The sequence below is a fragment of the Gorilla gorilla genome, chromosome 23, assembly GCF_029281585.2.
Source record: "Gorilla gorilla gorilla isolate KB3781 chromosome 23, NHGRI_mGorGor1-v2.1_pri, whole genome shotgun sequence".
Taxonomy (NCBI): domain Eukaryota; kingdom Metazoa; phylum Chordata; class Mammalia; order Primates; family Hominidae; genus Gorilla; species Gorilla gorilla.
In genome coordinates, this window is record NC_086018.1 from 17,766,169 (window position 1) to 17,888,064 (window position 121,896).

At 38.5% G+C, this 121,896-nt stretch overlaps 3 protein-coding genes across 4 annotated transcripts; 2 read left to right on the forward strand and 1 right to left on the reverse strand.

Moving 5' to 3' along the window:
• Positions 1–47,607: 47,607 nt before the first annotated feature.
• LOC129529660 (uncharacterized) lies at positions 47,608–74,578 on the forward strand. The gene is made up of 9 exons (XM_063705037.1): positions 47,608–47,737; positions 51,593–51,651; positions 52,120–52,144; positions 55,090–55,176; positions 60,074–60,139; positions 62,142–62,203; positions 62,669–62,702; positions 64,924–69,101; positions 69,132–74,578. Exons 1-9 carry the CDS (start codon positions 47,710–47,712, stop codon positions 73,881–73,883), a joined length of 9,291 nt encoding a protein of 3,096 aa, XP_063561107.1. The 5' UTR covers positions 47,608–47,709; the 3' UTR covers positions 73,884–74,578.
• Positions 74,579–75,221: 643 nt separating this feature from the next.
• On the reverse strand, positions 75,222–91,297 carry LOC129529661 (putative ubiquitin carboxyl-terminal hydrolase 41). Its single transcript, XM_063705038.1, has 9 exons — positions 91,279–91,297; positions 88,404–88,524; positions 86,735–86,880; positions 81,367–81,446; positions 80,677–80,823; positions 78,797–78,892; positions 77,817–77,984; positions 75,449–75,580; positions 75,222–75,298 (listed from the first exon to the last, which is right to left on the reverse strand). Exons 1-9 carry the CDS (start codon positions 91,295–91,297, stop codon positions 75,245–75,247), a joined length of 963 nt encoding a protein of 320 aa, XP_063561108.1. The 3' UTR covers positions 75,222–75,244.
• A 14,071-nt stretch (positions 91,298–105,368) lies between these two features.
• On the forward strand, positions 105,369–119,885 carry ZNF74 (zinc finger protein 74). Of its 2 annotated transcripts, XM_019018080.4 has the most exons (5): positions 105,369–105,922; positions 106,596–106,681; positions 111,909–112,035; positions 112,554–112,649; positions 116,807–119,885. In XM_019018080.4, exons 1-5 carry the CDS (start codon positions 105,889–105,891, stop codon positions 118,396–118,398), a joined length of 1,935 nt encoding a protein of 644 aa, XP_018873625.1. In that variant the 5' UTR covers positions 105,369–105,888; the 3' UTR covers positions 118,399–119,885. The 2 variants fall into 2 exon arrangements, with proteins under 2 accessions (XP_018873625.1, XP_055230976.1); XM_055375001.2 differs by lacking the exon at positions 106,596–106,681 and having other exon boundaries at positions 105,820–105,922.
• The last annotated feature ends 2,011 nt before the right edge of the window (positions 119,886–121,896 follow it).

A 121,896-nucleotide genomic window follows, 5' to 3' on the forward strand; every position in this document is an offset into this window, starting at 1 on the left:
TGCACGTCTGCATCAAAAGACATCTATGGAAATGTGTGTGGCATCATTCTCTGTCATTGGAAAAATATCTTGAAACAAAACCCAAATGTGACTTCTGTTTTCCAGCTTGGAAGCTGTCACTCCTGTCCTCACAACAACAACAAAAAACACCTTGAACAAACTGAAAATTAACAAGTTTTCTTAGATCCATCAGAGACTTGAGGTTAACACGCCAAACCATTATCCCCCAAATTGGAGAGGCAGTGAGTCCCAGCCTAACAGGATCGGAGGCTGGCCACTGGAGCCAGAACCACGGTGGGAAGACTTACATGTAAACAACAAATCGCTGGAGGCCACGTGTACATGAACTTGAGAATTAAGAATTAAGGGAGCCCGGTCTTAGGGGGCCCTACACTTTCATGAACCTCCAAGAGCTCTGCCAGATGCTCTTATGCACATCAGAGAAAAACTCCCTCCTGCTTCCCACAGGGAAGGGGAAAAGTAACTACTTTGAAATACGCCCTGGGTGTTCCATTCTCCTTAGCAAAAGCCTGCCCCAGAAAAACTATTTCACAAGAGTCTAACCACCTTGGGCTTTAGCAGGGCCTAACACATGTTAGGATAAGAATAAAAATTGCATCAAACTTTTCTTCAGAACCCATGCAAGCAAGCAAGAAAATTCCACCAACCTAAAATTCTGTATCCTGCCAAATTATCTTTCCAAAATGAAGAAAAATAAAGACTTTCTCAGAGAAACACAATTTTGCTGTCAGTAGATCTGTCAAAATGTTAAAAGAAGTTATCCAGAGAGAAGAAAAGGATATAGGCTAAAAACTTGGATCTACATAAAGAGAAAAGGTTTTAGAGAAGGAAGAAAGGGGCTTCCTGCCTCCCTCCTCCATGGGGCACTGGTGCTATGCCCAGCACCCAGATGCCCCTACCCAATGCCAAATAAGAACACAGAGCACCGTGAATGGCTGGCTCTAAAAGGAAAAATGGAAGACTTGTGTTCTCAACCCACAGCTGCTACTGCTACATTTAAAGACACTGCAGTGAACATTGTAAGTTCTCTGGCTCATGGAGGGAGGAATCTATTCCAAAGACTCTGGGAAAAACTGTAAATTAAACAAAAATATGGTGAAAGCTGTTTCCTGAGCTTTATTGATGTTAATAATGCACCTTATTGGCCAGGCACAGTGGCTCACGACTGTGATCCCAGCACTTTGGGAGGCCAAGGTGGGAGGATCACAAGGTCAGAAGATCGAATCCAGCCCAGCCAACATGGTGAAACCCTGTCTCTACGAAAAATACAAAAATTAGCTGGGTGTGGTGGCACGTGCCTGTAATCCCAGCGACTCAGGAAGCTGAGGCAGGAGAATCACTTGAACCCGGCAGGTGGAGGTTGCTGTGAGCTGAGATGGTGCCACTCTGCTACAGCCTGGTGACAGAGGAAGACTACCTCTCAAAAAACAAACAAACAAAAAGAAAAACAAAAAACAAAAAACTGGTCACCTTTCCACCATATACAGAAATTAACTCAGGTTTGATTAAAGATTTAAATTTAAGACCTCAAACTACAATAATCCTAGAAGAAAAACTTCAAAAGTACCATTCTGGATATGGGCTATGGGAAATAATTCATGACTAAGTCTTCAAAAGAAATTGCAACAAAAGCAAAAGTTGACAAATGGGACCTAATTAAACTAAAGAGCTGCCACGCAGCAAAGGAAACCATCAGCAGAGTAAACAACCTACAGAATGGGGGAAATTATTCACAAACTATGCATCCAACAAAGGTCTAATATTTAGAATCTATAAGGAACATAATTCAACAAGCAAAACACAACACCATTTAAAAAGGGGCAAAAGACATAGACACTTCTCAGAAGGAGACACACATGCAGCCAACACACATGAAAAAAATGCTCATCATCACTAATCACGAGAGAAATGCAAATCAAAACCACAATGAGATATTATCTGTCACCAGTCAGAATGGCTATTTTTAAAAAGTCAAAAAAAAATAGCAGATACTGGAAAGGATAAGGAGAAAAGGGAATGCTTATACACCTTTGGTGGGAATGTAGGTTAGTTCAGCCACTGTGGAAAGCAATTTGGAGATTTCTCAAAGAACATAAAACAGAACTAACATTCAACCCAGCAGTCTCATTACTGAATATGTATCCAAAAGAAAACAAATCATTCTACCAAAAAGACGTATGCACTTATATGTTTATTGCAACACTATTCACATTAGCAAAGACATGGGATCAACCTAGGTGCCCATCAACAGTGGACTGGATAAAAATGTGGTACATATAGACCATGGAATACTATGCAACCACAAAAAAGAATGAAATTATGTTCTTTGAGGGAAAATGTCTAGAGCTGGAATCCACGAAGTGAACTAATGCAGTAAAAGAAAACAAACGCTTCACGTTCCTATAAGTAGGAGCTAAATTCTGAGTAGCCACGGACATGAAGATGGTGACAATAGACACTAGGTACTGCTAAGATGGGGAGGGAGGAAGGAAAAGGTTGAAAAACTGCTGAGTACCATGTTCAGTACCAGGGTGTTGGGATCATTCACACCCCAAACCTCAGCACCACACAATATACCCAGGAAATAAACCTGCACATGTACACCCTGAATCTAACATAAAAGTTGACAAAGAAAAAACAGAATGGAATCTCTGTTTATTCTCAACGTATCAGTTGTGCCTCTCTTCAATTTGAAACTCTCACTATTGCTTATATTTGGGGGTGCCTTATTTCCCACCTCATAACTTACTGTAAGAAGCACAGCATAATAATGTGTGAGGTTGGGATTCAGTTTTTGAAACAAAACACTGAGCCTTCAATGACATTCCTGTATATGGAAAAGCACACGTTTCTGCATGGCAGCAGGTGGACCTCCCAATGTGGATTGTGTCTTCACCCTGGAATGTTTATGCCCTATCGCCATGGTGATGGGATTAGGGATCTCCTGCCGTTGGTCCTAAGTGCCACTGTCTGTGCTGAGTTTTTCAAAGGTCACAGCAGATTGAACCTTTGTGGTTTCATATTCCCTGATTTTGATTTTTCTTATGGGGAACATGTCTTGCTGCATTCAAGGTATGTTCATACTGGCCTGTAAAATGCGATCTTTTCAAATTACTAGCTAATGCTTTCAAAATATGAAATTTAAAAAATTATCCTCCGTATTTTCCATATACAGTTATAAATAAGTTTCATGGTTATGTTTTATACCTCAATTTACATATTTGATTATTATACCAAGCAGAGTACCTTTGAAATATTTCTTCCTTTAAAAAATATGTATCTTGGCTCAGGCCTGTAATCCAAACACTTTGGGAGGCCAAGGCAAGAGGATCACAAGGTGAGGAGATCAAGACCATCCTGGCCAATATAGTGAAACCCTGTCTCCTCTAAAAATACGAAAAATTAGCCAGCCATGGTGGCAGCTGGTGTACTCACAGGGTGGTGTAGTCCCAGCTACCTGGGAGGCTGAGGCAGGACAATAGCTTGAACCCGTGAAGCAGAGGTTGCAGTGAGCCAAGGTGGTGCCATGGCACCCCAGCCTGTGCAACAGAAAAAGACTCTGTCTAAAAAATTATATACATATGACATATATAATATATAATATCTAATATATCATATACATAATATATATTATATGTCATATTATATACTATATATTAAATAATATACATAATATATATTATATGTCATATTATATATGGTATATTATATATAATGTATTATATACATAATATACATACACTATATAATATACAATATATGATACATAATATATATCTTATACAAAATATATTATGTACACAATATATAATATATGATAAGACATATAATATACATTATATTATATGACATATATAATATATATTATGTATTATATGTTATATATAATATATAATATATAATGTGTAATATATTATCTATTATATATGATATATAACTATATATCATATATAATATATGATATATAATACATACTATATATTATATATCATATATTATATATGATATATATAATATATTATACAATTTATACATTATATAACATATTGTATAATATAAATTACATAATAATTTATATAATATACATTATATAATATTATATATAATATATAAATCATATAATATATAACATAATACATAATATATACCATATATTACATATACTATATACCATATAATACATATAATACAGACCATATATTATACATAATATTATGTATAATATATACCATATTATATACACTATATATAATATATACAATATTATATACACTATACATAATATATAATATTATATACACTATATATAATATATACCATATTATATATAATACATAGTATAATGAATGATATATATTATTTATTATATGATATATATTATATATAATATATGATATATACTATATATAATATATGATATATATTTAATATAATATATGATATGTATTAAATATAATATATGTTATATTATATATAAGATATGATATATATGATAAATATTATATAATATATATATCATAATATACTGTATATTATATTATTATTATATATCATATAATATATATTATATATCGTATTATATAATATTATATATATTATATACAATATTATATATAATATATATTATGATATATTCTAATATATATTATATGATATATTATATAATATAGTATACAATATAATATATTATATTATAATATATATTATATATTATGTACTATATCATATTATACACATTATATATTATATATTATTACATTACAGATATAATTATATATATAATTATATATATTATATTATAGAAATAATAATATATTATATATGTTATATATATGTTATACATAATACAAGGATGCAGGATGCAAAAGGAAATTATATATGTGTTATATATATTATATATTTTACATTATATATAATTATAAATATATATATATATATATATTTGGGGGTGCCCTATTTCCCATCTCATAACTTATTTTCAGAAACACAGCACAATAATGTGTGGACTTCGGATTCAGTTTTTGAAACAAAACACTGATCAATGAACTTCCTGTACATGTAAAAGCACACCTGTCTGCATGGCAGCAGTTGGACCTCACAGTGTGGATTGTGCCTTCATCGTGGAATGTTTATGCCCTATCGCCATGGTGATGGGATTAGGGATCTCCTTCCCTTGGTCCTAAGTGCCACTGTCTGTGCTGAGTTTTTCAAAGGTCAGAGCAGATTTAACCTTTGTGGTTTTATTTTCCCTCATTTTGATTTTTCTTATGGGGAACCTGTCTTGCTGCATTCAAGGTATGTTCATACTGGCCTGTCAAATGCGATCTTTTCAAATTACTAGTTAATGCTTTTGAAATATGTTATTTAAAAAATTATCCTCTATATTTTCCATATGAAGTTATAAGTATGTTTCATGGTTACGTTTTATTCCTCAATTTATATAATTGATTATTGTATCAAGCAGAGTACATTTGAAATTTTTCTTCCTGTAACAAATACGTATCTTGGCTCAGGCCTGTAATCCCAGCACTTTGGGAGGCCAAGGCAAGAGGATCACAAGGTGATGAGATCAAGACCACCCTGGCAAATACAGTGAAACCCTGTCTCTACTAAAAATACAAAAAATTACCCACTCATGGTGGCAGCTGGTGCAGTCCCAGTGTGGTGTAGTCCAGCTACCTGGGAGGTTGAGACAAGACAATCGCTTGAACCCGAGAGGCAGAGGTTGCAGAGAGGAAAGATGGCGCCATTGCACTAGAGCCTGTGCAAGAGAAAAAGTCTCTGTATAAAAAAATTATCTATATATAATATATATAATATATATTATATATGTAATATATATAATATATATTATATGTCATATATATTATAGGTCACATTATATATATTATATGTATAATATATAATATATTTTACATATAATATATATCTGATATGTAATTTATATTATATAATCTATATTATATATTATATAATACATATTATATATTATAGATATAATATATAATAAATGATATATACTACATATAATATATTATATATAATTAAAAATATGTATTATATATAATACATATAATATATAATATATAACATATATTTAATATCTATTATGTATCATATATATTATATTGTATATTATATATCATACATATCATATATGTGATATATAATATATCATATATGTTATATATAATATATATCATATATTATATATTATATATATTATATGTAATATATATCATATATATTATATATAATATGTTCTATATTACATTATGTGACATATATAATGTATTGTATATTATATATCATATATCATATTGTATAATATATAATATATGATGTATGTTATATAATATATAATATATCATATATTATATATATTATATCATATATCATATATTATACATATTATATAATATATACTATATAATATGTATGTTATATACTATATATCATATATTATATAATACATATGTTATATACTATATATCATATAGTATATAATATATATGTTATATACTATATATAATATATCATATATTATATAGTATATTACAGATAATATAATATTATATTATATATAATATATCATAATGTACAATATAATATATTATATTATATTATATATAATAAATAATAATATATATTTTATAATATGATATTACACATATCATAATATATTATATATTATATTATATTATTATGTATTATATAAGATTATATATTTTATTATATATGCAATGTAATATATATTATATATATTATGTTATAATACATCTTATATTATGGTATGTTATATATAATATATATTATGTATTATATATGTTATATATTATAGAGTATATTATATTATACATAATATATAACATATATTATTTATTATTATAAAACATATAACTATATACATAATTATATAATTACATATAATTATGTATATAATTATGTATAATTAAGTATTTAATTATGTATATAATTATATAATATATATATTATGTATATAATTATATAATTATATATATTATATATTATGTATATAATTATATAATTATATATATTATATATTATGTATATAATTATGTAATTATATATATTATATACTATATATAATTACATATTATTATGCATTATTATACTATATAATATATTGTATATAATATAAGGATGCAGGATGTAAAAGGAAATTATATATTATATGTATTATTATATATATAATTATATATTATAATGTATATTATTATGTATATATTATATATAATTATATATATTGTAATACATATAATTATATATATTATATATAATTACATATATATTATATATAATTACATATATATTTTTTGGGTGCCCTATTTCCCATCTCAAAACTTATTTTAAGAAGCACAGCATAATAATGGGTGGGCTTGGGATTTAGTTTTTGAAACAAACCACTGAGCCTTCAATGACCTTCCTGTACATGTAAAAGCACAGCTGTCTGCACGGCAGAAGTTGGACCTCCCAATGTGGATTGTGTCTTCACCCTGGAATGTTTATGCCGTGTCGCCATGGTGATGGGATAAGGGATCTCCTGCCGTTGGTCCTAAGTGCCACTGTCTGTGCTGAGTTTTTCAAACGTCAGAGCAGATTGAACCTTTGTGGTTTCATTTTCCCTCATTTTGATTTTTCTTATGGGGAACCTATCTTGCTGCATTCAAGGTATGTTTACTGGCCTGTCAAATGCCATCTTTTCAAATTACTAGTTAATGCTTTCAGAATATGTTACATAAAAAATTATCCTCTCTGTTTTCCATATGCAGTTATATATATGTTTCATGGTTATGTTTTATTCCCCAATTTACATATTTGATTATTGTAACAAGCAGAGTACCTTAGAAATTTTTCTTCCTTTAAAAAATATGTATCTTGGCTCAGGCCTGTAATCGCAGCACTTTGGGAGGCCAAGACAGAGGATCACAAGGTGAGGAGATCAACACCATCCTGGCCAATATAGTCAAACCCTGTCTCTACTAAAAATACAAAAAATTAGCCAGGCATGGTGGCAGCTGGAGTAGTCGGAGTGTGGTGTACTCCCAGCTTCCGGGGAGGCTGAGGCAGAAAAATCGCTTGAACCAATGAGGCAGAGATTGCAGTGAGCCAAGATGGCGCCATTGCAATCTGGCCTGTGCAACAGAAAAAGTCTCTGTCTCAAAAAAATTATATGTATATAATATATATTATATATATCATGTATAATATATAATATATAAGTAATATATAGGATACATAATATATATTATATGTCATATCATATACATTATATGTCTAATAATATATATTACATATAATATATAATATTATGTATTATATATTATATATAAAATTATATATATTATAATTATATATATAATTATACATATAATTATATATAATATATATAATTATGTATATTGTATGTAAAGTATGCATAATTATAAATATATATAATTATATATTATATATAATTATATATATGATATATAAAGTATATATAATTATAAATATATAGAATTATATATATTATATATCATATATAATATGACATATATGTATTATATTATGTGACATATATAATATATTATATATCATATGATATATATAATATAATATATGATATATTATATATAATCTTTAATATTATATATCATACAATATATATCATATTACATAATATATATCATGTAATACATAATGTATGATATATAATATATCATATCTAACATATTACATAATGTATGACATATAATATGTAATATATCATATATTGTATATAATATATGATATATTATATATAATATCTATGATATATGATATATAATATTTATGATATATGATATATGATATATAATATAGAATATATTGTATTTTACATAATTACATTATATTTTATTATATGTTATATATCATAATATATAATATATTATATTGTATTATCTTATATATAATATTTAATAATATATAATATATTATATTGTATTATATTCTATATGAAATATCATAATATATTATATATTATATTATATTATCATTATAAATTATATAACATTAGATATTATATAATATAGGTTAAATATACTATATTGTATAACTTATAATGTGATATATTATATAATATATATTATATATCAAATGTAATATTATATATTATATGTGATATATGTTATGTATTATATTATATATAATATATATTACATATTATTGTACTGTATAATATATAACACACATTATATATTATACACAATATATAATATAGTAATTTATATTTTATATTATTATAATAGCAATTGTATTATATATAATTATATTTTATATAATGTTATATAAGTAACATAAAGATGCACGATGTAGAAGGAAATTATATCTATCATATATATTATATTGTATATAATTATATGTATATATATTTGGGGGTGCCGTATTTCCCATCTCATAACTTATTTTAAGAAGCACAGTATAATAATGTGTGGGCTTGGGAATCAGTTTCTGAAACAAAACACTGAGCCTTCAATGACCTTCCCGTAGATGGAAAAGCACACCTGTCTGCATGGCAGCAGTTGGACCTCCCAATGTGGACTGTGCCTTCACCCTGGAATGTTTATGCCCTATCGCCATGGTGATGGGATTAGGGTTCTCCTACCGTTGGTCCTAACTGCCACTGTCTGTGCTGAGTTTTTGAAAGGTCACAGCAGATTGAACCTTTGTGGTTTCAGTTTCGCTGATTTTGATTTTTCTTATGGGGAACCTGTCTTGCTGCATTCAAGGTATGTTCATACTGGCCTGTCAAATGCCATCTTTTCAAATTCCTAGTTAATGTTTTCAAAATATGTTATTAAAAAAATTATTCTCTGTATTTTCCATATACAGTTATAAATATGTTTCATGGTTCTGTTTTATTCCTCAATTTATATATTTCATTATTGTACCAAGCAGAGTACCTTTGAAATGTTTCTTCCTTTACAAAATATATATCGTGGCTCAGGACTGTAATCCCAGCACTTTGGGAGGCCAAGGCAAGAGGATCACAAGGTGAGGAGATCAAGACCATCCTGGCCAATATAGTGAAACCCTGTCTCTACTAAAAATATAAAAAATTAGCCAGGCATGGTGGCAGCTGGTGTACTCCCAGTGTGGTGTAGTCCCAGCTACCTCACAGGCTGAGGCAGGACAATCGCTTGAACCCGTGTGGCAGAGGTTGCAGTGAGCCAAGATGGCGCCATTGCATTCCAGCCTGTGCAACAGAAAAAGACTCTGTTTAAAAAAAATTATATACATATAACATATGTTACATATATTTAATATATATAACAAATATTACATATATTTCATGCATATAACATATATATATCATATCCGTAATAAATACATGTAATACATATTTATATAATATATAAAATATGTAATATAGTATATACAATACATAATATGTAGTATATATGTAATATATAATATACATAATATATTATATGTCATCTCATATATATTATGTCATAGTATATATAAAATATATAAAATATAATATATATTACTCATAATATATACATTATATATAATATATAATATATATGTGTAATATATACATTATACATATAATATATTATATATATGAAATCAAATATCATATATTATATATTATTTCATATAGCATATAGTCTATACTATATATTATATACAATTATATTATATTCTATATAACATATCGTAATATATGATATATCATAATATATCCTAAGATATGATATATCATAATACATATTATGTATAATATATCATAATATATATTATCTTATATATAATATATAATATATATTATCAGATATATATTATAATATATTATATACAATATATCATACTATATAATATATTACATATCATAATGCATTATATATTTTATTATATCATTATATATTATATAATAGTATATGATATATTATGTTATATATTATATAATATAGATTATATTATGTATATAATATAAGATATACTATATATTGTATTATATATATTATATTATGATATATTATATATTGTATTATAATATATATTATATTATGATATATTATATATAATATATTTTATATCATATATATTAGATATAATAGATATATTATATATTATATATTATATATTATATTATATTATATATAATATCATAACACAATATGTCATTACATTATATATAAAATAATTATATACATATATAATTATATGTATAATTATATACATAATTATATAATTATATGTATAATTATATATATAATAAATATATATCATTATATATTGTTATAATATATATAACATAAGGATTCAGGATGTAAAGGGAAATTATTTCTATTACATATATTAGATATAATTCTATAAATATATGTATATATTTCTGGGTGCTGTATGTCCCATCTCATAACTCATTTTAGGAAGCACAGCATAATAATCTGTGGGTTTGGGATTCAGGTTTGAAACAAAACACTGAGCCTTCAGTGACCTTCCTTTCCATGGAAAAGCACACCTGTCTGCATGGCAGCAGTTGGACCTCCCAATGTGGACTGTGCCTTCACCCTGGAATGTTTATGCCCTATCGCCATGGTGATGGGATTAGGGATCTCCTACCGTTGGTCCTAACTGCCACTGTCTGTGCTGAGTTTTTGAAAGGTCACAGCAGATTGAACCTTTGTGGTTTCAGTTTCGCTGATTTTGATTTTTCTTATGGGGAACCTGTCTTGCTGCATTCAAGGTATGTTCATACTGGCCTGTCAAATGCCATCTTTTCAAATTCCTAGTTAATGTTTTCAAAATATGTTATTAAAAAAATTATTCTCTGTATTTTCCATATACAGTTATAAATATGTTTCATGGTTCTGTTTTATTCCTCAATTTATATATATCATTATTGTACCAAGCAGAGTACCTTTGAAATGTTTCTTCCTTTACAAAATATATATCGTGGCTCAGGCCTGTAATCCCACCACTTTGGGAGGAAAGGCAAGAGGATCACAAGTTGAGGAGATCAAGACCATCCTGGCCAATATAGTGAAACCCTGTCTGTACTAAAAATATAAAAAATTAGCCAGGCATGGTGGCAGCTGGTGTACTCCCAGTGTGGTGTAGTCCCAGCTACCTGGGAGGCTGAGGCAGTACAATCGCTTGAACCCGTGAGGCAGAGGTTGCAGTGAGCCAAGATGGTGCCATTGCATTCCAGCCTGTGCAACAGAAAAAGACTCTGTTTAAACAAAATTATATACATATAACATATATTTAATATATATAACAAATATTACATATGTTTCATACATATAACATATATATCATATAAGTAATAAATACATGTAATATATATTCATTTAATACATAAAATATACATTACTTATTATATATAATATATAATATACATTATATATAATATAGTATATACAATACATAATATATAGTATATATGTAATATATAATATACATAATATATTATATGTCATATCATATATATTATGTCATCTTATATATAAAATATATAATATATAATATATATGAAATATAACATATACATTATATATAATCGATAGTAAATATAATATATAGATTACATATAATGTAAAATAGATTACATATGATACATACATTATATGTAATATATTATATATATGAAATCAAATATCATATATTATATATTATTTCATATATCATATATTATATATTATATATCATATTATATAAAATTATATTTTATTGTATATAACATATCATAATATATGTTATATCATAATATATCTTAATATATGATATATCAAAATTTATATTATATATAACATATCATAATATATAATATATCATCTTTTATATAATATATCATAATATATAATATTATCTTACACATAATATATTATATATAATATATCATAATATACAATATATTATATTATATTATATATCATAATACATTATATATTGTATTATATTATTATCTGTTATATAATACTATATGTCATATTATTATATATCATATAATATATTATATTATATATGTAACCTAAGATATATTATATATTTTGTTATTTATATTATATAATGATATATTATATACTTTATATGACATATAATATTATATATAATAGATATTTCATATATTATATATTATTTATATTATATTATATATATTATAAATAATATATAATATATGTCATTATATTATATGTAAAATAATTGTATATATAATTATATAATTGTATATATATAATTGTATATCATTATATATTCTTATATAATAGATAATATAAGGATGCAGGATGTAAGGGGAAATTATATCTATTATATATATAATATGTAATTCTATATATAATATATATAATTCAATATATATATATATTTTGGGGTGCTGTATGTCCCATCTCAGAACTCATTTTAGGAAGCACAGCATAATAATATGGGGGCTTGGGATTCAGTTTTCGAAACAAAACACTGAGCCTTCAGTGACCTTCCTTTACATGGAAAAGCACACCTGTCTGCATGGCAGCAGTTGGACCTCCCAATGTGGACTGTGCCTTCACCCTGGAATGTTTATGCCCTATCGCCATGGTGATGGGATTAGGGTTCTCCTACCGTTGGTCCTAACTGCCACTGTCTGTGCTGAGTTTTTGAAAGGTCACAGCAGATTGAACCTTTGTGGTTTCAGTTTCGCTGATTTTGATTTTTCTTATGGGGAACCTGTCTTGCTGCATTCAAGGTATGTTCATACTGGCCTGTCAAATGCCATCTTTTCAAATTCCTAGTTAATGTTTTCAAAATATGTTATTAAAAAAATTATTCTCTGTATTTTCCATATACAGTTATAAATATGTTTCATGGTTCTGTTTTATTCCTCAATTTATATATTTCATTATTGTACCAAGCAGAGTACCTTTGAAATGTTTCTTCCTTTACAAAATATATATCGTGGCTCAGGACTGTAATCCCAGCACTTTGGGAGGCCAAGGCAAGAGGATCACAAGGTGAGGAGATCAAGACCATCCTGGCCAATATAGTGAAACCCTGTCTCTACTAAAAATATAAAAAATTAGCCAGGCATGGTGGCAGCTGGTGTACTCCCAGTGTGGTGTAGTCCCAGCTACCTCACAGGCTGAGGCAGGACAATCGCTTGAACCCGTGTGGCAGAGGTTGCAGTGAGCCAAGATGGCGCCATTGCATTCCAGCCTGTGCAACAGAAAAAGACTCTGTTTAAAAAAAATTATATACATATAACATATGTTACATATATTTAATATATATAACAAATATTACATATATTTCATGCATATAACATATATATATCATATCCGTAATAAATACATGTAATACATATTTATATAATATATAAAATATATAATATAGTATATACAATACATAATATGTAGTATATATGTAATATATAATATACATAATATATTATATGTCATCTCATATATATTATGTCATAGTATATATAAAATATATAAAATATAATATATATTACTCATAATATATACATTATATATAATATAAAATATATATGTGTAATATATACATTACACATATAATATATTATATATATGAAATCAAATATCATATATTATATATTATTTCATATAGCATATAGTCTATACTATATATTATATACAATTATATTATATTCTATATAACATATCGTAATATATGATATATCATAATATATCCTAAGATATGATATATCATAATACATATTATGTATAATATATCATAATATATATTATCTTATATATAATATATAATATATATTATCAGATATATATTATAATATATTATATACAATATATCATACTATATAATATATTACATATCATAATGCAGTATATATTTTATTATATCATTATATATTATATAATAGTACATGTTATATTATTATATATATTATATAATATAAATTATATTATGTATATAATATAAGATATACTATATATTGTATTATATATATTATATTATGATATATTATATATTGTATTATAATATATATTATATTGTGATATATGATATATAATATATTTTATATCATATATATTAGATATAATAGATATTTTATATATTATATATTATATATTATATTATATTATATATAATATCATAACATAATATGTCATTACATTATATATAAAATAATTATATATATAATTATATAATTATATGTATAATTATATACATAATTATATAATTATATGTATAATTATATATATAATAAATATATATCATTATATATTGTTATAATATATATAACATAAGGATTCAGGATGTAAAGGGAAATTATTTCTATTATATATATTATATATAATTCTATAAATATATGTATATATTTCTGGGTGCTGTATGTCCCATCTCATAACTCATTTTAGGAAGCACAGCATAATAATCTGTGGGTTTGGGATTCAGGTTTGAAACAAAACACTGAGCCTTCAGTGACCTTCTTTTACATGGAAAAGCACACCTGTCTGCATGGCAGCAGTTGGACCTCCCAATGTGGACTGTGCCTTCACCCTGGAATGTTTATGCCCTATCGCCATGGTGATGGGATTAGGGATCTCCTACCGTTGGTCCTAACTGCCACTGTCTGTGCCGAGTTTTTGAAAGGTCACAGCAGATTGAACCTTTGTGGTTTCAGTTTCGCTGATTTTGATTTTTCTTATGGGGAACCTGTCTTGCTGCATTCAAGGTATGTTAATACTGGCCTGTCAAATGCCATCTTTTCAAATTCCTAGTTAATGTTTTCAAAATATGTTATTAAAAAAATTATTCTCTGTATTTTCCATATACAGTTATAAATATGTTTCATGGTTCTGTTTTATTCCTCAATTTATATATATCATTATTGTACCAAGCAGAGTACCTTTGAAATGTTTCTTCCTTTACAAAATATATATCGTGGCTCAGGCCTGTAATCCCACCACTTTGGGAGGAAAGGCAAGAGGATCACAAGTTGAGGAGATCAAGACCATCCTGGCCAATATAGTGAAACCCTGTCTGTACTAAAAATATAAAAAATTAGCCAGGCATGGTGGCAGCTGGTGTACTCCCAGTGTGGTGTAGTCCCAGCTACCTGGGAGGCTGAGGCAGTACAATCGCTTGAACCCGTGAGGCAGAGGTTGCAGTGAGCCAAGATGGTGCCATTGCATTCCAGCCTGTGCAACAGAAAAAGACTCTGTTTAAACAAAATTATATACATATAACATATATTTAACATATATAACAAATATTACATATGTTTCATACATATAACATATATATCATATAAGTAATAAATACATGTAATATATATTCATTTAATACATAAAATATACATTACTTATTATATATAATATATAATATACATTATATATAATATAGTATATACAATACATAATATATAGTATATATGTAATATATAATATACATAATATATTATATGTCATATCATATATATTATGTCATCTTATATATAAAATATATAATATATAATATATATGAAATATAACATATACATTATATATAATCGATAGTAAATATAATATATAGATTACATATAATGTAAAATAGATTACATATGATACATACATTATATGTAATATATTATATATATGAAATCAAATATCATATATTATATATTATTTCATATATCATATATTATATATTATATATCATATTATATAAAATTATATTTTATTGTATATAACATATCATAATATATGTTATATCATAATATATCTTAATATATGATATATCAAAATTTATATTATATATAACATATCATAATATATAATATATCATCTTTTATATAATATATCATAATATATAATATTATCTTACACATAATATATTATATATAATATATCATAATATACAGTATATTATATTATATTATATATCATAATACATTATATATTGTATTATATTATTATCTGTTATATAATACTATATGTCATATTATTATATATCATATAATATATTATATTATATATGTAACCTAAGATATATTATATATTTTGTTATTTATATTATATAATGATATATTATATACTTTATATCACATATAATATTATATATAATAGATATTTCATATATTATATATTATTTATATTATATTATATATAATATAAATAATATATTATATATGTCATTATATTATATGTAAAATAATTGTATATATAATTATATAATTGTATATATATAATTATATATCATTATATATTCTTATATAATATATAATATAAGGATGCAGGATGTAAGGGGAAATTATATCTATTATATATATAATATGTAATTCTATATATAATATATATAATTCAATATATATATATATTTTGGGGTGCTGTATGTCCCATCTCAGAACTCATTTTAGGAAGCACAGCATAATAATCTGGGGGCTTGGGATTCAGTTTTCGAAACAAAACACTGAGCCTTCAGTGACCTTCCTTTACATGGAAAAGCACACCTGTCTGCATGGCAGCAGTTGGACCTCCCAATGTGGACTGTGCCTTCACCCTGGAATGTTTATGCCCTATCGCCATGGTGATGGGATTAGGGTTCTCCTACCGTTGGTCCTAACTGCCACTGTCTGTGCTGAGTTTTTGAAAGGTCACAGCAGATTGAACCTTTGTGGTTTCAGTTTCGCTGATTTTGATTTTTCTTATGGGGAACCTGTCTTGCTGCATTCAAGGTATGTTCATACTGGCCTGTCAAATGCCATCTTTTCAAATTCCTAGTTAATGTTTTCAAAATATGTTATTAAAAAAATTATTCTCTGTATTTTCCATATACAGTTATAAATATGTTTCATGGTTCTGTTTTATTCCTCAATTTATATATTTCATTATTGTACCAAGCAGAGTACCTTTGAAATGTTTCTTCCTTTACAAAATATATATCGTGGCTCAGGACTGTAATCCCAGCACTTTGGGAGGCCAAGGCAAGAGGATCACAAGGTGAGGAGATCAAGACCATCCTGGCCAATATAGTGAAACCCTGTCTCTACTAAAAATATAAAAAATTAGCCAGGCATGGTGGCAGCTGGTGTACTCCCAGTGTGGTGTAGTCCCAGCTACCTCACAGGCTGAGGCAGGACAATCGCTTGAACCCGTGTGGCAGAGGTTGCAGTGAGCCAAGATGGCGCCATTGCATTCCAGCCTGTGCAACAGAAAAAGACTCTGTTTAAAAAAAATTATATACATATAACATATGTTACATATATTTAATATATATAACAAATATTACATATGTTTCATGCATATAACATATATATATCATATCCGTAATAAATACATGTAATACATATTTATATAATATATAAAATATATAATATAGTATATACAATACATAATATGTAGTATATATGTAATATATAATATACATAATATATTATATGTCATCTCATATATATTATGTCATAGTATATATAAAATATATAAAATATAATATATATTACTCATAATATATACATTATATATAATATATAATATATATGTGTAATATATACATTATACATATAATATATTATATATATGAAATCAAATATCATATATTATATATTATTTCATATAGCATATAGTCTATACTATATATTATATACAATTATATTATATTCTATATAACATATCGTAATATATGATATATCATAATATATCCTAAGATATGATATATCATAATACATATTATGTATAATATATCATAATATATATTATCTTATATATAATATATAATATATATTATCAGATATATATTATAATATATTATATACAATATATCATACTATATAATATATTACATATCATAATGCATTATATATTTTATTATATCATTATATATTATATAATAGTATATGTTATATTATGTTATATATTATATAATATAAATTATATTATGTATATAATATAAGATATACTATATATTGTATTATATATATTATATTATGATATATTATATATTGTATTATAATATATATTATATTGTGATATATGATATATAATATATTTTATATCATATATATTAGATATAATAGATATTTTATATATTATATATTATATATTATATTATATTATATATAATATCATAACAATATGTCATTACATTATATATAAAATAATTATATATATAATTATATAATTATATGTATAATTATATACATAATCATATAATTATATGTATAATTATATATATAATAAATATATATCATTATATATTGTTATAATATATATAACATAAGGATTCAGGATGTAAAGGGAAATTATTTCTATTATATATATTATATATAATTCTATAAATATATGTATATATTTCTGGGTGCTGTATGTCCCATCTCATAACTCATTTTAGGAAGCACAGCATAATAATCTGTGGGTTTGGGATTCAGGTTTGAAACAAAACACTGAGCCTTCAGTGACCTTCCTTTCCATGGAAAAGCACACCTGTCTGCATGGCAGCAGTTGCACCTCCCAATGTGGACTGTGCCTTCACCCTGGAATGTTTATGCCCTATCGCCATGGTGATGGGATTAGGGATCTCCTACCGTTGGTCCTAACTGCCACTGTCTGTGCTGAGTTTTTGAAAGGTCACAGCAGATTGAACCTTTGTGGTTTCAGTTTCGCTGATTTTGATTTTTCTTATGGGGAACCTGTCTTGCTGCATTCAAGGTATGTTCATACTGGCCTGTCAAATGCCATCTTTTCAAATTCCTAGTTAATGTTTTCAAAATATGTTATTAAAAAAATTATTCTCTGTATTTTCCATATACAGTTATAAATATGTTTCATGGTTCTGTTTTATTCCTCAATTTATATATATCATTATTGTACCAAGCAGAGTACCTTTGAAATGTTTCTTCCTTTACAAAATATATATCGTGGCTCAGGCCTGTAATCCCACCACTTTGGGAGGAAAGGCAAGAGGATCACAAGTTGAGGAGATCAAGACCATCCTGGCCAATATAGTGAAACCCTGTCTGTACTAAAAATATAAAAAATTAGCCAGGCATGGTGGCAGCTGGTGTACTCCCAGTGTGGTGTAGTCCCAGCTACCTGGGAGGCTGAGGCAGTACAATCGCTTGAACCCGTGAGGCAGAGGTTGCAGTGAGCCAAGATGGTGCCATTGCATTCCAGCCTGTGCAACAGAAAAAGACTCTGTTTAAACAAAATTATATACATATAACATATATTTAATATATATAACAAATATTACATATGTTTCATACATATAACATATATATCATATAAGTAATAAATACATGTAATATATATTCATTTAATACATAAAATATACATTACTTATTATATATAATATATAATATACATTATATATAATATAGTATATACAATACATAATATATAGTATATATGTAATATATAATATACATAATATATTATATGTCATATCATATATATTATGTCATCTTATATATAAAATATATAATATATAATATATATGAAATATAACATATACATTATATATAATCGATAGTAAATATAATATATAGATTACATATAATGTAAAATAGATTACATATGATACATACATTATATGTAATATATTATATATATGAAATCAAATATCATATATTATATATTATTTCATATATCATATATTATATATTATATATCATATTATATAAAATTATATTTTATTGTATATAACATATCATAATATATGTTATATCATAATATATCTTAATATATGATATATCAAAATTTATATTATATATAACATATCATAATATATAATATATCATCTTTTATATAATATATCATAATATATAATATTATCTTACACATAATATATTATATATAATATATCATAATATACAATATATTATATTATATTATATATCATAATACATTATATATTGTATTATATTATTATCTGTTATATAATACTATATGTCATATTATTATATATCATATAATATATTATATTATATATGTAACCTAAGATATATTATATATTTTGTTATATATATTATATAGTGATATATTATATACTTTATATCACATATAATATTATATATAATAGATATTTCATATATTATATATTATTTATATTATATTATATATAATATAAATAATATATAATATATGTCATTATATTATATGTAAAATAATTGTATATATAATTATATAATTGTGTATATATAATTATATATCATTATATATTCTTATATAATATATAATATAAGGATGCAGGATGTAAGGGGAAATTATATCTATTATATATATAATATGTAATTCTATATATAATATATATAATTCAATATATATATATATTTTGGGGTGCTGTATGTCCCATCTCAGAACTCATTTTAGGAAGCACAGCATAATAATCTGGGGGCTTGGGATTCAGTTTTCGAAACAAAACACTGAGCCTTCAGTGACCTTCCTTTACATGGAAAAGCACACCTGTCTGCATGGCAGCAGTTGGACCTCCCAATGTGGACTGTGCCTTCACCCTGGAATGTTTATGCCCTATCGCCATGGTGATGGGATTAGGGTTCTCCTACCGTTGGTCCTAACTGCCACTGTCTGTGCTGAGTTTTTGAAAGGTCACAGCAGATTGAACCTTTGTGGTTTCAGTTTCGCTGATTTTGATTTTTCTTATGGGGAACCTGTCTTGCTGCATTCAAGGTATGTTCATACTGGCCTGTCAAATGCCATCTTTTCAAATTCCTAGTTAATGTTTTCAAAATATGTTATTAAAAAAATTATTCTCTGTATTTTCCATATACAGTTATAAATATGTTTCATGGTTCTGTTTTATTCCTCAATTTATATATTTCATTATTGTACCAAGCAGAGTACCTTTGAAATGTTTCTTCCTTTACAAAATATATATCGTGGCTCAGGACTGTAATCCCAGCACTTTGGGAGGCCAAGGCAAGAGGATCACAAGGTGAGGAGATCAAGACCATCCTGGCCAATATAGTGAAACCCTGTCTCTACTAAAAATATAAAAAATTAGCCAGGCATGGTGGCAGCTGGTGTACTCCCAGTGTGGTGTAGTCCCAGCTACCTCACAGGCTGAGGCAGGACAATCGCTTGAACCCGTGTGGCAGAGGTTGCAGTGAGCCAAGATGGCGCCATTGCATTCCAGCCTGTGCAACAGAAAAAGACTCTGTTTAAAAAAAATTATATACAAAGAACATAGATTACATATATTTAATATATATAACAAATATTACATATATTTCATGCATATAACATATATATATCATATCCGTAATAAATACATGTAATACATATTTATATAATATATAAAATATATAATATAGTATATACAATACATAATATGTAGTATATATGTAATATATAATATACATAATATATTATATGTCATCTGATATATATTATGTCATAGTATATATAAAATATATAAAATATAATATATATTACTCATAATATATACAGTATATATAATATATAATATATATTACGTGTAATATATACATTATACATATAATATATTATATATATGAAATCAAATATCATATATTATATATTATTTCATATAGCATATAGTCTATACTATATATTATATACAATTATATTATATTCTATATAATGTATCATAATATATGATATATCATAATATATCCTAACATATGATATATCATAATACATATTATGTATAATATATCATAATATATATTATCTTACATATAATATATAATAATATATATTATCAGATATATATTATAATATATTATATACAATATATAATACTATATAATATATTACATATCATAATGCATTATATATTTTATTATATCATTATATATTATATAATAGTATATGATATATTATGTTATATATTATATAATATAGATTATATTATGTATATAATATAAGATATACTATATATTGTATTATATATATTATATTATGATATATTATATATTGTATTATAATATATATTATATTATGATATATTATATATAATATATTTTATATCATATATATTAGATATAATAGATATTTTATATATTATATATTATATATTATATTATATTATATATAATATCATAACACAATATGTCATTACATTATATATAAAATAATTATATACATATATAATTATATGTATAATTATATACATAATTATATAATTATATGTATAATTATATATATAATAAATATATATCATTATATATTGTTATAATATATATAACATAAGGATTCAGGATGTAAAGGGAAATTATTTCTATTACATATATTAGATATAATTCTATAAATATATGTATATATTTCTGGGTGCTGTATGTCCCATCTCATAACTCATTTTAGGAAGCACAGCATAATAATCTGTGGGTTTGGGATTCAGGTTTGAAACAAAACACTGAGCCTTCAGTGACCTTCCTTTCCATGGAAAAGCACACCTGTCTGCATGGCAGCAGTTGGACCTCCCAATGTGGACTGTGCCTTCACCCTGGAATGTTTATGCCCTATCGCCATGGTGATGGGATTAGGGATCTCCTACCGTTGGTCCTAACTGCCACTGTCTGTGCTGAGTTTTTGAAAGGTCACAGCAGATTGAACCTTTGTGGTTTCAGTTTCGCTGATTTTGATTTTTCTTATGGGGAACCTGTCTTGCTGCATTCAAGGTATGTTCATACTGGCCTGTCAAATGCCATCTTTTCAAATTCCTAGTTAATGTTTTCAAAATATGTTATTAAAAAAATTATTCTCTGTATTTTCCATATACAGTTATAAATATGTTTCATGGTTCTGTTTTATTCCTCAATTTATATATATCATTATTGTACCAAGCAGAGTACCTTTGAAATGTTTCTTCCTTTACAAAATATATATCGTGGCTCAGGCCTGTAATCCCACCACTTTGGGAGGAAAGGCAAGAGGATCACAAGTTGAGGAGATCAAGACCATCCTGGCCAATATAGTGAAACCCTGTCTGTACTAAAAATATAAAAAATTAGCCAGGCATGGTGGCAGCTGGTGTACTCCCAGTGTGGTGTAGTCCCAGCTACCTGGGAGGCTGAGGCAGTACAATCGCTTGAACCCGTGAGGCAGAGGTTGCAGTGAGCCAAGATGGTGCCATTGCATTCCAGCCTGTGCAACAGAAAAAGACTCTGTTTAAACAAAATTATATACATATAACATATATTACATATATTTAATATATATAACAAATATTACATATGTTTCATACATATAACATATATATCATATAAGTAATAAATACATGTAATATATATTCATTTAATACATAAAATATACATTACTTATTATATATAATATATAATATACATTATATATAATATAGTATATACAATACATAATATATAGTATATATGTAATATATAATATACATAATATATTATATGTCATATCATATATATTATGTCATCTTATATATAAAATATATAATATATAATATATATGAAATATAACATATACATTATATATAATCGATAGTAAATATAATATATAGATTATATATAATGTAAAATAGATTACATATGATACATACATTATATGTAATATATTATATATATGAAATCAAATATCATATATTATATATTATTTCATATATCATATATTATATATTATATATCATATTATATAAAATTATATTTTATTGTATATAACATATCATAATATATGTTATATCATAATATATCTTAATATATGATATATCAAAATTTATATTATATATAACATATCATAATATATAATATATCATCTTTTATATAATATATCATAATATATAATATTATTTTACACATAATATATTATATATAATATATCATAATATACAATATATTATATTATATATCATAATACATTATATATTGTATTATATTATTATCTGTTATATAATACTATATGTCATATTATTATTATATGTCATATAATATATATTATATTATATATGTAACATAAGATATATTATATATTATATATATTATATAATGATATATTATATACTTTATATGACATATAATATTATATATAAGAGATATTTCATATATTATATATTATTTATATTATATAATATATAATATAAATAATATATAATATATGTCATTATATTATATGTAAAATAATTGTATATATAATTATATAATTGTATATATATAATTATATATCATTATATATTCTTATAATATATATAATATAAGGATGCAGGATGTAAGCGGAAATTATATCTATTATATATATTATATGTAATTCTATATATAATATATATAATTCAATATATATATATATTTTGGGGTGCTGTACGTCCAATCTCAGAACTCATTTTAGGAAGCACAGCATAATAATCTGGGGGCTTGAGATTCAGTTTTCGAAACAAAACACTGAGCCTTCAGTGACCTTCCTTTCCATGGAAAAGCACACCTGTCTGCATGGCAGCAGTTGGACCTCCCAATGTGGACTGTGCCTTCACCCTGGAATGTTTATGCCCTATCGCCATGGTGATGGGATTAGGGTTCTCCTACCGTTGGTCCTAACTGCCACTGTCTGTGCTGAGTTTTTGAAAGGTCACAGCAGATTGAACCTTTGTGGTTTCAGTTTCGCTGATTTTGACTTTTCTTATGGGGAACCTGTCTTGCTGCATTGAAGGTATGTTCATACTGGCCTGCCAAATGACATCTTTTCAAATTCCTAGTTAATGTTTTCAAAATATGTTATTAAAAAAATTATTCTCTGTATTTTCCATATACAGTTATAAATATGTTTCATGGTTCTGTTTTATTCCTCAATTTATATATTTCATTATTGTACCAAGCAGAGTACCTTTGAAATGTTTCTTCCTTTACAAAATATATATCGTGGCTCAGGCCTGTAATCCCAGCACTTTGGGAGGCCAAGGCAAGAGGATCACAAGGTGAGGAGATCAAGACCATCCTGGCCAATATAGTGAAACCCTGTCTGTACTAAAAATATAAAAAATTAGCCAGGCATGGTGGCAGCTGGTGTACTCCCAGTGTGGTGTAGTCCCAGCTACCTGGGAGGCTGAGGCAGTACAATCGCTTGAACCCGTGAGGCAGAGGTTGCAGTGAGCCAAGATGGTGCCATTGCATTCCAGCCTGTGTAACAGAAAAAGACTCTGTTTAAAAAAAATTATATACATACAACATATATTACATATATTTAATATATATAACAAATATTACATATATTTCATGCATATAACATATATATATCATATCCGTAATAAATACATGTAATACATATTTATATAATATATAAAATATATAATCTAGTATATGCAATACATAATATGTAGTATATATGTAAGATATAATATACATAATATATTATATGTCATCTCATATATATTATGTCATAGTATATATAAAATATATAATATATAATATATATGAAATATAACATATATATTATATATAATATATAGTTATTATAATATATATTATATATAATGTAAAATAGATTACATATGATATATACATTATATGTAATATATTATATATATGAAATCAAATATCATATATTATATATTATTTCATATATCATATAGTATATATTATATATTATATTATATAAAATTATATTATATTGTATATAACATATCATAATATATGTTATATCATAATATATCCTAATATATGATATATCAAAATTTATATTATATATAACATACCATATGTAATATATCATCTTTTATATAATATATCAAAATATATAATATTATCTTATACATAATATATTATATATAATATATCATAATACATAAGATATCATATTATATTATATATCATAATAAATTATGTATTGTATTATATTATATTATTATATGTTATTTAATAGTATATGTTATATTATATATATATAATATATATTATATATATTATATATATATCATATTATATATTATATATATTATATATATATCATATTATATATTATATTATTATATATATTATATTATTATATGTCATATTATATATATATATAATATATATCATATAATATATATGATATTATATATGTAATATAAGGTATATTATATATTATATTATATATTATATTATGATATATTATATATTTTATATATATGTCTGAAAAATTATATATAGATAATATACATTCCATATACTATATAGAATGTGTATTATATATAATATATAAAACATTATTTATAATGTATATTATGCATATTATATAGAATGTATGTTATATATAATATATATTATATTATCTACATTCTATATAATATATAATATACATTATATATAATATATAATATACATTATATATAATATATATTATACATTCTATATAACATATTATATACTTTATATATAATATATATTATATATTCTATATATTATACACATAATATATAATATATATTATATACATTATACATTACGTATATACATTATATATAATACATATACTATATACGTAATATATGACATATATTTTATATATTATATTCCATATCATAAATATTATGTCATATTAAATATCTTATATATTATATATCATATATTATAATTTATAATATATGTTTCATATTATACATATTATATATTTTATATTATGTATAATATACATAATATATAGTATATAACATATATTATACATTATATATAAAATATTTTTTATAAATGATATTTAATATATAATATATATTGTATATTACATATAATCGATATTCTCCATTATATGTTACATATAATTAATATTATATATTATGTATAACATATATGTATATAATATATAATATGTAATATATAGTATATACTATATTATATATAATACATAATGTATGTAATATGCAATATATAAAATATATACTATATTATATATTATATATCATATAATACATGTTTATAAAATAAATTTATATTATATATTATATATAATATGTGATATACAATGTATTATATGTAACAAATAATATATAGTATATATAACATATAATATATAATATATAGTGTATATTATATATAATATGAAATATATAGTATATATTACATATAATACAAAATATATATTATGTATTTAATATAAAATATATATCACATATTATATAAAATATATATCATATATTACCTATAATGTATATAATATGAAATATTATATATTATGTTATATTACATATAATATATAATATTACATATTATATTTATATAATATGTCATATTATATTTATATAATATGACATATTATATTTATATTATATGACATATAATATATATATAATATGATATATATATTATATTATATGACATATAATATGTGGTATATGATGTATTATGTATAATATATGATATATGATATAGTACATATAATGTATGACATATTATGTAATATATGATATATGATATATCATGTATCATATATTATATAATGTGTATTATATAATATATCATATATGATATATCATATCTCATATATGTCATATATGATATATCATATATCATATATTATATGTCATATATGATATATCATATATCACATATTATATGTCATATATGATATATCATATATCACATATTATATATTTTTATTATATTATATATATTGATATAATATTATACATAGTATATCATAATATATATTATAGTGTATCAAAGTATATTATGATATATTTTATATTGCATTATATATCATAATATATTATATATTATATTATATTATTATTATTTATAGTACATACTATATTATATTATTATATTATGATATATAATACATTATATATTTTACATCATATATAATATTATGTATAATGTATATTATATATTATATTGTATATAGTATATTATATTATATATAATATATAAAATATACTATATTTCATTATGTTATATACATAATTATATATTTATGCATATAATTATATATATATTTTATTATTCATATAACAATTATATAATTATACATATAATGCGTATATGATATACATATAATTATACATATAATATATATATGATATATATATTATTATATACTATTATATTATATATCACAGTAGGATGCAGGAAGTTAAAGGAAATTATATATATTATATTATTTATAATCATACATATATATATATTTGGGGTGCCTTATTTCCCATTTCAGAGCTTATTTTGAGAAGCACAGCTTAATAATGTGTGGGCTTGGGATTCAGTTTTTGAAACAAAACACATAGCCTTCAATGACTTTCCTGTACATTTAAAAGCACAGCTGTCTGCATGGCAGCCGTTGGACCTCCCAATGTGGATTGCGCCTTCACCCTGAAATGTTCATGCCCTATCGCCATGGTGATGGGAATAGGGATCTCCTGCGGTTAGTCCTAAGTGCCACTGTCTGTGCTGAGTTTTTCAAAGGTCAGAGCACATTGAACCTTTGTGGTTTCATTTTCCCTGAGTTTCATTTTCCTTATGGGGAACTTGTCTTGCTGCATTCAAGGTATGTTCATACTGGCCTGTCAAATGCGATCTTTTCAAATTACTAGTCAATGCTTTCAAAATATGTTAAAAAATTATCCTCTGTATTTTCCATATGCAGTTATAAATAGGTTTCATGGTTATGTTTTATTCCTCAATTTATATATTTCATTATTGTACCAAGCAGAGTACTTTTGAAATTTTTCCTCCTTTAAAAAATATGTATCTTGGCCGAGGCCTGTAATCCCAGCACTTTGGGAGCCCAAGGCAAGAGGATCACAAGGTGAGGAGATCAAGACCATCCTGGCCAATATAATGAAACCCTGTCTCTACTGAAAATACAAAAAATTAGCCAGGCATGGTGGCAGCTGGTGTAGTCCCAGGGTGGTGTAGTCCCAGCTACCAGGGAGGCTGAGGCAGTACAATCGCTTGAACCCGTGAGGCAGAGGTTGCAGTGAGCCAAGATGGTGCCATTGCATTCCAGCCTGTGCAACAGAAAAAGACTCTGTTTAAACAAAATTATATACATATAACATATATTACATATATTTAATATATATAACAAATATTACATATGTTTCATACATATAACATATATATCATATAAGTAATAAATACATGTAATATATATTCATTTAATACATAAAATATACATTACTTATTATATATAATATATAATATACATTATATATAATATAGTATATACAATACATAATATATAGTATATATGTAATATATAATATACATAATATATTATATGTCATATCATATATATTATGTCATCTTATATATAAAATATATAATATATAATATATATGAAATATAACATATACATTATATATAATCGATAGTAAATATAATATATAGATTATATATAATGTAAAATAGATTACATATGATACATACATTATATGTAATATATTATATATATGAAATCAAATATCATATATTATATATTATTTCATATATCATATATTATATATTATATATCATATTATATAAAATTATATTTTATTGTATATAACATATCATAATATATGTTATATCATAATATATCTTAATATATGATATATCAAAATTTATATTATATATAACATATCATAATATATAATATATCATCTTTTATATAATATATCATAATATATAATATTATTTTACACATAATATATTATATATAATATATCATAATATACAATATATTATATTATATATCATAATACATTATATATTGTATTATATTATTATCTGTTATATAATACTATATGTCATATTATTATTATATGTCATATAATATATATTATATTATATATGTAACATAAGATATATTATATATTATATATATTATATAATGATATATTATATACTTTATATGACATATAATATTATATATAAGAGATATTTCATATATTATATATTATTTATATTATATAATATATAATATAAATAATATATAATATATGTCATTATATTATATGTAAAATAATTGTATATATAATTATATAATTGTATATATATAATTATATATCATTATATATTCTTATAATATATATAATATAAGGATGCAGGATGTAAGCGGAAATTATATCTATTATATATATTATATGTAATTCTATATATAATATATATAATTCAATATATATATATATTTTGGGGTGCTGTACGTCCAATCTCAGAACTCATTTTAGGAAGCACAGCATAATAATCTGGGGGCTTGAGATTCAGTTTTCGAAACAAAACACTGAGCCTTCAGTGACCTTCCTTTCCATGGAAAAGCACACCTGTCTGCATGGCAGCAGTTGGACCTCCCAATGTGGACTGTGCCTTCACCCTGGAATGTTTATGCCCTATCGCCATGGTGATGGGATTAGGGTTCTCCTACCGTTGGTCCTAACTGCCACTGTCTGTGCTGAGTTTTTGAAAGGTCACAGCAGATTGAACCTTTGTGGTTTCAGTTTCGCTGATTTTGACTTTTCTTATGGGGAACCTGTCTTGCTGCATTGAAGGTATGTTCATACTGGCCTGCCAAATGACATCTTTTCAAATTCCTAGTTAATGTTTTCAAAATATGTTATTAAAAAAATTATTCTCTGTATTTTCCATATACAGTTATAAATATGTTTCATGGTTCTGTTTTATTCCTCAATTTATATATTTCATTATTGTACCAAGCAGAGTACCTTTGAAATGTTTCTTCCTTTACAAAATATATATCGTGGCTCAGGCCTGTAATCCCAGCACTTTGGGAGGCCAAGGCAAGAGGATCACAAGGTGAGGAGATCAAGACCATCCTGGCCAATATAGTGAAACCCTGTCTGTACTAAAAATATAAAAAATTAGCCAGGCATGGTGGCAGCTGGTGTACTCCCAGTGTGGTGTAGTCCCAGCTACCTGGGAGGCTGAGGCAGTACAATCGCTTGAACCCGTGAGGCAGAGGTTGCAGTGAGCCAAGATGGTGCCATTGCATTCCAGCCTGTGTAACAGAAAAAGACTCTGTTTAAAAAAAATTATATACATATAACATATATTACATATATTTAATATATATAACAAATATTACATATATTCCATGCATATAACATATATATATCATATCCGTAATAAATACATGTAATACATATTTATATAATATATAAAATATATAATCTAGTATATGCAATACATAATATGTAGTATATATGTAAGATATAATATACATAATATATTATATGTCATCTCATATATATTATGTCATAGTATATATAAAATATATAATATATAATATATATGAAATATAACATATATATTATATATAATATATAGTTATTATAATATATATTATATATAATGTAAAATAGATTACATATGATATATACATTATATGTAATATATTATATATATGAAATCAAATATCATATATTATATATTATTTCATATATCATACAGTATATATTATATATTATATTATATAAAATTATATTATATTGTATATAACATATCATAATATATGTTATATCATAATATATCCTAATATATGATATATCAAAATTTATATTATATATAACATACCATATGTAATATATCATCTTTTATATAATATATCAAAATATATAATATTATCTTATACATAATATATTATATATAATATATCATAATACATAAGATATCATATTATATTATATATCATAATAAATTATGTATTGTATTATATTATATTATTATATGTTATTTAATAGTATATGTTATATTATATATATATATAATATATATTATATATATATTATATATATATCATATTATATATTATATTATTATATATATTATATTATTATATGTCATATTATATATATATATAATATATATCATATAATATATATGATATTATATATGTAATATAAGGTATATTATATATTATATTATATATTATATTATGATATATTATATATTTTATATATATGTCTGAATAATTATATATAGATAATATACATTCCATATACTATATAGAATGTGTATTATATATAATATATAAAACATTATTTATAATGTATATTATGCATATTATATAGAATGTATGTTATATATAATATATATTATATTATCTACATTCTATATAATATATAATATACATTATATATAATATATAATATACATTATATATAATATATATTATACATTCTATATAACATATTATATACTTTATATATAATATATGTTATATATTATATATTCTATATATTATACACATAATATATAATATATATTATATGCATTATACATTACGTATATACATTATATATAATACATATACTATATACGTAATATATGACATATATTTTATATATTATATTCCATATCATAAATATTATGTCATATTAAATATCTTATATATTATATATCATATATTATAATTTATAATATATGTTTCATATTATACATATTATATATTTTATATTATGTATAATATACATAATATATAGTATATAACATATATTATACATTATATATAAAATACTTTTTATAAATGATATTTAATATATAATATATATTGTATATTACATATAATCGATATTCTCCATTATATGTTACATATAATTAATATTATATATTATGTATAACATATATGTATATAATATATAATATGTAATATATAGTATATACTATATTATATATAATACATAATGTATGTAATATGCAATATATAAAATATATACTATATTATATATTATATATCATATAATACATGTTTATAAAATAAATTTATATTATATATTATATATAATATGTGATATACAATGTATTATATGTAACAAATAATATATAGTATATATAACATATAATATATAATATATAGTGTATATTATATATAATATGAAATATATAGTATATATTACATATAATACAAAATATATATTATGTATTTAATATAAAATATATATCACATATTATATAAAATATATATCATATATTACCTATAATGTATATAATATGAAATATTATATATTATATTATATTACATATAATATATAATATTACATATTATATTTATATAATATGTCATATTATATTTATATAATATGACATATTATATTTATATTATATGACATATAATATATATATAATATGACATATATATTATATTATATGACATATAATATGTGGTATATGATGTATTATGTATAATATATGATATATGATATAGTACATATAATGTATGACATATTATGTAATATATGATATATGATATATCATGTATCATATATGATATAATGTGTATTATATAATATATCATATATGATATATCATATCTCATATATGTCATATATGATATATTATATATCATATATTATATGTCATATATGATATATCATATATCACATATTATATGTCATATATGATATATCATATATCATATATTATATATTTTTATTATATTATATATATTGATATAATATTATACATAGTATATCATAATATATATTATAGTGTATAAAAGTATATTATGATATATTTTATATTGCATTATATATCATAATATATTATATATTATATTATATTATTATTATTTATAGTACATACTATATTATATTATTATATTATGATATATAATACATTATATATTTTACATCATATATAATATTATGTATAATGTATATTATATATTATATTGTATATAGTATATTATATTATATATAATATATAAAATATACTATATTTCATTATGTGATATACATAATTATATATTTATGCATATAATTATATATATATTTTATTATTCATATAACAATTATATAATTATACATATAATGCGTATATGATATACATATAATTATACATATAATACATATATGATATATATATTATTATATACTATTATATTATATATCACAGTAGGATGCAGGAAGTTAAAGGAAATTATATATATTATATTATTTATAATCATACATATATATATATTTGGGGTGCCTTATTTCCCATTTCAGAGCTTATTTTGAGAAGCACAGCTTAATAATGTGTGGGCTTGGGATTCAGTTTTTGAAACAAAACACATAGCCTTCAATGACTTTCCTGTACATTTAAAAGCACAGCTGTCTGCATGGCAGCCGTTGGACCTCCCAATGTGGACTGTGCCTTCACCCTGGAATGTTTATGCCCTATCGCCATGGTGATGGGATTAGGGTTCTCCTACCGTTGGTCCTAACTGCCACTGTCTGTGCTGAGTTTTTGAAAGGTCACAGCAGATTGAACCTTTGTGGTTTCAGTTTCGCTGATTTTGATTTTTCTTATGGGGAACCTGTCTTGCTGCATTCAAGGTATGTTCATACTGGCCTGTCAAATGCCATCTTTTCAAATTCCTAGTTAATGTTTTCAAAATATGTTATTAAAAAAATTATTCTCTGTATTTTCCATATACAGTTATAAATATGTTTCATGGTTCTGTTTTATTCCTCAATTTATATATTTCATTATTGTACCAAGCAGAGTACCTTTGAAATGTTTCTTCCTTTACAAAATATATATCGTGGCTCAGGACTGTAATCCCAGCACTTTGGGAGGCCAAGGCAAGAGGATCACAAGGTGAGGAGATCAAGACCATCCTGGCCAATATAGTGAAACCCTGTCTCTACTAAAAATATAAAAAATTAGCCAGGCATGGTGGCAGCTGGTGTACTCCCAGTGTGGTGTAGTCCCAGCTACCTCACAGGCTGAGGCAGGACAATCGCTTGAACCCGTGTGGCAGAGGTTGCAGTGAGCCAAGATGGCGCCATTGCATTCCAGCCTGTGCAACAGAAAAAGACTCTGTTTAAAAAAAATTATATACAAATAACATAGATTACATATATTTAATATATATAACAAATATTACATATATTTCATGCATATAACATATATATATCATATCCGTAATAAATACATGTAATACATATTTATATAATATATAAAATATATAATATAGTATATACAATACATAATATGTAGTATATATGTAATATATAATATACATAATATATTATATGTCATCTGATATATATTATGTCATAGTATATATAAAATATATAAAATATAATATATATTACTCATAATATATACAGTATATATAATATATAATATATATTACGTGTAATATATACATTATACATATAATATATTATATATATGAAATCAAATATCATATATTATATATTATTTCATATAGCATATAGTCTATACTATATATTATATACAATTATATTATATTCTATATAATGTATCATAATATATGATATATCATAATATATCCTAACATATGATATATCATAATACATATTATGTATAATATATCATAATATATATTATCTTACATATAATATATAATAATATATATTATCAGATATATATTATAATATATTATATACAATATATAATACTATATAATATATTACATATCATAATGCATTATATATTTTATTATATCATTATATATTATATAATAGTATATGATATATTATGTTATATATTATATAATATAGATTATATTATGTATATAATATAAGATATACTATATATTGTATTATATATATTATATTATGATATATTATATATTGTATTATAATATATATTATATTATGATATATTATATATAATATATTTTATATCATATATATTAGATATAATAGATATTTTATATATTATATATTATATATTATATTATATTATATATAATATCATAACACAATATGTCATTACATTATATATAAAATAATTATATACATATATAATTATATGTATAATTATATACATAATTATATAATTATATGTATAATTATATATATAATAAATATATATCATTATATATTGTTATAATATATATAACATAAGGATTCAGGATGTAAAGGGAAATTATTTCTATTACATATATTAGATATAATTCTATAAATATATGTATATATTTCTGGGTGCTGTATGTCCCATCTCATAACTCATTTTAGGAAGCACAGCATAATAATCTGTGGGTTTGGGATTCAGGTTTGAAACAAAACACTGAGCCTTCAGTGACCTTCCTTTCCATGGAAAAGCACACCTGTCTGCATGGCAGCAGTTGGACCTCCCAATGTGGACTGTGCCTTCACCCTGGAATGTTTATGCCCTATCGCCATGGTGATGGGATTAGGGATCTCCTACCGTTGGTCCTAACTGCCACTGTCTGTGCTGAGTTTTTGAAAGGTCACAGCAGATTGAACCTTTGTGGTTTCAGTTTCGCTGATTTTGATTTTTCTTATGGGGAACCTGTCTTGCTGCATTCAAGGTATGTTCATACTGGCCTGTCAAATGCCATCTTTTCAAATTCCTAGTTAATGTTTTCAAAATATGTTATTAAAAAAATTATTCTCTGTATTTTCCATATACAGTTATAAATATGTTTCATGGTTCTGTTTTATTCCTCAATTTATATATATCATTATTGTACCAAGCAGAGTACCTTTGAAATGTTTCTTCCTTTACAAAATATATATCGTGGCTCAGGCCTGTAATCCCACCACTTTGGGAGGAAAGGCAAGAGGATCACAAGTTGAGGAGATCAAGACCATCCTGGCCAATATAGTGAAACCCTGTCTGTACTAAAAATATAAAAAATTAGCCAGGCATGGTGGCAGCTGGTGTACTCCCAGTGTGGTGTAGTCCCAGCTACCTGGGAGGCTGAGGCAGTACAATCGCTTGAACCCGTGAGGCAGAGGTTGCAGTGAGCCAAGATGGTGCCATTGCATTCCAGCCTGTGCAACAGAAAAAGACTCTGTTTAAACAAAATTATATACATATAACATATATTACATATATTTAATATATATAACAAATATTACATATGTTTCATACATATAACATATATATCATATAAGTAATAAATACATGTAATATATATTCATTTAATACATAAAATATACATTACTTATTATATATAATATATAATATACATTATATATAATATAGTATATACAATACATAATATATAGTATATATGTAATATATAATATACATAATATATTATATGTCATATCATATATATTATGTCATCTTATATATAAAATATATAATATATAATATATATGAAATATAACATATACATTATATATAATCGATAGTAAATATAATATATAGATTATATATAATGTAAAATAGATTACATATGATACATACATTATATGTAATATATTATATATATGAAATCAAATATCATATATTATATATTATTTCATATATCATATATTATATATTATATATCATATTATATAAAATTATATTTTATTGTATATAACATATCATAATATATGTTATATCATAATATATCTTAATATATGATATATCAAAATTTATATTATATATAACATATCATAATATATAATATATCATCTTTTATATAATATATCATAATATATAATATTATTTTACACATAATATATTATATATAATATATCATAATATACAATATATTATATTATATATCATAATACATTATATATTGTATTATATTATTATCTGTTATATAATACTATATGTCATATTATTATTATATGTCATATAATATATATTATATTATATATGTAACATAAGATATATTATATATTATATATATTATATAATGATATATTATATACTTTATATGACATATAATATTATATATAAGAGATATTTCATATATTATATATTATTTATATTATATAATATATAATATAAATAATATATAATATATGTCATTATATTATATGTAAAATAATTGTATATATAATTATATAATTGTATATATATAATTATATATCATTATATATTCTTATAATATATATAATATAAGGATGCAGGATGTAAGCGGAAATTATATCTATTATATATATTATATGTAATTCTATATATAATATATATAATTCAATATATATATATATTTTGGGGTGCTGTACGTCCAATCTCAGAACTCATTTTAGGAAGCACAGCATAATAATCTGGGGGCTTGAGATTCAGTTTTCGAAACAAAACACTGAGCCTTCAGTGACCTTCTTTTCCATGGAAAAGCACACCTGTCTGCATGGCAGCAGTTGGACCTCCCAATGTGGACTGTGCCTTCACCCTGGAATGTTTATGCCCTATCGCCATGGTGATGGGATTAGGGTTCTCCTACCGTTGGTCCTAACTGCCACTGTCTGTGCTGAGTTTTTGAAAGGTCACAGCAGATTGAACCTTTGTGGTTTCAGTTTCGCTGATTTTGACTTTTCTTATGGGGAACCTGTCTTGCTGCATTGAAGGTATGTTCATACTGGCCTGCCAAATGACATCTTTTCAAATTCCTAGTTAATGTTTTCAAAATATGTTATTAAAAAAATTATTCTCTGTATTTTCCATATACAGTTATAAATATGTTTCATGGTTCTGTTTTATTCCTCAATTTATATATTTCATTATTGTACCAAGCAGAGTACCTTTGAAATGTTTCTTCCTTTACAAAATATATATCGTGGCTCAGGCCTGTAATCCCAGCACTTTGGGAGGCCAAGGCAAGAGGATCACAAGGTGAGGAGATCAAGACCATCCTGGCCAATATAGTGAAACCCTGTCTGTACTAAAAATATAAAAAATTAGCCAGGCATGGTGGCAGCTGGTGTACTCCCAGTGTGGTGTAGTCCCAGCTACCTGGGAGGCTGAGGCAGTACAATCGCTTGAACCCGTGAGGCAGAGGTTGCAGTGAGCCAAGATGGTGCCATTGCATTCCAGCCTGTGTAACAGAAAAAGACTCTGTTTAAAAAAAATTATATACATATAACATATATTACATATATTTAATATATATAACAAATATTACATATATTCCATGCATATAACATATATATATCATATCCGTAATAAATACATGTAATACATATTTATATAATATATAAAATATATAATCTAGTATATGCAATACATAATATGTAGTATATATGTAAGATATAATATACATAATATATTATATGTCATCTCATATATATTATGTCATAGTATATATAAAATATATAATATATAATATATATGAAATATAACATATATATTATATATAATATATAGTTATTATAATATATATTATATATAATGTAAAATAGATTACATATGATATATACATTATATGTAATATATTATATATATGAAATCAAATATCATATATTATATATTATTTCATATATCATACAGTATATATTATATATTATATTATATAAAATTATATTATATTGTATATAACATATCATAATATATGTTATATCATAATATATCCTAATATATGATATATCAAAATTTATATTATATATAACATACCATATGTAATATATCATCTTTTATATAATATATCAAAATATATAATATTATCTTATACATAATATATTATATATAATATATCATAATACATAAGATATCATATTATATTATATATCATAATAAATTATGTATTGTATTATATTATATTATTATATGTTATTTAATAGTATATGTTATATTATATATATATATAATATATATTATATATATATTATATATATATCATATTATATATTATATTATTATATATATTATATTATTATATGTCATATTATATATATATATAATATATATCATATAATATATATGATATTATATATGTAATATAAGGTATATTATATATTATATTATATATTATATTATGATATATTATATATTTTATATATATGTCTGAATAATTATATATAGATAATATACATTCCATATACTATATAGAATGTGTATTATATATAATATATAAAACATTATTTATAATGTATATTATGCATATTATATAGAATGTATGTTATATATAATATATATTATATTATCTACATTCTATATAATATATAATATACATTATATATAATATATAATATACATTATATATAATATATATTATACATTCTATATAACATATTATATACTTTATATATAATATATGTTATATATTATATATTCTATATATTATACACATAATATATAATATATATTATATGCATTATACATTACGTATATACATTATATATAATACATATACTATATACGTAATATATGACATATATTTTATATATTATATTCCATATCATAAGTATTATGTCATATTAAATATCTTATATATTATATATCATATATTATAATTTATAATATATGTTTCATATTATACATATTATATATTTTATATTATGTATAATATACATAATATATAGTATATAACATATATTATACATTATATATAAAATATTTTTTATAAATGATATTTAATATATAATATATATTGTATATTACATATAATCGATATTCTCCATTATATGTTACATATAATTAATATTATATATTATGTATAACATATATGTATATAATATATAATATGTAATATATAGTATATACTATATTATATATAATACATAATGTATGTAATATGCAATATATAAAATATATACTATATTATATATTATATATCATATAATACATGTTTATAAAATAAATTTATATTATATATTATATATAATATGTGATATACAATGTATTATATGTAACAAATAATATATAGTATATATAACATATAATATATAATATATAGTGTATATTATATATAATATGAAATATATAGTATATATTACATATAATACAAAATATATATTATGTATTTAATATAAAATATATATCACATATTATATAAAATATATATCATATATTACCTATAATGTATATAATATGAAATATTATATATTATATTATATTACATATAATATATAATATTACATATTATATTTATATAATATGTCATATTATATTTATATAATATGTCATATTATATTTATATAATATGACATATTATATTTATATTATATGACATATAATATATATATAATATGACATATATATTATATTATATGACATATAATATGTGGTATATGATGTATTATGTATAATATATGATATATGATATAGTACATATAATGTATGACATATTATGTAATATATGATATATGATATATCATGTATCATATATTATATAATGTGTATTATATAATATATCATATATGATATATCATATCTCATATATGTCATATATGATATATTATATATCATATATTATATGTCATATATGATATATCATATATCACATATTATATGTCATATATGATATATCATATATCATATATTATATATTTTTATTATATTATATATATTGATATAATATTATACATAGTATATCATAATATATATTATAGTGTATCAAAGTATATTATGATATATTTTATATTGCATTATATATCATAATATATTATATATTATATTATATTATTATTATTTATAGTACATACTATATTATATTATTATATTATGATATATAATACATTATATATTTTACATCATATATAATATTATGTATAATGTATATTATATATTATATTGTATATAGTATATTATATTATATATAATATATAAAATATACTATATTTCATTATGTTATATACATAATTATATATTTATGCATATAATTATATATATATTTTATTATTCATATAACAATTATATAATTATACATATAATGCGTATATGATATACATATAATTATACATATAATACATATATGATATATATATTATTATATACTATTATATTATATATCACAGTAGGATGCAGGAAGTTAAAGGAAATTATATATATTATATTATTTATAATCATACATATATATATATTTGGGGTGCCTTATTTCCCATTTCAGAGCTTATTTTGAGAAGCACAGCTTAATAATGTGTGGGCTTGGGATTCAGTTTTTGAAACAAAACACATAGCCTTCAATGACTTTCCTGTACATTTAAAAGCACAGCTGTCTGCATGGCAGCCGTTGGACCTCCCAATGTGGATTGTGCCTTCACCCTGAAATGTTCATGCCCTATCGCCATGGTGATGGGAATAGGGATCTCCTGCGGTTAGTCCTAAGTGCCACTGTCTGTGCTGAGTTTTTCAAAGGTCAGAGCACATTGAACTTTGTGGTTTCATTTTCCCTGAGTTTCATTTTCCTTATGGGGAACTTGTCTTGCTGCATTCAAGGTATGTTCATACTGGCCTGTCAAATGCGATCTTTTCAAATTACTAGTCAATGCTTTCAAAATATGTTAAAAAATTATCCTCTGTATTTTCCATATGCAGTTATAAATAGGTTTCATGGTTATGTTTTATTCCTCAATTTATATATTTCATTATTGTACCAAGCAGAGTACTTTTGAAATTTTTCCTCCTTTAAAAAATATGTATCTTGGCCGAGGCCTGTAATCCCAGCACTTTGGGAGCCCAAGGCAAGAGGATCACAAGGTGAGGAGATCAAGACCATCCTGGCCAATATAATGAAACCCTGTCTCTACTGAAAATACAAAAAATTAGCCAGGCATGGTGGCAGCTGGTGTAGTCCCAGGGTGGTGTAGTCCCAGCTACCAGGGAGGCTGAGGCAGGACAATCGGTTGAACCCGTGAGGCACAGGTTGCAGTGAGCCAAGATGGCGGCATTGCACTGCAGACTGTGCAACTGAAAAAGTCTCTGTCTGAAAAAAATTATACATATATAAGTTATGTATAATATATATTATATTTATATAATATATATTATATATAATGTATATTATATTTATATAATATATATTATATATAATGTATACTATATTTATATAATATATATTATATATAATATATACTATATTTATATAATATATATTATATATAATATATACTATATTTATATAATATATGTAATATATAATATATATTATATTTATATAATATACATTATATATAATATATATTTATAAATATAGAATGCATATTTATATTATATATTACATACTATATATTATATATAGAATATAAGTAATATATAATATATAGTATATATTATATGTCATATCATATATATTGTGTCATATTTTATGTATTAAAAATATTATATAATATATATTACATATAATATAAATATAAATATACATATATTATATACGGAATATATAATATATAATATATAATTTATATTATATATTATATATATAATTTATATTATATATTATACATATAATTTATTTTATAGATTATATATAATTTATATTATAGATTCTATATAATATATTACATATAATATGACATATTATATATTATATTATTTGCCATATACTATAGAGTATATATTATGTAATATATGATATATCATATATAATACATGATGTATCATATATTATATATTATATATGATACATCATATGTAATATATGATATATCATTTATAATCTAATATATCATATATTATATAATATACACGTTATATATTACATATATTATATATAATATATATTATACATAATATAAAGTATATATATTATGTATAATATATAGTACATATTATATATATTATAGATTATGTTTAATATATATTATATATAAAATATAGTATATATATTGTATATTATATATCATATATGTTACATATTATATTTTATATATCATATATTATATATAATATAGGATATGTCTTATATAAGATATAGTATATATAATATATCCTATACTATATATTATATTATATATAATTATATTATATTATACTATATATATGTCATAATATATAATATATTATATTACATTATATTTTATATAATATATCATAATATATAATATATTATATTATATTATATATATCATAATATATTATATATTATATTATTACATATTATGTTATATTATATATTGTATATGTGATATTATATAGATTATATTGTAATATATTATTGTATGATATATTATAAAATATATCATATATTATATATTATATACATATATAATATATATGTACACTATATTATGTATACATATTATGTATACATAGTATACATATTATGTATTATACAACATATTATATTATATAGATTATAATAATATATATTACATATTACTATATTATACATAATATTATAATATATATTACGTATTATTATATCATATATATTATAATATATGTTATATGTTATTGTATTATATATAATATAATATGTATTTTATATTATTATATATAATAGAATATATATTATATATTCTATAATATATAATATATATTAGATATTATTGTAATATGTGTATAATTATATATATAGTTATGTTATCATATATAATTATATACATTATATATATAATTATATATTATTATATATAATATATTATATATAATATAGGGATGCGGGATCTAAAAGGATATTATGTATATTATATATAATATTAGATATAATTTTATATATATATATATTTGGGGTGCCCTATTTCCCATCTCATTACTTATTTTAAGAAGCACAGCATAATAATATTTGGACTTGGGATTCAGTTTTTGAAACCAAACACTGAGCCTTCTATGACCTTCCTGTACATGTAAAAGCACACCTCTCTGCATGGCAGCAGTTGGACCTCCCAATGTGGGTTGTGCCTTCACCCTGGAATGTTTATGCCCTATCGCCATGGTGATGGGATTAGGGATCTCCTGCCGTTGGTCCTAAGTTCCACTGTCTGTGCTGAGTTTTTCAAAGGTCAGAGCACATTGAACCTTTGTGGTTTCATTTTCCCTGAGTTTCATTTTTCTTATGGGGAACTTGTCTTGCTGCATTCAAGGTATGTTCATACTGGCCTGTCCAATGCGATCTTTTCAAATTACTAGTTAATGCTTTAAAATTACGTTATTTAAAATATTATCCTCTGTATTTTCCATATGCAGTTATGAATAGGTTTCATGGTTATGTTTTATTCCTCAATTTATATATTTGATTATTGTACCAAGCAGAGTACCTTTGGAATTTTTCTTCCTTTAAAAAATATGTATCTTGGCCCAGGCCTGTAATCCCAGCACTTTGGGAGCCCAAGGCAAGAGGATCACAAGGTGAGGCGATCAAGACCATCCTGGCCAATATAGTGAAACCCTGTCTCTACTAAAAATACAAAAAATTAGCCAGGCATGGTGGCAGCTGGTGTAGTCCCAGTGTGGGGTAGTCCCAGCTACCTGGGGGGCTGAGGCAAGACAATTGGTTGAACCCGTGAGGCAGAGGTTGCAGTGAGCCAAGATGGCGCCATTGCACTCCAGACTGTGCAACAGAAAAAGTCTCTGTCAAAAAAAAATTATATATATAATATATATTTATAAATATATAATGCATATTTATATATTATATATTATATACTATATATTATATATACTATATGTAATATATAATACATATAATATATATTATATGTCATATCATATTATGTCATATTTTATAGATTATATATATTATATAATATATATTACATATAATATATGCATTATATATTATACATTATATACATTGTATATCTATAATATAATATAATACATATCATATATTATATTATATAATATTTCATATATTATACATAATATATTATATGCAATATATTATATATAATGAGATTATATTATATAGAATATATAATAATATATATTATAATATATTATATCATACATTATATATCATACTATATAATATATTATCTTATATGATATTATATATCATAATATATTATACATTATATTATATTATTATTATATATTATATAATATTTTATATTATATTTTATATGTAACATAATATATATTATATGTATTATATTATGATATATGATATATTATATATCATATCATATATAATATATTACATAATATATAATATATATCATATATTAAATATATTATATATATAATATATCATATATCATATATGATTATATTATATGATATATGATATATAATATATGATATACGATATATGATGTATCATATCATATATTATATTATACATAATATATTACATATTATATATTATATATAATATATGATATATAATATATAATGTGTTATATATATTATGTATTATGTTATATATCATTATGTTATATTATATATGATATATGAAAATATATAATACATCATTATATATTATATATTACATTATATTATATAGATCATAATATGTTGTATATTATAATATAGTATTTTTATTTATAGTATATGTTATATATTATATTATAATATGTATTATATTATGATATATTATATATTATATTATAAGATATATTATGAATCTTATAATATAATATATATTATTTATTATATATTGTCCATCATTTATAATTCATATATTATATATTATGTTATATAGTGTATTATATTATATATAATATATAAAATGGATATGATATATCTTTATGTTATACGTCATTATATTATTTATGTAAGTATATAATTATATATGTAATTATATAATTATATACATAATTATATACATTATATTATACATATAATTATTATATATTTTTATATATATTATAATATATATAATTATATATTCTTATATTAAATATAATGTAAGGATGCAGGATCTAAAACCAAATTATATATATTATATATTATATTACATATAATTAAATATATGTTATATTATATATAATTATATAGATATATATGTATGTGATGCCCTGTTTCCCGTCTCATAACTTATTTCGAGAAGCACAGCATAATCATGTGTGAGCTTGGGATTCAGTTTTTGAAACAAGACACTGAGCCTTCTATGATCTTCCTGTACCTGTGAAAGCACACCTGTCTGCATGGCAGCAGTTGGACCTCCCAATGTGGATTGTGCCTTCACCCTGGAATGTTTATGCCCTATCGCCATGGTGATGGGATTAGGGATCTCCTGCCGTTGGTCCTAAGTGCCACTGTCTGTGCTGAGTTTTTCAATGGTCAGAGCACATTGAACCTTTGTGGTTTCATTTTCCCTGAGTTTGATTTTTCTTATGGGGAACCTGTCTTGCTGCATTCAAGGTATGTTCATACTGGCCTGTCAAATGCGATCTTTTCAAATTCCTAGTTAATGTTTTCAAAATATGTTATTTAAAACATTATCCTCTGTATTTTCCATATGCAGGTATAAATATCTTTCATGGTTATGTTTTATACCTCAATTTATATATTTGATTATTATACCAAAGATAGTACATTTGAAATTTTTCTTCATTTAAAAAATATGTATCTTGGCTCAGGCCTGTAATCCCAGTACTTTGGGAGGCCAAGGCAAGAGGATCACAAGGTGAGGAGATCAAGACCATCCTGGCAAATTCAGTGAAACCCTGTCTCTACTAAAAATATGTAAAATTAGCCAGGCATGGTGGCAGCTGGTGTAGTCCCAGTGTGAATTGGGATTCAGTTTATTCCCAAATTCCCAAATTATATATGTTGTTTATATTATTATATATACATAATATATATACATATATACATAATATATACATATATCTAATATATATATATAATTTCCTTTTACATCCTGCATCCTTCAACGTTCCATCCCCCACCCCACAGATTAAGTTATTTCCTAAGGGAGAATATGGCAAAGTCTATTTTAATGCAGTTTTTAACCTTATTAAGAACCTATGAAATCATTACTTTCCAAAACTTTGGAACAAAGCCACAGTAGTATGGATGGGTTGGAGGCTTTTCACACAATAAAATGTACCTCTCTTTGTTTTTAACATGTTTTTCCCTTCCTCTCTTCTTTTTTTGTGAAATGTGTATTTACGTTAATAAATTTGCAGTAAGTCATTTCCATTCACATACTAATTTTTTAAAGTAATAAAAATGTGTATTGTCTACGTGTGAAATAAAACACACATTTATTTTTATGCTTTGGGGCTCCTCCAAAATCATGGAATTGTCAATCACAGTCATTTACCCAACCTACTCACCTTTCCAGTGTAATCTTAGTCAAATTTTTTTTTGTTTTCCAATGAGATGCAGTATTTCAACTCGGAAAGATAAATAGAATGAATTGGTAGAGACTATTAACTAAGAACATACAGTTTTATTTATACTCAGAAGCAAGTAGATTATGTACATATATATGAAGATAAAAATTAAAAGGATAATTGTGTAAATTTGCATGTAGAGAGCTTTGAAAACCTGTTTACTTGTTAATGCTGTTTTGATGTATTGTGTGACTTTGTTCTCCCGACCCCTCATCCAGAGCTCTCTGCAGGAGCTAAGTGCTCATCAGTTCCATGACTTGGAAACTGTCTAAGTTTAGAGGCACTTGTATTTGTTAGTAAATAAGGCAAGATGATATTGTTTCACAGGTTTTAGTGCAGAAGACTGAATAGATAAGCTGCTCCACCCAGTACACTGGTGTTCATTTCATGGTCATCTCATCTGTTAACCATGGATATAAAACACTTATCTTCAATGATCTTCCTGTACATGTAAAAACACACCTCTCTACATGGCAGCAGTTGGACCTCACAATGTGGATTGTGCCTTCACCCTGGAAGGTTTATGATGCCCTATCGACCATGGTGATCGGATTAGGGATCTGTTGCCCTTTGCTCTACCACTGTCTGTGCCAGCCAGGCCACTGGGCCATTGTGGCCGATGGTGATGCCCTTTGTGTGGAGCGCACTGAGTATGCGCTGAGGCAGACGCAGTACTTTTGACAACTTTATCTGCTTCTTTCAAAACTGGGTCTGCATTATGATAAAGTGGTCGGTTTTAGGCCAAGCAGGTGTATGTCATAGAACAATGACTTGGGAGTTCAGAATCCTGGGCGCGAATAAGCCTCTGAGCCTTATTAAGCTGTGAAATCTAAAGCAAGACATTTCACTGATAATTAAGCCTCATGAGCACTTATACTGTTCACTTTACCTACATCAAATCATTCGGCCATCACCACAGACAAATGGCATGATTGATTTATTATCACCTTTCGCTTGGCAGAAAAAGACAGAGATGAATGTGCCCAAGCTTATGAGCCCCTCAGCAAAAGAGCCAAGATGGGAACCCAAGCATACAGCCCCAATGCTGAGGCTCTGAACTAGTGACCTGCCCTCAGCACTCAGCCTTGGGATCATGAGTCACTGTGCAAGGGAGTTCCAACATCTGCATGTATGTGTGGAATGATCTGAGCCTGTAGAGTTCATACACACTGGCCACATTATAGGGTGGTGTCTGTCGTCACACAGCTCAGGGCAGGTATTAGTATATGAATAGCTTAGCTGTGTCATAGTCTTTATGTGAAAGGCACATAAAAGCCCAAATGCTTTTGAACTGGTTGCGGATTTTGAGTTGGAGGACAACACTTGGGACAACCGGTCACATTCCTTCAGTGTGCGGCCACTCCTCAGCACACGTCCCAAAGCCGGTAAATAATGGGAAGACCCTGTACTGATGTTTGATGGCATTATGAACTTCAAATGACCCCTATAGAAATGTTAAAAAAAAAAAAAAGTCTGTGAGCTACACAACCTGGGGACAAGACAAGTAAGAACATAAAATACCACTAAATAATGAGGCTCATGTGTCACCCTGCTTGCAACTCCCTCGGCAGCTGGTTTGAAGAGCCTCAGTGCTCACCAGGGGCCATCTCCCCGCTCTGCCCTCTCTCGCTGTGAGTTGCCTGGGCTGAACATAGGCAGCCCCTCACATGATGACTGCAAACACAGGGCAAAGGAAGACTGAACGGAAAATGTATGGTTATAGTGGTTATTTTAAAATATAAGTATTTCAGTATTTTCTAATCTTTAATAATTGATTATTTTTAGGGGAGGTTTTTTTTTTTTTTTGAGACAGAGTCTTGCGCTGTTGCCCAGGCTGGAGTGCAGTGGCATGATCTCAGCTCACTGCAACCTCTGCCTCCTGTGTTCAAGCGATTCTCCTGCCTCAGCCTCCCAAGTAGCTGGGACTACAGGCACGTGCCACCATGCCTGGCAAAGTTTTTGTGTTTTTAGTAGAGATGGGGTTTCACTCTGTTAGCCAGGATGGTCTCAATCTTCTGACCTCATGATCCACCCGCCTCGGCCTCCCAAAGTGCTGGGATTATAGGCTTGAGCCACCACACCTGGCCTGATTTTTTATTTTTTTATTTTTTGAGATGAAGTCTCTGTCACCCAGGCTGGAGTGCAGTGGTGCAATCTCAGCTCACTGCAATCTCTGCCTCCAGGTTCAAGGGATTCTCCTGCCTCAGCCCCCTGAGTAGCTGGGGTTTTTTTGTTTTTTTTTTTTAGTTGAGATGGGGTTTTACCATGTTGGTCAGGCTGGTCTCGAACTCCTGACCTCAAATGATCTGCCCACCTCCACCTTCCAAACTGCTGGGATTACAGGTGTGAGCCACTATGCCTGACTGATTATTTTCATAACCAAGAACAGAAATAAATATAATTAATGCTGGTGCATGGTATTAAATCTAGTTTTTAAAAAATTCACACATAAACAAGGCAGAACCCTATACCCTCCATGATAAATGCAGTAGCAGTGTATGTGGGTCTGTGGAGGTTGAAAGGGACTTGGTAGATGTCAAGAAGGTAGTGGCAGTCCTGCTGGGCTTTTAAAGGGTCTGAAGAAGTGACAGGATGCTGTGGTTGAATCCTAGCATGTATTTTAGCATTTGTTCATTTGGAGTTTGATTATTTCACGTTGCTTTCATTTGCCATTACCTGGAAAGCCAAGGGGGCTCTACTCTCATTTCCTTGCTGCTCTTTCTTTGCCTTCCTTGGTCCATGAAGAAGATGGTCCAGGAGAAGCTCATTCCATGCTTGTTAACCAGGCACACCCCTAAGTTCCAGTCCCTGAGTCATTCATGAGTAGCACTGCCAATGAACTGACAGCCATGCTGTGTCCCTCTACATCCCCTAGGTGACTCAAAGAAGCTTTCCAAAAGGTGTGTGAAAAGGGAGCCCTACTCTACTACCAAGGTAAAGTAGCCTGTCTTTGCCTAAGATGTAAATGTTGTTTTCTTGGATCCTTTATTTTTCAGTTGATATCAGCTATGGGAAAATTATCCACTACATTATAGATGTTAGATAATATTTCCTTGGGGATGGAGGAGGTGTATTTTACCAACTGACACCTGATTCCAGAGGACATGCAAAATTGGCAGTGTCAGATAGTACACTGCGTGTTAAGGGATGTTTTCTTCAGGAACAAGCTTTCCACTTTAGATAAGAATTCTGCAATTGCTACTCAAAAATTACCTAGACAGAAACATTCTTCAAGAAAAGCCCCTGTGCTTTCCTAAGGGAACTCTACTCTAGAGTTGGGGCTCTTGACTTGAACCTTATTTCCAATCTTGGTTACCCAGAGTTTCCAAGTGAACAAAAGACCTGTGTGAGCCATCCATAGCATAGCCTGATTCTCAGAGTGTTTTCCTTCTCTAATTACAGGTGACTTCAGGGAGCACATTCAATGGTACGTATTCTGGAATCACTCACTGGTTCTTAGAAAAGGATTCTATAGGAAATCTGGAGCTTAACTGCTGGCTTTTGTCTGGAGAGCCTCCATGATCCAAGACATCTGGTGGGAATGAGGATGTGGGGTAGAGTAAAAGAAACTGGTTTTCCAGGTGACATACTCTTTTTATCTATGTATAGTTTCTGGGAACGTGTTCACATTAGGTTGTGTGTGGGTATGTGTGTATTAGGGTGGAGGTGGGGTGAGGTGGTCTGTGTGCACGTCTGCATGATTTGCTTGTGAATGTGTGTCTATGTGTGTTTCCCCCAGGAAAAAAATGTTGTGTTTACCCAGCACAACTCTCAGTGCCATTTTTCTTAATTTAACAAATCAGACCACATACTTTACTTACATTAGTTCACACCTCATCATCATCATGCCCATATGTTGTGAGCTTGTTTATTGAGCCCACATGCCAGATGGAGAAACTAAGCCACATACATAAATGTGCCCTGGTTCACTTGCTGCATAGTGAAGAGTCAAAATGTTTACTCATACGGCGCTAACGTTGAAGGCCTGAACTACAACCTCTATTTATCAGCCAGTGAAGAGATCACTATTCACCATGCAAGGGAGTTCCAGCACCCTCTATGCCTGGAATTACCCACTCCTGCAGAGATCCCAAATGCCATCCCTCACATAAGAGAGCCTCATGATCTCATAATCCAGGTAGCTATGTAGACATCTTCCTGCAGGTGTCACATAGTCCTTAGTGTGAAACCAACATAGAAAGCCCATGTTTCTGATCAAATCACAGGTTCTGAAACACTAAGGGAGGCACTAAGTAGGGCAATGTGGTACCTGCGTGTCATAGCTGGGTCTCCTCAAGACATGGATGAAGTCCAATAAGAATTGGGGAGATGCTTTAGAGTCTTGATGGAGTTATCACCACAAGCCCTCTGAGCTACACACTTTAGGGATCATGACCATTAAGTACTCAAATTACCATTTGGTTGTTATCCGGGTATCCGTCGTCCTTGTGGCAACTCTTGTGAAGCTGGTGTGGACAGCCTCAGTGCTGGAGCTGTGCCTCCCTTCTGAGTGGACCCTTTCTGTGTTAGCAGGTGGGTACAAGCATGGGGGTCAGCACACTCAGTGGATTTACACACACAGCATTGAAGAGTAAGGCTGGGCTTCGTTATTTACACATTTTCAATAACTGATGATCTTCATAACATAAAATCAGTGATGTAGTACACTAGAATACTGTCCCTAGTATTGAATCTTGTCTCTCAACAAAGGGTTGCTTAAAGTCACGTGACAGATTCCATTCAACTGATGACACATGCTGTAGCAGCAGTTAAAGCAGTCATTTGAAAAGGCTTTTACTATAAACTTCTGTGTGAGCCTGAAGTGGGGGATAAAAGAGGTGATTAGCTCCCCTGTGCCATGTTTCTATTATGTGCGTGGTGGAGGAAACTTACACAGGAAGGTGACGGAGAGAACAGAGCAAAGGATTGGACAGGTCCATTGAACCCATGAGACTATGGTGAGGTTAGTGAATGAGATTGGTCATTTTAGGTCAAATTTTACCCAGAGCTGGTGCAGCCACTGCCCATTCTTAGCCAGACCTTATTGCAGGCAGCTCTGATCAATAGTCAAGGAGGCAGTGGGGGTTGCAGACTTAATTCATTAAGTCACCAAAGCACCAGCCCACACGGCCACTTTTCCAGTTAATTCACAGTAGCTTGCATATTCAGGTTTGATCAGTGGAAGGGAAGTTACTCTTTGCAGACCCATCTTTTGACAATCATTTTGCAGTGTCAGAAGGTCTGAGCAGCCTCGGGAGGCAAGCAGTCCCTGGTCCCTCAGTGTAGTCACTGGAGGAGACAGTCACTGAGAGGCAGCTGGCAGGGTGAAGGGAAAGGAGAGGCAGGCCACAGAGATGACAGCCTTTAAGCTGTCATACTGGGGAGGTCAAGGATCTGAAAGAGGAAGGAGAATTCTTTATCATTAAGGACCTGTCCTTATCTCAGGCATTTCCTCCAGAGCATCACCTTTGTCCACCCACACACCTTGGGCTAGGAGGACTGGAGAAAGACAGTGAGGGGTCTCTTGGGTCTCTGGCACAGGGCGTGAGGAAGAGGTGGCAGTTTTTCAGGAATCTCTCTCTCTAGCGAACCAAATACATTTCCCATCTCAGGTCCTTCACTCAGCGGGGTTGAGGTTCTGCTCGTCACTTATCATCTCTGAATGTCAGCACCCTCAAGTGTAAAATCTCAGCCACAGCCCCTCCTCTGCACCCCCTGCAGGGCTGATGTTCTCCATAAACCATAAGGCATCACGCCCACGGAAAAGCTGAACAGGAAAGCATGCTCCACTGCCCCGGAGCCATCCAAGTTCCCCCTCCATATTCTGCCACTGCTAAGTGTCCAGCTTATTCCTCCTGGCATGTAGTAAACACTTAGAGAACATTACTGAAGTACCAGTCCTCTCTAAGGTTTTCCTGTATTTAGTGATTTTTTAGCCCTGTACTGTGATACTAAGAAGTAGGGCCTAAATAGGGCCTAAAAAGTATTGCTAAAATTACATTATGACAGTGCAGAGAACTGAGGGCAGAGGGAGGACATGAGCTTGCTAGGTCCACATGGCTTAGTGGAATTTGAATCCGGGCCCCCACTCTGCACCAGCCCTGCACTCACAGTCATCCTGCTGTGTTCTCCTCTCCAGGAAGGCACTGCCCACGCAGTCTGTCTGATAGAGGTGTTGAGTGCTCACTGAACTCCGTGATCTTCCTGAAACCCAAATTTGATTCAGTGGGCTCTGCTTGGAAGCCTGTAAAGAAAAGGATCATAAGTTTAAACTTAGAACAGATTATCACTATTTTCCCTCTGGTCTTCTGTCAGCAAGATGTCAACAGCCCTATCTATTGTAAATGCATTAACCAGCATCTTCTCTGATAGAGAATACAAGAAGATATGCTGTGCACACCAACCAGTGTCGGAGACCTCCTGGCTCCCGGGTAAAGAAGAAGAGGTACCCACAAGAAGGTACTGTGGAAGTTCATTAATTAAGTTGATTCAAGAATTGCAATTGCGGGGAGTATTCAGTGTCCCATATGTAAGAGGAAACTGTGAAGAGACTAAGCCATATTTTTTAATGTGTCAGGATTCTAATTTGCCTGGTGAGTAAATATTGCTACAACCACAAAAGTAATTATCTATTTAAAAGTCAATTTTGGTTCATGTTTAATGATAGACAATGTTTCAAGCTAATGTCTAGAACTTACCTGGTTGTTAAACATAAGCATAGATCTCCCTGAAAGAGTGGTGCTATATTATTATTTTTCAATTAATATATGTCTTTAGAGGGTTTTAAATTGACATAAAAACTGAGCATATGGCCGGGCGTGGTGGCTCACACTTATAATCCCAGCATTTTAGGAGGTCAAGGCAGGCGGATCATCTGAGGTCAGGAGTTAGAGACCAGCCTGCCCAACATGGTGAAACCCCATCTCTACTAAAAATACAAAAAAATTAGCTGGGTGTGGTGGCAGGTGCCTGTAATCCCAGCTACTCAGGAGGCTGAGGCAGGAGAATCGCTTGAACCCGGGAGGCAGAGGTTGCAGTGAGCCAAGATCATGCCATTGCACTCCAGCCTGGGTGACAAGAGTGAAACTCCATCTCAAAATAAATAAATAAATAAAAATTGAGTATATAATACACGAAGTTCCCATATTATTCTGTCTCCTCACCCTCACTTCCTAATTTCACCTATTAGTAACATCTTACATTACTGTGGTACATTTGCTAGAATAATGAGAACATATTGATACATTATTATCTGAAGTCTACATTAGCATGATGTTCATTCTTTCTGTTATACATATATATGAATTTTGAAATATTTAAAACATTATGTTCACCCTTATGGTCTCATAAAGAAAATGTTCACTTCCCTAAAAATCCTCTCTTCTCATTAATCTCTGTCCTCTTTCTCCAGAAACCTTGGCAACTATTAATATTTTCACTATCGCTTCAGCTTTGCCTTTTCCAGAATGTCATATAGTTGGAATCATATATTATGTAGTTTTTTAAGATGAATTTATTGCACTAAATTGATGTACACTTTAGCTGCTTTCATGTCTTTTTTATGCCTTAATGGCAAAAAATGGCACATTAAATCACCAAATAATATTGCATTAAATGAATTTTTGTCTTTTTATTCACCTGTTGAAGAATTTGGTAGATTTCATGAGAGAAACCATCTGGGCCTGGTGCTTTCTTTTTCGGAATGCTCTTAATGTGAATTCAACTTATTTAATAGATATAAGTTTATTCAAATTAGGATTCTAGCATGACCTTGGGAAGAGCGCCTTTCAAGGAATTGATACATTTCACTGAGGTTATCAAACTGCGGTCATAGAACTGTTCATAATATTCCTTTTAATGCCTAACAGTTCAGTAGAGATGGCTCCTCTTTTATTTCTGAAATTGGTCATTTGTGTTATCTTCTTTTTCTTGGTTAGCCTGCATATCAATTCATTCATTGTAATGAGCATATCAAAGAACCAGCTTTTGGTTTTATTGATTTTCTGATGATTTCAGTGTTTTAATTTTATTGATTTCTGTGATGTTGTGTATTACTTTTACTTGCTTTCCATTGCATTCCTCTATTTTCTATAGTTCCCTAATTGAAACATGATATTACTGATTTTAGGTCTTGTGATTTTTAGTATATTGCATCCAATGCTATAGATTTCCCTCTAAGGACTGCTTTTGCTACATCCAGAAATCTTGCCAAGTCACATTTTCTTTTAATGTAGTTAAAAGTATTTTTAATTTTCTATTGAGACTTCTTCTTTAACCCATGAGTTATTTAAAAGTGCATTGCTAATTTGCAAATATTTGGGGATTTTGTGGCTCTTTTACAGTTGTTGATTTTTTGTTGTCAGGTATGTGTTGCAAAAGCAGTCGTCTACCTCATCTTGCCACCACCCAAGATGGCCCAGGATGTGGGCTCTCCCTGAGTGAATCTTTGGCAATCTGCCAACCTGATGTGGTTGGCCTCCTTCCTTAGTCTGAGCTTGCCTTCTGCTTAGAAAGGGCCATTCTCAGTTCTGGCAGGGAGTTTTCCCAACATTGAGAAGGTGGCATTCTTACTCCCCACTGCAGCCTGCACCTCTGACCGGTGGTCAGCAGACAGGACAGAGGTCCTCATTAGACAGAGTTCAGCGGGGTCTCTGACCAAAGTGCATCTTCAGAGTCTGCACCTACCCACTGTGACCACGGGCAGGCTCTGAGTCCTAAAGCAGGAGGAACTGTGCGACCATCCTGATTGGAAATTTGTGAGGATCACCGTGTTACTCAAGTAAGGTCTTTGGAAAGTGTCGTATTACTACTGTTTGTGAACTGCTTGTTGGTGGCCTAGCTGAGCCACACACTTTATGAAAACCAGGACCCCTCAGCTGGTGTGGGTGTCTATGCAGCCTGAGACCCTCATCTGAACAGCCTTGTGGCAGCTGTCTTTCCCCCTTGCTACCATCAGTGCCTCCTTGTTCCTGGGCACTGCTTTCTCTGATGGTGCTCCATTGTTTTCCTGCACCTCAGTGTCTACAGCTGGATGTCTCTTCTGCAATCTAGGCGAGGGGGCATCAATAGCAGTTCTGCTGTGGCACTGCCCTCCTTCTTAGCTTGTCTTGCTCAGTCTTAGGCTCCCTCAAAGATCCCACCCTTCAGGTTCTTCCACAAGTTTCTTATTGAAATCCGAGCAGAAAACTATGACCAATATGACCAATCCTATACCCACTGAAGACATGAATGGAGAATTAAAACAATTCTCCATGGACTCTACCATACAGATCCCTAGAAGTAATTTCTAAAAAAAAAAAAAAAAAATCAAGGAAGATGTAATAGTTTTCCATAAATTAGAATACCCTACATGTACAATTAAATGAAATGGCTAGTATAGTCTTGAAACCAAAACCAGATAAGGTAAATTAAATTCTGTGATATTTTAAAATACTGTAAATTCTGACTAATGTGAGTTAATCTCAGAATATGAAATAGTAGATTAACATTGAAAATGCAATAAATAAAATTAGCTACCTCAAGAGTTTAATGGAAAAAAATGTGATTATTGCAATAGATTCAGGAAATTCATGAATAACATTCATCCTATATTTGTAGGACAACTATCTGATTAACTTTAAGTAACCTGTGACAACCATTTGAATTAATGCTGCTTTCACAGCATATCCCTTGACTTGTTAAAAACCCGACAAGAATTTCCATAACATTAATTTATTTTTAACACCTATATTTGGTGTGAGCCCACCATAAAGTTTGCCCACTGAAAAGGTCTACAATTTGATGCTTTATTAAATTGATACTGTGTGCACCCATCACCACGATCTAATTTAAATATGTTTCCCTCACCCAAGTTCTCTCTTCCGCACTGGCAGTTAATCCCCACTCCCATCTCCAGCCCTAAGCAATACTGCTGTGACATTCCATCTCCATAAATTTCCCGCTTGCTTTATAGAAATGGACATATATATATATTTGGAATCTGACTTCCTTCATTTCGCATACCATGTTTGAAGTTAATTGACGTGTTAGTACGTGCTGGTCATGTGTTTTCCTTCATAGTCTGCTGTGTTTATTCATACAGATAGTGTTTATTCATTTATCAGTTAATGGACATTTAATTATTTGGTTATTTTCTTTGATGAGTAATGTAGTTTTGAGCATTCATATACAGTCATGTAATGCATAATGACATTTTGGTCAAAAAAAAATTTTTTTTTTTCTGAGACCCAGGCTGGAGTGCAGTGGCACAATCTCGGCTCACTGGAACCTCCACCTCCCAGGTTTAAGCAATTCTCGTGCCTCAACCTCCCGAGTAGCTGGGACAACTGGCACACACCACCACGCCTGGATAATTTTTGTATTTTCAGTAGAGACAGGATTTTGCTGTGTTGGTCAGGCTAGTCTCAAACTCCTAGCCTCAGGTGATCCACCCATCTCTGCCTCCCAAAGTGCTGGGATTATAGGCATGAGCCACCACACCCAGCCTAATTTTTTTAAGAAACAAGAGAACTATTTTCTAAATTACTTTTGCCAATTTATATTCCTACCATGATGCATAGCACTACTTTCACTGTACAATGTATGGTAGGCCCCAATATGTAAGAAATGATGAAAGTAACACACAAAGATTAGTATAAAACAAATGAGATTATCGTTGTTGCTATCATCTTTGTCAAATTCTGAAAACAATCTGAGTATATTTTTATATAAATATGCTTGGCAACATAACTGAAAAACGCATTATCAGTTACATTTATCAGTAACAAAGACATAAATTTGAAGGGGGAAAAACACTTGTACTAACAATGCAATGTCAGAATTAACATAAAAATTCTGCTGGTCACTTTGGAATATTTAATTGCCTGGGGCAGTGTTTAGTAGACAAATGAGCATCTATGGAGCACCCAAAGTAGGGGAATCAACAGAACTTGGATTTGAAAAGTTATCTGGGTTTAGAGCGTGAAACTTTGTTAGAGGACACACACCTTGCATGAGCGAGGTGCCTTGGTGTGTGTGGATGTACCATTATGCTTGGAGGTACAGCGTAATGGTGGCTTCCTCCAGAAAGGGACATTTGGGGTGGATTCATTCCATCTAGACAACACAGCCTGATGTGGCATGGACATGAATGGAGGTGAAATGGTCAGTAGTTGAGAGGATCAGTCCTGACAAGGGCCGAGGTGAAAAACCTGGGAACCCCTTCAGGTGCAAAGTCTTCAGTTGAAAAAGGAGGTGGTCACAGGAAATACTGAGATGGGTCAGCAATGCATGGGAGACAGAGTTCTTGGCCCTGCAGGGTGAGTAGTGTGGATTCTCAAGTTTTCTCCTCTCTCCATTAATTTCTTTCCCAATGCAGATGACTTCCATCATACAGTCTTCAGCAACCTTGAAAGATTGGACAAGCTTCAGCCCACTCTTGAAGGTAAAGGAAGGCAGCTAACAAGACTGGCATCTGGGCTTGGCTGTGTGTGTTTTCTATCGTGGGGAAATATATATAACACATTATTTATCATTTGAACCTTTTAAGCAAAGTGTGCACTCCGTGGCATTCAGTATATTCACAGGGTTGCATAACCAACACCACTATCTACACCCACAATTTTGATGATTTCTTACAAAACCTTGTCCACAATAAGCAATATAGTGCCTTCCCCCTATTTCCAGCCCATGGTGATTCCTATCCCACTTTCTCTTGTATGAATTTGACTATTCTAGGCACTTCATGTAATTACAATTATACAATATATTCCTTTTGTGTCTGGCTTATTTCACTAAGCATAATGTTCTCAATGTCCAGCCATGTTGTATCATCTATCAAAATTATGTTCGTTTTTTACAGATGGATGATGTAGCATTGCATGCAGACCACCTTGCTTTTATTACGTTCATTTGTTCATTGATGGTTGGATTATTTCCACCTTTTGGTTCCTGTGAAAAGTGATGCTATAAACATTAGTATACAAACATCTGTTTGATTTCTGTTCTCTATTCTTTGGGGTGCCTAAGAGTAGAGTTCCTGGGTCCAACAGGGGTTCCATATTTAACCTTCTGAGCCACTGCAGACTGTTTTTCACAGTGGCTGCAACTTTATCCATTTCTACCATCAATGTATCAGGGTTACAATTTCTTTACATCCTTGTTCACACTTATTTTCCTTTAAATCATCCTAGTAGGTGTATATTGATGGCTGCTTGTGTTTTTCATTTGCATTTCCCTAATGACTAATGATCCTGAGCTGCTTTTCCTGTGCTACTATCTGTGGCTATATCTTCTTTAGGGAAATATATGTTGAAGTCTTTTGCCCATTTTTAAAGAGTTGTCTGATTTTTATTTAGTTAGTTTGTTGCTGTAGATTTTTGAATATATCTTAAATATATTTAAAAATATTCTAAATTTTAGTCTCTTACAAGATAAATGATTTGCGAATATTTCCCTCTTTGTGTAGAACTTTAGATTCACAAACTTCATTAATTTGTATGAAATCCTCAGCAGTTGACCCCAAACAGATAAGACTGAAGCAGTATTTTAGGAATAGTTGAAAGTATGATCACCACAAAACATAAGCGTAATCAAATCCTGCAAGCTACATGTAAGGCACAATGACAAATAAGGCAGCAAAGGGCCATCTGGTGATGAGTTCACCACACTTGTTGCAACTGTTTGCGCTGCAGAGTTAAAACATACCAGCATTCAACCCATGTCTCCTCTCTTGAAGTAAACTGTCGTATGTTGGCTGGCCTGAACAAGCGTAGATATTCTCCATCCTCAACTAATATGCATGCATGACAAAGAAAAGGAAGCCTGGATGAAAAAATATTGTGTGATTAATAATTATGCTTTAATTAATTTTAAAAGATATAATTTCAGTACTTCTAATTCTCCCATCAGCAGTTATAACAAAGGATTAGTGAATAAATACCATAGACTGTTTTGCCTAGAATTGAATCCAATCTGTCTATTAAACTTTGCTTTTATTCAAGTGCAAAATGCTAAAACACATAATAACTGCAGTGACAGCCACTGTGGATCCTCAGAGGTAAAAGTAGTCTTGGGACATAAATCCTGCAAGCTAATATTGTTTTTACAGGGTTTAGAAAACCATTTAGCTGGGTTTCAAACCTCACAGTGTGAGCAGTGGGACTCTCATCAAACTATAGCATGTGCTTCAGTACCATTTGTAGACTGACTCATTCCCATTGCCTTAAGTTGCCATCAGCAAAATGCCAGGGACTCTATTTCTTGCTCCTTAGCTCCTCGTTCTTGCCTGTCTTTCCACGAGGGAAGATTTTCTAGCAGGAGCTCAAGCTGCGCTTTTAATGAAACACATCCACAAACACTGTCCTGTTGTCCACATTAAGCAGAGCTCCCTGAATAACTCATGAACAAAAGCATCTATGACTAACTGTTGCTCTGTGTCCTCCTAGCCTCTGAGGAGTCTCTAGTTCACAAGGACAGAGGAGATGGAGAGAGGCCAGTCAACGCGAGGGTAAGGTTCCCTTGCTTTCTCTGAAATAGAAATGTTCCTTTCTTGGTGTCTTTCTTTTTCAACTGACTTTACATGTGAAAAAATGACAATGTCCATGACAGGTATTAAATGCAGTTTTCTGAGGGGGAGGAAGAAGTGACTCTTAGCAACTGATATGTAATCCAAAATGGCATTTAGCTATGATGGCTTCAGGTTGTAGACTGTATCCTTGGGGTCCTTGTCCTTGGAAGCAATGTCTTCTCCTTGGATTCAGTATTTTGCACTTGCCAACCTACGTGGACCTGAGAGATACACCATCCAGAAGCTGATGTCTTTTCCAGTGTGTATCCTACCCTTGTTTTGGAGGCCTTGAAGTTGACTACACTTTCTGATCAAGTTTTCAATATTCATTGAGAGAAACAGAGCCTTGTGCAAACAATCCACAACATGACATACCCCTCAAAAAGCTTTGTTTCTGTATTGCAGGTGGTGCAGGTGGCCCCTCTGAGGCGTGAATCTAGTAAGTATTCTGGAATCACTTGCCAAGAAAACAATCTGGATGCCAAGAAAGGTGTGGCATCCTTGCCTGGTTTCAATGTGAAGAGCCACCCTGATCCTGGGATTGTGATAGGAATAAGTATAGGGGAAGTGTTTTTTTTAAACCTGAATTCCCCAGGGAAAAATTATGGCTAAATTTTGAGGAAGCAGCTGTGCTCCCTTTTGGGTGGTGCTGAGTTGGGTGCTTGAGGATTGGTGGTGTCTTGTGTGAGGCTGCATCGTGTGGTGTGAATGTGTGTGTTTCTGTACAGGTGAGGCTGTGTGTTTTCTCAGGAGAGATTTCCCACTTATACAACCCAATCACCAGTGTCCACTTCTAACAATAAAATCCACCCCCGCTCTACTCTCTCTGTACAGTGACTCCTCCACCCTCACCAGAGCCATCCCCAGGTCTGCCTTATTAGCCCACTGCTCAGGTGGAGAACCTGAAGGGCCAAGGGAGTGGCCCCAGTTCCCGAGTTCCTGAATGAAAAAGTGAAAACATGAACCCAGGAGTGTGGGCCAGTGCTGACGCTGACATGCACTTAGTCATGGGGTGTTCACCACCACACAGGGAGTCCAGCATTCACGTATAAGCCCTAAAGCACCGAGCCCAAAAGGCCCCAGACACTGCCCATCATCATAAAGTGGCCTCCGTGGTCACACAACCCAGGGCAGTTATAGGCTCATCTCCCCACGGACAGGCATAGTCATCAGTGTATCAAAAGCACAAAAATCCCCAGGTGTTTGGCTCAGCTCACCGATCCTTTTTTTTTTTTTTTTTAACTTTTAAGCTCAGGGGTACATGTGCAGGATGTGCAGGTTTGCTACATATATAAATGTGTGTCATGAGAGTTTGTTGTACAGATTATTGCATCACCCATATATTGAGCCTAATATCAGTTATTTTTCCTGATCCTCCCCCTCCTCCCACCTCCCACCCTCCAGTAGGCCCCATGTTCACAAATTCTAAGAGGAGTGGGGGACCACAAAGGCCAGTGTGGCCCACTTCAGTTGTGAAGTTAATTTGCTCAGCAACTGGCCAAAGTCTATAAGGATGGGTGATGTATTTTAGTAGATTTAGTAATACTATCTTCCCAAGCCCTAAAATGCTCAAATCCTGCCAGCCAAAAATGGTGAGAAGGGACAGATAGGAACTCTGTGTGGCACTTGGTTATTAGCCTGGCTTCCATCCCTTAGTGGCAACTCTCTTGTATATGTGGGTTAAAGACCCTCAGCCTCAAGCCAAGCCTCCTCCATGAGGAGCCATCTCACTATTGACTGGCTAGTGCCGGGTATGGCCACCAGCCCAACTGAAACAAAATGTTGCTTTAAAACACGTGTAAATCTCATACATACAACAGGCAAATGCAGAAGCAGTGTGGTCTCGCAAGTTGTAAAGAGGACAGTCGCAATTTTCCTGGACTTCAACCTGGGTAGAAGACATGAGGGAACTCTGTCACTGAATCACGGCAGAGTTCAAGGCCACTTGCAGACTAGTTCATGTTACAGAAGGTGGCCTTTAGCTACTAAGCAAAGGCCTCTGTTTCTCATTTCTTTCCTGTTCATCTTCTTGGTCATCTTTCTTCCGCAAGGGAAACGAGCCCAAGCAAAAGGCAGTTTCAATATTAATTTGACCGAGGTTTTGTGCAGTTAATTATCATCCAGGTAATCAGGTGCAACCCAGTCTGCCTAGCAGCCCCCCTATCTCTGCTCTGTGTTTTCATTTAATAAACATTTTGGTCTACTTACTATGTGCTAGATTTTCTCGAGACCAAGTAAATGAAATAGAATCTTTATGTTGGCAGCTAAGTTAGATTTAACATAACTGACAAAAATTTGAATTTCTGATTTCTTGTAAAAATATTTTGTATGTGTGAATGCATACTGAATGTAAAGTGGATAAAAAAACTCACACTTGCACTCATGGGAGGCTTTTCATGAATTTGTCAATTTCTATTTTTTTATATTTCCCCATTTCACCGGATAATGCATACCTGAACCTGGAAACTGATTCCCACAGCAGAAAGTGTTCTGAGCCACATCCCTTAGCTTCACTAGTGCAGGTCCACCTGGGAGTATGTCCCACCATCAGCTTGACCCATGCTGTGATCAGCCACCTCCATGCATCACACCAAGCAAGCCCCTGGGTGATTCACAGTCTCCAGCACCAGGGCACTGACCTTAACTCTGTGTTCTTCTAGCTCCCCATGAGGACACCGTACACAAAATCGCTAATGAGGATGCTGTATATGACATCGCTACTGAGGATGCTGTATATGACACTGCTAACGAGGACGCCGTCCAGGGCATCGCCAACGAGGACGCCATCCAGGGCATCGCCAACGAGGTCGAAGTCCAGGGCATCGCACACGAGGACGCAGTCCAGGGCATCGCTAACGAGGACACCGCCCATGGCATCGCTAACGAGGTCGCCGCCCACGGTGTCGTGAACGAGGACGCCGCCCAGGGCGTCACTAACGAGGACGCCGCCCAGGGCGTCGCTAACGAGGACACCGCCCACGGCGTCGCTAACGAGGTCGCCATCCACGGCGTCGCTAACGAGGTCGCCGTCCAGGGCGTCGCTAACGAGGACGCCGTCCAGGGCGTCGCTAACGAGGACGCCGTCCACGGCGTCGCTAACGTGGACGCCGTCCACGGCGTCGCTAACGAGGACGCCGCCCAGGGCGTCGCTAATGAGGACGCCGCCTATGGCGTCGCTAAGGAGGATACCACCCAGGGCATCGCAGACGAGGACGCTGTCCAGGGCATTGCCAACGAGGTCGAAGTCCGGGGCATCGCACACGAGGACGCAGTCCAGGGCATCGCTAATGAAGACACCGCCCATGGCATCGCTAACGAGGTCGCCGCCCACGGCATCGCTAACGAGGACGCCGCGCAGGGCATCGGTAACGAGGACGCAACCCAGGGCATCGTGAACGAGGACGCCGCACAGGGCATCGCTAACGAGGATGCCGCACAGGGCATCACTAACGCGGACTCCGCCAAGGGCGTCGCTTTTGAGGACGCCATCCAGGGCATTGCTAAGGAGGACGCCGCCCAGGGCGTCGCTAACGAGGATGCCGCGCAGGGCATCGTGAACGAGGACGCCGCGCAGGGCATCGTGAACGAGGACGCCGCACAGGGCATCACTAACGAGGACTCCGCCAACGGCATCGCTTTTGAGGACGCCATCCAGGGCGTCGCTAAGGAGGATGCCGTCCACGGCATCGCTAACGAGGACGCTGCCCAGGGCATCGCTAACGAGGACGCCACCCAGGGCATTGCTAACGAGGACTCCGCGCAGGGCATCGCTAACGAGGATGCCACCCAGGGCATCGCGAACAAGGAGGCCGCACAGGGCATCGCTAACGAGGACTCCACCAATGGCGTCGCTTTTGAGGACGCCGTCCATGGTGTCGCTAATGAGGTCTCCGTCGACGGGGTCGTTAAAGAGGTCGCCGCACAGGGCATCGCAAACGAGGACGCCGCCCAGGGCGTCGCTAACGAGGATGCCGCACAGGCCGTCGCTAAGGAGGACGCCGCCCAGGGCGTCGCTAACGAGGTCGAAGTCCAGGGCATCCCACACGAGGACGTCGTCCATGGCATTGCTAACGAGGTCGCCATCCATGGCATCGTTAAAGAGGTGGCCGCACAGGGCATCGCGAACGAGGATGCCGCCCAGGGCGTCGCTAAGGAGGACGCCGCCCAGGGCGTCGCTAAGGAGGTCGAAGTCCAGGGCATCGCACACGAGGACGCCGCCCAGGGCGTCGCTGAGGATGCCGCCGCCCACTGCGTCACTGAGGAGGTCGCCGCCCACGGCGTCGCTGATGAGGACGCCGCCCACGGCGTCGCTAAAGAGGTCGCCGTCCATGGCATCGTTAAAGAGGTGGCCGCACAGGGCATCGCGAACGAGGACGCTGCCCAGGGCGTCGCTAAGGAGGTCAAAGTCCAGGGCATTGCACACGAGGATGCCATCCAGGGCATCGCTAACAAGGTCGCCATCGATGGCATCGTTAAAGAGGTCGCCGCACAGGGCATCGCGAACGAGGTCGCCGCCCAGGGCATCGCTGAGGAGGACGCCGCCCAGGGCGTCGCTGAGGAGGACCGCGCCCAGGGCGTCGCTGAGGAGGACCCCGCCCAGGGCGTCGCTGAGGAGGACGCCGCCCACGGCGTCGCTGAGGAGGACGCCGCCCACGGCGTCGCTGAGGAGGACGCCGCCCACGGCGTCGCTGACGAGGTCGCCGCCCACGGCGTCATTAAAGAGGTCGCTGCACAGGGCATCGTGAACGAGGACGCCGCCCAGGGCATCGCGAACGAGGACGCCGCCCAGGGCATCGCTAACGAGGACGCCGCACAGGGCGTCGCGAACGAGGACGCCGCCCACGGCATCGCTAAGGAGGACGCCGCCCAGGGTGTCGCTAACGAGGACACCGCCCAGGGCGTCGCTAAGGAGGTCGAAGTCCAGGGCATCGCACACGAGGACGCCGCCCAGGGCGTCGCTGAGGAGGACCCCGCCCAGGGCGTCGCTGACGAGGTCGCCATCCACGGCGTCGCAGACGAGGTCGCCGCCCAGGGCATCGCAGACGAGGACCCCGCCCAGGGCGTCGCTGAGGAGGACCCCGCCCAGGGCGTCGCTGAGGAGGACCCCGCCCAGGGCGTCGCTGACGAGGACGCCGCACAGGGCGTCGCGAACGAGGACGCCGCCCAGGGTGTCGCTAAGGATGCCGCCCAGGGTGTCGCTAACGAGGACACCGCCCAGGGCGTCGCTAAGGAGGTCGAAGTCCAGGGCATCGCACACGAGGACGCCGCCCAGGGCGTCGCTGAGGAGGACCCCGCCCAGGGCGTCGCTGAGGACGCCACTGCCCACGGTGTCGCTGAGGTCGCCGCCCACGGCGTCGCTGACGAGGACGCCGCCCGCGGCGTCGCTAACGAGGTCGCCGTCCATGGCGTCGTTAAAGAGGTCGCCGCACAGGGCATCGCGAACGAGGACGCCGCCCAGGGCGTGGCTAAGGAGGACGCCGCCCAGGGCGTCGCTAAGGAGGTCGAAGTCCAGGGCATCGCACACGAGGACGCCATCCAGTGCATCGCTAACAAGGTCGCCGTCGATGGCATCGTTAAAGAGGTCGCCGCACAGGGCATCACGAACGAGGTCGCCGCCCAGGGCGTCGCTGAGGAGGACCCCGCCCAGGGCGTCGCTGAGGAGGACCCCGCCCAGGGCGTCGCTGAGGAGGACGCCGCCCAGGGCGTCGCTGAGGAGGACGCCGCCCACGGCGTCGCTGAGGAGGTCGTCGCCCACGGCGTCGCTGACGAGGTCGCCGTCCACGGCGTCGCAGACGAGGTCGCCGCCCAGGGCGTCGCAGACGAGGACCCCGCCCAGGGCGTCGCTGAGGAGGACCCCGCCCAGGGCGTCGCTGAGGAGGACCCCGCCCAGGGCGTCGCTGAGGAGGACGCCGCCCACGGCGTCGCAGACGAGGTCGCCGCCCAGGGCGTCGCTGACGAGGACGCCGCACAGGGCGTCGCGGACGAGGACGCCGCCCATGGCATCGCTAAGGAGGACGCCGCCCAGGGTGTCGCTAACGAGGACACCGCCCAGGGCGTCGCTAAGGAGGTCGAAGTCCAGGGCATCGCACACGAGGACGCCGCCCAGGGCGTCGCTGAGGAGGACCCCGCCCAGGGCGTCGCTGACGAGGTCGCCATCCACGGCGTCGCAGACGAGGTCGCCGCCCAGGGCATCGCAGACGAGGACCCCGCCCAGGGCGTCGCTGAGGAGGACCCCGCCCAGGGCGTCGCTGAGGAGGACCCCGCCCAGGGCGTCGCTGACGAGGACGCCGCACAGGGCGTCGCGAACGAGGACGCCGCCCAGGGTGTCGCTAAGGATGCCGCCCAGGGTGTCGCTAACGAGGACACCGCCCAGGGCGTCGCTAAGGAGGTCGAAGTCCAGGGCATCGCACACGAGGACGCCGCCCAGGGCGTCGCTGAGGAGGACCCCGCCCAGGGCGTCGCTGAGGACGCCACTGCCCACGGTGTCGCTGAGGTCGCCGCCCACGGCGTCGCTGACGAGGACGCCGCCCGCGGCGTCGCTAACGAGGTCGCCGTCCATGGCGTCGTTAAAGAGGTCGCCGCACAGGGCATCGCGAACGAGGACGCCGCCCAGGGCGTGGCTAAGGAGGACGCCGCCCAGGGCGTCGCTAAGGAGGTCGAAGTCCAGGGCATCGCACACGAGGACGCCATCCAGTGCATCGCTAACAAGGTCGCCGTCGATGGCATCGTTAAAGAGGTCGCCGCACAGGGCATCACGAACGAGGTCGCCGCCCAGGGCGTCGCTGAGGAGGACCCCGCCCAGGGCGTCGCTGAGGACCCCGCCCAGGGCGTTGCTGAGGAGGACCCCGCCCAGGGCGTCGCTGAGGAGGACGCCGCCCACGGCGTCGCTGACGAGGACGCCGCCGACGGCGTCGCTGACGAGGTCGCCGTCCACGGCGTCGCAGACGAGGTCGCCGCCCAGGGCGTCGCAGACGAGGACGCCGCCCAGGGTGTCGCTGAGGAGGACCACGCCCAGGGCGTCGCTGAGGAGGACCCCGCCCAGGGCGTCGCTAACGAGGACGCAGCACAGGGCATCGCGAACGAGGATGCTGCCCAGGGCGTTGCTAAGGAGGTCGAAGTCCAGGGCATCGCACACGAGGACGCCATCCAGGGCATCGCTAACAAGGTCGCCGTCGATGGCATCGTTAAAGAGGTCGCCGCACAGGGCATCGTGAACGAGGTCGCCGCCCAGGGCATCGCTAACGAGGACGTCGCCCACGGCATCGCTAAGGAGGACGCCGCCCAGGGTGTCGCTAACGAGGACACCGCCCAGGGCGTCACTAAGGAGGTCAAAGTCCAGGGCATCGCACACGAGGACGCCGCCCAGGGCGTCGCTCAGGAGGACCCCGCCCAGGGCGTCGCTGAGGAGGACCCCGCCCAGGGCGTCGCTAACGAGGATGCCGCACAGGGCATCGCGAACGAGGATGCTGCCCAGGGCGTCGCTAAGGAGGTCGAAGTCCAGAGCATCGCACACGAGGACGCCATCCAGTGCATCGCTAACAAGGTCGCCGTCGATGGCATCGTTAAAGAGGTCACCACACAGGGCATCATGAACGAGGTCGCCGCCCAGGGCGTCGCTGAGGAGGACGCCGCCCACGGCGTCGCTGAGGAGGTCGCCGCCCACGCCGCCCAGGGCGTCGCTGAGGAGGACCCCGCCCAGGGCGTCGCTGAGGAGGACGCCGCCCACGGCGTCGCAGACGAGGTCGCCGCCCAGGGCGTCGCTGACGAGGACGCCGCCCAGGGCGTCGCTGAGGAGGACGCCGCCCAGGGCGTCGCTGAGGAGGACGCCGCCCAGGGCGTCGCTGAGGAGGACGCCGCCCAGGGCGTCGCTGAGGAGGACCCCGCCCAGGGCGTCGCTGAGGAGGACGCCGCCCAGGGCGTCGCTGACGAGGACGCCGCCCACGGCGTCGCTAAGGAGGACGCCGCCCAGGGTGTCGCTAACGAGGAAACCGCCCAGGGCGTCGCTAAGGAGGTCGAAGTCCAGGGCATCGCACACGAGGACGCCGCCCAGGGCGTCGCTGAGGAGGACCCCGCCCAGGGCGTCGCTGAGGAGGACGCCGCCCACGGCGTCGCTGAGGAGGACGCCGCCCAGGGCGTCGCTGAGGAGGACGCCGCCCAGGGCGTCGCTGAGGAGGACCCCGCCCAGGGCGTCGCTGAGGAGGACCCCGCCCAGGGCGTCGCTGAGGAGGACGCCGCCCAGGGCGTCGCTGAGGAGGACCCCGCCCAGGGCGTCGCTGAGGAGGACGCCGCCCAGGGCGTCGCTGACGAGGACGCCGCCCACGGCATCGCTAAGGAGGACGCCGCCCAGGGTGTCGCTAACGAGGAAACCGCCCAGGGCGTCGCTAAGGAGGTCGAAGTCCAGGGCATCGCACACGAGGACGCCGCCCAGGGCGTCGCTGAGGAGGACCCCGCCCAGGGCGTCGCTGAGGAGGACGCCGCCCACGGCGTCGCTGAGGAGGACGCCGCCCAGGGCGTCGCTGAGGAGGACCCCGCCCAGGGCGTCGCTGAGGAGGACCCCGCCCAGGGCGTCGCTGAGGAGGACGCCGCCCACGGCGTCGCAGACGAGGTCGCCGCCCAGGGCGTCGCTGACGAGGACGCCGCCCAGGGCGTCGCTGATGAGGACGCCGCACAGGGCTTCGCGAACGAGGATGCCGCCCACGGCACCGCTAAGGAGGACGCCGCCCAGGGTGTCGCTAACGAGGACACCGCCCAGGGCGTCGCTAAGGAGGTCGAAGTCCAGGGCATCGCACATGAGGACGCCGCCCAGGGCGTCGCTGAGGAGGACCCCGCCCAGGGCGTCGCTGAGGACGCCACTGCCCACGGTGTCGCTGAGGTCGCCGCCCACGGAGTTGCTGACGAGGACGCCGCCCACGGCGTCGCTAACGAGGTTGCTGTCCATGGCGTCGTTAAAGAGGTCGCCGCACAGGGCATCACGAACCAGGACGCTGCCCAGGGCGTCGCTAAGGAGGACGCCGCCCAGGGCGTCGCTAAGGAGGTCGAAGTCCAGGGCATCGCACACGAGGACGCCATCCAGTGCATCGCTAACAAGGTCGCCGTCGATGGCATCGTTAAAGAGGTCGCCGCACAGGGCATCACGAACGAGGTCGCTGCCCAGGGCGTCGCTGAGGAGGACCCCGCCCAGGGCGTCGCTGAGGAGGACGCCGCCCACGGCGTCGCTGAGGAGGTCGTCGCCCACGGCGTCGCTGACGAGGTCGCCGTCCACGGCGTCGCAGACGAGGACGCCGCCCAGGGCGTCGCAGACGAGGACCCCGCCCAGGGTGTCGCTGAGGAGGACCCCGCCCAGGGCGTCGCTGAGGACGCCGCCCACGGCGTCGCTAACGAGGTCGCCGTCCATGGCGTCGTTAAAGAGGTCGCCGCACAGGGCATCGCGAACGAGGACGCCGCCCACGGCGTCGCTAAGGAGGACGCCGCCCAGGGTGTCGCTAACGAGGACACCGCCCAGGGCGTCGCTAAGGAGGTCGAAGTCCAGGGCATCGCACACGAGGACGCCGCCCAGGGCGTCGCTGAGGAGGACCCCGCCCAGGGCGTCGCTGAGGACGCCACTGCCCACGGTGTCGCTGAGGTCGCCGCCCACGGCGTCGCTGATGAGGACGTCGCCCACGGCGTCGCTAACGAGGTCGCCGTCCATGGCGTCGTTAAAGAGGTCGCCGCACAGGGCATCGCGAACGAGGACGCTGCCCAGGGCGTCGCTAAGGAGGACGCCGCCCAGGGCATCGCTAAGGAGGTCGAAGTCCAGGGCATCGCACACGAGGACGTCATCCAGTGCATCGCTAACAAGGTCGCCGTCGATGGCATCGTTAAAGAGGTCGCCGCACAGGGCATCACGAACGAGGTCGCCGCCCAGGGCGTCGCTGAGGACCCCGCCCAGGGCGTCGCTGAGGAGGACCCCGCCCAGGGCGTCGCTGAGGAGGACCCCGCCCAGGCCGACGCTGAGGAGGACCCCGCCCAGGGCGTCGCTGAGGAGGACCCCGCCCAGGGCGTCGCTGAGGAGGACCCCGCCCAGGGCGTCGCTGAGGAGGACCCCGCCCACGGCGTCGCTGAGGAGGACGCCACCCACGGTGTCGCTGAGGAGGACGCCGCCCACGGCTTCGCTGACGATGTCGCCGCCCAGGGCGTCACTGAGGAGGACCCCGCCCAGGGCGTCGCTGAGGAGGACCCCGCCCAGGGCGTCGCTGAGGAGGACCCCGCCCAGGGCGTCGCTGAGGAGGACGCCGCCCACGGCGTCGCTGACGAGGACGCCGCCCACGGCGTCGCTGACGAGGACGCCGCCCACGGCGTCGCTGACGAGGACGCCGCCCAGGGCGTCGCAGACGAGGTCGCCGCCCAGGGCGTCGCAGACGAGGTCGCCGCCCAGGGCGTCGCAGACGAGGACGCCGCCCAGGGCGTCGCTGAGGAGGACCCCGCCCAGGGCGTCGCTGAGGAGGACCCCGCCCAGGGCGTCGCTGAGGAGGACGCCGCCCAGGGCGTCGCTGAGGAGGACGCCGCCCAGGGCGTCGCTGAGGAGGACGCCGCCCAGGGCGTCGCTAACGAGGACGCCGCACAGGGCATCGCGAACGAGGTCGCCGTCCATGGCGTCGTTAAAGAGGTCACCGCCCAGGGTATCGCGAACGAGGACGCCGCCCAGGGCATCGCTAAGGAGGCCGCCGCCCAGGGCGTCATGAACGAGGCTGCCGCCCAGGGCATCGCTAAGGAGGACGCCGCCTATGGCGTCGCTAAGGAGGACGCCGTCCACGGCGTCGCTAACGAGGACGTCGTCTACGGCGTCGCTAACGAGGTCGCCGTCCACGGCGTTGTTAAAGAGGTCGCCGTACAGGGCATCGTGAATGAGGACGCTGCCCAGGGCATCGCTAAGGAGGACGCCGCCCAGAGCGTCGCTACTGAGGGTGCCACCGACGGTGTTGCTAACGAGGTAGCCGCCCAGGGTGTCGCTAACGAGGTCGCCGCCCACGGCGTCGCAAACGAGGTCGCCGCCCAGGGCGTCGCAAACGAGGACGCTGCCCAGGGCGTCGCTAACGAGGTCGAAGTCCAGGGCGTCACACACGAGGATGCCGTCCAGGGCGTCGCTAACGAGGACGTCGTCTGCGGCATCGCTAACGAGGTCGCCGTCCATGGCATCGTTAAAGAGGTCGCCGCACAGGGCATCACGAACGAGGACGCTGCCCAGGGCGTCGCTACCAAGGACGCCGCCAACGGCGTCGCTAAGGAGGACACCGCCCACGGCGTCGCTAACGTGGTCGCCGTCCACGGCATCGCTAACGAGGACGCCGTATATGACATTGCTAATGACACCGTACAAGACACGCTAACGAGGACGCTGTACAGGACATCGCTAATGAGGACACCATATAAGGCATCGGTAATGAGGACGCTGTATATGACGTCGCTAACGAAGACACCGTACAAGCCGTCGCTAACAAGGACACTGTACACAACATCACTAATGAGGGCACTGTACAAGACATCACCAATGAGGGCACTTTATACGACATTGCTAATGACACCGACAAGGCACGCTAACGCGGATGCTGTACACGACATCGCTAATGAGGACACCGTATAAGACATCGCTAGTAACTATCGCAAGAACAAAAAACCAAACACCGCATATTCTCACTCATAGGCGGGAATTGAACAATGAGATCACATGGACACAGGAAGGGGAATATCACACTCTGGGGACTTGTGGGGTGGGGGGATGGGGGAGGGATAGCAACGGGAGATATACCTAGTGCTAGATGACGAGTTAGTGCGTGCAGCACACCAGCATGGCACATGTATACATATGTAACTAACCTGCACAATGTGCACATGTACCCTAAAACTTAAAGTATAATTAAAAAAAAAAAAAGACATTGCTAGTGAGCACGCTGTATACGACATCGCTAATGAGGATGCTATATATGACATCGCTGATGAGGACGTTATATACGACATCACTAATGAGGACACCATACAGATGGCTTGAGCCCAGTAGTTTGAGACAAGCCTGGCAACACAGCGAGACCTCATCTCTACAAACATTTTTTAAAAATATTCCAAGCATGGTGGCACATGCCTGTAGTCCTGGCTATTCAGGAGGCTGAGGTGGGAGGATCACCTGTGCCCAGGAGTTCAAGGCTGCAGTGAGCTATGATCACCACAATGCTCCAGCCTGGGCAACAAAGCAAGACTCCATCTCTAAAAATAAAATTAAATTAAAAAAAAGATCTTCGCTGTAAAAGAGGTATGCTCAAATGCAATAAAATCATATAAGAAGGCCAGGTGTGGTGGCTCATGCCTGTAATCCCAGCACTTTGGGAGGCTGAGGCAGGTGGATCATGAGGTCAAGAGACTGAGACCATCCTGGCCAACATCGTGAAACACCGTCTCTACTAAAAATACAAAAAACAATCAGCTGGGCATGGTGGCACACACCTGTAGTCCCAGCTATTCAGGAGGCTGAGGCAGGAGAATTGCTTGAACCTGGGAGGCGGAGGTTGCAGTGAGCCAAGATTGTGCCACTGCACTCCAGCCCGGCAACAGAGCGAGACTCCGTCAAAAAAAAAGAAAAAAAACCATACAAGAAGCCCCTACGAATCTGGGTGAATCAGCAAAGGATTCACAGGATAGGAAAAGGCCATGAGTATGAAAACATGAGTGGGGAGTTGGCCTAGATGGTAAACGAGGAGAGGACAATACGGCCAGGAAGTGCATGTGCACAGCAGACGGGAGATGGAGGGCACGGCTGATTGGCAGCTACCTGTACTTTAATATTCCTGGAGTGTGACGTGTGAGGCAAACATGGGGTGGTGGGGTGAGTGCTGGAGATGAGGTGGACAGTGAGCCATCAGCATGTTAGTAACAGGGAAATCCACGGGCGTTTCATGCAGCTCAAAGGACCCTATGTGAGCTCATCAGACTCCAATTACCCAAATCTGTTTCTTACCAGTGGTAGTTAGGATTTCCGTAGGTACACTGGATGTCTTCCCAGGACACCTGGAAGCCAGAAACAAATGGGGTCAAGCAGCCAGCTGACACAAGCACCCACAGAGGACAGGACGCTATAATGTGCCCCTCATCCTCCAGACAAGCCCACCCCTAGCAACTCCCAAGAGCCTGGAGGCAATTGTGGATGATGTTTCTTACCAAGCAAATATTGGAGTCATTGAAGCAGAACCATTTTCCATCCACAGCATTCCGGACGTAGACACAGTAATGACCGGAGTCTGCCATTCCCACATGCGCAATCACAGCAAAAAGCTCATACTGCCCTCCAGACTGGAAAGAGACAGGCACGAGACAGTTCACCCACCACCACAAACACGACTGCCTCACACATTTATACCTGTCCACCCGAGGCCCGACTCTGGGACTTTAGAATATTAGAAAACAGTCCTGACCCATGGCCAGTGGGCACCCTCCAGGAGGGGCTTTCCTGAGTGTGGATCCTGAACTGCGAAGGCTCAGCAGCTTGGCAGGGCAGAGCACACAAGAGATGGAAGGCAGGAGGTCATGAGAGAGGCCCCCAAAGCCAAGGCAAGATTAGAACTTTCCCCTGGGAGGGGTGGGGATCATCAGAACACAGTTCTGTTTCTCCACAAGCCCAGGAATGACCCTAACCTGAGCCACCATACCCAGCCAAAAAAGTCTTTTGTAGGGGGAGGGGAGACAGAGGGCAAGGGCGGCACACGCAAAGCTGAGTCACCCGTGTGGAGGCTGAAATTATCCCTATTTCCATTTGCAGACTTTGTGCAGAACTTTACAAAATGCAGGGCAATATCTGTATCTAAATATTAGTTTACAAGAAATAAAAGGGTTATAGGTGATGTTAAATGATATCAACCAGCCAGTGCTGGCATATGAAAAAAATATTCAACCAAATCAACTGCAAGGAAAAGAAAAGGAGCGGAAATCTAAAAGGAACTTAAGAAAAGAAAGAAACTTAACCAAATGCAAGTGTAGGTGTTGTTTGGATCTAGAGTCAAACAAACCACATAGATTACACAACAGTCAGGAAGTCTGAACATTGACCAGATATTTGATGCTATTAAGGAATTGCAAGATGGAGATGATTATCTTTTGAGTGCTTATTCTTTAGGGATACATAATGAAGTGTTTATAAGTGAAATAGTATGATGTCTGGGATTTGCTTCAAAAAAATCCAGTACAGGGTTGGGTGAAACAAGAGGGTGGGTTATAGGAAAAGCAAGACCTGCCATGCGTTTTGGTAACTGTTACAGCCAAGGATTCACTGTCTAACTCTTCCTTCACTACACACTTTGGTATCTATTTGTAATGTTCCATAACAAAGTCTTTTTTGTTGTTGTTGCAAAGATGGAGTCTTGCTTTGTTGTCCAGCTGGGCTCGACTCCTGGACTCCAGCAATCCTCTTGGCCCCCCAGAGAGCTGGGATTACAGGTGTGACCCACTGCATCTAGCCAAAAAAGTCTTTTTTAAGTGAAAAACAATTTTAAATATACTTCATCGGGCAGAATCTGCAGGTAGAAATAAAAAGAACTTGAAGGAAAGAAAAAGAGAATCCTATGAAATGTATATGGCCTAAGTAGGGAAAGAAATCATGTTATAATAGGAGCTATTGTAACGTATTATCAGGTCTTAATTTTCTAAATGTCATGGTTCTAGAGCATAAATAGCCAAACAGACCAATAAAACAGAAGAGACACTCCAAAAATAGACCCGTACATACAGAAACACAAAATTTGTTATGTAGCATTTCAAATCTATGGAAAAAAAGATATTTGTGTCTTTTTTTTTTTTTTTAGTTTTTCTTGTTTTGTTTTTAGAGACAGGGTCTTGTGCTGTTGCCCAGGCTGGAGTACAATGACAGATCATAGCTCACTGCAGCCTCAAACTCCTGGGCTCAAGTGATCCTCCAACTCAGCCTCCCAAGTAGCTGGGACTAAAGGTTTGTGCTACCACACCCAGCTAATTTTTTTTTTTTTTTTTTTGAGAGACGGGGTCTCATTATGTTGCCAAAGCTGGTCTCGAACTCCTGGGCTCAAGCAATCCTCCTGCCTCAGCCTTTTGAGGTGTGGGATCACAGGCATGAGCCACATCACCTGGCCTTGTGTCTCTTTTTTTCTCAGAATCTCTTGATAAGTTATTATCTCAGGACAAGTGAATTAAACTTTACTCTGATTAAATGTGGTCCAGTCAACTGGCTACTTTATGATTATCCTCAAAGGGGGCACAGGCCATCTGAGGAAGAAAGTTTGGTTGGTACTATGAACACATAATGACATGTTTGCCTACGCATTTCTATGTATTCCACATTATTTCCAAAGAAGCCTACTGAATTCTGGATTCTGTCCCTCAGTGCTGTGAGGCATATGAACACAAATCCAATATTTAGAAAGAAGAAAGGCTTTTGAGGCTGGGGACAGTCTCTGAGGAACAGGTGGCTCCTAGCAGACTGGGGGTGAAGGAAGGGAAAACAGAAAGGACATGGCATCTGGGGAGAGGCAGGATGACAAGGAGGTCGGGATCATCTCACCTGCTCCTCAGCATCACAAGACTCTCGCTTCATTGGAAGGACCTGGCTGAAATCCAAGCTCTGGGGGAAGTACAGGGAGTGGCAGATCTTTCTCGTCTGTGAATTCCTGATGGAGAATCGCATGAGGTGGATTGTCAGGGTCTGGGGCAAATGGGTCAGCTTCAAGACCTGAAAAAACAAAATCACTCTGGAGATGAAGTCCACTTGGAATGAGAGAGTCAGAGAAATGTCAGGGCTAGCAACGCGTTCTTCCCAAAAAGAGGGGAGCAGGGCGACATCATGGAGTTCAAGGCTCCTGTTCACTGAATCTGCTGAGCTCCTCTGAGAATAATGCAAAACTTGGCTATTCTACCACCATGTGGCCCCCCACAAGAGGCACAAGGGCACAGTGCTCTGCACAGGTACCGGGACCCAGGGAGCCACCGCGTCTGCTCCAGGGAGCTGGTCTCGCCCCGAGGGAAACGCCCTGCCGGCTGCTCTCAGGCCCCCTCCTGCAGTCCCTCTCAGTGATGCGACATGAGAAGCCACATCCACGGCTCCAGATATCAGAACCACAGCGTCCCAGATACTAGCCAGACCCAGATTCCCTTTCTCACCCACCATGGGGTGTCTCGGGGCCTCTGATGATTCTATCAGGAAATACACGGGGGGCAACCCCAGACTAGTGAAGGACAGATGACCCCTGAACAGCACGGGTTTGGACTGTATGGGTCCGCTTATACACAAATTGTTGTAAATAAATACAGCCTGCCCTCCCCCATAGGCACGAGTTCCACATCTGCAACCAAATGCTCATCAAAAATAAAGTATCCCAGATGCACAACCGCATAGATGAGGGACTGACTTTTCCTATACGTGGGTTCCACAGAGCCGACTGGGTGTGACTTGAGTGTGTGTGGATTTTGGTAAAAGCAGGGGTCCTGGAACAAATCCCCCATATGCACCGAGGGACAGCTGAGTCTGATTTAGGGAATGAGTACCTGTTTCCCACGGGTCTTCTTCCCACAGTTCTCACAGAAGCATTTGCTTTTGCTGGATAACTCCCTGGGCTGGAAGAAGCAGTGCAGGGCGTCCTCCTGTCCCACCCAAGAGAACAGGGAAAAAGCAGCGTTGGTATTTCCCACCTAGAATACTATATTCGTCTGTTCTCACACTGCTGTGAGACAATAGCTGAGACTGGGTAATTTATAAGAAAAGAAGTTTGATTGGCTCATGGTTCTGCAGGCCGACCAGAAGCATGGCAGCATCTGCTTCTAGGGAGGCCGCAGGAAGCTCCCAATCATGGCGGAAAGCCAAGCAGGAGCAGGCGCCTTACCTGGGAGGAGCAGGTGCAAGAGACCAAGTGGGGAGCTGGAGTGCAGGGGCGCGATCTCAGCTCACTGCAACCTCCACCTCCCGGGTTCAAGTGATTCTCCTGCCTCAGCCTCCTAAGTAGCTGGGACTACAGGCTGCACCACCACGCCCAGCTAATTTTTTATATTTTTAGTAGAGACAGGGTTTTACCATGTTGGCCAGGCTGGTCTCAAATTCCTGACCTCAGGTGATCCACCCACCTCAGCCTCCCAAAGTGCTGGGATTATGGGCGTGAGTTACCACACCCAGCCTGGCTCCACACTTTTAAACAACCAGATCTCATGAGAACTCACTGTCACAAAGACAGTACCACAGGGGGTGGTGCCAAACCATTCACGAGAAACCCTCCCCCATGATCCAATGTCCTTCCACCAGGCTTTACCTCCAACACTGGGGATTACAGTTGAACAGGAGATTTTTGGGCAGGGACACAGACCCAAACTGTATCAGGTACAGCCTCCCCACACTTTGCAGCTGAGGGTTTCAGCTTTTCTTCTGGTTCTCCTCATATCCCCCTTAATGCCTGGCCTGGTGTGGTCCACTTGGCAGGATCTCAAAGGGCACCTACTGACTGGAGAAACAAAACAGGAGGGGGCTCCTATTAAGGGAGCAGTATGAGGGAAGTGGAGGTAGGAGGGAAAAACATTTTTGCCAAAACAAAGGAGAAATTGGCCAGCGCCATGAAAATGAAATAAGTGACTTTCCAGAAGCCAGAGATAGATCAAAGAAGCAAGGGGGAATTGGCCACACTGTGCTGCGTGGTGTGATGGTTTGAGGGTTTGTCCTTCCCAAAACCCAGGTAGAAACTGAATCCCCAGTGTGGCTGTATGGAAAGGTGGGGACTTTGAGAGATAATTGGGGAGGGCAAGGTGTCTCATGCCTGTAATCCCAGGGAGGCTGAGGCAGGGGGATCACTTGAAGTTAAGAGTTTCAGACCAGCCTGGCCAACATGGTGAAACCCCATCTCTACTAAAAATACAGAAATTAGCTGGGCATGGTGGTGGGCACCTATAATCCCAGCTACTTGGGAGGCTGAGGCAGGAGAATCCCTTAACACCGGAGGCGGAGGTTACAGTGAGCTGAGATTGTGCCACTGCACTTCAGTCTGGGTGACAGAGGAAGAATCTGTCTCCAAAAAAAAAGGTAGGGGGGTTATTGCATCATGAGGGCACAGCCCTCGTAAATGAATTAATCCACTCATGGATTAATGGGTTAATCGGTTATCCTGGGAGTGGGACTGGTGGCTTCATACGAAGAGGAAGAGAGACTTGAGCCGGCACATTAGCATGCTCAGCCCCTCGCCATGTGATGCCCTGCACTGCCTCGCCTCAGGACTCTGAGAGTCCCCACCAGCAAACAGGTCCTCACCAGGTGCAGCCCCTCAACCTTGACTTCCCAGCCTCCAGAACTGTAAGAAATAAATTACCTAGTCTCAGATATTGAGTTATAACAACAGAAAATGGACTAACACATACAGGGGCAGCAAATACCAAGAGAATCCCCTTACCAGTGTCTTCAGGGGCTTTGAGTCCACATCAAAAAGAGAAAGTGGGAGGGTGAGCATGCTGCTGTTTCTGCTACTCTCCATGGCACAGTCAAGGCAAATCAAGGAGTCCTTCATCCGGATCATATACAGGGCCTGCAGTCTCTCCACCTGCAAGAGGGAGAGCGGAGAGGTGAGATGGGAACACCACCATAAGCCAGGTCAGGCCAACTGCCAGAAGGTGGAGCCAAGAGACAGAAGCTCCTCACAAAGGTGCAAAATAATACCAGTAACAATATTATGAAACTGTGATAAGTGTTTTATGTGGATTAACTCTTTTTTTTTTTTTTTGAGACAGAGTCTCGCTCTGTCACCCAGGCTGGAGTACAGTGGCGCGATCTCGGCTCACTGCAAGCTCCACTTCCTGGGTTCACGCCATTCTCCCGCCTCAGCCTCCCGAGTAGCTGGGACTACAGGCACCCGCCACCACGCCCGGCTAATTTTTTGGTATTTTTAGTAGAGGCAGGGTTTCACTGTGTTAGCCAGGATGGTCTCGATCTCCTGACCTCGTGATCCACCTGCCTCAGCCTACCAAAGTGCTGGGATTACAGGGGATTAACTCTTTTATTCCTCTACACACTATGGGAACAACAGCTGAATGAGTGAAATGAGCAGCATCTTAAGCTTCCGAGTGCTCTGGTTCTAGGTTCTTACCAAGTGCACATCAGCGATCTGGTCCTTAATCAGGTTCCAGAGTTTGAGGTACAGTTGGGCAGCATCATGTTGGACAAACACTGGCCACAGAGAAAAGGAACAGCCAATTAGTGAGGTCTTCAGAGTTGCTTCTCATGCCCTGGTACTTAGACACACAGGAACACTCATCACTTTGTCTCTTCCTAGTCCTCCACCCCACTGCAAGGCTAAGTTGGCATGACAGAAGAAGTGATCAATAAACGAACAGTAAGTTTGGTATTGATTTTTGAGAATGCCTCTTAATACTTAAGCTCCAGTGCCAGAAGTAGTGGCTCATGCCTATAATCTTAACACTTCGGGAGGCCAAGGTGGGAGGATCGCTTGAACTCAGGAGTTTGAGACCCGCCTGGGCAACATAGCAACACTCTGTCTCTATAAAAAATTTAAAAAATTACTTGAGAGTAGCGGTGCATGCCTGTAGTCAGAGCTACTTGGGAGGCTGAAGCAGGAGGATCACTTGAGCCCAGGATGTTGAGGCTACAGTGAGCTGTGATGTCACCACTGCACTCAGCCTGGGGAATGAGATGTCCACAGGGTCTTTGAAAAGCACTGATACATTCCTGAGGATCTAGAAGGCCAGGCGCATGCCCAAGTAAGACCTGAGAGGGCTCCGATCCCTCCCCTCTGGCTGACCACAAGGCCACATGCAAGAAAGCAATGAAGGTGAATACAGAATCACGAACTGCCCAGTAACAATAAAACAGCAACAACAACAAACCCTGCTGTGGGGATCTCTGATGTCCAGTGTTGCCACCTTACATTATCTAAAATGTTCATTTTCCAACAAAAGAGACAAGATCTACAATGAAACAGAAAAGCATGGCCACCCAGGAAAACAGCAATCATAGAACCTTTCACTGAGAAGCCCTAGATGTTGGCATTACTAAACAAAGACTTTAGCTGTTATAATATGTTCAAAGAACTAAAGAAAACCATGTCAAAAGAAGTAAAAGAAAGTGTGAAAATGCTGCCTCACCAAATAAAAAGTATCAATAAAGAAAAAACTATAAAAAAAGAACCAAGCAGAAATTCTTGAGTTGAGGAGAACAATAACTGAAATGAAAAATGTACTAGAGGAGGTCGATAGCAGATTAGAGCTGGCAAAAGAAAGAATCCATAAACCTGGAGCTAGGTTGATTGAGGTTCTCCAGACTGAGGATGGAGGGAAAGCTGAACACAGTACCTATGCAGCCAAAAGCTGATGAGCTGCTCACTGAGTGTACAGCTCAACTAACTCTGATACAAAAAAAAATGTGATACAAAAGGTTTTATATACAAACGTGAATTTATTCTGAAGCCAGCCTGGGGCAAGGAGCAAGACACATCCCTCCTTTTAATGTGCCATTTCTCCTTTGGAGGAGAGAGGGGCATTTTCATAAGGTGTATTGTGGGGGTGGCGGGAGTGAGCAATGGCGGTTTTCTACCGGGCAGTTATCAAGTTCCCAGCAGCTGCGTTGGCGCCTTTCCAGGCAGAAAAAGGCCGAGTGGGCATGCTTTCTCCATGCCTTCCTAGTGGGTGAAAGACAAACCCCTAGAGGGTGGAAGTTTGGAAGCCACCCCCTGGCAGGGAGAGTTCCCTGGTGGGTATGCTTTGGGCTGCAAATGTACTGCCAAGTCTCAGGAAAGATCAGCTGGAAGAACTTGCCCTGTTCTCAATCAAACCTCCATCAGCCTACCTCCATTTACAGATTCTTCCTTTTGCCCAGCAGGGAATGTCTGGAGAGGGGTAGGCGAAAGGTGATATTTGCATTTCTAAAGGGCTAACAGGAAACAGGAAACACGGCCGCGGGGTGAGGGGTGAGGGATGGGATGAGAAGAAGTGAAAAGAAAATAATAAGAAAACTAATATAACTATCTCTTAGAAAATGGGAGTACTCAGTTACACCCAGATGGGTTCACTAGTGAACGATGGGTTCTACCAGACATTTATGGGAAAAATTATACCAATTCCCTACAACCTCTTCCAGAAGACAAAAGCAGAGAGAACACTTCCTAACTCATTCTCTGAGGCCAGCATTATCCTAACACCAAAACCAGACAGACATTGTAAGAAAAAAACCTAAAAACCAGTATCTCCCGTGAACATAAATGCAAAATTCCTCAACAAAATATTAGTGAATCAAATTCAACTATGTATAAAAAGAATCACAGAGGGTGACATAAGCGAGATGGTAGAGAAGGAGGTTCCTGGTGCTCCCCTTCTCCCATGGACACACGGTAAAACTCTCATCTACACACAGATCAACTCCCTCTGAAAGAAACCCAGAAACCAGCTGAGAGAGGCCTGCACAGGGGGCAATGGGGAGAACACCCACATCGCAACCAGTTGGAAAAGCTGAGACACACTCGCACCACAAGCCCCACCCCAGACACAGTACCTTACTGTGAGAAAGGAATCCCTACTCCCAGCTTTCTCCTGGAGAGGGGAGGGTTTGGACCACACATAGGCAGCCCCAGCTTTTGCAGTTCCCACTCAAGGGCTTGGCTGCTGGGTCACCTAGCTCTGGGAGCAGACATGGGTCAGCAGTTATGAATCATCTGTGATCACAGAGGACAAAGAGGCAGTTTTAAACGGGCACATGAGCACTTCCAGCAGCTGTGCTCAGCACACAGCAAACAGGCAGAAATGCCAGGCTCCCAGTTCCTCCCTGGAAGGATATATCTGCGGGCTCTCCTAGCTGTTGCCTGAGGGATGGGCTTCTATTAATAAGTGGCCTGCACCTGGAGCCAATGAGGCAGGTAAACAATAGATTTCCAGGAGTCTGGACAGGCCTGTGGGCAAGTCCCATGCCTTCTCCCACCCCCTGCTCTATGGTAAAATCAGGTCTCTAACTTCACATATTGAGTACACAACATTTACCCCTCTCAAATGAAGGTCTAGCTCCTCAATCACTGAGCTTTGGGAGCTGACAAGGCTCTGTATTTGTAAGTCCCACAGGGGCACAGAGACCAAAGAACATCCCCCCAGGCCCAGTGCAGCGTGAACAGGCAAAAAGGCCCAGCTCCTACTTTCTCCCTAGAAAGAGTTTGTCTGCACAGTGCAGCTGCTGCCCTGGGGTTTCCACGCATCTGGGAGCTGACAGAGCAGGAAACCAGTGCTCCTCTGAGACCCTGAACAGGCAGGTGAGCACCTCCACAGCTGCTCCCACTAGTTTGCTCAACAGATAGCGTCAAGCTTCCAGCTAACCTGTCCATCTCTAAGCAGAGAACAGCCAGCATTTGCCAGGCCCCTGGGGGTGACAAAGAGTAAAACAATGCATGAAGAAGTGTGCAGTTTAAACATGAGTGCAGGCACTTGCCACAGATCCTCTGTCCAGCGTTTTGCAGAGCAAGTGGCAGATAAACTCATGCTCCCAGCTTTTCCCTGAGGATAGAATAAACTGGAACACACATTTAATGCCCCAACGTCTCCAGCTGCACCTCAAGGGGCTTGTTTCTATCTCCCCTATCTGGGGCACTGACAGGACATGACACATTCTAATCTCCTGAGGGCCACTAAGAACATAGATGACAGTTTGGACAACACAAAGGGTCAAGAGGTGCTCCGAGTGTCTGGCAGGGCTAATTGGTAAGTTCGTCTCTTATACAAGGCCCGTGGGACAAGACTGGGAGAGGTATTTTTCTTTTTTTTGTTTGAGATGGAGTCTTGCTCTGTGGCCCAGGCTGGAGTGCAGTGGTGCGATCTCGGCTCACTGCAAGCTCTGCCTCCCAGGTTCACACCATTCTCCTGCCTCAGCCTCCCAAGTAGCTGGGACTACAGGCGCCCGCCACCACGCCCGGCTAATTTTTTGTATTTTTAGTAGAGACAGGGTTTCACCATGTTAGCCAGGATGGTCTCCATCTCCTGACCTCATGATCTGCCCTCGGCCTCGCAAAGTGCTGGGATTGCAGGTGTGAGCCACGATGCCCAGCCTGGGAGAGGTATTTTTCTTAACTAAAGTACAGAAAATAACAGAGAATCAAGAACAATGAAGAAACAGAGAAATATGTTCCAAGCAAAAGAACAAGATAAATCTCCAGAAAATGCCCCCGGTGAAATGAAGATAAGTGACTTACCTTACAGACAATTCAAAATAATGATCATGAAGATGCTTACCATGTCTAGGACAGCAGTGCATGAACAAAGTAAGAATTTCAGCAGAGACAGAAAAAAGTTCAAAAGAAATAATAGAGCCGAAGAATACAATAACTGAAATAAGAGCTCAAAAGAGAAGCTCAACGGACTAAACCAAGCAGAAGAAAGGATTAGCAAACTAGAAGATAGGTCACTGGAAATCATTCAGAGGAGCAAAAATGAAAAAGAATGAAAAAGAGTGAAGATATCTTAAGAGAGTTAGGGGACATCAAGCCGACCAAAATAGGCATTATCAGAGTCCCAGAAGGAGGAGAGTGAGAAGAGATGGAAAGCTTATCCAAAGAAATAACAGTCACGAGTTGCAGATCAACATTTCAGTCAATGGCAGACCACATGAGCACAGAGCCATAGCATGCAGCCTAGCTGTGTAGTAGGCTGTCTCATCTAAGTTTGTGTAAGTCCACTCTATGATGTCCACACAATGACAAATTCACCTTCTGATGCATTTTCAGAACGTATCCCTGTTGGTAAGCAACGCATACCTATAATGACTGAAAACTTCCCAACCCAGGGAAGGAAATACAAATCCACATCCAGGAAGCCCAAAGGACACCAATAAGACTGATCTAAAGCAACCCACATCAAGACACGTCATAATCAATTTCAAAAGTTAAAGACAAAGAATTCTGAAAGCAGCAAGAGAAAAGCAATGTATTATACACAAGGGAAAACCCGTAAGTGTGGGATTTCTTCTGGGGGTGATGAAAATGTTATGAAATTAGATTGTGATGATGGAGGCACAACTCTGTGAATACACTACAAACCTTTGAATTGTATGTTTTTAAATGGATGAATTTTACAGTATGTGATGCACATCCCAATATAGCTATCTAAAAAAAAAACCTAACCTATTTGTGAATTATTTTGTAGAACATGTTTTCTCTTTTTTATTCCTTTATTCTGTTTTCCTGCAGTTCCCTAACTGTGGTGGAATAAGCTTGGAGGAGATGCCTTCACTTACTCTACTGAGAGGCAGAGAAAGGTTAGGTATGGAAGTAAAATGACCATAAATAATATCAATTCTGCACCTCCAAAGATATGTGCCTCTTACACAAATGTCTCTATAATCTGAGGGGTCCAGGCTACCTAACTTGCTTCTTGTTGCTTCACTGCCCATTAGTTCCTCTCTTCACTCTCTAAGCTTCCCATCCCCTTTGGATCAGCAGCCAGGAACCCAGTGGGTGGGTATCTTACAGGGCACGTTGTACTTCTGCAGGCAGTAGGCCAGCTCCAGGGGCCGCACTGCTTTCTGCCGGCTGTCCTGCATCTTCTCCAGCAGCAGAAGCATCTGGAAAGGGACGCTCCTCCTCTGCTCGTCAGCTCCCCTGGGCACCGTGATCCTGCCACACAAGAACAACCAGAAACCTCCTTACATGTAGTTCTCAAAGCTAGGTGCACACTGGAATCACCTGGGAGAAATTTTAAATCTTCATATCCAGGCCACTCCCATACAAATTAAACCAGAATTCTGGGTCGGGGCGCGGGGGTGCGGGGCGCGGGCAGTTATCAGAATTTTTCAGTTCCTCAGATTATTTCAATGTGTGGTCAAGGTTGAGAAGCACCATGTGAGTGAATCTGCTCTACAGCGGACCCTCTAGAGAGGGGGATCAGCATGACTGCTGCCTTGGCCCCTCTGCACCCTGCCCAGCAATCGTGCTAGAGCAGACGGCAGATGCACGAGGTCCTGGCTCCACATCTCGGGCAAGCAGCAAAATGTCCAGCCTAAAGCTCTCCAGACTGCAGAGGCACATGCTGGGTTAGGTCCTGGGAAGAAAGGCAACATGAAAGGCTGTCCGTGTGGTTTGGCAATGATTCATTTAATCACAGGCATTTTTTGGATGGGAAAAAGGAGAGAGCACAGGGCAGAAAAGGAGTGATAGAGAGAGACAGAGGGAGAGAGTGCATTGTGTGAGCGTTGGTGGAAGCAGGGGTGTGTACTCCCCACTGACTTACTCCTTCTCCGACTTTGTTCTAGTCCCAACTCTGTCTTTTAACCAAGTCAGTGGCTGTCAATCCTGGCTGCATTTAAAATCACCCAAAGAGGGCTTTTAAAAAGTACCAATACCTGGCCGGGCCCAGTGGCTCATGCCTGTAATCACAGAACTTTGGGAAGCTGAGGCGGGCAGATCACCTAAGGTCAGGAGATTGAGACCAGCCTGGCCAACATGGTGAAAACTCGTATCTACTAAACATACAAAAATTAGCCAGGTGTGGTGGCGGGCGCCTGTAATCCCAGCTACTTGAGAGGCTGAGGCAGGAGAATCCGTTGAACCTGGGAGGCGGAGTTTCCAGTGAGCCGAGATTGCACCATCCCTCTCCAGCCTGGGGACAGAGTGAGGCTTTATCTCAAAAAAAAAAAAAAAAAAGTACCAATACCTGGGCCGCACCCCAGACCAACCTAAGAAGTTTTAGAAATAATGTGTAGGCCAGAATATGCAGAAGCCGATCTTTCCTCTGCCAGCTTTTGAGAGAACTCAAAAAGTCCAAGTCACTGTGAATAACTGAATATATTAAAAATGAAATAATACAGGCCGGGTGCAGTGGCTCTTGCTTGTAATTCCAGCACTTTGGGAGGCTGAGGCGGGCAGATCACGAGGTCAGGAGATCAAGACCATCCTGGCTAACATGGTGAAACCCCATCTCTACTAAAAATACAAAAAAAATTAGCCAGGCATGGTGGCGGGCTAGTCCCAGCTACTCGGGAGGCTGAAGCAGGAGAATCGCTTGAACCCGGGAGGCAGAGCTTGCAGTGAGCCAAGATTGCACCACTGCACTCCAGCCTGGGCAACAGAGTAAGACTCCATCTCAAAAAAAAAGAAAAAGAAATAATACAAACACTTATCAGCCTGAAGAACAGTCTTACCTCTTCAATATCCTGGCGAAGTCCACATTCATTACAAACACCTGAATCAAGGAGTTAAGGCAGCAGGTCTGTCCAATGTTGTGTAAACCAACCAGGCCTATAAGGGGAAGAGAAAAAAATGCTGAGGGCAAGGCCTAGGTAAAGAAGTTGACAAGGCTGGGCATGGTGGCTCACGCCTGTAATTCCAGTACTTTGGGAGGCCGAGGTGGGCGGATCACCTGAGGTCGGGAGTTCGAGACCAGCCTGGCCAACATGGTAAACTGTGTCTCTACAAAAAAAATCCAAAAATCAGCCGGGTGCGGTGGCTCACGCCTGTAATCCCAGCACTTTGGGAGGCCAAGGCAGGCAGATCACCTGAGGTCGGGAGTTCGAGACCAGCCTGATCAACATGGTAAAACCCCGTCTCTACTAAAAAATACAAAACTAGCTGGGCATGGTGGCACATGCCAGTAATCCCAGCTACTCGGGAGGCTGAGGTAGGAGAATCATTTGAAACCAGGAGGTGAAGGTTGTGGTGAGCCAAGATCACACCATTGCACTCCTTTCTGGGCAACAATAGTGAAACTCCATCAAAAAAAAAAAAAAAAGAAGAAGAGAACTTACAGCAGGGTGTGGTGTTTCACACCTGTAATCCTAGCACTTTGAAAGGCCAAGGTGGGCAGATCACCTGAGGTCAGGAGTTCAAGACCAGCCTGGGCAACAGGGCAAAACCCTGTCTCTACTAAAAATACAAAAACTAGCCAGGTGTGGTGGCAGGTGTCTATAATTCCAGCTTCTTGGGAGGCTAAGGCAGAAGAATCATTGGACCTAATTTATTGATTTTTTTGAACTTGGAATATGGTGTCATGACAAAATCATGCCACTGCACTCAATCCTGAATGACAGAGCAAGACTCTGTCTCAAAAAAAAAAGGTTACTTTTTATTTCCTGAAAAGCTTGACTTCCTGACAATGAAAGTCCTAAGGAGCGAGTGGCAGAAGACAGCTGGCAGCTGGCAATCATCGGTGGGGCAAAGGCAGAGATACCACTGCTGACTCTACTGGGCCTCGGGCCTCAGCGCTCATGGGGAGGGACCCTCTTTCAAACTTTTGGAGGGGTAAGGGAGGGCCAGGTAACAGTGCCTACATCTTAGGCACCGAAAACAACTGGAGCTGCTTCATGCAGTCAAGAATCCCCTGAAGAAGGAAGGCAGTTACCTCCCTATTCTCGAGATCTCTTCAGCTGGCCTGGCTCTCATCCTTTCCAAGACCTGGCTGTTTGCTTTGCATTTAGTTATATGAGCTAATTCATATGCTTCTAATAAATGTCTTCCATCCTTCTCCAAAGTTAGCCCTAGAGTATGTTGCTGTTGTTTACAATCAAAAAGCCCTAGAGGTGTACTCTCTAATTCTCTTAATAACCTCATTTTTCTGTCATTACCCCTGTTTTAGTACAAGTAGCTGAGCTTCAGAGAAGTTAAAAGATGTGCCCAAGTTCGCACAGCTAATGAGTGTCACAGTCAGAATCTGAACCCAAGTCTGTCTGATGTGGGGTCATGACAAGAGCATGGGTTTTCTTGGGAGAGCAAAATGACTTCAAATCCCCACTTCCCGCATAAAAATGCACAATGGTTGTAGCAATGCCGAAGCCACAGAGCTGTTGAGGATGGATGGAGGTGACACATAGGAAAGCACATGGCCTAGGGTATGTATTCCCAGCACTTTGGGAGGCCGAGGTGGGCAGATCACCTGAGGCCGGGAGTTCAAGACCAACCTGACCAACATGGAGAAACCCTGTTTCTACTAAAAATACAAGATAAGCTGGGTGTGGTGGTGCATGCCTGTAATCCCAACTACTTGGGAGGCTGAGGCAGGAGAATAGCTTGAACCCAGGAGGCAGAGGTTGTGGTGAACCAAGATCATGCCGTTGCAGTCCAGACTCGGTGAAAAGAACAAAACTCTATCTCAAAAAAAAAAAAAAAAAAGAATTAAGAAAAAAGATTTGAACACTTCTTTTTATCCCTAATTTATTCATTTTTTTGAACTTGGAATAGGAACACTACTGCCAACAAAAGTAATTAGAGAATATAGATGTTAAATCTATTCTCTAAATGAATTATTGCTTATTTTAAAATTGCATATTAATTAATTACAGGAAATTTGGAAAGTAAGAGACATATGAAGAAAAAAGGTAAAAATGATTTGTAATCCCTCTGAGAGTTACACATTAATGCCATTTTTGGTATATTTCCTCTCAGTTCTTTCCCCCTCCACCACCAGTATGTGTGAGTAGTTTATATTTATGTTTTATAAAGCTGGGTTCATACAATATGATTTCTTGGCTGGTGTGGTGGCTCATGCCTGTAATTCTAGCACTTTGGGAGGCTGAGGCAGGCATATTGCTTGAGCCCAGGAGTTCCAGACCAGCCTAGGCAACACAGTGAAACCCCATCTCTACAAAAAGTAAAAAATTAGGTGGTGATGGTGGCACTTGGGATATGATGGCACTTGGGAGGCTGAGACCAGAGGATCACTTGAACGGAGGAGGAGTCTGCAGTGAGCCTAGATTGTGCCACTGCACTCCAGCCTGGGTGATAGAGTGAGACCCTGTCTCAAAAAACCCAAAAAAGATTTCTCTATAATTTCTTTTTTTATTCAGTAAAATATTGTAGTTTTCTCTATCTTCATTAAACAGTCTAAAATGGTTTTAATGTCACCATAGTATTCCATTTTATAAATTTGTCAAAATTTATTTAACCTTTATTGTTACATTTCCATTTTTTAAAATAGTGCTGCAGCTGTTGATTTGAAAAGATACTTTTTTCAGGTAGTTGACAACCAAAATATCCCGTTGATGGGTTCCAGCATACCCCATGCCTCAGTATCACACAGTATACCTTTGTAACTAACCTGCATGGTACCCCTGATTCTAAAATAAAAGTTGAAAAAAAATCATCTAGTGTTTTAAAACAAATTATATATTATTTTTGGGCCAAGCGTGGTGGCTCACACCTGTAATCCCAGTTCTTTCAGAGGTTGAGGTGGGAGGATCACACAAGAGGATCCACTGGGACCAGGAGTTTGAGACCAGCCTGGGCAACATAGTGAGACCCCCATCTCTACAGTAATTTAAAAAAAAAAATTAGCTGGGCATGATGGCATGCACTTGCAGTCCCAGCTACTTAGGAGGCTGAGGTGAGAGGACTGCTTGAGCCCAGAAGTTTGAGGTTACAGGGAGCTATGATGATACCACTGCACTCCAGCCTGGGTGACAGAGCGAGACTCTGTCTCAAAAAAATATACTATTTTAAATTTATAAATCACAATTGAATTACATTTATGTAGTACAATGTGATGTGTGATGTATGTATACTGTTAAAGAGAAAAGCCTTTGACTAAATTCGACAGAGTTTAGTTGAACAGAAAAAAGATTCATGAACCAGGTAGCACTGAGAACCAAAAGTGGTTCAGAGATCTCTGCTCCACAAGTGGGCAGGGAATATTTATAGCCAGAAAATGTAAGTTTCATTGAGAAATAGCCTGTTGGTTACAGCTCTGCAGTTGCCTTATTTGAACGTTTTTGGCAGCTTGCAGCCTGTGAAGGGCCAAGAGCTCTGCTGCTGTGATTGGCTGAGACTGGGCTACTTATTCCAAGGGCATATTCTCAGGTTAGGTTGCAGTTTGTTTTGTTTACCTATGTGAACCCCCAATAGCTGAGACAGGTCTCAGTTAATTTAGAAAGTTTATTTGCCAAGGTTGGTGACATGTACCCATAACACAGCCTCAGGAGGTCCTGACATGTGCCCAAGGTGGTCAGAGCACAGTTTGGTTTTATACATTTTAAGGAGACATGAGACATCAATCAACATATGTAAGATGAATGTTGGTTCGGTTCGGTCCGGAAAGGCAGGACAGCTCGAAGCAAAGGTGGGACAACTCAAGGTGGGGAGGGGGCTTCCAACTCTTAGATGGATAAGAGACAAATGGTTGCATTCTTTTGAGTTTCTGATGAGCCTCTCCAAAGGAGGCAATCAGATACGCATTTATCTCAGTGAGCAGAGGGGAGACTTTCAATAGAATGGGAGGCAGGTTTGCCCAAAGCAGTTCCCAGCTTGACTTTTCCCTTTAGCTTCTTGGGGCCCCAAGATTTATTGTCCTTTCACATGTATTAAGTTAGATTATAATGTGCTATATATGGAGGCAGCTTTATTTTATTTTAATTAATTAATTAATTTGTTGGTGATGTTGATTTCTCTTGTTTTAAAATCAACATTATAGGCTGGGCATGGTGGCTCATATCTGTAATCACTGCACTTCGGGAGGCTGAGGCGGGTGGATCACTTGAGGTCAGAAGTTCAAGACCAGCATGGCCAACTTGGCAAAACTCTGTCCCTACTAAAATATATGAAGATTAGCTGGGCACGGTGGTGCACACCTGAAATTCCAGCTACTCAGGAAGCTGAGGCAGGAGAATCACTTGAACCCAGGAGGCAGAGGTTGCAGTGAGCTGAGATTGCACGATTGCACTCCAGCCTGGGTGATAGAGTGAGACTCCAACTCAAAAATAAATAACTTAATAAATTAATTAATTAAATAAAATCAACTTTACGGAGAAAAATTTACATTCAAGAAAATACGCCCATTTTAAGTGTCCAGCTGGATGAATTTTCAGAAATGTGTGTACCCTCATGACCACTTCCTCAATCATGATACAGAACATTCCCATAACCTGGAAATCCCTGTGGTCCTTTGCTGGCAGTTTCCCCACCCAGCCCCAGGCAACCCCTGATCTGCCCTCTGTCACTGTAGACTAGTTTTGCCTTTTCTAGAATCTCATATAGAGGGAGTCATGCAGTACGCACTCTCTTGTAGCTAATGTTTTTGAGGCTCCTTGGTGTTGCTGCATTGCTTTCTATTGCTGAGTAGTATTCCATTCCACAAGTGTACCATAATTTGCTCATCTACTCTTCTGTGGCTGGACTTTCCAGTTTGGCGCTAATATGAATTGTGGAGGCAGTTTTAGACCAAATTTAACTTAACAATACAATATGAAAAGATTAAGTCAAGCTAATGAACATACCTGTTACCTCACTTACTTGGCATTCTTTTAAGTTGATGCACTAGAAATTTTCTCTCTTAGACCGGGCACAGTGGCTCACACCTGTAATCCCAGCACTTTGGGAGGCTGAGGCGGGGGGATCATGAGATCAGGAGATCGACACCATCCTGGCTAACACAGTGAAACCCCGCCTCTACTAAAAATACAAAAAATTAGCTGGGCGTGGTGGCGGGCACCTGTAGTCCCAGCTACTTGGGAGGCTGAGGCAGGAGAATGGCATGAACCCAGGAGGCAGAGCTTGCAGTGAGCCGAGATCGCGCCACTGCACTCCAGCCTGAATGACACAGACTCCATCTCAAAAAAAAAAAAATTTCCTTAGTTATTTTGAAATATTCATTATTATTGACTATAGTCTCCTGCTGTGCAATAGACCTCAAAACTTTTTTCTCCTGCTTGGCTGAAACTTTGTACCTTTTGAAGAGGAAGTCTCCATTCCCTTGTTCTGCCACCTCACCAGCTCTGGTAACCATTATTCTTCTACTGAATGAATTCAACTTTTTTTTTTTTTTTTTGAGATGTCTCACTCTGTCACCCAGGCTGGAGTGCAGTGGCACAATCTCAGCTCACTGCAACCTCCGTCTCCCGGGTTTAAGCGATTCTCCTGCCTCAGCCTCCCAAGTAGCTGGGATTACAGGCGACCGCCACCATGCCCATCTAATATTTGTATTTTTAGTAGAGACAGGGTTTCACCATGTTTGCCAGGCTGGTCTCAAACTGCTGACCTCAAGTGATCCACCTGCCTCAGCTTCCCAAAATGCTGGGATTACCAGCATGAGCCAGGGCGCCTGGCCCAAATTCAACTTTTTTTTTTTTTTATGAGTGAGCAGCAGCAAGATTTATTGCGAAGAGCGAAAGAACAAAGCTCCCACAGTGTGGAAGGGGACCCGAGTGGGTTGCTCCCAAATTCAACTTTTAAAAGATTCCACGGGCATGTGAGATTATGTGGTATTTGTCTTTCTGTGGTATTTGTATTTCACTTAGCAGTATGCCCTCTAGATTTATTCGTGTCATTCCCAATGACAGAGTTCTGTTCTTTTTTTTTCTTTTGGAGATGGAGTTTCATTCTTGTTGCCCAGGCTAGAATGTAATGGCGTGATCTCGGCTCACCACAACCTCCGCCTCCTGGGTTCAAGTGATTCTCCTGCTTCAGCCTCCCAAGTAGCTGGGATTACAGGAATGTGCCACCACACCTGGCTAATTTTGTATTTTTTTTAAATAGAGATGGGGCTTCACCATGTTGGTCAGGCTGGTCTTGAACTGCTGACCTCAGGTGATCTGCCCGCCTGGGCCTCCCAAAGTGCTGGGATTACAGGCATGAGCCACTGCTCCCGGCTGAGTTTTGTTCTTTTTAAGGCTGAATAGTACTTCGTTGTATGCGTGCACCGCCTTTTCTGTACGCATTCATCTTAGGCTGATTCACTTAGGCAGATTCCACATCTTGGCTACTGTAAATGGGGCCGCAGTGAACATGGGAGTGCAGATATCCCTGAACACATTGATTTCAATTCCCTTGGATATATTCCCAGAAGTGGGATTGCTGGCTCACACGATAGTTCTGTGTTTAGTGTTTTGAGGAACCTCCATGCCATTTTCCATCGCGGCTGTACTATACACCGGCAGTGTACTAGGATTCCCCTTTCTCCACATCCTGGCCAAAACTTACCTTCCATCTTTTTCATAAAACTTGTTCTGATGAGAGGGAGATGTTATGTCACGGTGGTTTTAATTTGCATTTTCCTGAAGATTTAGGTCGCCACTGGTCAGCTCCGGGCCCCAGAGCTTCTTCAGTAGTTGCTGTCTATAGTAAGCATCTCAAACTTTAACGTGCATGTGGATCACCTGGGAATCTTGTCAAATGCAGCTTCCAGGTAAGTGAGTCTGCAGTGGGGCCTGATATTTTGCCTTTTGAACAAACTCCCAGATAATAGTGATGTTACTGGTCCCAGGACCTGCCTTTGAGGCAGCATTTTTTCATGAACCTATTGGCTGTTTGTATGTCTACTTTTGAAAAATGTGTTTGGTTCCTTTGTTCATTCTTACATTGGCTTATTGGTTCTTTTGCTGTTGAGTTGATTGAGTTCCTCATATATTTTGGATATTAGCCCCTTTTCTAATGTATGGTTAGCAGATATTTTTTCTCACGACGTGGGTTATCTCTTTATTACTTGTTCCTTTTGCTGTGCAGAAGCTTTTCAGTTTGATGCCATCCTGTTTCTATTTTTGCTTTTATTGCCTGTGCTTTTGGGGACATACCCAAAAAATCATTGCCCAGATCAGTGTCATGGAGCTTTTCCTCTGTGTTTTCTTATAGTAATTTTACAGTTTCCGGCATAATGTTAAAGTCTTTGATCCATTTTGGGTTGATTTTGGGGCATGGTGTAAGATAAGGGTCTAATTTTATTTTCTGCATATGAATAGCCACTTTTCCCAGCACCATTTATTGAATAGTGTTCTTTCCCCTTGGCGTGTTCTTTGTGCCTTTGTCAAAAGTCAATAGATAGTCGGCTGGGCACGGTGGCTCACGCCTGTAATCTGGCACTTTGGGAGGCCAAGGCAGGTGGATCACCTGAGGTCAGGAGTTCAAGACCAGCCTGGCCAACATGGTGAAACCCCATCTCTAATAAAAATACAAAAAATTAGCCGGGTGTGGTGGCAGGCACCTGTAATCTCAGCTACTCGGGAGGCTAAGGCAGGACAATCGCATGAACCCGGGAGGCAGAGGTTGTAGTGAGCCGAGATCACTCCGCTGCACTCCGTCCAGCCTGGGCAACATTCCTTCTGTGTTCTGGGATATATATTCTTGAGGGTATTCCCATCTGTGGATAGTTGCCAGTTAGATTTCTGTGGTGGGAAAGTGGAGCTAGAGTATTCTTTTCCTTTTTTTTTTTGAGATGGCATCTCACTCTGTCATCCATGCTGCAGTGCAGTGGCATTAACATGGCTTCATTGATCTCTTGAGCTCAAGTGATCCTCCCACCTGAGTATCCTGAGAAGCTAGGGTTACAGGCATGCATCAGCATGCCCGGCTAATTTTTAATTGTTTGGTAGACATGGGTTCTTGCTGCGTTGCCTAGGTTGGTCTCGAACTCCTGGACTCAAGCAGTCCTCCTGCCTTGGCCTCCCAAAGTGCTGGGATTACAGGCGTGAGCCACTGCTCCTGGCCTGTTTCTTTTGTTTAGTATTTTTGTTTGCTTTGTTTCATGAGCTGCTATTTTGACTACAGTTTTAATATTTTTAGCAATTTTTTGGATATGCAGAAATTTAATTCTTACTCATCAGATATATTTTAGTATTTAGTGTGTTTTTTAGATTTCTTTTTTTAGGAGTCTTTCCAACCATAAACTGCCAAATAGAAATACACACACACACACACACACACACACACAGAGGCTATGAATAGACAACTAATTGAAATAAAAAAAATTGATTAATTAAAGCACCTATGGGATTTTTCTCCAGCCAAATTAGCATTTTTATTTAAAAAATCTTTTAGTGTTATTTAGCCTACATAGGAAGAGGCTTACTTATGTAGTTGATAAGAGTGTGAATTGATCAACTTTTTGGAAAGTAATCTGCCAGTATAATTAAAATTATAATTAAAATGTATCATAGGTCAGTTACACCACTTTGAGAATCCTATACTACAGAAAAGAAGAAATATAAAACAAAAACATCAGTGGGATCCATGTATATTAATGATTATTGAAGTCATCAGTGGTGGGAATTTTTAAAAACAACCTTAATATCCATCTAATACGGAATAAAGAAATCAGAACTTATCTACAATGTGCATTACTACACAGAAATTCAAATGATACATTTGATCTACATTAGCTGGAATTAGTAATGTCCATGTACTCTAATGGGAGAAAGAAAATTACTAAATAATGTAAGATTTGAGCACGTTCTTTAAACAAAACAAATCAATAAAGCCCTAAAAGGACATACTATTGAAAGCAAGTCACAAAATCCAGAAATGGCAGGGAAAATGTTCAACAATTTGACTATGTAAAAATGAAAGTTTCTTCAAAACAAAGATAATATAAACAAAATAAAAGTTATGATACAGACCTTAAGAAACAAACTTGCTAATTATATGGAATTAATAAATGTGCAGAATATATAAAGAATATCATTACATGAATTAGAAAACTAGTAAATCATAATGAAATTCTCAGCGAGAAATACAATTGGCCAGTAAACATATGCAAAAATGCACAATCTCTCTAATAAGTGGAGAAATCCAAATTAAAAATGGAAATATTTCTTAATCATAAAATTGGCCAAGATTAGCATTGGTCATTTCCTCTGTAACTAAGGGTGTGTGGAAATAGGAACTCTCATATACTGATGGTGGGAGTATAATATCATTAAATTTTTTTGAAACACAGATTTTTAATTTTTTATCAAAATATGGCCAGGTGCAGTGGCTCATGCCTGCAATCCCAGCACTGTGGGAGGCCAAGGCAGGCAGATCATGAGGTCAGGAGATCGAGACCATCCTGGCTAACATGGTGAAACCCCGTGTTATTTGTAAAAACACAAAAACAAAATTAGCTGGGTGTGGTGGTGGGCGCCTGTAGTCCCAGCTACTTGAGAGGCTAAGGCAGGAGAATGGCATGAACCTGGGAGGCTGAGCTTGCAGTGAGCCAAGATCACACCACTGCACTCCAGCCTGGGCAACAGAACGAGACTCTGTCTCAAAAAAATAATAATAATATTAAAAATTTATACTTTGCCTCAGTATTTTATTTTTAGAAATCAATCATAAAAGAAAAAACCCACCTAACTAAGGTACCAAAAAGATGAATATACAGGTATGCCCAGGGTAGTGTAGGTAACGGTAAAAAATAACTGAATCCAACATAAAAATTCCACAGTGAAAAAGTGACCAAATTATGGTCAAATACCCTGTTGAATAATGATGCAACTATAAATAAGAATGAGAGAGACCTATATGCACTCATAAGCAATGATCACCACATTCTATTTTATATGGAAAAGCCAGTTAGGGAACAACACACAAAGCAGGATTACGTTATGTAAAAACATGGGCATGTCTATCTTTGTGTAAGTGGATGTAGATGACTGAGTGGGCTGGGAGCTGGCGGTGACACATTTCGTTCTACAGACCTAAGCAGTATTTGAATTTTTATAACGATAGCATATGTGTTTCTTATGTGATTTACTAGAAACAATTTAATTTCTTCAGTTGTAAAAGGTGTATTTTAAACCTATATAAAGGTACATGGAGATCGTCATTCAGAATAACAAAATAAAACAGCAATATAAAGACAAATAGATATAGTACAATATTAAATATTACAATATTCAAGATGATATTAAAATTATATATATCTACATCTATATGCATGTAAGGATCTCAGTAAATGATATTGTCTAAAATTAAACTGTGGCAATTTTTGCAGACCTCTGTGAATATATTAGAAACCATTGAATTGTGTGTACACTGTGTGTGGGTGAAATTTATTGTATTTGAATTATATCTCAAAGTTCTGTTAAAAAATGAATGGCTTGATATTCTAGTGCTAAGGGATGGTTTTATTTAAAACATAAACTAATAGTTTCCAGCAGAGTCCCTTAAAAATATTACAGCAGGGATTTCCAGATCACACCCACTCCCACCTTTTTAGAATTTTTGACTATTTTCCAAAGTCTTGAATTCAATGAGGTGCAGGTGGAAGAAAGCATTTACAAAGTCAGTGGGTTACGGGAGAGCTGGTGTGGGTTGAGGCAGAGTGGGGAGAGAGGCTCCTTTCAAATGGAAGCCTCTGGAACCCACAGACGGCAAGCGTAAGGCAGGGCAATCTTCTGGAGACCTACCAGAGAAAGGCTTTAGATCCAACACTCCCATCCACAAACATGGACAGGGGCATCTCAGTGTTTCCTTAAATTCACTCTTTCTATATTGACACAAGGAAATAATTAAAAGAGGGTAATTCTGGTTTAGTTTATTTCATTAAATTATCAACAAACAACTTTTGAAACAAAGACTATTAAAGTGGAACTCAATAAAATTGCTAGGTTTAATAATCTGTATCTGTGACTCAGATACAGATCAGGCAAACCAGCTGTGGATGAAGCTCCCAGCTGCGGATGATGCCCCCAGACATGGATGAAGCCCCCAGCTGTGGATGATGCCCCCAGATGTAGATGAAGCCACAAATGATGCCTGTGTGGACAGACAGAATGATGGACAGGGAGATGAATGTGAGGGTTTTATGTGAAACGAGTCCACTTGGTTGTTGACAAGATGCTGTTTTAAAGTTTCATTTTGCCGTACTTTGAACAGCTTTTCATTAGCTAAATTTAGCCACATGTAAAATCACTAAGGCAGACACCTGGAGTTCCCATATGAAAATCAAATGTAAACCAGCAGTGACCTACTTCAATGTGATCATCGGAAGTCAGAAGTTGAGCTCTTTTTTGATGTTTAAAGCCTGCATAATATTCACTGTATTATTATTCAGTGTATTACTATTTCCTTCATGATGGAAATTTGGTTTGCCCCAACTTTCTATTCTATCAAAACACTGCTACATAGAAAATCCCCATGCACATATTTCTCCTAATTGTGGAAATATTTTACATAAAAGACTCTAGACATGGGATGAAATTCCCAGGTTATTGGAATTTTAAAATAGATAGGTACTCCCAAATTGCCCTCTTACAAATTACACGAATTCGTAAGCTTCCAACTGTTATGGAGTTACCCATTTTGAGAAATCTGTGCGAAAAGGACCCAAACAATGCTGATGACAATGATCAGGATAATAAGTACGCTGGGAAGACAACAAAATGATTTAAATCTTAGACTAATCATTCTAGGTGTCTCCACTGTTTCAGTTCTTGCGTTCATTCTTCTGGTATCTCTTCCCTTTTACCAAATAAAAAAGCTCCCTGACATCACATTGTGGCAGTCCCCACGGTTTGCCACAGTTACTGTGGGACTGAACGAAGGAGGACGAATGAAGAAATGAAAACCAAGGAAAAAAGGAACTGTTTAAAGAAGGGTCAGGGAAGAAGAAGAGGGCTCCCAGCTTCTAGTGAGCAAGGGCAGCAGCCCTGAGCTTCTACAGTCCTTCATATTTATTGAGTAGAAAGAGCAGGGAGCAGGAGGTAATGATTGGTCAGCTTCTCAATTGATCACAGGTTCACATTATTGCTAACAGGCTTCAGATGTGCCTAATCTCAAGAAACACCGGGCCTGGGGCATGACTGCCCTCAGCATTCCCTCTGGGTGGCAGACGCAGTTTGCCAACATTCTGCATTCATGAGAACAGTTTACTGTTTACTCATATAACCTCCAGTGGTACACAGAGTTGATCATGACCCTCCCTCTTTCGGCCTGCAACATCACATGAATCCAATGAGTATTGGTTGGTAAAATGCCTATGACTAGTCATCTTCATCTATGCAATTAAATATTAATTCATCAAACACTTCAATTGTAAGCAATTAATAATTAGTGAATGAAAAGTACATAATACATCAATTAGAAAAAAACTCTATTAAAAAGACATTTGTGTGATAAAAGAGATTGCCATTTTTGTATTTTTCCACAAAGTTAAAGAAAACTAAGTCAGCTTATACAAGTGAATTTTAAAAGCCTTTAGGCCAGGCATGGTAGTTCATGCCTGTAATCCCAGCACTTTGGGAGGCCAAGGTAGGCAGATCACCTGAGGTCAGGAGTTCGAAACCAGCTTGGCCAACATAGTGAAACCCATCTCTACCAAAAATACAAAAATTAGCCAGGCGTGGTGGCAGGTGCCTGTAGTTCCAGCCACCGGGGAGGCTGAGGCAGGAGAATTGCTTGAACCCGGGAGACGGAGGCTGCAGTGAGCCGAGATGGTACCACTGCACTCCAGCCTGGGCAACAGAGTGAGACTCCATCTCAGGAAAAAAAAAAAAAAGGGCATATATATCCATTATTTCACTGGGCCTTCACACAGCCCTGCTGGTCAACCCTCGAGAATTGAGGAATCAGAGAACTTAGGAATCAGAACATGACCTGGGACTTCTTATGTAAGTGAGAATCTTAGGCTAAATGGTCTTGCGGTAAATGCCTTTCCCATCCTCAGAAGTCTATAGTGAGCAGAAAGCAGTAACAGCATCCTCCCTTCCACTCTTCCCTTCAGGCTGGACACATCCCTGTCCCTACAGCCTTTGCAGAGACGCAGGTGACAGAGCACTCAATATAGAATCCCTAGGCTCACACTGGCTTTCCTACAGACACAGGGGATCCATGAGGCCCACAGTGACATACACATGTACACAAGGATGCACATACTGACGCTGATGAGCCCTGGAAGTCAACACAGAGTGGCATACAGAAGAACACATGCAGGCACACACACAGCCACAACTGGACCTGCGAGGTCTACAGCCCCACAAATGAAAAGAGGTGCATACCATCTCACAACAAACTAGAACTTTGAGAGAACCACACACACACACACAGGTCTACAAATTCACCTGAACAAGACGCCATCCATAGTCACCAGCGTAAGGCATCTACTCACTATCACACAGAACACACTCAGGCAAGCAGACATAGATGATACATCCACAATCTACAGAGATGAACTGCAGAGTTACATGCACAGATATGCCAGTCATACATTCAGATCTGTGTAAACAGTGAGGCACACACACACATACACGTGCACTTATACAGAAAGACTCAGACCCAGCCAGGCATGGTGGCTCAGGCCTGTAATCCTAGCACTTTGGGAGGTCGAGGCGGGTGGATCACGAGGTCAAGAGATCGAGACCATCCCGGCTAACATGGTGAAACCCCATCTCTACTAAAATTACAAAAAAATTAGCCGGGTGTGATGGTGGGCACCTGTAGTCCCAGCTACTCAGAAGGCAGAGGTTGCAGTGAGCTGAGATTGCGCCACTGCACTCCAGCCTGGACAACAGAGCGCGACTCCATCTCAAAAACAAAAAAAGAAAGACTCAGACCTGACCTGTTAGTCAGATGCAACAGCCAGATGCCAACAGATAATCACATTAGACTCATCAGCAAGCACACCGTGCACACAAGTTCCACTCCCATGTACACGTTCCTGTCCCATGTACACAAGCCTGCACACAAACACCTATCCAGACTCCAGAACTGTTGAGACAGTGCCCACATACACACTCATAGAGTCACCTGTGCACAGGCGCACGTACACATTGTTTCACAGAGGCACACCAGGACAGAAACACATAAGAAATGTGAGGCAAAAGCAGACCAACACCTACACCTGTAAGATACACAGAGAAACAAACACATACACAAACTTACACATAGACTCATGCACTGTGTAATCAACAGTTCTATACCCCACCAAGGCTCTTGTCCTGGTGTGTCCAGAATTGGTGGGTTCTTGGTTTCACTGACTTCAAGAATGAAGCCACAGACCCTCGTGGTGAGTGTCACAGTTCTTAAACGCAGCGTGCGTGGAGTTTCTTCCTTCTGGTGCGTTCGTGGTCTCGCTAGCTTCAGAAGTGAAGCTACAGACCTTCGCAGTGTTAACAGCTCATAAAGGCAGCCTGGACCCAAAGAGCTAGACACAAAAGTTCTCCACGTCCCCACTAGATTAGCTAGATACAGAGTGTCCACTGGTGCATTCACAAACCCTGAGCTAGACACAGAGTGCTGATTGGAGCATTTACAAACCTTGAGCTAGATACAGAGTGCCAATTGGTGTATTTACAATCCCTTAGCTAGACATAAAGGTTCTCCAAGTCCCCACCAGAGTAGCTAGATACAGTGTTGATTGATGCATTCACAAACCCTGAGCTAGACACAGAGTGCTGATTGGTGTGTTTACAAACCTTGAGCTAGATACAGAGTGCCGATTGGTGTATTTTCAGTCCCTTAGCTAGACATAAAGGTTCTCCAAGTCCCCAGCAGAGTAGCTAGATACAGTGTCGAGTGATGCATTCACAAACCCTGAGCTAGACACAGGATGCTGATTGGTGTGTTTACAAACCTTAAGCTAGACACAGAGTGCCCATTGGTGTATTTACAATCCCTTAGCTAGACATAAAGGTTCTCCAAGTCCCCACCAGACTCAGAAGCCCAGCTGGCTTCACCCAGTGGATCCCGCACCGGGGCCGCAGGTGGAGCTGCCTTCCAGTCCCGCGCCGTGCGCCCGCACTCATCAGCCTTTGGGTGGTCGATGGGACTGGGCGCCGTGGAGCAGGGGGCGGCGCTTGTCGGGGAGGCTTGGGCCGCGCAGGAGCCCACGGCGGTGGGTAGGCTCAGGCATGGCGGGCTGCAGGTCCCGAGCCCTGCCCCGCGGGGAGGCAACTAAGGCCCGGCGAGAAGTCGAGCACAGCAGCTGCTGGCCCAGGTGCTAAGCCCCTCACTGCCCGGGGCCGGCTGGCAGCTCCGAGTGCGGGGCCCGCTGAGCCCACGCCCACCCGGAACTCGTGCTGGCCCGCAAGCGCTGCGCGCAGTCCCGGTTCCCGCCCGCGCCTCTCCCTCCACACCTCTCGGCAAGCTGAGGGAGCCGGCTCTGGCCGCAGCCAGCCCAGGAAGGGGCTCCCACAGTGCAGCGGTGGGCTGAAGGGCTCCTCAAGCACGGCCAGAGTGGGCGCCAAGGCCGACAGCGAGCAAGGGCTGTGAGGACTGCCAGCACGCTGTCCCCTCTCACTGGGTTGCTATTAAAAATGGGCGCTGAATATAAAAATTAACCGGGCGTGATGGTGCATGTCTGTAAGTCCCAGCTACTCGGGAGGCTGAGGTGGGAGAATAGTTTGAGCCCAAGAGATTGAGGCTACGGTGAGCCGTGATTGTGCAACTGCACTCCAGCCTGGGCGACAGAGTGAGACCCAGTCTCAAAACAAAATCAAACACGGGTGCTGCCCTGGGCAGGGGAGGTCTGGGCACAGCTGTGCTGATGTGGGCAGTGGACAGGTGTCAAGTGAGAGCCTGTGGCCAAGCCTAAGCTGCGGTTAAGGTGGGAGGCTGAAGGGTTTGGAGTGTGCACCACCCCGCCCCACCCCGGACCACCTCTCAGTAGGAATGTGGCAATGCACTTCGGTGCTGGATTCCTACTTCTGGCTATGTGATTTGCGACACGTTACCCCACGCACCTGTACCACAACTTCCTCATCTCCCAAATGGGATGACAGTAGTTAGCAAACCTCCCTGCACTGCCGTGAGCATTCTGCCAGAAAAATGTACTCCAAGCTCTTGAAGTAGGCCTGGCGTGTCGTTGGTGCTCAGTACATCTTCAATGTTTCTGTCGCTGGCGTCATCACTGTGTTCATGGCAGAGCTCTGTGCCGCCAGGACTGGGCCGCCACCCAGACCTTCCTTTCCCGCCCCAAGGGTGAACTGTGGACAGGACCCTCTGGGGGGACTAGGCCAAGGCTCTCCACCTCTGGGGACCCCCGCCCATGGGCCTCAGATATGTGGCTCGAGAAGGGGGAGTGGGGGCAGGGCCCCTGGAAAACCCCTCGAGGCCAGGCCCACCACTCCCAATATCCGCAAGACCAGGGGCTTGAGTCTTTCCTGCAGACAGATGTGGGCAGGAACCCACCCGACTCCCAGCTACGTGGGGACGTGGACGAACTAACGGGACAAATTCTAGTTCCTGGACACCGCCCTCCCAATATCCTCGCAATTAGACACCCATGCAGCGGCACTACACTGATCCGCACACGGAGATACACAGCGACATTCGCCCGCAAGAGCATGGCGGGTGCCGGAGCTCCCGGCTGTGGGCCCAGGAACTACATTTCCTAGAAGGATGTGCTAGATACTCGTTCGCGTCGGGACGCAAGCACCGGCCCGAACTCGCTCTAGGAAATGGAGTCTGACGCCTGCGCGGCGCAAACGCTCCCGGGAGGTGTAGTTTGCGCCCATTTCGCGCAGGCGCACTTTCCCGCAGCGGCCGCCTGCTGCTCTTTGTGGCAGTCGCAGTCCTTTTGTGGGAGTCCGGTCTGTCCACTTGCCGGTCCCTCAGACCGTCGGCGGTCTCTGTCCGCTTCGGGACCTGTCCGCTGGTCGCTCCGCGTCCGATGGCTCCGGGCCGCGGAACCTTAGGCCTGGCCCTGGTCTCCGAGCGCGAGTTCGCCGGGAGGAGCGTGTGGCGGGGGTGTGCCGGGGCGTGAGTGCGCCGGGCATGGGGCTGAGCCTGGTGTGGGGAGTGGGTATCTGCGGAGCCGGCCTGAACCCCACCTCAGCCGGGCGCGGGGAGGGGGCTCCGTGCGTGTGATCGTGCAGCTGTGAGCGCGTGGCCGCCCCGCGGGGCTCCGCTGCAGGCCCCTCAGCCCCAGGAGCAGGACTCGCTCTTCAGGGCCTGCCCTGGATCCTGGAGGCTACACAGCTGCCCGCTCCTCCCGGGGAGGCTGCCGTGGAGGCCATGGAGATCCCTGCCCCGGAGCCCGAGAAGACAGGTACAGCTTCACTCTTGTAGTCAGTATGTCTGTGGATTTGCACTTGAGGATATTGACACTCAGAGAGATCAGGCCAGTTTCCCAGAAGCATCCAGCATCTTTTTTTTTTTTTTTTTTTTTAAATGGAATCTCACTCTGTCACCCAGGCGGGAGTGCAATGGCTTGATCTCCGCTCACTGCAACCTCTGCTTCCCGGGTTCAAACTATTCTCCCGCCTCAACCTCCCAAGTAGTTGGGATTGCAGGCGCGCGCCACCACGCCCGGCTAATGTTTGTATTTTTAGTAGAGACGGGGTTTTGCCATGTTTCCCAGGCTGGTCTTAAGCTCAAGCGATCGGCCCGCCTCGGCCTCCCAAAGTGCTGGGATTACAGGCGTGAGCCATCGCTCCTGGCCTCCTGCTTCTTTCTTCCCCGTGCCCAATCATTTGTTCCCACTCAGACGTGCTTGATTGGGGGTAGCAGCTCTTTTCGTCATGAATTGGAGTGTCTGAGACACAGGCAGATTATTCCTCGATGCTGTTTCTGTTGGTGCTAGCTACTGGGTCTCGTTCCCCACCTGGCCTTGCTGGCAGTTTCTGCCTCCTCTCTGATTTTCACTTGTGCCACGACAGGTGGGCTTTAAGCTCAGCCGTGAGCCTGGTAGCCGTGACCTTGACTCATTTCTCCTTCCCCAGCTCTTTCCTCTCAGGATCCTGCTCTTTCCCTGAAAGAGAATCTCGAGGATATATCGGGTTGGGGTCTTCCCGAAGCCAGGTCCAAGGTGAGTGGCTGTGTGTTCTTCCTTCTTTATGAAGAGGGTTGGCACATTCCCTCCCCAGCCCTGGATCGTCAGCCTTCCACAGACCTTCACCCGGGTACCTGCTGGCCAGTCCTCAGGAAGCTCTGGGCAGTGGGAACAGCTCCAAGTGAAGAGTCCAGATGTTGCCCGAGGTGTGCCCTCGAGATGTACTCTATTGAATGTCTCGCCCAGTCCAATTCAGTGGGTCAGTTGCTGGGGATCTCTCTGCCCAGCGCTGTGCTGGGATCTCTGAGGAGTGGTTTTAGTGGAATCTGAGAAAGTAGTTGACGGCTCACATGGGGTCGCTTTGCCTATCCACGTGCTGGCCAGGGGTTGGTGCAGGATGTTTGCACGGTTGGTTTACTGGGAGTGGAATCAGACAGGGGCACGTGGAGCAGCTCAGGAAGGGCTGGATTGCAGCACTTGGTTAAGAGTGGCAGTAGGGGACACATCCCTGTGTGCTTTCCTCTGTACCCGGCCCCTGGCATGGGGCCTTCATGGAGAGTCCTGGAGATTTAGAGAATCTGGGGGCTCAGCAAGGAATTGGCCCTGGGAATTTCTGCAGCCAAATGGGACCCAGATCCCTCCTTTTACAGACTGTGGACTCTGTTCCTCATTTTGTTTTTCTACCGCAACCACGTCACCCCATGGTTGTATTTAGAATGGTGCAGTTGACAAAGAGAGCACAGTAGAGTGAAAGATCTGGAGGAATAAGGGGTCTTTGGGTTTTTTTTTTTTTTTTAGCATTTTGTGATTTTGTCAGCCTGCCACTCAAAAGAGGTGATGGCAGATTATAGCCAGCTAGAAACAGCTGCAAAACATGTATTGTGAGCTGTGCCTCACTTCTGTAGTGTGTCACAGTGCTTTATAGTCCTCAAGAAACTTGACAGTCAAATGCAATGCATGTTCCTTGCTTAGGGGATAGATCCAAAAAAATTGATAAAGGGCAGTTTGGGACAAGAGGAAATTTGAAAATGGGCTGTCTCTTAGGTCATATTGTATCAATATGAAATTTATTGCATGTGATAATAGTACTGTGATTATGTAAGAGAATATCCACAGGAGATACAAGCTGAAGACTGTAGAGTGAGACATCATGATGTCTGCAACTTACCTTCAAATGGTTCAGCAAAAAAAAATGTGTGTGCATGTATGTATGTCTGTATGTGTCTGTGCAGCTCCATCTAGGTGGTAGGTCCCTCGTGCATGTGATATTCCTATTCCTAAAATATTAGCTTGTTAGATCTTTGAATAACCAGTTGACTCTCCTGAGTACACATCAGCTTTGGCATTTTCTCTTGACAGTCTCATTCTCACTCACAGTTCAAGTTGTTCTGTCTCCTGGGACATCTTGTGTGGTCTGTTCTGACTTCTCTGCTAGTGTCATTACCACATCAGCATCTGATTCCAGTGCATACTGTCTGGGTTTTTTATTCCTTTCCCTGCAGAATGATGACACATTAGACATGGACTTCTCCCAGTGGCCAGAAATACCCATCAAAAAGGCCTGTGTGGGCCTCAGACCCTACCCTACTCTTGCTGGTTTATGCTCCCCGCACTGAAGCCATGTAGCGTCTGACAGCCTCACTGGCCAACACCATATTCTGATACCTCTGGAGCTATTTTTTTGTTTTTCTTTCTTTTTCTTTTTCTTTTTTTTTTTTTTTGAGACAGAGTCTTGCTCTGTCACCCAGGCTGGAGTGCAGTGGCACAATCATAGCTCACTGCAGCCTTCAACTCCTGGGCTCAAGCAAATCCCCCACCTCGGCCTCCTAAGTAGTTGGGACCAAGGTGTGTGCCCCCACACCTGGCTTGGAGCCTTGTTTCAGCCCATTTTCTCCTTCCCTCTGCTATCGTCATCCTTCATGCCTGCATGCCTCAGTTAGGGGTGTGTTCTCAGCATTTGTCCTCATCTCTACCTCCTCATCTGAAATCCAGTGTTTTGGGGGGTAAGGTTTTATTGAGGTATAATTTATATACAGCACAATCATGCAATTTTAAGTATACAATTTGATGAGGTTGAGCAAACGTATACAGTTGTGTAACCAGCACCACAATCATGATATGGGACGTTTCCATGACCCAAAAATGTCCTCATGCCCCTGTGCATTCAGTCGTCTCCCCTCTCCCCTTGGTAACCACTATAGTTTTCCTATAGATTTTCCTCTTTAAGGATTTCGTATGGAATTTATACTATGTGGTCTTTTGTCTCTGCTTTATTTTGCTTAGCATATGCTTTTGAGTTTATCCATATTGTTGTGTGAATCAGTAGTTTGTTCCTTTTTATGGGTGAGTAATATTCCATTTGTATTAGTCTGCTAGGGTTGCCATACAAAGTATGGCAGGAGGGCTTAAATGACAGAAATGTATTTTCTCACAGTTCCAGAGGCAAGAAATCTGAGATCAAGGTGTCAGCAGGGTTGATTTCTTCTGAGGCCTCTCCTTGGCTTGTAGATGGCCACCTTTTCCCTGCATCTTCACATGGTCTTACCTCTTCTATGTCTGTGTCCAAATTTCCTCTTCTTATGAGGACACCAGTTATATTGGATCAAGGCCCACTGCATTGAATTCATTTTAACTGAATTACTTCTTTAAAGAACCTCTCTCCAGGCCGGGTGCAGTGGCTCACGCCTGTAACCCCAGCATTTTGGGAGGCTGAGGTGGGTGGAACACTTGAGGTCAGGAGTTCAAGACCAGCCGGCCAACATGGTGAAACCCTGTCTCTACTAAAAATACAAAAATTTAGCTGGGCGTAGTGATGCGCGCCTGTAGTCCTAGCTACTCGGGAGGCTGAGGCAGGAGAATCTCTTGAACCCAGGAGGCAGAGGTTGCAGTGAGCTGAGATTGCACCACTGTACTCCAGCCTGGGTGACAGAGTGAGACCATGTCTCAAACAAACAAACAAAAAAAAAACCTCTCTCGGAGTTACCGAGCATTGAGACATAAGAATTTGAGGTGAGGGGTATACAGTTCATCCCATTGCTCCATTGGATGGAGCAAACTGCTCCGCAGTTTGCTTATCCATTCACCAGCCAATGGACATTTAGGTTACTCGTAGGCTTTTGCTATTACAAATAAACCCGCTATAAATATTTGAGTACACGTATGGCTGTGCATTTTAATTTCTCTTGCATAAATACCTAGGTGTGAAATTGCTGAGCCATATAGTAAATATATGTTTGTCAATTTTATTGATCTTTTCAAAAAACAATTTTTTTGTTTTATTGATTTTTCTCTATTTTCTGTTTTCCATTTCAGAGATTTCTGATCCTTATTATCTCCTTGGTGTCTTAAGATTGAAACTTACTTTACTTACTTTAGTGTCTTAAGATTGAAACATAGATATTGATTTGATACCTTTTTTCCTCATATAGCATTCAGCGCTGTAAATTTCTAAGCACTGCCTCAACTATATCCTACAACTTTTGTTATGTTACATTTTCACTTTTATTCAGCTCAAAATAGCTTCTAATTTCCCTAGTGTTGTATTCTTCAGCCATATGTTATTTCAGAATGTGTTGTTTCATTTCCTAATATTTAGGGCATTTTCCAGATAACTTTCTATTATGGATTTCTGATTTAATTCTATTGTCATCAAAGAATGAACTTTGTGTGATTTAAAGTCTTTCAAGTCTACCAAGATTTATTTTATTTCCCAGAGTGTGGTTTATCTTGGTAAATGTTCCACATGCCCTTGAAAAAATATGTATTCTGCCTTTGTTGGTTAGAGTGTTATGTAAATATCAGTTAAGTGAAGTTGAATGATGGTGTTTTTTAATTGTTCTGTCAGTTTTTGCATTATGTATTTTGAAGCTCTTTTAGTAGATACATTTATATTTAGGATTGCTATGAGTTCTTAATGAGTTGACTGTTTTATCATTATGTAATATTCTCTTTATCTCCGATAGTCCTCTCTCTGAAATCTACTTTGCTATTACTATAGGCACTTGAGCTTTTTTTTATTTAAATTAGTATTTGCAGGGTTTATCTTTTTCTATCCTATCACTTTTAACCTATCTTTGTATGTAAAGTGGGTTTCTGTAGCTTGCTTTTTTAATTCAGTTTAACAATCTCCACCTTTTAATTGGAGTGTTTAAACTATTCGCATTTAGTGTAATTATTAATATGGTTGGATTTACATGTCCTTTTTTTTTTTTTCTTTTGACAGAGTTTGGCTCTTGTCACCCAGGCTGGAGTGCAGTGGCGCAATCTTGGCTCACTGCAACCTCCACCTCTTGGGTTCAAGCAATTCTCCTGACCTCAGGTGATCTGCCGCCTTGGCCTCCCAAGTGCTGGGATTATAGGCGTGAGCCACCCCACCCGGCCTTGCTATTAGTTTTCTATGTCTTATGTCTTTTTTGTTTCCCGTTTCCTCCCTTAATGACTTCTTTTGAGGTAAACACATACTGTTCTAATATACTCTTAATTCCTCTGATTTCATTAGTATTTTTCACCTTTTAGTTATTTGATTGGATGCTGGACATTGTGAATTTTACTTTGTTGAGTAGGTTTTTGGAATTCAGTGTTTCTGGGATTTGTTCTGGGATGCAGTGAAATTACTTGGTATCTATTTGATCGTTTCAAGGATCAAAGCAAGTCTGGAGTTGGGTGGTGGCCAGGATGCCCAGGCCCAGGGGGAGCAGGCAGGAAGGATTGGAAGGCAGTCAGGTGAGGACTGCAGGTAGCCTCTCTTGGTCCCTTGGGGCACAGAACTTGCTGATATATACAAGGTTTCCTTCCTTAGAGTGTAATAACAGTTTCTAGTCTGGCTTCGGATCCTTTTGCATTAGTGAGCTTTGAATAGAGTTGCTGGGATTTTTGTACTATTAATATTCTCTCAAATTTTTGAGTTTGAAATTCTTGACTCCAGGAAGCATAGCATCTCACCCAGGACTTAGAGCCTGATACAACAGCCATGTACGGCCCCTGGGTCCCACCTCAAGTTGCCAGGGCCCTGTGGTGTCTATTCAGACCTGCTTTCCCAATCTAGAAGGTGGTGTGGGAATGCATGCCAATTCCCAGCCCCCCTCCCTGCCCCTGGTCCCCGAATTCAGTCATGGTCAGTGTCTACAGCACGACCTTCTGGCATGGGAGAAGGTCACCTGAGGTTAACCCTTTACTTGTAGGGTCCTTAATCAATCTCTGGCTCCTTTGGAACCATGGACACAGAATCAGTCCTGGGTGAGTGAGAACCTATATGTCATTTCAGGAATCGGTGAGTTTCAAGGATGTGGCTGTGGACTTCACCCAGGAGGAGTGGGGTCAACTAGACTCCCCTCAGAGGGCCTTGTACCGGGATGTGATGTTGGAGAACTACCAGAACCTTCTTGCCCTAGGTAAAATTCCCCCAGCCCCAGGCTGGGTGTCGGCTGTCAGCCTTCTTCTGCATGGTAGATATTAAGGAGGATCCCTTCAGTGCCGGCCCTGGTGCCAGATATGTCATGGGGTGGGAAGCAAGGCCTGTGCCTTGGGGCACTCATGGCCAGGGGCCTCGGCCACGCCAGAAGTCCCCAGGGGACAGTGTGAGAGCTGGTAGCATCCTTGCTTGGTGTTTCCCCTGGTCCTGGGATGGGGGCAGGGAGAGAAGAGAAGAAGGTGGGACCCTGGAGCCCAGCTGGCTCTGGAACGGTCCTCGAGCAATGAAGTAAGGACGTCAGCACACGTGGGGTCTTCAGAGTATACACTGGGATTTGGGTTCCAGTCTGAGACCCTCACCGCTTTTGGCCCAGAGGACCTCCTGTTCCCAGAGCGGGTGTCCACTTCACAGGCATTGTCCTTGTTAGGGGGCGGCCTGTAAGGTCAGCTGGGCCTGGAGAGCTGCAGCATGCCCAGCCCACTTTCTCTCCACGAGCAGGACCTCCACTGCACAAGCCAGATGTGATCTCTCATCTGGAACGAGGCGAGGAGCCATGGAGCATGCAGAGGGAAGTCCCCAGAGGGCCCTGTCCAGGTGAGCAGAGGCACAGGTGGAAGGGTGCCAGCCCCAGCACCCCTGGTGGCACCTCCTCCTATGGCCCCTATTTTCCTCCCTCAGTTTGCCCCGGCTCCATCTCCCCTTCTCAGGTCCCCCGCCAGACCCTCCCGCCCGCCTCCCTTCAGCACGTACTGAGCACTGCCTGTGTGCTGAGACCTGTTCTGGGATACAACAGGGAACAAACCTGGCCACTGGGACCAAATGGCCACCTGCTGATGGGGATGGGGAGGCAGGAATAGAAATATTGAGCCAGTGGTGTTGGCTGGGCAGCTGGGGGTGTGGGACTGGGGGCAGGGGGCCACCAGGGAAGGGGCGGCTGGCGTTGGTCAGTGTCAGGGTCAGCATCAGCATCAGCATCAGGGCCAGCGTCAGCGTCAGGGTCAGAGCCAGCATCAGTGTCAGGGCCAGCGTGAGCATCAGCATCAGGGCCAGTGTGAGCATCAGCGTCAGGGCCATCATCAGCATCAGGGTCAGAGTCAGCATCAGCATCAGCATCAGCATCAGGGTCAGCATCGGCGTCAGGGTCAGGGCCAGCATCAGGGTCAGGGTCAATGTCAGTGAGGGCTTCCAGGCTGTGGCCAAGATGGCAGCCCTCCGTAAGGGAAAGGGGACTGGGGTGGGTGTTGAGCAGAAGGTTGTCTGTTTTTCTTCTCCAACATTCTTTTTGTAGACTTCTCTTCTGAGTTGGTTGATAAATAAGTGATAAATTCGGCTTAATTTATTGGACAGTGACTGCTGAGCATGTTAGGTGTCTAGAAAGCTCGAGAAACACCTTTCTGTGGGAAAGGCAGCCGATAAGCTGTGGAGCACAGAACACGGGGGTCGGGGAAGGCAGCCCCTCCTCCATCCCCCTCCGCTGCCACACACCACCCAGCCCCAACCTGCCACAGTGGCTGCAGCCCCAGCTTTCTGGTCTTTATTTCTCACCCCAGCCTCTGATGCTTGCTTTGTCCTCTTTAACAAAATTCAGAGTATACACTGGGATTTGGGTTCCAGTCTGAGACCCTCACCGCTTTTGGCCCAGAGGACCTCCTGTTCCCAAAAAATTCATTTTTTTCAAATGAATTTCATTTGAAAAAATTCATATTTCAAAAAATTCATATTTTTGTTTGATTCATATATGAATATACTGAAAATGAGGCTGAAAGGTTACTGAAATCCTGCATAATCTTTCCACCCAGAGATAGCAGTTCTCTAATAACTGACCATGTCACTGATTCTTCTGGGCCCTCCCTCTGTGTGCGGATAGACTTTTCTAAAGCTACATGTGGCCAGTCGTGATGGCTCACACCTGTAATCCCAACACTTTGGGAGGCCGAGGCAGGCAGATCACCCTGAGGTCAGGAGTTCAACACCAGCCTGACCAACATAGAGAAACCCTGTCTCTACTAAAATTACAAAATCAGCTGAGCATGGTGGTGCATGCCTGTAATCCCAGCTACTCAGGAGGCTGAGGCAGGAGAATCGCTTGAACCCAGGAGGCAGAGGTTGCAGTGAGCTGAGATCGTGCCATTGCACTCCAGTCTGGGTAACAAAAGTGAAATTCCATCTCAAAAAAAAAAAAAAAAAAAATTAGCTGGGCGTGGTGGTGAGCACCTGTAATCCCAGCTACTCTGGAGGCTTAGGCAGGAGAATTGCTTGAACCCGGGAGGCAGAGGTTGCAGTGAGCCATGATCGCACCATTGCACTCCAGCCTGTGTGACAGAGCTAAACTCCACCTCAAACAAATAAATAAATAAAGCCTTATGCACCCTCGGAAGCACAGCACTCACGCCAGAGTCTGGCTACCACACTGGCCATGGCATAGTGAGCATCCTCACGTGATGTTTACTGATTGCACAGTATCCCTTAGATGAATGTGCCCTGCTGTGTTGTTGGCCCTATTGCTGCCAAAACAACTTTTTTCTGGCCTGGGCCTCTTCTCTCTGCTCTGTGCACCTTCCCTAGACTCTTACCTCTCACTTGGTGTGGATGTGGTCTACACTATAGCAACACCAGCTGAGCTGCAGCCCTGTGTCACTGACCATCTCGTGGGCCTCTGCTTGCATGTCTAAAACCAGACTTGGAACTGGCCCTTCCTCCTCCCGTCCCTGTCTTTGTAAAAGCTTCCACCATCCACCCAGGCTTGGGTGTTTGCTGAGGTCTTATCCTCTCCCCCATTTCCTCTCTTGCCACCTTCAGTCAACAGCTAGAGCCATCAGTTTTAGCACCTAAATGGCTCTCAGATCTGCTGCTTCCTGTTCATTTTCACAGCCTTGGTTCCAGTCTGAAGTTGCCATTTTTCACCTGAATTATTCAGATGGCCTCCCTAACTGGCCTTCGTAACTGCTGGCTCCAACCACCTTACACACCACCAAAGCCACCTTCAAGACAAACCATTATGCCAGGCACAGGGACTCACACATCTAATCCCAGCACTTTGGGAGGCCAAGGCGGGAGGACCACTTGAGCCCAGGAGTTGGAGGCTGCAGTGAGCCGTGATTGCACCCCTGCACTGCAGCCTGGACAACAGAGCGAGACTGTGTCCCCACCCTCTGCTTCCCCCGCCCCCAGTCAAGACACCATATGATCACGTCACCCTCTGTGCAAAAGGCCTTTCTTCCCCGGCTGCCCTCTGAGTCAGGCATCTGGTCACCTCGAACCCATCCACCTTGCCAGGGTCACCTCTCAGCCTTCCTGCCTCTGCGTGTCTTGTCTTCATCTTACTGTCTCACCTCTGAGCTTCTGCACATGCTGTTCACTCTCCACCTGGCTACCTGCCATGTGTGCCATGGCCAGTTCCACTTGCCCTGCTCTTCTGGATGGGTTGGGGCCACAGGCAGCACCACCATGCAGCTCTGCCCGCTGCACTAGACTGCTCCCTTTTAAGCCTGGGGAGGACAGAATTAGAAATAAAATCTCCTGCCAGCTCAGAAAACCTTGCTATAGAGATAGAAAAGAAAGAAAGCCTTCTTATTGAATAAGTGTTTAACCAGATGTGGTGTACAGGAGAGAAAGAAACCTCCCCCTTTGACAGAGGAGACACATCCAACCCAGCACACAGGGCAAATGTCTTCACCTAAAGGAAGAGTACAGCTTTTTGGGTTTTGTTTGTTTGTTTTTTGAGACAGGGTCTCCCTCTATTGCCCAGGCTGGGGTGCGGTTGCATGATCATAGCTCGAAGCCTCAACCTCCCTAGGCTCAGGTGATCCTCCCATCTCAGCCTCCTGAGTAGCTGGGACTATAGACAGGTACCATCATTCCTGGCTAATTTTGTATTTTTTGTAGCGGGGTCTCACTGTGTTACCCAGGCTGGTCTTGATCTGGGCTCAAGTGATCCGCCACCTTGACCTCCCAAAGTGCTGGGATTACAGGCATGAGCCACCGCTCCCAGCCTCTTGTATCTTTTTGACAAGCAGGAAGTTACATCTTGGACTCGACTCCTGTTACTAGGCTCATTTTGCTTCTGAAAAGGTTTGCATGCGTCTGGAGACAGAGAAAGCATTTGCAATTCCCAGTGTTCTAAAGGGAAGCGCTGGGGTGTGGGGAGCCCTTTTTTCCTTTTGGCACCACAGACAATTTTTAATTCATTTGTTAGTCCTAGCTACTCGGGAGGCTGAGGCCGGAGAATGGCGTCAACCCGGGAGGCGGAGCTTGCAGTGAGCCGAGATCGCGCCACTGCACTCCGGCCTGGGCGACAGAGCGAGACTCGGTCTCAAAACAAACAAACAAAGAAAAAACATGTATTTGTCCTGTGTATTGCGAGCACCTGCCATGGTATTGATACAGAGCAGTCGGTCAGCCGACGTGTCTGTGAATGCGTGTAATCCTCATCAACAGCTCCCAAGCTTGCCCCTTTCTCAGCCCCCTTGGTGCTAGTAGCTGCTCCTTCCGGGATTCCCTTGGCTTCTCCGCCTCTCCTGGTCTTTGTTCTCTGGTAGCTCCTTCCGTGTTCTTCCTCTCCCTTCTTCCCGCTCTTGCTTGCCCATCTCATCCTGGGCTCTCCCTTCTCTCTGCCTGCGCCTTCCAGCCTTGGCCCTGGTGGCCTCTCCTCTCTTTTCTGGGCTTATCTGCATCTCCAGGCCAATTCTCAAATCTGAATTCTAGGCCAGGTTTCCTCTTGCTCACAGAAAATCATTTTCAATATCTTACAGAATGGGAGCTGAAGGCGGTGCCCTCTCAACAGCAGGGCATTTGCAAAGAAGAACCGGCCCAGGAGCCCATCATGGAGCGGCCCCTCGGCGGGGCGCAGGCGTGGGGGCGCCAGGCAGGTGCTCTGCAGAGGAGTCAGGCTGCGCCCTGGGCGCCTGCACCTGCCATGGTCTGGGACGTCCCTGTAGAGGAATTCCCCCTCAGGTGTCCCCTCTTCGCCCAGCAACGCGTTCCCGAGGGGGGACCCTTGCTGGACACACGCAAGAACGTCCAGGCCACTGAGGGCAGAACCAAGGCCCCCGCGAGACTGTGTGCAGGGGAAAACGCCTCCACGCCAAGTGAGCCAGAAAAGTTCCCCCAGGTGCGCCGGCAGCGCGGGGCGGGCGCCGGGGAGGGCGAGTTCGTGTGCGGCGAGTGCGGGAAGGCGTTCCGCCAGAGCTCCTCCCTCACGCTGCACCGGCGCTGGCACAGCCGGGAGAAGGCTTACAAGTGCGATGAATGCGGCAAGGCCTTCACCTGGAGCACCAACCTTCTGGAGCACCGGCGCATCCACACCGGCGAGAAGCCCTTCTTCTGCGGCGAGTGCGGGAAGGCCTTCAGCTGCCACTCGTCCCTCAACGTGCACCAGCGCATCCACACGGGCGAGCGGCCCTACAAGTGCAGCGCCTGCGAGAAGGCCTTCAGCTGCAGCTCGCTGCTCAGCATGCACCTGCGGGTGCACACCGGCGAGAAGCCCTACCGGTGCGGCGAGTGCGGCAAGGCCTTCAACCAGCGTACACACCTCACACGCCACCACCGCATCCACACGGGCGAGAAGCCCTACCAGTGCGGCTCCTGCGGCAAGGCCTTCACCTGCCACTCATCCCTCACCGTGCATGAGAAGATTCACAGCGGGGACAAGCCGTTCAAGTGCAGCGACTGCGAGAAGGCCTTCAACAGCCGCTCGCGCCTCACCCTCCACCAGAGGACGCACACGGGCGAAAAGCCCTTCAAGTGCGCCGACTGCGGGAAGGGCTTCAGCTGCCACGCGTACCTGCTCGTGCACCGGCGCATCCACAGCGGCGAGAAGCCCTTCAAGTGCAACGAGTGCGGCAAAGCCTTCAGCTCCCACGCCTACCTCATCGTGCACCGGCGCATCCACACAGGCGAGAAGCCCTTCGACTGCAGCCAGTGTTGGAAGGCCTTCAGCTGCCACTCGTCCCTCATCGTGCACCAGCGCATCCACACCGGTGAGAAGCCCTACAAGTGCAGCGAGTGCGGCAGAGCCTTCAGCCAGAACCACTGTCTCATTAAACATCAGAAAATCCACTCCGGGGAGAAGTCGTTTAAGTGTGAGAAATGTGGGGAGATGTTCAACTGGAGCTCGCACCTCACTGAGCACCAGAGGCTGCACAGCGAGGGGAAGCCCTTGGCCATCCAGTTCAACAAACACCTGCTCAGCACATACTACGTGCCTGGCAGCCTGCTGGGCGCAGGGGATGCTGGACTGAGGGACGTGGATCCCATCGACGCGCTGGATGTGGCAAAGCTCTTGTGCGTGGTTCCCCCCCGAGCTGGCAGGAATTTCTCCCTGGGGAGCAAACCTCGAAACTAACATGATGTGCTTTGGTGTCAGTAGCCGCTTTCTGAGCTACTCAACAAGGAAAGCACCCTGATCCTCCCTGGCTCCTAGATCCAGACCACCTTCCTCCAGGTGTGGGAGCCTTGCCTTATCACCCCAATCAGGTCTGCATGCCAGGGTGCCTCCTCTAGTTAAAGTCAGTCACCTCCCCAGAAGGGCCACCCTCCAGGAGGAGTGTTGAGAGTCATTTGAGGTAGTCTTGCCACCTGTTTTCCTTGATGGGCCTGCAAGTTGTTGACAAGGGGAGAGATCTTTCTTGCCAATAAAAAGAAGAGATATCGTTGGGTGCCATGGCTCACACCTGTAATCTTAACACTGTGGGAGGCCAAGGCAAGGGGATCACTTGAGCCCAGGAGTCTAGGACCAGCCTGGACAACATGGTGAGACCTCGTCTCTACAAAAAATGCAAAAATTAGCCAGATGTGGCGGCATGTCCCTGTGGTCCCAGCTACTCAGGAGGCTGAGGTGGGAGGATCATTTGAGCCTAGGAGGTCAAGGCTGCAGTGAGCCATGATTCACAGCACTGCACTGCAGCCTGGGTGACAAAGCAAGACCCTGTGTGAAATTAAAAGGAGGTATATCAACTGTTGTATCCTCGGACAGGCTCCTGACATGGCTTTAATCAGGAGTTTCCTCCATAAACTATTATTTTCAGAATAATAATAAAACAAGAATTATGACTAGCATCACTTTCCAGTGAACATTATTATATTGCTAGAGAGGAGAATAATCTTGGGTGGTGGGCATTTGGAAAAAGTGAATTTCCTGGACTTAACTCATGTAAATAGCTCTACTGCAGAGCTGTGTGTTAGTGACAGTGCAGTCAGGGGCATTCCCACAGCTGTCACAGCACGGCCCAGCATCATTGTAGCCAGATCCTAACATGCCAACATCACCTCTTGCCATTTAGCCCCTAGTGAGAAATTGGGAGCTACCAGGCAGGTGCCCAGTGCATTCAGGGAAGATGGGCACAACATCAGGATGGGTGTGTCTGGAAGCTCCTCTTCACTGACCAGGGCTGGGCAGGGCCACCCTGGGCTGGTGAGGCTGCCCTGCAGGGCTTCTCACTATGTAGCACCAGTCACCAGCCCAGGTCACAGAAGAAGCCCCTCCCAGCACCCACTGGAGAGGGGAAGCTGAAAGCCCAGGGAGACGGGCTCCATGGTGGTCCCACATGGAGCTGTTTTGCAAACCCTGGAAAAGGTGGCTCTCCCTGTCCCAACACTCTTCAGAGACAGGAAGACAGAGTTAATCTTGAATGAATGTTATTTCTACTTAGTCCTAAGCAAGAATAAGCTGCCCTCTTGGTGATCATACTTTATACGGAGTGCTATCATTTATGAAATGCTTTCAGTATGCTTTTTAAATTATGCAGGCAAAATAACCACACTTCAGAAAATGTGGACTTCTGAAAAATAAAATCCCCATAATTCTTAATAAAACTGCATTTTGCACTTTGATACATTACCCTCTGCTTTGTTCATGTAGAACTTTGCATTATTTTCAACACAGTGTATCTATGGTTTTTATCTTTTTTCCCTCTTTAGCTTTGTAGCAGATTTTTTTTTCAAGCATCTAAACTGTCCTCGTTATACTTCTTTTTTTTTTAAATTATACTGTAAGTTTTAGGGTACATATGCACAACGTGCAGGTTAGTTACATATGTATACATGTGTCATGTTGGTGTGCTGCACCCAGTAACTCGTCATTTAACATTAGGTATATCTCCAAATGCTATCCCTCCCGCCTCCCCCCACCCCACAACAGGCCCTGGCGTGTGATGTTCCCCTTCCTGTGTCCATGTGTTCTCATTGTTCAATTCCCACCTATGAGTGAGAACATGCGGTATTTGGTTTTTTGTCCTTGCGATAGTGTGCTGAGAATGATGGTTTCCAGCTTCATCCATGTCCTTGTTATACTTCTAAACAGAGGCACAGTGTTCTCTCTGGTCTCTTAGATACTCTTTTGTTGGATGTTGAAGTTATTTCCATGGTGCAGTGGTGTGATCACAGCTCATTGAAACCTCAGCCTCCCTGGCTCAGGTGATCCTCCCACCTCAACCTCCTGAGTGGTTGGGACTTTGGGACTACAGGTGTGCGCCACCACGCCCAGCTAAATTTTTTGGGGGGGCAGGGGGTCTCGCTGTGTTGCTCAGGCTGGTATTGAACTGGTCTCAAGCGATCCTCCCACCTCAGCCTCTCAAAGTGTTGGGGTTACAGGCATGAGCCACTGCACCCAGCCTATTGATCTTTCTTTTTGAGAAATATTTGAATATGCCCTTTGTCCCTCTTTATATTGGAGTCTTGATGTTTTTCTTTTATGTATGTAAAAACTTTTCCCTGATTATGAATATTATATGTATACTGCAGAAAATTTTTAAAAATCGCAAAATCATAATAAAAATGACCCTCAGGTTCCAGCTCAGTGGCTCATGCCTGTACTTTGAGAGGCCAAGGCAAGATTGCTTGAGCCCAGGAGTTCAAGACCAGCCAGGGCAACATAGGGAGATCCCATCTCTACAAAAAATGCAAAAAAAAAAAATTAGCTGGGCATGGCGGTGCGTGCCTGTAGTCACAGCTACTCTGGAGGCTATGGTGGGAGGATCACTTGAGCCCAGGAGGTCAAGACTGTAGTGAGTCATAATGGCACCACTGCACTCCAGCCTGGGTGACAGAGCAAGACTCTGTCTCAAAACAAAGACCTTCAGAATCATTCATGGATCATTACCATTATTAACATTTAGATGCGTTTTCTTGCAGTTGTTTTCTATGCATGTATACATATCTTTTTTCTTTTAAAAGAAAATTAGGCTGGGTGCGGTGGCTCATGCCTGTAATCCCAGCACTTTGGGAAGCCGAGGTGGGCAGATCACCTGAGGTCAGGAGTTTGAGACCAGCCTGGCCAACATGGTGAAACCCCTGTCTCTACTAAAAATACAAAAATTAGCCAGGTATGGTGGCCGGTGCCTGTAATCCCAGCTAGTCAGGAGCCTGAGGCGGGAGAATCACTTGAACCTGGGAGGTGGAGGTTGCAGTGAGCCCAGATTGTGCCATTGCACTCCAGCCTGGTCAACAAACAAGAGCGAAACTCTGTCTCAGAAAAAAAAAAAAATTAGATTCATATTCTACATATTATTTTTATCATTTTCCATTTAACATTTTATGATAAGCATTTTCTATGTTATAAAATATTTTCAGACATAATTGGCCACATCATTTTCTATCTTACAGTTGTATCTTAATTTATCTATTCCCTTACTATTGAACATCAAGATTGTTTGTGCCTATAAATAATTATTTAACAGGCCTCTGTGCCCATCTTTGATCATTTCCTCTGAGTACGTTCTGAGAAATGCAGTTAACTGGTGAAGGTTATGAACACTGAAGCTCGTTGGTGTTCCTGGGTGGAATCTGATCTGGTGGACCTGCTGTGAGCTGTTCCCATCGGCTCTGACATGACGCTGTGAGCTGT

Bases quoted from the DNA above. Each gene is read 5' to 3' on its own strand.
- ZNF74 (XM_019018080.4), top strand. From the start codon at position 105,889: ATGGAGATCCCTGCCCCGGAGCCCGAGAAGACAG. The intron at 106,682-111,908 runs GTGAGTGGCTGT...ATGTCATTTCAG, and splicing joins TTCCCGAAGCCAGGTCCAAG to GAATCGGTGAGTTTCAAGGA. The intron at 112,650-116,806 runs GTGAGCAGAGGC...AATATCTTACAG, and splicing joins CCCCAGAGGGCCCTGTCCAG to AATGGGAGCTGAAGGCGGTG.
- LOC129529661 (XM_063705038.1), bottom strand. The intron at 77,985-78,796 runs GTACTCATTCCC...TTGTTTTTTCAG, and splicing joins AGAAGACCCGTGGGAAACAG to GTCTTGAAGCTGACCCATTT. The intron at 75,299-75,448 runs GTAAGAAACATC...TCTGGCTTCCAG, and splicing joins ATGACTCCAATATTTGCTTG to GTGTCCTGGGAAGACATCCA.
- LOC129529660 (XM_063705037.1), top strand. From the start codon at position 47,710: ATGGGGAACCTGTCTTGCTGCATTCAAG. The intron at 47,738-51,592 runs GTATGTTCATAC...TACATCCCCTAG, and splicing joins CCTGTCTTGCTGCATTCAAG to GTGACTCAAAGAAGCTTTCC. The intron at 55,177-60,073 runs GTACTGTGGAAG...TTCCCAATGCAG, and splicing joins GAAGAGGTACCCACAAGAAG to ATGACTTCCATCATACAGTC.